Source organism: Rhinichthys klamathensis, unplaced genomic scaffold, assembly GCF_029890125.1.
Source record: "Rhinichthys klamathensis goyatoka isolate OS25496 unplaced genomic scaffold, OSU_Roscu_1.1 h1tg000157l_1, whole genome shotgun sequence".
Classification (NCBI taxonomy): domain Eukaryota; kingdom Metazoa; phylum Chordata; class Actinopteri; order Cypriniformes; family Leuciscidae; genus Rhinichthys; species Rhinichthys klamathensis.
Window position 1 is genome coordinate 3,706,531 of NW_026606692.1, and position 144,179 is coordinate 3,850,709.

A 144,179-nucleotide genomic window follows, 5' to 3' on the forward strand; every position below is an offset into this window, starting at 1 on the left:
ATCAGGGGGTGGGGATGGGTAGGATTAGGGGTGGGGTTAGGGATCAGGGGGTGGGGATGGGAAGGATTAGGGGTGGGGTTAGGGATCAGGGGGTGGAGATGTGTAGGTTTAGGGGTGGGGTTAGGGATCAGGGGGCGAAGATGGGTAGGTTTAAGTATATGTAAGGTGGGAGGAGTTGGATATGGATCCAACTCCTCCCCCTGGATTTCATGTTCTGCAGTGAGGACCATCTCGAATTTTTAGCATCATTACTCCAGTCTTCAGTGTCACATGATCCTTCAGAAATCCTTCTAATTTGCTGCTCAGGAAACATTTCTTATCCATGTTTCAAACCGTTGTGCCGCTTAATATTTCTGTGGAAAGTAACTGTCATGCATTTTTTTAGGATTCTTTGAACGGAAAGTTCATAAGAACAGTGGGGCCAAAGTGATTTATGTCTGTGTCCTGCATCCATAACCCTTACTCCTTTACCTTCTTTCTTCTAGAGTACTCCATCGAGTTGGTGCTCATTACTGTTTTGGTGGTTTCAGTTGGAATTTTGTGTGTCTTTATCCTCGGAACGTTGTTTTGCCAAAGACGCCAGAAACTGCATGCGCTGGCTTGTGAATGACAATAAAAGGTGTTTCGTCTAATGGGTGTGTTTGTTTCCTTGGTCTGCTGTCGCCCGCAGTTAGTTGGTTAAAGCCCATTAGGTTCTTGTTTCTGTTCAGGGAATCCCATCTGTAGTAAATGACCCATCAACTTTTAAAATTGCTGATGCGGCACTGTTTACTGGTTTGGAGCATGGTAACAATTTGCCGTTGACTGCTTTTTTGGCGCTTTTAAAGCGACACAAATGTAGGCTACGTGTCTGTGTGCTTTATCCTTTCAAGGGGAAAAAAGTGAATTTCAGACTAGTAGATCTGACTTTGGATTTGACTGCTCAACCAACAAAATCCTAGATAAGAGTTTGACTACACGCTGTTCAAAAGTTATTTATTGTTTGGAAGAGTTAGTACTTTTTTATCAGCAAGGATGCATTCAATTGATAAAGTGAATTTAAATAAATGCTATCTCTTTATTCAATAAAAGAATCCTAAAAATGCATTGTGCTTCCCACAAAAAATATAAAGCGCAACTGTTTTCAACATTGATAAATGTTTCTTGATCATCAAATCATCATATTAGAATGATTTCTAGGATCATGTGACACTGAAGACTGGAGTAATGACTGAAAATTCAGCTTTGCATCACAGAAATTAATTGCAATTTAAAATATGCTTTTTTAAATAGAAAACAGTTCTTCTAAATTGTAATAATATTTCACAGAATTACTGTTTTTACTGCGTCTTTGATCAAATGAATGCAGCCTTTATTGGCATTAGAGACTTCTTTCATCAGCATTAAAAGGATTAAAAATTTGACTGATGGATCGGAATAAAATTGATGATTTTTTATTATATTTCTCATCAGAGAATATGAGACTAATATAAAACCACTTGCATAAAAATGGCTTTTATATTTTGGTGATTGAGTTTTATGGTCCATGTCTTGCATTTGGTGAAACCGACTGCATCCCTGCACATGGCTCATGGGAACAGGAAGACAAATAGATGTAATTAAAAGGGCCATGAAAGCTATAGGAAGCTTTATTAAAATGAAGTGAGGTATGGAAGTATAATGGTGTGTTTGTAGCCAGCTGATGTTGTGTAATATTGGTGTGTTTTACAAGCACATCCATTGACTCGCAGTGACCCAGTAATGAGTAATAAACCACATGGTTTATGGTGTGGCAGTTTGCTGGCTTACAAATACCCAAAACAAGATCCTGGCCATGGTAGAGAGAGAGAGAGAGAGAGAGAGAGGAGGGGGAGGGCAGTTATGATAAATTACTATGTTGTTGTAAAATAAAAAATGCCTTTGACTAGATGATTCCAGATCACAAATATTTGTACCCAAAATAAATGTTAAAAGGAACTAAACTTACAATGCATTTTACTAATTAATAAATCAAAATGACTGAAGTAGAGCCAAATTTGTAATTTACAATTGTTGTTTTTCATTTTCAGGATCATTCTGTTTATAATTTTAACCAGATCAAATTAAGTTCAAAGAATTAACGTAATGAATTGACACCCAAATGCATAATATGATGCTATTTATGTTTATGCTATTTATGTTTTTAAAGAATGCAACACTTGACTTGGCTTTTTACTACTTCTGTGTTGGAAACATTAATGACCTAAAAAGAAGTAAAAACACCTGCAAACATTGCAGAAAATCCTACTCTTAAACTATATTTTGTACTGTTTTCCATTAAAAAGTCTAAATATATTTATAAAAAAAGATTAATTTTGGGTTAAAATTGTATGAGATATTACTTTTAAGGTAATATATCTTGAATGTCTGTATATATATATATACATACAGTACATACATATTCATATAGGCTATATTTACATATATATATATATATATATACATTTTTATAAGAACTTTGTGTCCATGTGTAAAATATATGTATTTAAAATGTAAAAGAAAAAAAAGAAGTAAATATTATTTTCATGTAATTTATCTTGAATATGTATTTTTTCCCATTGGCCATATTTCTATGTATAATAACTCAGTGAATCTATTCATGTATATGTTTTATATGGTTGTATAACAGCCTTTTTGTGTCAGTTTATAAATGTACTTATAATATAGAATATGTAAAAAAAGAATGTAAATGCATAAACATGGAAAATGTTGACACTTAACCCTGTGTTTCTTAACTCATTAATATTTCTGTATTTTTTGGCAACTTGTGAATGTCTTTCTGGATTTGCTCTGTGTAATTTCTTTTATGTAGCGTGTATTTATGAGAAGCCTTCTATTATCTTCAAATAAAGCGCTTCAGTTATTGAACTCTTTCACTGTAAATGACCCTGTTCTTCTCGTGTTTGAATGAGGAAGGTAGACTGACCAAGATAAAGATGACAAAGGCCTCCCGTCATGGAGCGAGACGACCCCTGTCAGAGCTCATAATTAACCCCCTTAATTAAGACCCCCGTCAACAATGAAATGTTCATAATGGAGGAGGAGATTTAATTACCTTTCTCTTGCAGACCAAGATCCAGACACTCAGGAAACAATTAAGTTCCTCTTAGTCTGTGTAATGGTCCTGAGTCTGGGCTTCACTGACCTCCTCTATTAATAACACATACGATGTCTTCAGATCACAGACTTCACTTCAGTGTATTCAGGAAATGATGAGGTAATTGTCTTTGTAAAATTAATGAACACAGAGGTCATTTCAGCGGCTAATACTGGATTCTGAGGTGCATGACTTATGACTGGTCGGGGGAAGTTGGTCCTTTAAAAATATTAACTATAAAGCTTCTGATGTATATTAGTAAATGTTGAAGTGAACATGAACTAAGATTAACAAATGCTTTATTTTTCATTGTTAGTCCATGTTAACCAATGTTAACAAACGGAACCATTTTAGATTATTATAAAACAGCTGTGCATAACCAATGCACAGAAACAGTCCACAGAATGAGAATAAAATAAAATGTTAAATAAATATGACGTGAACGTGCAATTTGTCTGGAAACACTTACGTGTACAATTCAAGAAACGGACAAGAATAAAATAACAGAGTAGCAAGGGTTTTTTTTAAGTGTCGTGTGCAGAAACATGGAGTATAAGTAAAAAAAATGTAAAGTCCTCATGAAAATCAAAATGTATGTTTTGGGGCTTTTAGTATGAATATGTTAGCCTTGCGGTTATCTATAAGCTAGTGTGCTCCAAAACATGAAAAAATTATCATTTATAAGATATAAGCATTCAAAACGTACAGTCACTCACTTCCACCAATATAGATCAATGATTTTGATGACATCACTCTGCAGTTCAGCTTCTCATCAGATTTTCTGTCCAATCAAATCTAGGATATCAGGGGCTAAAGATCTAAACAGTCAAAATTAAGTTACTTACATTTTTAGACGCAATGGCTGTTTTTGTTCTGTTCAGCAGCGAAAATAGTTCCAAACAACAGAACCACAGCGCATCTCAGATCAACACTCATCCATGATTCATTACTGAATATCAGCGTTTTGAACTAATCGTTCGAGTCAAAGATTCAATTACCCATTACTAAACCGCCTCATTCTGAATAAATCAGCCGTTTGAACGAATCGTTTAAATGAATGACTCAATGACTCGCTCGTTAAGACGGTCGCCTGCCGCCTACTGGCGGTTTAGTTTGAAAGTATCATTCTTTTCAACATTCCTTATTTGTATATTAAAAAAAATATTTAAAACAATCTCATAATCTTTTTTTAATACAGTTATAATTTTTCAATGTAAATTATTTCATTTGATTGGTAGCAGCCACCACTAGGCTAGCTAGGCTGTCTTATTATTTTAATTGAATGTAGCCTATTAATAAAATGTAAGAATTTGAAATGAAATTTAGAGCATACATTAAATAAAATTAGGGGAAAAGTGCCCTTTATAAAGGTACAAAAAATTATTCAGATAAGAGTGTTTTCAAAAATGAAACATTGACAATTTAAGTTTAAAGGGAGTAAAGCCTCTGTTTAGGCTAAAGGAAATGTAATTTTGCCAAAAGAAGAACTTTTGATTTAAATAAATGGCGGCATGCCCCCGGACCCCCCTAGTGTTACGCTTTTGCCACCTCCGCCTCATTTTGAGACAGGAAAAACCCGGACATTGGTCCATATAATTTTGCATACAGTAGGCGTGTAGCAATGTAGTCTTCAGAATTTTTTATAATTTTATAATTACATACATTTTAGGGGACCCCCCGAGAGTCATAATCCCAGCAGACATTGGTCCGACGGCAACGTCGTGTCCCTGGCCAAAAATAGTTGCGGCCAGGACGTCATAAATCGGTAAAAAATGTAACACAAAACATTTCCTAAAAATGCATTCAGATACATTTGTACATGTCTACAGTTGCATGTATAATTGTTATTTTAACTTTTAGCTCGTGTAGTTATGTTTAGTGTATCGGGTGAGAGGACGTCACCTGGCGACGTCTTTTACACGTGCATTTAAAGTCCATCATGACCCTCTATGAAATCCTTGTTAAATATGCAAAAGCTGCGCTTAATCCTCGCATGGTTAATACTGCAATAATTAATGTAGTTGCCCATTAAGTTTTTAAGAGGTTGTGAAGAAGACGTCCACTGGCGTCCTTTACACGTCTAGTCAGGCTGTGAATATACTCCACTGACGTCTTTTGCACGTCTAGTCTAGCAAGACAGAAAAAAATTATCAGGATTTATAATTCTTTATAAAATACACGATTTATATACAAATGAATATATATTTACTTTATCTTGTTTTTATAAATTATAATCACAAAATGCACAGTATAGTCAAGTGATTGCAAAGCCACTGCCTTTTAATCATTATTTTAACCTGTTGTACCTGATGTATTCGTTGTTATTTTTTTATGGAATGTATGTACATGTAAAACAGAAATATACCCGGTCACCATTTATGTCTGAGTTGGATGTAATTACCCAAACCCTCTGCCCAAACCATAAACTGTGCTGCCAAGATGTAGTAACAAAAGATCTCGCGATATTACAAAATCATGCGATGGGATTATCTCGCGAGATGTTAACGCGTTCTCCCCATAGATTCTGGAACTGTGAACAAACACGAGGAGAGGAGGGAGTTGTGTCGATATTATTAAAAATCTACTGTTGGGTAAGTAGGCCTACATTTTGTATTAGATTAACGTGCTTGAGTTTTACTTGTGTGACATGAATGAACCGAAAGAAATTATGCCCACATTGTCAACTGAAATTTACTGAGTTTGGCTAAAATTAGCCAGTAGGCTAAAAGTAACTTTGAACGTATACAACAACGGTAACGTTATACCAAGTATATTGTTTAATGATACAGTCATTACTGTAACTTATTAATGTAGCCTTTTGAGAGTTTCTTTCAGAAAGTAAATTATCTGAAATGGAATGAAATGTTTAGCTGGATTTTAACATGTATGTTTTCAGTAACTGCTTTAAAAATAAAAGCAGAACATATTTTATACAATAAAATAAAATGTAATGCATGTTGATTACCTTTTTCTAATGTGTCATTCATGATTCATTCATGTTGTTCCATGTTTTTTTTTAAATTTAGCTGTAGACCATAAAAATATTTTGAAAATAGGTGCATATCATTTACCTTAAATTTTAATTTAATAATAATTTTATTTATTTAAATATATATATATTCTCTTCCCTTAGATGCTGTGAAGAGGTGGAGCCCAAATGCTACAGACTCTGAAATTGATGCAGCAATGGCAGAACACCTGAAACAGGCTCCATGAACAGCTGGTGGATACAAAAACTGAGCCAAACAATGTGTTTAAAGGGATAGTTTCCCCAAAAATGAAAATTGTCATCATTTACTCAACCTCATGTTTCAAACCTGTATACCTTTCTTCATTGAATTTTCATTTGTGGGTGAACTATCCCTTTATATAATAATTCAGTATTTTGTAATTGGTATTTTAGTTTGGTTAACAAATGTTAAACATTGAAAAAATATTAAGATACATTTTGGCTTTTCAAGATCAATAAAATGTGCTAAATCAGAACATGCTTCTTTTTTTCTTATGTCCACAAATGTGTTCTTGTTTGTGATGTACACGTGATTCAAACGTTTTATTGACGGTCAGGTCTGACTAGACCAATTTTGGACCTTTTTAGAACCTTTGTCAAGATGTGTAAACTTCAAGACTTGATCCCCTGTCACGATGTTACACAATATGTGTGTGATTATTTTAAATGCAGGCTTATATACACTTAATTATGCAGCAACACATTTAAACACAAATGACGACGCATTTAGACGTCCAGGGACGCGCTGAAGAGACGTGGAATTCACGGCCAGAAAAGACGTGGAATTCACGGCCAGATGACGTCAAAGACGTCGGTTCAACTTTCATTTTGGAACTATTTTTCAACCATGACGGGACGTGTCGGACGGACGTCTTTTCAACGGTCATTACACGTCCAAATGTTTGCTGGGAAGTCATTTCGAACCCTGCGCAAAAGCATAGCATAGGCTACTGCTATACTATACGCTGCAGTTACAGTATGTATAGGAGGCTATATTATGCTCAATAAGTGAATTTCACGGGATACCCGGATGAAAATGAGCATGCAACAGAGTAGTAGGGTACACACAGAATAACGTCCAATGCAACATGATGGACCTGACGTCCTGACCTTCCAACTTCAAGTAATGTCAGCCATTATTTTTAACACTTCTTTATTGCCTCATTATTTGCCAGTGTGTAATAATGCAAGCTGTTTCACATGCTCCCTAAAAATAGTAGGTACTATAGTGGGGTAGTGTAGGCGGTGTCTGCTTCACAACAGCCTGTATAATGCTGCCCTCTGCTGGTGATTGAAATTATCCTTTATTGAAAATTCTGTCATCATAACTCACCCTCAAGTTGTTCCAAACCTTTATAAATGTCTTTGTTCTGCTGTACACAAAGGAATATATTTGGAAGAATGTTTGTAGACAAGCAGATTTCGGGGCCCCATTGACTACCATTGTATTTTTTCGCCCTACTATGGAAGTCATTGGGGCCCAGGATCTGTTTGTGTCCAACATTCTTCAAAATACTATCTTCCTTTGTGTACAGCAGAACAAATAAATACAGGTTTGGAACAACTTGAGGGTTAGTAAATGATGACAGACTTATCATTTTTGGGTGAACTATCTCCTTAAAGAAGATTTAGACCATCTCAGAGTAAGAAAGCTGCCATCTTTAGAAACGCATTTAAAAACTTAGAATGTCAGAGGAGAGAGGCATATAGTTCATCATAACATCGTAATATCATCATAGGCCTATACATAATTTACCCGCTATATTGCTAAATGTACCAGATTTTTCATATCAACAGAAAAATATAGTGGGATTCTCCAGTATAGCACCTCATTGCAGTACACGAGATCCAGGGGGTGGAGTTGGATCCAGATCTAAGGGGTGGAGATGGGTAGGATTAGGGGTGGGGTTAGGGATCAGGGGGTGGAGATGGGTAGGATTAGGGGTGGGGTTATGGATCAGGGGGCGGAGATGGGTAGGATTAGGGGTGGGGTTAGGAATCAGGGGGTGGAGATGGGTAGGATTAGGGGTGGGGTTATGGATCAGGGGGCGGAGATGGTATAGGATTAGGGGTGGGGTTAGGGATCAGGGGGTGGAGATGGGTAGGATTAGGGGTGGGGTTATGGATCAGGGGGCGGAGATGGGTAGGATTAGGGGTGGGGTTAGGAATCAGGGGGTGGAGATGGGTAGGATTAGGGGTGGGGTTATGGATCAGGGGGCGGAGATGGGTAGGATTAGGGGTGAGGTTAGGGATCAGGGGGTGGAGATGGTATAGGATTAGGGGTGGGGTTAGGGATCAGGGGGTGGAGATGGGTAGGATTAGGGGTGGGGTTAGGGATCAGGGGGTGGAGATGGTATAGGATTAGGGGTGGGGTTAGGGATCAGGGGGTGGAGATGGGTAGGATTAGGGGTGGGGTTAGGAATCAGGAGGTGGAGATGGGTAGGATTAGGGGTGGGGTTAGGGATCAGGGGGTGGAGATGGGTAGGATTAGGGGTGGGTTATGGATCAGGAGGCGGAGATGGGTAGGATTAGGGGTGGGGTTAGGGATCAGGGGGTGGAGATGGTATAGGATTAGGGGTGGGGTTAGGGATCAGGGGGTGGAGATGGGTAGGATTAGGGGTGGGGTTAGGGATCAGGGGGTGGAGATGGTATAGGATTAGGGGTGGGGTTTGGGATCAGGGGGTGGAGATGGGTAGGATTAGGGGTGGGGTTAGGAATCAGGAGGTGGAGATGGGTAGGATTAGGGATGGGGTTAGGGATCAGGGGGTGGGGATGGGTAGGATTAGCGGTGGGGTTAGGGATCAGGGGGCGGAGATGGTATAGGATTAGGGGTGGGGTTAGGGATCAGGGGTGGAGATGGGTAGGTTTTGGTATATGTAAGGTGGGAGGAGTTGGATCTGGATCCAACTCCTCCCCCTGGATTTCGTGTTCTGCAGTGAGGAGCGTCTCGGATAACCTGGCTTCTCCTGAGAATCCTTCGTACTTCGCAGCAGTTAATTATATGCTAAAGCCCGCCAGCACGTTGATGTGATTAAATGGTAGTTAGAAACACCGACGATTTCAAACTTTTTTTTCACTGCAGTTTTAAGAAGAAAATACTCAGCAAAGATGCTGATTTATTAATCTTCACATGGTTTGTCTTAAAGCATATTAAAAAAACACCATAGACCAACAACATTAAAAACTTGATTTCCACCACAAGGGGTCTTTAAATTATTGATTGAATTATTGAATAATACAACTATTTCATTATTATTATGCAAAAGTCATATAAATGAATTGGTCAGAAGCGTTGAAAAATCCCCCCCAATACAACAAAGAATTGCATAGACGCAACAGTAGCAAAAAATGGCAGATTGGAAACATATCCTTTGATCCCATTCAAATCTTAGGATGAATTTTGACTTATTGTAGACATAAGAAAGAACATGATGTTTTAAATTGATAAATCCCGCAGTTTATTAATTTACAATAAACTGCATTATGAAAATCAACGAGAGATCGCAAGTTACTTCGATTGGACCATTCTTACTTGCGCTGAGAATAGTCACACTTGCCACGTGACTGCGTAACGAGGGCGCTAGGACCACGAGGCGTTTGTTTGTTTGCTCCGGTGTTATTTGTTGTGTAATGGATGGTGGAGTTGAACTGCGTGAATTTCTGACTGTAGTGTAAGGTCATATACAGCAACCACATACGATGACATGTTTTAGGAGCGCTAACATCATCATAATCCATCTGAGTGGATAGTTATTCAAGGACGCACGCCAAAGACTAGAAGGATCCCACTGACATTGGAAACAGGTTAGTTCATATTCTCACTGGCCTAACACAAGTTCCCGTGGACGTGATTTCACACGGTAATACTATGGTACTTCGGTATGTGGTTATAAATAACATTTACAAAGAAGTGGAACTGTCATGTTCTTTTTTACATGGTACAGTAGCATGTATTATGCATGCATGTTTTACCATGGTAGTGTATTAGTAAGCTGGTCACAACACATTCAAATAAACATTATAAAACAATGGTATTGCATTATAATCAAAGGTATTATTATAATTACTGGCTCATGAACATCCTCAACAATAAACGTTGCTTTTTAAATATGTATTATTATGTATTATGTAAATTATATTTATTATAAAAATTATGTATTATTAGTCAAATGAGAACATTTAATATCAATATTAATATTAATCAAGTTTTATTATCGTTGATGTTTTTGTACATGTATGGTAATACTTTGGTATTATTTAAAAGTACCTTGCGGTAACTTACCATGGTATATGCTATGTTAATCGTTCTACCTTAGTAGCAGTGTCTGAATTTGAAACTATCACTGTACCAGGCAGTTATTTTAGTATTGTTGAGATACTATTATAATTTTTTTAAATAAAGTTTTAGGATTTTCTTTTTTTGTCATTTTTATTAGTTTTTTTTTATTTGTCATTATAGTTTTTATAAAGTTTTAGGTATTTTTGTACATAGGTTTATATATATATATATATATATATATATATATATATATGATACCGTCCCTGTTTTATGGTCCTGCCACAGTATTTGTTGTGGGAAACACAAGTTTATTTGGTTCCTCACCATATATTTTTTTCCAGATATTCTTTGTGTGGATCCATCATCATCATCATCATCATCATGGTGGAGATGAAGAGTTTCTGTGAAGCTGGAGTCTCCATGCAGCAGGTGTGGGTGGAGGGCGGTCTGACTCTCTGCTTCTACTTCACCCTGGTGCCGTCCGTCCTCCTCACCCTCTTCTTCCTCTTCGGCACGTTTCTGTGTGTTTGGTACAGCCGCTACGGCACAGACATGGAGCCCAAGTTCATCCCTCGCTCTCGACTCTACCGGCTCCAAGTGGGCCTGTCGGTGCTGCTCGTCCTGCAGGCTCTGGGCTGGATGGTGTTTCGGATCGCTCGCAGCGGAGAGCTGCCGGGATACGTGGTCCTGTACGGCTGTCTCTCCATGATGGGCTGGCTTTGGGCCGTGGCTCTGCTGCGTCTGGAGAGAAGGAGGGTTCTGGTGCGGGACAGAACCAGAGGACACAGTTCGGTACTGTTGCTGTACTGGGCCATGGCTTTTGCGGCTGAAAACCTGGCGTTTGTGTCGTGGATGAGCCCTCAGTGGTGGTGGACTCTGGAGACGTCCGATCAACAGGTACGTGTGTGTTTGGTTAGGAATACATCACCAAATAATTATACATTATTAAACAATAAATACATTTTAAAATAAACTGTTCTCTAATAATAAATCGGTTAATAAAGATGATTTGCTTATGCAAAATTTTTGCAGTAATGTAAATAATTTGGCTTTTTTTTAACCTGTTTATCTACCACTAGGTGAAAGGTAATGGCAAACACACGAGTTGCATCAAATTATCCACCAGATTGTAGTAGTTTTTAGTGTTTTATATTGTATTATCATGTATGTCTGTAGCATAACCTTTGGCACTGATGCCATTGTCCTGCCTAAAGTGTTTATATTTGAAAGGGGTGGCAGATGTAGGAATGCTGCTCACACACCATGACTCATCATTATGGTAATTTTGTGAAAGGTTTACAATACATATTGAGGAACAAACTTTGAATGACTCTGCAATTCTGTCAAGTTTGGATGGTCATTAAAAATACAGTATTGTTGAGTCATTTTGTGTTTTTAAATAGTAGGCAGTGACAATATTGTTGAGTCATGGTCAGTTCTGGCTGCACTCCTTTTTTGGCCTCGTTGGCCACACCTCAACCGTTTAGGTTTGACCAATTAGATAACAGTGTTTGTGACACTCCATGATGTAGCAGTTTTACTCTGCTCACTCTAGTCTTGCTCTAAACTTTGAATATTGAATGCAAAATTGCATATTGCAAAAAAAAAGCACGTTATAAAAATGACCAACACTTTTGCCAGATTTAACTAAAAGAGCATTTACAAAATTATTCCAGTTTTCAAATTTGTCTCTTTAAAAAAAAGTTAGCAAATATATACATATATATATATATATATATGTATATATATATATACTGTAAAAGGGGCAAATACCGGTAAATTAATAACAATTTTATTAAATGTAATGTAATATTTTATATATATATATATATATATATATATAATTAATAAACCGTTAATACATCATCAATATGTATACATTATTAAACAATAAATACGTTTAAAAAATAAAATATAACCCTTAAATAGACCGTATGTAATTATAAATGTAAATAGACCTAAAACTTAAAACGAAGTCTAAATTTAAACATTTTAATATTATATGTTTAAATATTTTATATTTAAAATATTGAATGTTTTTTGTATATGCTTTGCTTTAAATTTGTCACCCCATGCTTATGATACAATTGTTTTTATTTGTAACTTATTAATTAGAGAAGACAAATTCAGTAAGACACACTGGATACATTTCAGTCAAATCCATGCCACAAAATATCATTTTATTTTTTTTTAAGCCAAAGAAACCATAAAATCTAAAAACTTTGAAGTAATTTGTTTACATGCTAACGACCAAAAATCTCAAAATGTGAGACGCATTATAGTGATGGTCTTTACTCTTGTCTTTACACAATATCAGAGATATGTATGATATGATTGTAGCAGATACAAGCAATAGCAAATAATAATCGCTTAATAAGCAAATAAAATATATGCATATTGTTCATTGTGACTGCAGTTGGAGTTTGCTTTCTGGCTGGTGCGATACTTCAGCTCAGGTTTGCTGTTCCTGTTAGGCCTCAAAGCCCCAGGCTTGCCTCGCCGACCGTACATGCTTCTGGTCAATGAAGATGAGCGAGATGTTGAGCACGGAGCAGTAAGACATTAGATGCACTCTGCTGTTGTCAAATCTGCATAAATAAATACATCTTACTGTCATAATCATTCATCTCATTAATGCATCTTTTTTTCAGCCTCTCTTGGGTAATTCTGACGAGAATCAGTCTACGTGGAAAGACTTTGGGCAGAAGGTGCGTCTGTTGGTGCCGTACATGTGGCCTAAAGGCAGTGCCGTGCTTCAGCTGCTGGTTCTGCTGTGTCTCGGGATGCTGGCCGTGGAACGCGTCATCAATGTGTTCGTGCCCATCTACTACAAGAACATAGGTGCAGAATACGAGTCTTATTCAGTCATGATTGAGTTATTTATGAAATATAAGGGAAATTATTGTATGTTCAGGTCAGTAGCCTTTTCTTAGTCTTTTTGTCCACACTCGTGCGGGCTTTGCAGCTAATTTCTGGAATTAAATATTCTATATGTATATTATGAATCTCCATTACAGTGAACCAGCTGACAGATGGGAGCTCTTGGAAGACTCTGGCCACTACAGTGTGTGTTTACGGGCTTCTGAAGTTCCTGCAGGGTGGTGGAGCTGGTGAGGGAACATCACCCAATTTAGTGATATCTTTGTAGCGTGACGGGGAACATCAGTTTGAATCTGACCACAGTCTTATCTTCATCTGTATCCGTCTGCAGGTGCGTCTGGGTTTGTGAGTAACATGCGTTCGTTCCTGTGGATTCGTGTGCAGCAGTACACTAACCGTGTGGTGCAGGTGCGTCTCTTCGCTCACCTGCACTCTCTGTCTCTGCGCTGGCACCTGGGCCGCCGCACCGGAGACGTCCTGAGAAGCATCGACAGAGGAACCTCCTCCATCAACAGCCTGCTGAGGTACTGTTAAAAAAATCATTGATAAAATTGTGTCCTGATGCCACAAACCTTCTTATCTCGAGGTGTTTGCATTTGGATGCAAGTATAAACCAGGTCAACTTTGCAATATTAGTCTTGGATGCATACAGACCTTTTGTACAGATAGTGTGCTTTTACAGTTAAAGTGATCCCAGTCTCTATTTTCTTGAAATATTTTTTTATTTGGTTTATTCCAACAGCTACATCGTGTTCAGCATCTTCCCCACCATCGCTGACATTGTCATCGCCATTATCTATTTTATATCCAATTTCAATGCCTGGTTTGGCCTCATAGTCTTTGTTTGCATGGCCCTCTACCTCAGTGAGTATCTAACAATGTGTATATACATGAACACACACACACACACACACACACACACACACACACACACACACACACACACACACACACACACACACACACACACACACATTTGTCCTCCCTTATTGTTGCCCCCATTTCAAATGATTTACATTAGAATTTAGTAATTTTACCTAAAATACTATAGTTGCTCCTTGTCTGGTCTGGTTTGAGAATTAATAGTACAATTGCATTAATGAAAGAAAATATTTATTTATTGCATTGAGTGACACTTGAGATCTTGAGCAATATATTGTAATATGTTTTTAGTCTTTTACTAAAAACTAAATACTATAGATGCCCCTTTGAGTTTTAAAAGTATAATTGTGTGCTGAATGCATTTATTTATCCAATCTAATCCAACTTAATTTATGAAGCACATAATAAAACAACATAGTGGACCACAGTGCTGTACAATGATATAAAAAATAAAAAGCGAGATAATTACAAAAAATAACCAGGAAAAACATCAACACACACTGTTCAAGACTAACTCAGACGGGTAGCTACAGCAACAATACCTCAGCACTCATACCTGCACAAAAGCTTATGTTTTTAACTGTTTCTTAAAATCATTCAGAGAAGATGATTGTCTCAAATACGCTGGTAAACTTAAACCACACAGAGAATGATTGTCCTGTACCCAAAGATCTTGTTTCCTGAGTTTTGTTTTCTTACACTTACATTTCAAGTTATACCCGAGGACCTTGTCTAGCTGGTTCAGGTGATTAATTAGAATAATGGATGTGTTTGAAATAGAAATATACTGCCTACTAAGTGGAGTTTGTGAAACAGAATGCAGTATCCATACATCTATGCTATATTAGATTAATTTCTTTGTATATATTGGCAACTAAATGAAAAAAACTTGAGTTGAAATACTAAAATTACTTAAACTGAAGATAAATTAAAGATTTTTTTTTTTAAATAACTAAATAAAGGTTCATTCAAAGTATTTATAAATACTTTAGTAGTAGATAAGTAATACTAAAATAACACTGTCAAAGAACCTTATTGTGCTTCTTGTTTAATTCTGCAATTGGTGCACATTTTATAACTGTTATGTTAAAATTACAGTTGATATTACTTCTGGCTTATTCGTCACACTGGAACTGGAAGGTCAAGTAGTCTAGTGCATTGCATTGTGGGATACAGTGTGCTTTAGTGTGCTGCACAATTCAGCCAATTTAATTTGTCACGGTATTCTGTGCAAATATAAAATTCACATACTGTTAACACCATACGGCAATCTGCAGGAGTGCAGTTTTGATTCTCCTGGTCCCAGGAGTCACTAAAGACAGAAGAATAGAAATATACCAGATCAGCATTTTTGATTGATTGACTGCTCTTTTATCTGTGTCTCTTTCAGCTCTCACCATCGTTATCACTGAATGGAGAACTAAATACAGACGGGATATGAACACACAAGATAACAATGCCAAATCGAAAGCTGTGGACTCTTTATTGAACTTTGAGACGGTATGGTTTTTTGTTTGAAGAATATCAGAATATGTGTGGTAAAAAAAATAAAAAAAATAGTGCTGTGCAATATAATGTGCATTTCAAATGGTGTGATTGAATTATGATATTGTCAACAGGTGAAATATTACAATGCAGAGCGTTATGAAGCAAGTCGCTTTGAGGATGCCATCTTGAAATATCAGGTAGTATTTTTTAAGACTGCTCTCCACACCAGATTTCTTATAACGTGTATTTTATAGTTTATTGATTATTAGCTCACAGGAATAAATCATAAATATCACTTTCGTAATTATATTTTATTTTTTGCTCAGGTATCGGAATGGAAGACCAACGCGTCTCTGGCGTTTTTAAACCAAACGCAAAACCTCATCATCGGTTTGGGTCTTCTGACCGGATCTTTGCTCTGTGCGTACTTCGTGACAGAGGGAAAGTTTCAGGTACGAACAGTCAGGACGACTCATCATATCAGGACACTGCCAGAAACTTCTGAAGTGGTTTAAAGCAGGAAAAAAAGATTTGAAACGAATAAAAAAGGAATATAAATTTATAAAGAAAGTAGTACTATTTTATTCAGCAAGGATGCATTAAATTGAAAAAAGTCCAAAAGTCATAGTAAAGACATATATAATGTTGAAAAAATACTTTTTTGAGTAGCAAATCATCATATTAAAATGATTTCTGAAGGATCATGTGACACTGAAGCTTTCCATCACAGGAATAAACTACATTTTTAAAGGGACAATGTGTAGGAATTTCTCCCATGGTGAAATTGTATTTTGCATTCAAACGAATTGTGCTCTACAGCGCCTCGCTTTTTCAAATGCGCGTTGCTTCTACGGTAGCCGTTATGTACCCAAAAGCTATGACAGGATGTCTTCTAATAGCACTTCATCGAGTTTTCCTTCGGGTGAACAGGTTTGTTATTTCAAACAAACTGCAACTTGACACAACGAACATATAGATATTTGAAAGAATTTAAAGTTTCCAAAGGCAGAAAAGAAACCAAGCAATGAAAAAAAGCTTGTAATTTCTATTTTGAACGCTTTCTCCTGCATCAACTCTTTCCACCTGGAAAAAGCTATCCCGACATTAAACCTTGTTTTTTGCAATCTCCGGTCCTGTGGCTCCACATAAGTATGGTCCTCCATTATAAATAACCGTGCAGTGCAGCCTTTTAAACTCGCTGGGGCAGTGACAAGCGTCTCTCAAATCTTCTTGTCCGGTTCAGCTGCTTTCAGTCACGTGACGCTGGCTCTGAACGAAAACGAGTTGTGGAAACGCGTTGGCCTAGTACTTTTTGTCCCTCTCTGCTATTATAGTTTTTCAAGATGGCGGAACGACATGTAAGCCTCTGTGGACTTACCCGTCCCATGTATATAAAGATAATAAATTCTTCGTTTACGAGGATAAGTCAGATCATTGGCAGAGGTATTTGTACACCATTGAGGAGGAAATATTTATGAATAAAAATATTGATTTTAGATAATAAAATACTTAAAAAAACTGCACATTGTCCCTTTAAATATATCAATATACAAAACAGTATTACAGTATTTGCTGTACTTTAGATAAATGCAGTATTTTTGAGCATAAGACCCCAAACTTTTGATTGCTGTACATGTACATTAATAAAATAGATCTGGCTTTAAAAAAATAGTTCTGGCTTTAAAATCTGATTGGATTAGCAATCAGATTTTAAATTGCACACCTGTAAGACACATCAATTGAATTTGGTTTTAATGCTTCTTTTTTACGAGTTTTTATGCTACTTTGCAATAATCAACAGCCTACAGTTTGGCTAATGCACTAAATTACTTTATTGCAGTTTCCCAAACAGAGATTTTGATTAAAGTTTGAGATTGTGATCTTCAATCAGTGGCAAAAAAAAAAAGTGTAATGAAGTGCAGAATTGATTTTCAAACAAATATTATTTTAATGTCTTTTAATACATTTTAAAATTAAATAAGAAAAACTTAGATAAAAACTTAAATAAAAAAGAACAAATTTAATTGTATTAAATATTATTTCAATATTGTAATTGTTATTATTTGTTATGGTCATGTGACATGAACTGCTTGTAACTTACGGTGGTCTTCCAGGTTGGAGATTATGTGCTGTTTGGGACATACATCATCCAGCTCTACACTCCGCTCAACTGGTTTGGAACATACTACAGGTATGCAGCTTTTTTTGTCTTGGATAATAGTTTATCGTTCGTTTATAGATCACTATTTATATGCGTTTTCAAAAGAACAAAGATGACAGTAAGCATGTATCTTTCCTTGAACAGAATGATCCAGAACTCCTTCATCGATATGGAAAGCATGTTCAAGCTCTTCACTGAGGATGAGGAAGTGAGTGAAGGGTTTTTTTTTTAATTAATTTCAGAGAAGCTTTTGAATAAGTAATGACATGGTTATTTGGGTTTTTGTTTAGGTGAAGGATGATGTCAACGCAGGAAGCCTCTGCTACAGACAGGGAAAAGTAGATTTTGAGAATGTCTTCTTCAGGTACACGCAAGGGTAAGCAGCTAACGTTAAATGTATTTCTATTATTATTATTATTAGAGTAATTTATTTAACATATGACCAGTATTCTCTCAATAATGTGAAATTTTATTTTATACGATGCGGATATTTTTGCAGCCAGGAAATTCTAAAAGACGTCTCTTTCTCCGTACTTCCCGGACAGACGGTCGCACTTGTAAGTCTGATCTGTTTTATACATCCTTTAAAAGTTGTGCTGCTGTTAATGCCTTTTCAGCTTTGTTTTGGTATATACACTGCCGTTCAAAAGTTTGGGGTCGGTAAGATTTTAAAATGATTTTGAAAGTCTCTTATGCTCACCAAGACTGCATCAAAAATACATTAAAACAGTAATATTGTGGAATATAATGTAATATATTCCTGTTATGACAAATCCAAATTTTCAGCATCATTACTCCAGTCTTCAGTGTCACATGATCCTTCAGAAATCATTCTAATATGCTGATTTCCTGCTCAAGAAATATTTCTTATGATTATCAATGTTGAAAAAACAGTTGTACTGATTCATATTTTTGTGGAAATTTATATGTTTTTTTCTATTCTTTGAAAAGAAATTTCAAAAGAACAACATTAATTTGAAATAGAAACCCTTTGTAACAATATAAATGTCGTTGCTGTCACTTTTGATCAACTTAAAGCATCCTTGCTGAAGTATTTCTTTAAAAAAAAGATATATATTTTGTACTGACCCCAAACTTTTGCGTGTGTGTGTGTCTCATGACTGTTTGGATTTTTTTCAGGTCGGACAGTCTGGATCAGGAAAGAGCACCATCATCCGTCTGCTTTTCCGTTTTTATGACGTTCAGGGCGGGTGTATAAAAATAGACGGTCAAGACATCTCAAAGGTGAACCTGCCATTGGCTTGTAATATATAAAAGGCACCCAAACCTGTATACATGAGGGATATTTTGTTAATTCATATGTCTGGTTGTGTCTCAGGTGAAGCAGTCCTCTCTGCGCGCTCACATTGGCGTTGTCCCTCAGGACACCGTCCTGTTTAATGACAAAATCCGGGACAACATCCGTTACGGTCGAGTTGCTGCTACTGACCAGGAGGTGGAGGAGGCTGCGATTGCCGCTGACATCCATGACAAAATCATAACTTTCCCGGACGGTGAGAACCATTTTTGGCATTGAAAAAGTAGAATTAAACTGTAAGCAGTGAATATAAGTAGGGGTTCTGAAATGCAGACCTTTATAAGATGTGCTCCGATTATTTTGAGTCTAGATCATGTTTGAGTTCAAAGTTGATAATCATAATTGATTTATATTTGTAGGCTATGACACTCAGGTGGGTGAGAGGGGGCTGAAGTTGAGCGGAGGAGAGAAGCAGAGAGTCGCCATCGCTCGCACCATCCTCAAAGCGCCTCAGATCATCCTCCTCGATGAGGTACGTCACCAGTGCATTATGGGAGAATACATACAGTCGTTTTAGGATGAGGGAATTATCCCAGTTTTGCATGTTGTTTTTATGATTTCTTGTTGGGAGATTTTTTTACTTGTTTTAGCAAGTTTAGGTTCAAAAGTTTGGGGTTGGTAAGAATTATTTTTATTACCAAAATGTTTAGTTTTATTACCAGTAATACTGTTATTCAGCAAGGACACATTGATTTGACCAAATGTCTCAGTAAAAACGTTTATGTTTCAAAAGATTTACATTTCAAATAAATTCAGGTTTTTTTTAAACTTAATATTCATCAAAGAACCCTAAACAAAAATCTATCATGGTTTCCACAAAAATATTAAGCAGTACAACTGTTTTCAACATTGATAATAATCAGAAATGTTTGTTGAGCAGCAAATCAGCATATTAGTGTGATTTCTGAAGGATCATGTGACACTGAAGACTGGAGTAATGATGCTGAAAATTCAGCTTTGATCACAGGAATAAATTACACTAAAATATATTGAAATAGAACAGTTATTTAAATTGTAATAATACTTCACCAATACTTGATCAATACTTATTTTTGATCAAATAACTGCAGCCTTGGTAAGCAAAAGAGACTCCTTTCAAAAACATTAAACAAATTGAAAAAAAAAGAAAGAAAAAAAACCTACAAATGTTCACAGTTGTGAAGGATTTTGAACCTATGAAGTTTCAGTGGAAGGAGCTACTCTGCTTTACCGGACAGAAACAGAGAACAAGCAACCAATCAAAGTCATTGTGATTAGAGCAAAAACTTTTTGGTTAGGACCAGTTTTCTGGCCAGTACTCAAGTACTTTTTATTTTTTATCATGGACTAATTTTCTCATCCTCTACCAATAGGCCACGTCTGCTCTAGACACACAGACTGAGCGAAATATCCAGGCATCGCTGGCTAAAGTCTGCACCAACAGAACCACCATTGTGGTGGCACACAGGTAAGCACATGATTAAATGATTTATGAGAGTGTGACGTTTTAAATGTGCAGTGAATGTTGAACAACAATAATCCTGGGCTGCTGCCGATCTTTGCCTTTCAAGGGGTTAAGAATGTTTTTACTCAAATCGACAACTCCCATCAATTATTACAGTTAAAGCATAATTCATAAAACTGATATTAAGGTCTTTTATACATTACAGGATTTCCTATTGTATAACGCTATCTCTGATGTGCATCTATTGTAGATTGTCGACTGTCATTGGAGCCGACATGATTCTTGTGCTTCGTGATGGGCAGATTGTGGAGAGAGGAGGGTGAGTTTATTCACTACTATGCTGAACACAAAGTCCGACTCGCTAATACATGAACTATGCAGTTTAAAGTCCAGTATCATTGCTTGTCGTAGGCATGAGGAGCTGTTGGCGAAGGGAGGGCTGTACTCTGACATGTGGATGAAACAGCAGCAGGTGCAGGATTCAGACTCGGCCTCTGACAGCGAGACTAAAGACAGGAAATCAGAGAAACTACAGCCACAAACATCCACTACAGGAACAGGACCCAAGGGACACTAGATACGTGATGGGACAGACAACAAAACCTGTTTTTTTGTGCATTTTAAGCTCGCCCAATGCTGTTGGGGCATATTAGATTTATAATTATTTAATATACATTTCTTATGTTTTTGCCAGTTCTCAAAAGTGCCCCATTTTGCTTAAGGGTTTATTTATAAGTCCTTAAAGTTTTTTTGTTTTTATATATATATATATATATATATATATATTTCTTTGCATTCACTTTCCACTCATTTCATTCTAAGTGCATTTATAATGATAAATATCATGGCCATTAATGAGAGAAGACTGACAGAGTTATTGTACATTGTATAAATCCCTCCATATCTATAACTTTAGGCAATACATTGCTGACACCTTATTATGATGAATGTACATTCTGTTATTTAAATGAATTTCTGTGGTTGCATTGATTCGATGATGCTTCCGATTTGCTGTTCTTTGTAAGAGGAAAACTGCTTGTTATTGTAAATATGCTCATATTCTTTGAGGCTTTATTTAATTTGAAAATTGGTAATTATATTACTGGTGCCATTGTATGTCAGTAAATACGAATAATGCTGATATTTGAATTTCTATACAGGCTAAGATTAAATGTGAATGTAGGATTAAGTTTTAAGCAGAGGGGAGAACACTTGTCAATCAATTTTAATGTTAATTTCTGACATTGTGCACATTCGTCTGACTTTTTTTACTGTCTTTATGATCATTTGTGTGGTTAAAGATCATATTTTCTTATGCTGTGTGTGTGGAGTGGTGCTTAGATGCAATAGATTGCTGTACTGTACAACTTCAGGTCATCAAAGGGACAAAGGAGATCACTCACTTTATAGCATTTTGACTAAACTCAGGGGACAAGGTTGCAATGAGCTATTGGGATGAAAAAGGAAATCATGGAAAAAGGAAAATAGCCTTGTAAAAAGTAATTCAGTTGTGACTGGCTAAAGTCTAAAACAATGTGTGTTTTATTTTACAATAAAGCTAGAGACTTGCATATGTTTATTTTAATGTTTACTCTGCTTATTGATAAATCCATTCTGTGCATAAAATATTGTCTGTACTGTACATTAAATTCAAATACGTGTAGTCCTTTTATATTTTGTTTATGTAAACAAAATATAAAGGGACTACACGTATTTGAATTTTAATGTACAGTACTGTATAGTACTTGACTTTAATGTACAGTATTTTAATTTAATGTACACACATATATATATATATATATATATATATATATATATATACACTCACTGGCCACTTTATTAGGTACACCTGTCCAACTGCTCGTTAACACTTAATTTCTAAGCAGCCAATCACATGGCGGCAACTCAGTGCATTTAGGCATGTAGACATGGTCAAGACAATCTTCTGCAGTTAAAACCGAGCATCAGTATGGGGAAGAAAGTTGATTTGAGTGACTTTGAACGTGGCATGATTGTTGGTGCCAGAAGGGCTGGTCTGAGTATTTCAGAAACTGCTAATCTACTGGGATTTTCACGCACAACCATCTCTAGGGTTTACAGAGAATGGTCCGAAAAAGAAAAAACATCCAGTGAGCGGCAGTTCTGTGGGCGGAAATGCCTTGTTGATGCCAGAGGTCAGAGGAGAATGGCCAGACTGGTTCGAGCTGATAGAAGGGCAACAGTGACTGAAATAACCACTCGTTACAACCGAGGTATGCAGCAAAGCATTTGTGAAGCCACAACACGCACAACCTTGAGGCGGATGGGCTACAACAGCAGAAGACTCCACCGGGTACCACTCATCTCCACTACAAATAGGAAAAAGAGGCTACAATTTGCAAGAGCTCACCAAAATTGAACAGTTGAAGACTGGAAAAATGTTGCCTGGTCTGATGAGTCTCGATTTCTGTTGAGACATTCAGATGTTAGAGTCAGAATTTGGCGTAAACAGAATGAGAACATGGAACCATCATGCCTTGTTACCACTGTGCAGGCTGGTGGTGGTGGTGTAATGGTGTGGGGGATGTTTTCCTGGCACACTTTAGGCCCCTTAGTGCCAATTGGGCATCGTTTAAATGCCACGGCCTACCTGAGCATTGTTTCTGACCATGTCCATCCCTTTATGGCCACCATGTACCCATCCTCTGATGGCTACTTCCACCATGTCACAAAGCTCTAATCATTTCAAATTGGTTTCTTGAACATGACAATGAGTTCACTGTACTAAAATGGCCTCCACAGTCACCGGATCTCAACCCAATAGAGCATCTTTGGGATGTGGTGGAACGGGAGATTCACATCATGGATGTGCAGCCGACAAATCTGCGGCAACTGTGTGATGCCATCATGTCAATATGGACCAAACTCCCTGAGGAATGCTTCCAGCACCTTGTTGAATCTATGCCACGAAGAATTGAGGCAGTTCTGAAGGCAAAAGGGGGTCCAACCCGTTACTAGCATGGGGTACCTAATAAAGTGGCCGGTGAGTGTATATATACATACACACACACACATGCATAAATACGTGTGTGTGTGTGTGTTTGTTTAATTATTGTTATTGGTATTATGGTTATTGATCTCTAGGGATTAGTTTATACACAATATATGAAAATGTGTAATAAAAAGTTATTTATTAGGATCAGAAAAGAGCACCTACAGAAATGTAACCACAACAGTTCTGCATCATGTTACCATAAATATCACCAATCACCGGGGTATATATATGATTTGCTGAAAACTATATGGCTCATGAATATTAAATACTTTATGTGATTGGACGCTTGACTGAGTGACGCGAACATTGGATGCGAAGCATCGCATGAAGAACTTATTCATAATAGATAAACAGGTAAACTGTCATACCGATCTAGAAAAAATCTTGAAAAAGTAACACACACACATATGCCTCTTTCCTCTAGTGGGCGCTTTACGGTCAAAAAGACGAAATACTCAACTCAAATCTATTTACAAATTGAATAAAACATGTTTTAAATATATTACTCCGAATGTAAATTGACATATAAATGAATTTTGCTTTCGCAATCTGAAATACAATTATTTAAAAAACGCTTTAACGAGTAATCATAAACGGCTGCGATTGGTCCATTAGCAACAGCGGTGTTTCGTCGTGATCGTGATAGATTATAACACTGATATGAGGAACGTTTGCCTTTGAATACAATTTCACACAAAAATATTCTCTGTACCTGACAGATTAGAAACCATAAATATGTTTGACCCAACTTCCGTCCAATAAAAGTCCCGCCCCAGTCAGAACTCACACTAACTGCAGTTTACGCTCTTTTATGCTATTTCTACACAGCCGAGCACATTGACTTGCGTAACTGTGATTCTGAATCCGTTGCAACGTAACTTATCTGTCACGGTAGAGAGAGGGCGCCTTCACGACGCCTTTCTTCGGCCTTTCTGTGTTTTCAGTCCTTTTAAATGAACGTTGGAGGGCCAAAATGGATTTTGGCGATTTATTTGATGAGCGGACGTTTACCTTTTCTGACTTTCAAGAGTTTACGGTCAGTATCTTGGATGTTTTTGTTCCGGTTGCGCTGCAGCTTTGGCGGGTGCCCGAGAAACTCACGCGAAACTGACTGATACAAGAACTTGTGTTTTTGATAATGTCTTCCTTCATTTAAAGCCCAGAATTTAGACTGACAGAAAATGATTAACGTTACTCGTAAATACAGCAAATGTCTCCTTTTTGCAGTATGTAAGTGTAACTTTTTGCTGTAAGTATTATGCTAACTTAGTTCGAGGCTTCATCATAGGCCCAATGTTTAGGTGTGAAGAAGCACGAATATCAGTACTTATCTTATTGCTTTAATGATGTTATTTAGTCATAATATGCCTCTTTTAAGATTACTATGAAGACAGGTATCTGACATTTAAACATGTTTTGTATTCTGTCATCCTGCTCAGTTCCTGCCTAGACACGAGCATTGGTCAGAGAGAGTAAGGAAACGACTGTATTATGGTCTTGATTCTGACAGCCCGTTGGATGCTTTATCTTGTCCCATGACAGGTGAGTTAACTAGTTAGTGCAAACTACAGTAGTCAACATTTGAAGTAACGTTAGATCAAAAAAGTTCATCAAAGTTGTCCTAAGTCCTATTGCATTAGTTGTGCAAAAATGCAACAACAGAGCAAACTACTACAGTAGTCAACATTTGAAGTGGATCAAAACCTTTCATCAAAATTATACACGAATTTTGAACAATACGTGTATAATTTTGATGAAAGGTTTTGATCCACTTCAAATGTTGACTACTGTAGTAGTTTGCTCTGTTGTTGCATTTTTGCACAACTAATGCAATATCATTTAAGCTATCATCTTCACCTAACTGCTTGTTTTGTCTCCTGTGTTTAACTTGCATGTAATATTTCTTGAAACATTTTGAAGTTACGGAATATTTTAATCTAATAATTAAAATTTTTACATTTTACAATTTACAATTATGTGCATGATGTTGTTTAAATATTTAAGTGATTTAAAGAACTATAAGATAATTATTATTTGAATAAGTAAGTATATTTTTATTATGACTTATTTATTCTCCTATTTACAATTCTAAGAATGTTATTTGAAGTCTAAAATTACATACAGGGGAACATTTTACTCATATTTGTACTTTGCCTTTGCATGAAATTGATTGGGGTCAAGCAAAGTTTGTATATCATACATTGCATTCCTAGATTTGGCCATGTTTCGGTTGATAGTTTTTAACATACATATTCTATACATATGATGGTTACTGCTAGATCGAGTATACACTTCACTCATAGTTGTATTTCCTCTAGATATTGCTGTGGAACTGCTCCAGAAATCTGCCCCAAGTCCCATAAGGAAACTTCACAAGAAATATGCTGCACATGTGGCCAGGTAAGATTGCCTTATTATATCTTAGACTTCAAAATGTAATCTCATTACACTACATACTGTTGTTTATATTTACTGGATCAATATCAAACCCTTTTTTTGTGTTACAGGGAAGCTTGTATATCTCCTTGCGCTATGATGTTGGCCTTGATATACATTGAAAGACTGCGACACAGAAACCCTGAATACCTGCAACAGATCTCATCCTCAGACCTCTTTTTGATATCCATGGTATTCACATCCAAGCATTTTTATTAGCTTTATTTTTTCTGGTTCGCTATTCCGGTCAATTTCAATGATGCTGTTGGTGATAATCATATTTCTCTGAATTTCCTCTGTTGTCTCCAGATGGTTGCCAGTAAATATTTGTATGATGAAGGAGAAGATGAGGAGGTTTTCAACGATGAATGGGGTACTGCGGCCAAACTGGATGTTCATACTGTCAACACTCTAGAGATGAACTTCCTCAATGCGATCGTAAGCGTGACCTTCCAAAGAACTACAGCCATTTAAAGTAGTTGGGCTTGTTTTGTCCTTTTATTTTGAGTATGAATTTTTAAGGCTAATACTAGACTAAGTTTCATTGCTGGTTGTGATTTTTCTATTGAAATTGATTTGAAACAAGATCTTTCACATTTACAGGACTGGAACCTCTTCACCGAGCCCAGTGACTTCTTTAAAGTCCTCAGTAAGGTGGAAACCAGGTTGGTTAACACGCACTTACTGTGTCATACATCTAATATGATCCTTATACGCTTTGAGTGAACACCCCTACTGGCCTTTAAGGGGTCACAGCATTTTTGTTCTTTTCAAAAGATCACAGAACATTTTTGATGGCATGACCTGTTTTATAGCTTTTAAGGCTTTTGAAACTGGGCAGTGGCTCCCTTGGGCTTAATGCAGCTGCCCTTTTTAGTCTAATCTGTTTGTCAGAGTGCTTTGAAGTAGCAGTACATTTAAGGTCTGAGTCATGTGCTAATTTTGTTGTTACAATGTTATTATGAGTTCCAATGTAAAAAGATCATGTATTTTAATGTGCTTTGTCCCTGCAGCATTGCGGAGCGGCAAGGTATGAAGCGAGGCTGGTTCACCTACACGGATCTCTGCGTCCTATTGGAGCAAACCAATTGGAGGGAAGCCCTATCAGCAATCTACCAGCACTTTACCAAGGTGAACAATCATAGCTAAACCCGTATGGGCTCATTAATACACTAAAAAAGTAGCACATGTGCACTGTATTCCAAGTCATCTAAAGCCTTATGCTATTTGCTGAAAATCTTCCCCATATTTGCCCTCAAATCTCATTTGATTCAAATTTGGCACATCAAGACACCTGTTTTGACATCAGTGATATTTCACATTGGGTCATGAGAGGAGATTTTGAGCAAATACCAGCTTACATTTTGGTCTGTTCCTCACACTAAGGGCCCTTACATAGTCAACGCATCGGTACGCATACGCGTGCGCAAGGCTACACATCGCTACGCTTCGGCCGCCATTATGCGTCGATGCGTAGCCAAATGTGTCATCCTAGTTTTTGATACGCGACGCGCCGATGCACGCAATACTATGCGTTGTCGGTGGGGGCGACATTGCAAGTAATGTACATAAAAAGGTATATTATTATGTTTACAGAAGAAGAAGATTTGGATACAATGGCGGGCGAAGGGGAAAAGTTATGCGAGCTTGTTCGTATACATCCTTTGTTGTCGCCGATGTAAAATCAGCAATATGCACTCCTCTTCAGTTGCCATTTTGATCTGAATATTACGTGACCCGACTCTAGACTCTACTACCCCCTGCTGCGCGATCGGTGTATTGCATTTCACGCATCGCCGGTGACGCTTGTGTACTATGAAAAGGAGCGCGTAGCTCGCGTCGCTCGCGTTGCTTGCTCGCGTTGCTCGCGTTGACTATGTAACGGCCCTAAAGCAATTTTATGGCTTAAGAAACAATATTTGTAATCGTCTTTAATTAGAGGTTGCGCAATTTGAGGAGAAAAAATCCAATTATGAATTTTCGCATAAAATAAACGCTTTTTAAAGTGTTTACTGTGCATGTTTTGTTGCTTTATTAAATTAAAATACAAATTTTGATTTATATATCGATGTGACTATAAAATAATAATATATATATATAATATCACAATTTTTACAACTAATTTATTAAACAAAATAAATATTACTACTGTAATATTTCACTGTAAAATAAAATGAGTATTTAAGAAAAAAATATATTATACTAAAAATAAAATTACAATACTAATATTAATGGCTGTAATTTCTTCGATTTCAAATGTTAAACCATTGAGCTTTAATTTAGGTGGTAATCCGTTGGGAGCTTTTAAAGTGCTTCTCATTATTATCAGTTTGAAAAGATGGTGTGTTTCATTTTCAAATGCACGTTATAAGCAACCCAAACTCTCAGCACTTGTAGAGTTCACGTGGTGGAGCAACATTTACTGCATACCGAGCCACTTGAAACACTGCTTGCATGTAAATGAACACAGTGCCACACTTCACTCTAAAACCTGCAGCGCATATATTTGTTCACATCCTATATCACGATTATGCTTTAATTTTGTTCCGTTATTGTGATCTTTGTCTTCCTTCAGATTACCTGTATGTTGGGTCTCCTGTACTTGACTAGCGTAGCCGGTCTCATCGCTTCTTCCGCTGTCATCCACCAGCTCAGCCGTCTTCCCAATACCAGCCACACTTACTTGGACCCGCTTAAGCACACATCCATTCAGACACCAGCAGTCCCTCCTGAGCTCTTGCTGGACATGCCTCGGCCAACCTCAAACCTCCATTGCTGTGTCCTGACCAACGACAGCTTGAAGCCGCGGCCCACCGTCGTGCCAGAGCAGCAGGTTCCTACCTCTTCATCCTATCAGAACATGGTGCTCTGCCTCTGGGGCTCCATCCTCTCTACTTTTTCCTACTCTACCCCCTCGTTGGACATCCAGCCACAAGACTGTTTGGTATCTGAAGTGATCTGTCACGGTCACACGGGCGGTTTCCCCCAATTTGCAATGGCTCGCAATGGCTCGACGACTCATTCCACGCCGTGGTATGCCCGTCTCACTGCACATTGGCTTGGGTTAGGTCAGTTTAGCATAGGCCTGATGTTTCCAGACCCCCATGTTAGCTCAATGCCACCATTTCAAAGACACCCATGTTGCCCAGAGAGTACTTTGCCATTTGGGAAATTGCCATCTCTTCTAATGCCCGGTTAGATGAGTCCTATGGCAAAAATAAAACCAGCTAAGTTTACATATTACGCAGTCAACTCCCTTGGTTTTCCTTGTTGTAAATGAACCAGTGATATGGGTTGGTTATAACCAGGTTGTGGTGGGATAGTATGTTGGAGAGAGGGTAGTGGGGAGGTTTATTACAGAAGTGGCATATGCTGAACGACAGTGAATTTTGACGTGTGTGATGCAGTGCACGCTAATGCAGTATGAATGAACAGGCTTTCTTTTCTTTTCCGGCGGACGGGTCTTTTCTTTTTTTTTTTGCTGTTACATGAAACCTCCAAAGCAAGCACCCAAACAAAAATAATGGTAAGTAGTTACATAAGTTAACAAAAGGGTCTGCTTTTATGCTGGAAGTGCGTGCTCATGTTTTGAATAGTTTGTTTGGCTGAGGAGGGCTGTATTGTTAAGAAGTTTCTTCCTGTGAAAGCCTTTATTTTCAAGTTGGGAAATTGTTTGAATTTAAGCCTGGTTTTGTTCACTTGGTTTCAGAGAGGACGGGTAAAAGAAAAGGAAAAAGGGATCAGTTTTACAATGTCAGTTATACAATTTAGTTTAAGATAGATCTAAGATTTCTAATGTTCAGATAGTTGATGCCATACACATCATCCACAAAGCATTCATCATAGAATGCAACCGTTTTGTAAAAATCCTCAATATTTTGATATCCTGAAGTAAAAACATATTGGAATTGCTGAACGGGCTAATTCAATAGATTTATTTGGGTTCATTGCTTGACTTTAAGTTTAATTTGGCTTTATTTTTATGTTCTTTAAATATAATAAAGTAAATTATATATTATTAGGGCTTGGGCATAAAAATGCACCAATTAACACCTGATTTAGTGATCTCTTACATATCCACCATAATTTGTTCATGACAAATATTTGACTATTTTCATGACTTATATTTTCTGTCCCATTTTGTACATTTTGTATAGAAATTATAAAAGAACATATAGCTGCAACGATGGAAGTAATAAAAACATGTTAATCTCAATACTGGTTTGTATGTCTTTTTATTATTGTTATTTATTTTTGTGGTATGCAAGTGAAAAAGTTTTAACCATATCAAATTCAGTCCCCACAACAGAATAATGGCTGATAAATCTAAATCCACATTTTTATATAATTTTTGAGAATAAATTTAGCTTTAATTATATATCGGACAAATTTTCTTACCGGGCTGATGATAACATTAAAAATGAACATATCGGCCGACACCGATATGGTGGTGATATCGTGCATCCCTACTTAAAACACTGACCCGCGCTTGTCACAGGATCAAAAGGTATTTTATATTTTACGTAAATTATATTAAAACCCAGTTAAATGACTAAATATTTTCAGCAATATCAAAGACATTTCTAAGTTGGCTTTTGGCAGGTGTGGCATTTAATTTTGGACCCTTCATGAAGGAATGGGTGGTCGCGCGCATATCACACAGGCCACGCGCTATATTTGGAATAACGTGCGCGCGCTCTCCTAGTCCTACATACATGCCAGCTCTCGTTTCGTGTTGTCTGTCAGTGTCAAACCAGACATATTTACGCCACATTTAACAGGACTCCTACAGCAATATCCTAAAATAGATATTCTTCTTTTCACCAGAGCGTCGTCGCTTTGCCTTTGTCTCTGTCCATCGGCCCTTCTGCGTTTAGAGGCAGCGTCGCGTCTTAAATAACCGACCTCAGTTCAGTTGATCCTAATATAGCTCTGGTGAAGCGGGATCAGTGGGCATGCGCACTGCGCAGGACGTGGAGATGTGCACGCTGGAGCTCGACTGTAGTGCACACGCACAAATGGACACTGACACGCAGGTAAGCGACAGCAGGTAATAAACCTTCTCTTCAGGGTGTAAATCAGCGTCTAATGCATGCGGTAAAATAAAGGCTTGAGAGAATAAAAAATGCAAGACAGCTGAGCTCAACGTAAGCATCATGTTTTTACAAGTGGCAACATGGTAATATACCCTATTTTTTACGTTATTTACAAAAACACCATGGTGCTACTGTGTATTACTTTTTGTGCGTGTGTGTAAACCATAGTGGTTTGGAAGTCCAATGATGCACAAATTGTAATCTATGGTAGCCTACTATATACTCTATTAAAGTACCATAATTCTACCATCTGATCTGATACACCAATTACTTTTTGTAAGGGATGTAGCATAGCAATACCATTTTTTTTACATGTAATGAAAGCTACTGTTTTGATAAAACGATGCACATAAAACAGTTATGTATATATGTATATTATTAGTGCACCTAATTACAATTCTTTCATTTAATTTCTGAGCGCATAATTTTAGTCAACATAATGATAATGTCAACATGTTGGTTTTTTGGCAGGACGTTTGCCATGAGGACTATATAATGAACAGCACAGGTAGGGCAACGCACATTTCATAAATCATGAGAATTTGCATCCAGCACTTTAGGTTCTTAGGCATTTTCAAAATGGAGAAGTGATTTGGTGTTTTCATGTCCTTCCAGACCCCGATCCGAATGCAGAAGCTTATATGACCTTCATGAAGAAACACTGTTGTTATGATGCGATTCCCACCAGCTGCAAACTGGTCGTTTTTGACACCACACTGCCGGTTGGGATGCAGTACATTTCCTGGGTGTTATCGTTTAACATGATTTAAAATGTGATTCTCGTTGACATCAATAATTAACTTAGACAAAATATTTGTTTCGAGGAGGTGAACACACATCTATTGTATCGACACAGGTGAAGAAGGCCTTCTTTGCTTTGGTTGCGAATGGCCTGAGAGCGGCCCCTCTCTGGGACAACAAACTGCAGAGATTTGTGGGTAAGACTGACCCCGCTGAGCCTGTGCGTATTATTTTTATCTTCATGAATTGTTCTCTTTCGTAGTGTTTACTTCATTTCCTTGCCATTTTCTCAGGTATGCTGACAATCACAGATTTTATCAATATTCTTCATCGGTATTACAGGTCACCTATGGTGGGTTGCGATCCCTGCCTCTTCTCTTGTGTTGTCCTTCATGGTTTGAATCATATTGATTTCTACATTGACTGTCCACATAATGCTGCATGATACAGATATTGTTTTTTGTTAGTTGATGACATGCCTTGAAATAGTATTCGGCCCCAGTCTTTTTTCATACTAATGATTTCCTCAACTTGATATCTTGAGCTTTTGATTTGTAAATCAGTCACCTCTGATGTGGTAACAGTTGTAGTTACCAAAGAAAGTAGTAGGGATGCTCCGATCAGGATTTTTGCAGCCGATACCGATAGCCGATTTCTTGTCATGGTGATCGGCCGATACCGATCCCGATACCGATGCTTAATATACTTAATATAAGACAATGATAAATACGAACAAAATGGAGCAGTCTGATGCAGCCCACAGGCTTAAATTAAACAATGTCCAATAGTAAACTTTGGAGGACAACATAAACATTTAATCACCTAAAATAGAGAAGTCATAACTTAAACCTTGTCCAATACAAGTCTGAGCAGGACAAAAATTAAATAAATAAATAATTTAAACTCCTAAAAGAACAAATTGGAGTAGTTTGATGCTACTCATTAGAAGGGATGGGCATTTCGAGCAAAAATAATATTCGAAGATACTGTAGCTGGATATTATTCGAAAATGGCACCCCTCCCCCAAATGCACGCACACATGCATAGGCCACAAAAGTGAGAAAAGCGGAGTGGTCTGACGTTTAGGCTAAATATAACTTAAAAACGTAAATATACATTTCATATTTGTTTTATATAATATAATGTTCTTTTTTTTAATTTCATCTATGTTGATTATATAAAAAAGGAACCGCATGAGATGGGTAAGATAGGATCATAAGATGCCCAATATATCAGGAGACATTTGGAGTGGGTCAGACATGATTTTGACCACTTAAGTAAGTTTTGTTTTGTAGAAAGCCATTTTTTAAAGTGAATTTCGTTTTGTAAAAATTGTATCTTAATTTCAATCAATGTTACATCAACCAATTGGCTGGATTTAATAAATAAGAAGCGAAATATAGCAGACAATATAGGATACGGAGGCGCCCGCGCGTGAACTGGAGCGCGTCTCATAAATGAACCGAAACTCAGCGTATAAATGACTTGCCTCACAGACCTGAGAACGTATAGAAAGCTTGAAATGCTTTTAAAAAAACATTCAAATCGATAAGAAATGGGTTAGCCTACTCTCTGCTTATGTAGTCTATCCGTATGACGTGTGCATTTCTCTCTATAGGCGCGTTCACTACATGCGAAGATGGCGTCAACATCGCCAACTGTATCTTTGCAGCCAGAAAACACTAGTTTATTAATAAACAATTCAAATGTACCATGCTGCTTAAACATTACTTTTGCCGGTTCTTTGTGGCAAGCTTTATGCATGCGCTTGACATGCGGAATATAGGCAATATTACGATAACGCTCATTATGGTTTAGTATTTTCTCCCGTATATATTTAATTAAATTAATATAAATATGCAATTAGACTAATGGCTTAAATGAACTACTACTAGTCAACTAGAAAAAAAACTTTAGTCGTGCACGGGCAGCCCAATTTATTTCACATATTTCCTAACCAGCGCGTCACTGCGGGCGTTCTGAGCGAGCGGCGCTGTGTGGTCTGAGCGAGCGAAGCTACTCTTCAGAAAGCTGATCTCTCTGGAGGACAATGCTCCTCCACATGAGATTCCTTTGAAACATACATGGCAAATAGCTGTTTTTTTGACACATCATAGCAATTCCACACCGGCGATGACATGACTGCCAAATCATTTAAGTCCCCACGCATCATGTACCTTCTCACGTTTTGATGTCGGCCTAATCAAATTGTGATCGGTTTGTGAGATCGGCCAAGTTTAGTGAGTACCGATCGAGTCATAAAATGTGAATATCGGCCGATACCGATCTCTGGCCGATCGATCGGAGCATCCCTAGAAAGTACTGGTAATATTAAAGTAACTACATGGGTTATGGTCTGGTATATGGATATATTCAGGGTTAGTACCTAGTTACAACCCAGTTAAAGCTTCTCATCAGCTTTGACTAGATTTCCAGATATGGGTTGTCTTCTCAATACCTCTCACTTATTTAATAGTTATAAAGAGAAGTAATTTAAAAAATATATATGTTTAAATATACACTACTGTTTAAAAGTTTGGGGTCAGTTCTTTTGAAAGCATTCAGCATTAAAATAAAAAGCATTAAAACGATCAAAAGTGAAGACATTTATAAGGTTACAAACGATTTCCATTTTCAAACGATTTCCTTTAAATTCTTTCAACTTACCTTTGTTTCATCAAAGAAACCTAAAAAATGTATCGCGGTTTCCACAAAAATATGAAGCAGCACAAGTGTTTTCAACATTGATAATAAGAAATGTTGCATGCATCATATTAGAATGATTTCTGAAGGATCATGTGACACTGAAGATTGGAGTAATGATGCTGAAAATTCAGCTTTGCAAAATTACATTTTGAAAATATTCAAATCAAAAAACAATTTAAATTGTAAAAAATATTTCACGATATTACTGTTTTATTACTCTATTTTTGTGTGCATAAGAGACTTCTTTCAAAAACATTAAAAAATCATGACCCCAAACCTTTGATTTTTTTATATATACAGTAACCTTTGATATTTACATATTATACATTTATGTTACATTGTATAATATTATATATTTTACAGGTGCTTTCTTTCACTTGTAGGTTCAGATCTATGAACTGGAGGAGCACAAGATTGAGACATGGAGAGGTGATTCATTTCAAAGTAAATAATCTGAACTACACAGATGATGTTGGGATGTTGTCTAGCACAGCTATAAGGACGGACATTACCAGTTTTATCTAATGAATTCTGTCTTAAAGACGATGAGTTTGACTTACTAAAGCATTTAATATGTAAAATGTGCTGAATCAAAAAAGAAAGGAAATTATGCTTTTGACAGGCACACTTGCATTAGTTGCCCACTTTTTCCTTTAGTGGAAATCAAAATGATTCTATTTTTTTCCATCACTTCAGATGTTAGGATGACATATTTAGTATTGAAACATTATCAGGCTGGCTGTATCTCCACAGGGCTCGATATATCTCACGCAGCTGTCATTGTGTGATTATAGGGCAAATTTACTGCAGTGTCACCTGAGATGAACGACTTGCATTTGATTTTTTCCAATGTTTTTCTCTTTCTCTTGTCGTGTGCTCTCTCTTTCTGTAGACGTCTATCTGCAATATCACGATCAATATCTCATCAGTATCACGCCTGATGCGAGGTATTTAAAACACAGTTTGAGTTATGTAAGTGTGCCAGGGTTCCTGGTGCCATGTACGTTTGTTATACATAATTGTAATTGTTATTATGTATAAGATGCAAAATAGATATTCATGTTTACACTACCATTCAAAATGTTGGGGTCTGTACGATTTTTTAATGTTTTTAAGTGTTTTAATGCATTTTTTAAATATATATACAATTAAAAATAAGTGTTTAATAAAATTTTTGTAATGGCAAAGCTGAATTTTCAGCATCATTACTCCAGTCTTCGTCACATGACCCTTCAGAAATCATTCTAATGTGCTGATTTGCCGCTCAAGAAACATTTCTTGTTAATATCAATGTTAAAAACAGTGGTGCTGCTTAATTTTTTTAAATATGTATTTCTTTGATGAATAGAAAGTTCAAAAGAACAGCATTTTACTCACTTCCGATCAGTTTGATGCATGACTGCTGATTCTGAATAAGTGTTATTTCGATAAAAAAAATCTCACTGACCCCAAACCTTTGAACAGTAGTGTATCTATTTATAATATATATCATATTTCTAAATTTTTCTGTCCGTACACAGCCTCTTTGATGCCGTCTACTCTTTACTGAAACACAAGATCCACAGGCTGCCGGTCATCGACCCAGAGTCTGGAAATGTCCTTCACATACTGACCCATAAGAGAATCCTCAAGTTCCTTCATTTATTTGTAAGACAAAAACAATCCAGTTCTTGGCTCCATTTGAAGACATCATATTACAGATCAGCAGGTTGTTGTATAAATATGATTTTCTTTTCATCTCTAGGAAGCCGCAGTGCCCAAGCCACGCTTCTTGAACATGCAAATTAAAGATGCAGGAATAGGAACTTTCACAGAAGTGGCCACGGTCTCACAGACGGCCACTGTGTACGATGCCCTTTCTGTGTTTGTTGAGCGACGTGTGTCCGCCCTCCCGGTGGTGGATGACAACGGTACACTTAACTCAATAAATAACTCCGAAATGAATGTGTTACAGGACAAAATAAATGTTCTGTTTTGTTTTGTAGGGAAAGTGGTTGCCCTGTATTCCAGATTTGATGTGATTGTGAGAATCTCTTCTCCTTTTTTAAATTTCAGATATTAAAAGCAGCACTGGGTTATTGAGAGAACTTGTGTGTGAGACGTGTGTCTCTGTTTCTTCTGACAGAATCTTGCAGCGCAGAAAACCTACAATAACCTGAGCATGAGCATGCAGGAGGCAGTGCGGAGGAGGCGCTGTTATGTGGAAGGAGTCATTAAATGTTACCCTGACGAGACTTTGGAGACTGTTATTGACAGAATAGTCAAGGCAGAGGTAAGGATGTGTCTTCTCATTATTTCTGAGATGTTTACTTTGGCTAAATGACTACAGTTGGAAATCAGCCAGTTGGCTAATACTGGCACATTTATAGAAATGTCAATTAATGTGAATTGTCTTTATACATACAGTATATACATTGAAATTAGAAATAAAACATATCTCCATATATTTTTAATGTAACAAATTTTCTTTGTCTTATCTTTTTAAATTGCAAATGTTGTTCTATTTTATTGTTTTGTTCCGAATTTGATTTGTCATGGTTTTTTATATTGTTTTATAATTAATTTATTTAATTAGTTTATTTGTCAGGGACAATGTACAAAATACATTCATCTTACGAAAATATGTTTTATTTATGTGTGTTTTATATGTTTTATGCTAATTTCCATCTGCAAGTGTCATTTAATTGGAACAGAAGTTGCAATAGTCTTTTCTTCCCTATTGTGATGTATATCCGAGTGAAATCGCTTCTCGAACAATTAAAAGTTAAAAGGGTGCAAGGGCGGGATTTGATTTTGTCCATGGGGAATTGATTGGATGGCTGTGGTTTTCTATTGGTCGATCTCATGTGAGTGACAGGTTGTCCCGCCCTCATGTCGCCAGTAAACACGACATCATCAGAGAAGAGAAGAGATGTCACTGCTAGAGAGGGAGAGGATGATACTTTGATTAAAGATGAGAGCATATGAATAAAAAAATAAATAAGATAAGAGTTAAGACTAAATAAGAGTTGTCAATTTTGAACTTTTATTTTGTTACATTTTGTGTCTTAATTTTAGTTTGTGTGTGTGTGTGTGTGTGTGTGTGTGTGTCTTCTCTGAGATGTTTTATCTTGGCTCTGTCCAGGTCCATAGGCTGGTGCTTGTGGACAGAGATGACGTGGTTCGGGGAATAATCTCTCTCTCAGACCTGCTGCAGGCTATAGTCTTATCTCCAGCAGGTATTGATGCTCTGTTTTCCTAACCTGAGAGGATATGTTTTCTTCTGTTCCCTCATCTAACCAGCACTAGTATCCAGGTAGGCTTTACTCTGCCTTCCTAGCCTAGCTTTGCCAACACATGCATTGCTACTGCATACAGTACTAGTCAAAGGTTTGCACACACCTACTCATTCTTTATTAGGACTAAAGTAAAGTCATCAAAACTATAAAATAACATACATCGAATTATGTATTGATCAAAAAATGTTAAATGAATTACAATTTTTTTTTATCTGAGGTGCATCATGGGTTGTTTGAAACACTATTGATGTGGTTCACCAATATAAATAATACTAAAATAATTAATTTTCTAAATAATTTATAATCGTTATTTTTCTAAATAAATATATAATAATAATAATAATAACAATAACAAATAATAATGTTTATTTTTTCTAATAATAGTTATAATTAGTATTTGAATAATAATAAAATACTATTTGAAATAACAAACAATTATATTTTTCTGAATAAATATATAATGACAATAACAATAATACTAATTATTATTTTTTATTTATTTATATTTTTGTTGTTATATGGAATTTCTATAATATAGAAATGTAGACATATGCCTAATTTATATTTGTCTACAAAACACATTTACTGGTGTGTTCGAACGTTTTACTACTACTGGCAACTTACACCACAGTATTATGTTTCTTTATTAATATACTCTTTATAATCATTATTGTATATTATATCGTCTGATGATATCATGTTATGTCTTCTGTTATGTAAAGCTCCAGCACACATGAATCGCAGACACTCCTAAAACATTTGGCTCTCCACAATGCTGATGCATTTTCTTCCACTTTTGGGTATTCACAACCAGCGAGCAATGAAAATAACTGTAAACGCCCATATGCAATACTAATTATAGAAAATTGCTGATGAATAGTGTACTCCCTGCATGCGTTATGCATGTGCGTGACCTCTTTGTTGGCTATACGAGTATGTGAATGTTTGAGAAGAGAATACCCTGGTAGGTCAGGGTCGTGACCCCGGGTCCCTTTGTCATGGTCATTTAACACCAGAGCGTTTGGAAACAGTATAATGTCAACAAACAGCCACTTACTTCCCTGTGCTGATATTGTGGTTGTTCTACAGGTTATTTGAAGGAAAACCATGGTATTATAAAACTCAAAAAGCATGGTAATATTATTCTACTCTTTGTAAGTGTATTCTCTTATCCTGTTTCAGATATTCAAAGAGGATAAAATATGAGCAAGCAAGAATGAAGAAATAATCTCTTTTTTACATGATACATTTACATTGTAAAATTTCATGGATTATGTAGAGTGTATAATATATTAAACAACATATTTCTCATTTAACTGAGAGATGGTTTATGATGAGTACTGACAAAGAGAATTGTTGCTTTAAGTTTTTATGTATGATCGTGAGCACACAAGGCCTGGGATTTTGATCAAATTGATCATCTAGTTTGCCTTTTTGTGCTGTTATGAAATGTATAGTCAGATTATCATGTTTTTTTTTTTAAATAAACAATTCCTTGTGCTCTTCTTTATTTTGTCTGATTCCCAGATCTAAAACCCAGAAAAAACATCTGTTACAATACCATCGTATTCTTCAAGAACCATGTAAATATTATGGTAATTAATCCCATGGTATTACTAATTTACTATGGGTTTTGCACATTTATCATAAATATCATGGTACATGAATATGCTAGTCATTCCTGTACCATAATATTAGCACATAATTACTGTGGCATACAGTATTAAAAAACATACATATTAAAAATGTAATAGGCAGTACAGTACAGTCATGGTATGAGCCTGTAATAACATGGTACTTTGATATACTGTATGCCATAAATGTTTGCCATATTCATATACAGATGGTATTTAGACTGTACTGAAAGATTTAAGAATACAATGATATATGTTCAAAAAACTGTCGGTACCATGGTACTTTTTTTGTAAGGGTTAAATACCATGGTGTATGATTATGGTTGTTATTAGACAATTACCAGGGTCATACTATGTTTGTTTTTTGGGGGATTTATCGTGGTATTAACATCTGTATTCTATCCTATTATACCATATCATGTTATATATATATATATATATATATATATATATATATATATATATATATATACCCATTATTATCTTTTTCCTATGAAACAAGGACACAAAGTGAATACTGTATCCCACAAAATAAAATAATTTCTGTTGCTAATCCTAATCATCTGTTGCATTTTAGCTGCTTATTTTATTTCTAAATTAATAAAATACACTTATTACGAAATGAAACAAACTAAAAATAAAATAAATTAAAACATATTTTGTTTAATTGATAACATTTTATTTTAAGTGTTAATAATGTTATTAAAATATGTATTATAATATACATATTTAATTAAATTGTATTTAATAATAATTATAACATATTTTAATTGTATTATTTAAAAATATATATACACAAAATAAATTATTTAACGTTATTCAATAATATATATATATATATATATAATTACATTGAAATAGTTCTATTTTAAATAAAATAAATAGTTATAGTTCTGTATAAATACAATTATTTTTCTAAAAATAGAAATCAAATTATTAATGAATACGTACTATAAATATATAAATAAAAACAAATACTAATTGGTAAATAAACAATATAATGTCAAGTTGAAGTTTGTGCTGCATCCAGCAGATGTCCCTCACGAGCGCAGTAAACACTGAGCATGTGACACTGTAAGAGCCTGTAAGATCCACTGTGTGTTTCTGTTTTTTCTAATAATCCATGACGAGCCTCTCCTGACCAAACCCCGTCATCATCATCAACAACACACACACACAAACAACACTGGACAAGAGACAATGGCGAGCAGACGGGCCTCGGTGTGCTCCACCTCCTCGGCGGCGGGTCTGGAGGCCTGGTTCCCCGCGCCCGGTGGCGGCGTTAGCGCCGAGGATGATCCGGAGCTGCGGCTTCTGAGGGAGCGTCTGCGCGGCTGGCTGTCGCAGTGTGAGCCCGCGGTGAGCTGTGCTCAGCGGCTGCTGGTGTGGGAGAGGCCGCTGCACAGCATCATCGCCGCGCTCACGCTCAACACGCTGTTCTGGTGAGAGAGACACGCGAATAAAGCTGTTCGTTTGGAAGGGACGGTGTTAATCCTGACGAGTAGCGAGTAATCTGGTTAATCTGCTCGTTAGCAGATGCTTCAGGTCGAAGTTGCTCCGTGTTGCTTGTGTTGCAGCTTCGCTACTTTTACCGTGGTATTACTTTTACCGTTCTATGGACATGTGCTAGTGCCTAGTGCCATTACGGAATACCATGGTATTTTTGGAGAACCATGTAAATATCATGGTAATTAATCAGATACATTCAAGTACCACGGTATTACTATGAGTTTTTGGACATTTATTATAATTATCACACGGTACATGAATATGGTAGTCATCCTGTACCTAAATATTACCACATGATTACTGTGGCATTCTACTGTATTACAAAAAGTAACATGCCAGTACCATGATAGTACAGTCGTGGTGTGTGTGTGATACTAATATCATGGTACTTTGATGCTATGATGAATGTTTGCCATATTTATGGTATTCACACTGCTCTGAAAGATTTAAGAAAACAATGATATATGTTCATAGAACTGTGATTGTGTCATGTCTAAAAAACATGGTCACCGTCATACCATGATACTTGTTTGTAAGGGGTAAATAACATGGTGTATGATTATGGTTTGTTATTAGACAATTACCAGGGTGATAACATGTTTGTTTTGGGTATTTATTGTGGTATTACCATCTATTATATTATATTAATTGTGATTATACTGTCTTTATATATATACATACACACACACACACACACACACAGTACCGGTCAAAAGTTTAAAAACATTATCAATTGATATTATCAATACTTTTTTCAGGATTCTTTGATGAATAAAAAGTATTAAAAAAACAGCATTTATTTAAAATATAAATCTTTTGTAACAATATGCACTACCGTTCAAAAGTTTGGGCTGAGTAATGTTTTTCTTTCTTTTTGTTGACGTGTTAAATAGATAAAAAGTGATTTATATTGTTAGAAAAGATTTCTATTTTGAATAAATGCTCTTCTTTTTAACTAATATTTTCATCAATGAATCCTGGAAAAAAAGTACCACAGGTTCCAAAAAAATATTAAGCAGCACGACTGTTTCCAACCTTGATAATAACTGAGTATCAAATCATCATATTAGAATGATTTCTGAAGGATCATGTGACACTGAAGACTGGAGTAATGATGCTGAAAATTCAGCTTTGCATCACAGGACACCATTATTTTAAATTTCAATAATATTTCACAATATTATTAATAGTAATGTATCCAAACTTTTGACAGGTGGTCTACACACACACACACACACGCACATACATATTTATGATAAACAAATATTTATCTGCTTTTACTGTAGTAATAATTAAACAACAATTAAACTTACTATGCAGGAACTGGTGCATTTTTATATTGGATGTTACATATGAGTGAGTCACATGTTTTTATAATTGAATGTGACTATTTCATAGATGTGTGTGTGTTTTAGGCTCCTGACGTCCACATCTTTGAGACCCCTGTTCCTCCTGAGCGTGTCTCTCATCGGACTGACTTTACTGGAGAGATGGAAAGACAAGCTTCCACAGATCACTGGTAATCCATGGATACATTATACAGTGTTTTGACTCAGAGCATCTGAAACTGCACCGACCCTCGAACTATTTCAGACACTATTACTGTGTAAAACATCTCTGTGTTGTGTCACGAAACTAGTCTTAGGGAGCCTAATGACTGATTCAAATGCACAATTTACAATGCTGCCTCACTTTATATTGCCAGCAAAAACATGATGTATTTTTTATTCGATAAGATTTGCAGGAGGCTCAGGCATTCACCGTTTGTTGCAGTGGCCTCTTTTATTTTGTCCTCGCTCATGTTTGTCCTATTCTCTGCAGTGTGGCATCCAGAGGAGCCTGTCATTGAGCGGTATGTGTCTTGAATAATCTCTGCATGTCTCAACAGCACCCCCGTCCCATAAGTGTGGACTGCTCCCTTTCATATTATCGCCTTTGCTGTATGTTAAGATTGTTTCTTCAATAAATTTGCCAAGTTAATTTGCGCATGTTGTCACAGAGAAACACTAAGTGAGCAGCCGCGTCTGTTAAGCATGGAGGAACTCAGCCATCACCTCGCCGAGAGTTTCCTCACCTTCAGCCTTTACATCCAAGAAATGCTTCAGTACAAACGGCAAAACCACGGCAAGGTGCGAGATTCTGTAACTTCAAAATAATTCAAATGTGCTTTATTCACCCTAATGTCATTTCAAACCTGTATATTTTTTCTGTTGAACACAAAAGGAAGTAGTGTTTTTTTATTTTTTATTTTTTTATTAAAATAGTCTACACTGTCGTTCAAAAGTTTGGGGTCAGTATTTATTTATTGTAAAGAAAGTAATATTTGTTTCAGAACAGATGCATTAAACTGATCAAAAGTGACAGTAAAGTGACATTTAAAATATCAAATTGATATAAAAAATATCAATTTTGAAATATTGCTTAATGAAATCAGCATATTAGAATGATTTCTGAAGGATCATGTGACACTGAAGACTGGAGTAATGATGCTGAAAATTCAGCTTTGATCAAAGGAATAAATTACATTTTATAATTTATTAAAATAGATCACAGTTATTTTAACTTGTAATAATATTTCACAATATTACAGTCATTTTTGATTAAAAAAATGCAGCCTTGGTGAGCATAAGATACTTTTCAAAAATCTTACTGACCCCAAACTTTCAAACGGTACTGTATGTCCAGAAAGTGTTTACTGATCAATCTTTCTGTTTCATGTCATCAGTTCTGCATCATGATGTGTTCGGGATGTTTAATGCTGGCCATGGTTGGACATTACATTCCCGGGATTATGATCTCCTACATCATATGTGAGCAAACTTCCCTCTGTTGTGTTTGTTTATTTCCATATACAGTATTACTTTTACACACACTGCTGCCAATTAAACACACAAACTATTCAAGTCCACCTCTGCACTTACTGTACATAACACTCAGGTTATATTTTGCATTGCTACTGTATATATTGAATAAGAATACGGAAATACAGTATTCTTTATACTACAAAATCTACATACTACTACAACTCAAACAGGAGGTGTCAAAAAGTGTGATAGTAGTGTGTTTTCACTTTTTTAAGTGAATCTCAAGTACATATCTTGGTCGTATTTTACCATGAAATCAAAAGGAGAAAAAAATAAGAAATATTTTGAGGCTACTTTAGAGTCATTACATATATAACTAATTCGGGGTCATTGGTGAATAATGAAGACTTAACATTATACATATTTCATCATGTTACATTTCTAGGTACACTACTACAGTGTTCAAAAGGTTGGGGTTGGTAAGATTTACTGTAAAAAAAAAAAAAATACAAACAGTAATATGAAATATAATTGCATTTTAAAATAACCGTTTCCTTTATTAATATATTTTGTATAAGTGTAATTTATTCCTGTGATCAAAGCTGAATTTTCAGCATCATTACTCCAGTCTTCAGTGTCACATGATCCTTCAGAAATCATTCTAATATGCTGATTTGCTGCTCAAGAAACATTTCTGATTATTTGCAGTCTTGAAAACAAGTTGTGCTGCTTCATATTGGGGAATAGAAAGAAAAAGAACAGCATTTATTTGAAACAGAAAACTTTTGCAACATTATAAATGTTTTTCCCGTCACTTTTGATCAATTGAAAGTGTCCTTGCTGAATAGAAATATACATTTTTCTTTAAAAAAATTCTTACTGATCTCAATATTTCAATGGTAGTGTATATAACAACATATTATTTTCTATTTTCATTTTTACCTAAAGAGTGGTACTATAATGTACAATAATTTAGCCTAGATATTTAAACATCATAATTTGAAAATGTTTTTTAACATAAGAAATATTATGCCCCCAGGCATGTGAGCGTTCGTGTGTGTAGAGGTTAACTGTGTGTGTGTTTCTCTGTGCTGCATTAGTGCTGAGTGTGCTGCTGTGGCCGCTGGTGGTCTACCATGAGCTCATCCAGAAAATGTACACCGGACTGGAGCCCATACTGATGAAACTCGACTACAGCATGAAAGGAGACACACAATGCCGCAAATACGACAAGAGAAGTGAGAGCGTTGCCTTTAATTGGTGACCTAGGCTGATAACGTTTCCTTCTTTCTTTCTTCAAAGCCCAAAATAAAAATTCTTAAGACTAAATTATGTACAGTTGCATGTTGGGTTAGGAATTGAATTTTAAATAGTGGTAAATATAATCCTATATATGTCTTTTCTTTTTAAGCTGCTAGTTTGCTAGCGCTTTACCAAGATTTTATACCAATGATTTATATTTAATAGACAATATTTTGCCTGCATGCTCATGATTAAAGTGAAATCAGGCATTTTAGGTAGAGTAAAAAAATTGCTAAACGTTAGTGCCGATATATTGTGCACTTCTGCTGCTGATATCACAGTTATGGGCTATTTACACAGAAGGTTGTTAGTGTTTCACTTCCTTTTAGACTCTGCTCAGCAAAAAGTGTGTGTGTGTGTGTGTGTGTGCGTGTAGAGCTGAGGAAGGAGCAGGAAGAGGGTGATGAGCCGAGGGCAGAGACGGAGAGCGAGAGTGAGGAGGAGCTTTCCTGCTTCGCTCCCACTGTGAGTGTCCTCTGATACTGGAGGCCTGTGGTGATCACGGGTCATACCTCAACACTATATCCCATCTTAAAGGGCCCATATTCTATATTTAATAAATCGACAGTAGTAACCGATTACATGGAATGTGGATTACATCATCAGATTCCAAGAATTAAGTACTTGAAATTAGATTGTTACATTTTAAAATACTTCTAATCAGACTACAGTTACTTTTTAATTGATCAAATTTAATTCTCACAATGGCAGTAATTTATTCATAATTCATTGACTCTCCCGACTACTTTTTTTATTTTTTAAATGTTCCTCTCTATAAGCCTACTGCTATATACGTTCATATGGTAAACAAATATTTTTTTAAATCTTTTTTAATAAGTGTTCTATTTTAATTTTTTTTATGATTTAATTACTTAATAGCTTTTCATTAAACTCATGAACCCCCAGTCTGGGAAACTCTGACATAATGTAATATGTTGTTGAAAACGAAGAATGGAACATATTTTCTTTCTCAATTAATCTAAAAGTAATCTACCCAGCACTGTTAATATTCTGGATGAATAGAGAATTACGGTTTTCCTGTTTAAAACGGAGATCACATTTCTCCCATGATTCTGAATGGACAACTAAGCAAAATAACACGTAAATTACTAGAGGTTCTGACAAAGTGTTTATTGCTGCAGTCAATGATAAAATAAAAAGTGAATAAAAATATTTTTTTAAATAGGTGTGAACGAATGATTCAATGACTCGCACATAAAGACTTTATTACTGGATAAATCTGCATTTTTGAACGAGTCTCTTGAATGAGTGATTCAATGACAAATACTCTTTTAACACTCACTTGTCGCCACATACTGGTGTAACGATGTAATTGATACAATCTTTATTTGAAGTGTCAAGTTACTTTCTAAAGGTGATTTACTGTATTTTGATCGCTACGATAGACATCAGTGTTTATATCCCAACTATAAACTTTTATCCCAGTACTTCTGTGATCATTTGAATTATCTCAGAATTATGATGTGTTTGAAAAGAGTGTTTTGTGAAGCTGTTTCATATCTATACATGACAACTGTGTGTTTTCATGCCTGAGTTGAGATTGCAATCATGCAGCTCTAATATTACAGTTCATAAGTTTGGGGCTGGAATGATTAAAAAAAAAGTCTCTTATCCTCAGCAAGGCCGCATTTATTTGATCAAAAACAGAGTAAAACTGTAATAATGTGAAATATGATTAAAATTTAAAATAACTTCAGGATTCTTTGCTGAACGGAAAGCAAATTTACAACAGCATTTATTTGAAGTAGAAAACTTTTGCAATATTATTAATGTCTTTACTGTCACTTGAAATAATGTGTCTTTGCTGAATAAAACTACTTATTTAAAATCTTACTGAGCCCAAAGGTTTGAGGGCAGTGTGATTCCAGCCAGTGATTGGTTCTCTGTTGGAGCAGGTGGATGTGAAGACCACGGCTCTGGCGATGGCCATCACAGACTCAGAGCTGTCGGATGAGGAGGCGTCTATACTGGAGAGTGGAGGTTTCTCTGTGTCCAGAGCCACGACACCACAGCTCACAGACGTCTCTGAGGGTACCAATGCTTCTAGTGCGCCACACTCGCTAAACTAGCTATTGAGCAATGACATTCATTGTGTACATTTTTGTGATACAATTTTTTTTTGGATTCTTTGATGAATAGAACGTTTTTTTTAAGCTGCAGTCTGTAACTTTTTTTGTGTTCAAAATTATGTAAGCGAGTACATCATGAATCCATTTTCCAAACCGTGTTTTTGTTTTATCCTGAATCACTACGGTACGGTACACCTATAATAAGTGTTTATATTGGGACTATTTTAGACTGTTTCGGGTCGTACCGCTGTGGAGTAGCCCAGTACCTGCGTGACTCGCCATAGACATAAACACAGAGAAGTAGCTCCGGCTACAATGTTCTTCCGCAAGACACATGAGGTTCTGTTTATTAACCGCTAGAGCGCCCAAAGTTACAGACTACAGCTTTAATTAGAAATCTTTTGTAACATTATAAATGTCTTTACTGTCACTTTTGATCAATTTATTGTGTCCTTGCTGAATAAAAGGATTATATTTTTTCAAAAACCAAAAAAACTTGAACGGTAGTGTATATAACATTGTATGTAATAAAATATTTAATATTTTCTGTTGAATTATGTGAAATAATTTAGCCTAGATTTTAGAATTTAGCCTATGTGTTTAAACATCATAATTTGAAAAAAAAAAAAAAAGATATTAATGTCGATGCCACAGTTTCAGTGAAAGTATTAAGCAAAAAAATTAAATGCAAATATATATTAGAAATATAAAATGGCATGTTAAGAAAAAAGTTTGAGGGGGAAATTAATTCTCAGCAAGTCCAGACTGTCTGCAAATAAAAAACTCATTCATGAAAAAAAACAATGAGAAACAAATTTCTCAGGTATATCTCAGGTAAATTACGATTTTTGTTGAAATTTGAATTTATATGTAAAAACAAGTCTTTTGTTAAACCTTTTTAATGTAAATTTGAATTTGAGTAAATAATTTATAAAACATTCTTTGTTCAGTATGACAAAAAAAATATGTGCCGTGCGTAAATGTAGTGCATTTCTACAAAATATAATCGAATTGTTTAATTCAGTTTACGTAATAGCCTGGGTTTCCCCATACTACCTTGCCGCAGCGCAATTTTATTCACGCTGCTAGGTAGTCTGGATACCATGGACCAAATTTTCGCCTCATTTAGGGAACCAATCACAGAACGGGGAGGGAGCAGCAAGACGATGACGTGTCTATGCGACACACCGAAGGAGTTTGTTTATACCTATGGATCCAACATGGCAGCAGACGCGAAGTTACCTTTCGATGCAGCCTTACGGCCGTTTCACACATAGGTTTCACACCGCAAGCGTGAGCGGCACTTGAGCAGCGCGTCAGCGTAACTAACTTACATCGTCACTGCAGCTGCAGACGCGCGAGAGTATTCACACTGGAAGCGTTTGTACAGTGTCACAGCAGCGGCTCCAAAGCTACATAAGCGAGTAATTCTTTACAAAGACAACTATACATTTGTTTTTAGAAGTTGGTCATTTATAACATTGATAGTTTTGCAAGTTTGTAATGGGGAGGTGTACAACATTCGCATATACACTCACCGGCCACTTTATTAGGTACACCTGTCCAACTGCTCGTTAACACTTAATTTCTAAGCAGCCAATCACATGGCGGCAACTCAGTGCATTTAGGCATGTAGACATGGTCAAGACAATCTCCTGCAGTTCAAACCAAGCATCAGTATAGGGAAGAAAGTTGATTTGAGTGACTTTGAACGTGGCATGATTGTTGGTGCCAGAAGGGCTGGTCTGAGTATTTCAGAAACTGCTAATCTACTGGGATTTTCACGCACAACCATCTCTAGGGTTTACAGAGAATAGTCCGAAAAAGAAAAAACATCCAGTGAGCGGCAGTTCTGTGGGCGGAAATGCCTTGTTGATGCCAGAGGTCAGAGGAGAATGGCCAGACTGGTTTGAGCTGATAGAAGGGCAACAGTGACTGAAATAACCACTCGTTACAACCGAGGTATGCAGCAAAGCATTTGTGAAGCCACAACACGCACAACCTTGAGGCGGATGGGCTACAACAGCAGAAGACCCCACCGGGTACCACTCATCTGCACTACAAATAGGAAAAAGAGGCTACAATTTGCAAGAGCTCACCAAAATTGAACAGTTGAAGACTGGAAAAATGTTGCCTGGTCTGATGAGTCTCGATTTCTGTTGAGACATTCAGATGTTAGAGTCAGAATTTGGCGTAAACAGAATGAGAACATGGAACCATCATGCCTTGTTACCACTGTGCAGGCTGGTGGTGGTGGTGTAATGGTGTGGGGGATGTTTTCCTGGCACACTTTAGGCCCCTTAGTGCCAATTGGGCATCGTTTAAATGCCACGGCCTACCTGAGCATTGTTTCTGACCATGTCCATCCCTTTATGGCCACCATGTACCCATCCTCTGATGGCTACTTCCACCATGTCACAAAGCTCGAATCATTTCAAATTGGTTTCTTGAACATGACAATGAGTTCACTGTACTAAAATGGCCTCCACAGTCACCAGATCTCAACCCAATAGAGCATCTTTGGGATGTGGTGGAACGGGAGATTCACATCATGGATGTGCAGCCGACAAATCTGCGGCAACTGTGTGATGCCATCATGTCAATATGGACCAAACTCCCTGAGGAATGCTTCCAGCACCTTGTTGAATCTATGCCACGGAGAATTGAGGCAGTTCTGAAGGCAAAAGGGGGTCCAACCCGTTACTAGCATGGGGTACCTAATAAAGTGGCCGGTGAGTGTAAATGTTAAACAACAAAACAACCCAGAAAATGGCTCCAATCTATTTAATTAGTTTCAGTCATACTTTCGATATGTTTACAAGACTGCAACTCCGCGGATAAAAACAAAACACAAAGAAACCACACACTCGGGTTTGATTTGGGTTGTGCTAGCTGTCTGTGTGTTACATAAACTAAAAGAACGTTTATATATAATATTTTCTGGCTAGTTTACTTTAGGTTTTTTTTTAATATAATACACAACTTTCACCCAAACTGAATATAATTAAAAACAAGTTTTTACCGGGTAGCCTAAATCTTATATAAATATTTTAGAGTCTTTATTTTCTTTTATTTGCCATCGTGTACACATAAATCTCTGACCCATCGTTGTCTAATTTCTTTCGCTCTACATACGTCATCTGGTATAATTGAAGCGATTGGCTATGAGCTACGTACAGGCGCATTTGATAGACATTCTTAGCACCCAATAAACGGCTCTGGGCATTCGTAAACCACGCCTCAAATACGAGAAAATGAACATGTGGTTCCCTATGAGACTTGGGTCTGACGTTAGCCAGGCTATTTACGTAATTGAATTGTTTTGAAAGTGCCACTGAGACACGCTGTTTATACTTTTCACGGGAATCAACCTCAGAATGACTGTCTAATTATTTGAAATGATTATTAATGGCGTTTCTCTGTTTTCATCAGCAGACCTGGATCAGCAGAGCGTGCACAGTGAACCGGAGGAGGCGTTCACGAGAGACCTAGCCGAGTTCCCGTCAGTGGACGAGATGCCTTCTATTGAGCCGGGTCTGTTCCGTTTCCCGCTGGGCGTCCTGGGCTCATCTGGATCTGAGCTCCAGGAGGAAGCCCTGTCTCCAGCCAGCCTCCTCATCCAGCACTTAGCATCTCCGCTCCACTTTGTCAACACGCACTTCAACGGACATGGACAAGCAGCGGGGGCAGTCCAAAGCATTGTGGGTACTGCGAAAGAGGGAAGGGCACTGGAACCCGCTAGGTCCCTGGAAGCACTTAGCGAGGAGATAGTGACCACGGCCATCTCTACCGTAGTACAGAACACTCTCTCAGCCCTGTTGAGGTCTACGGAGGCCAACGAAGGCTCATCCATGGCTTCGTTCCTTCCCACCGAAACGCCTCCTTGCCCGATGGAATCGCCCCTCGCGTCGCCGTCCGCCCAAGAAGCCGGCGAACAGGACGAGGATGAGGACGCCGACGTCACCGAAGCGAGCACCGAAGAGCAGCCGGATGTCACACTCGTGCCCACGGAAGAAGAGGACTTTGAGCTACTGGACCAAAGCGAACTGGAACAGATGGATGAGGTGTTGGGCCTGGGTGTTGATGGACAGGAAGTGGGCGGGGCTTCCGAAGACACGCCCCCAAGCAGTCAGCAGCGCACGGACCAGCAGGAGTCCTAGCTTCCCGTCACCTAAACTGTTTGTTTTATTTATAGTCCATGTAGATACTATATACTGACACATATGATTTGTGAAAGGGAATGTCGCAGTCAACTATGCCTTTTTTGTTGTTTTCGGGAGTGAGATCACTGTGATCGTTGGTGTGCTTTTGCTTCCTGAGCAGGTGAATGTCGCGTCTCGCAAAATGTACGACAAATCCTAAACGCGACGGTTACAAGGTTTTTCGACAGATCCAAATAACCTCAAGCCACTCGGATTTCAAAAGCGACTTAAAATAGATGTACAAGTTTCAATGGTTGTATATTTTGACCAAGAGCCCTCTGGTTTATCAATAGGGTCTAATGCATCGGGTCACGAGAACACGAGTTTGATTTGCTTGTAGGTTAAGGAGAGGATGAGCAGGATATGACTGCAAATTCTCAACGAAAAGTTGGTTGCGGCAAAGATTTCTTTTCACAAGAATAGCTAAACTAATATATTCTATATTATATACCTAAGAAGTGGATGGACTTATTTATTGAAATTGGTTGGAGTGAAGAATAGTTTACTATTAAATATGTCTCGAATAAATAATAAAGTTGCTGGTACACAGAACTTAAAAAGTTAGCAAATTTGACTGCATTGCAATTAAGTGTAAATCAATTTCTGAAAATTGTTTTGAAAAATTTATATTGGATTGTCTATATATTTTTTTTTTTGTTGAGGTATATATCACTTTTCTTTTTTTTCTTTTTTTTTGCACAAAAGTGACCGTGAATCCAGCATAGTTTACTTTAGCCAGCAGAAATATTCCCAGTTCATTGTGCCCCACCCCACACACACACACACACACACACACACGTCATGTCGAAGAATTAGGAGTCGAACCCTAACCTTCATATTTCAATATTCAGGTTCAATATATTATAATTGGATGCACTTTTGAAATTTTGTTGGTCTGTACATGCTCAAATTTTGCAGGACTTTTTCCAGATTTTCATAACCATGCCAAATTCAAAAGTTTGGGGTCAGTAATAATTTTTTTCCCTCCAAAGAAAATGTAACTTTTATTTAGCAAGGACGCATTCAAGTGATCAAATGTTACAGTAAAGACATTCATAATTTTAAAAAAAGTTTTCCGTTTCAAATAAATTTGAACTTTCATGCTGTTGTGCTGCTTAATATTTGACATTAATAATAGAATTTTTACTTGAGCAGCGTGTCAAATTATTTTTAATCAAATAAATGAACATAAGAAACTTCTTCCAAAAAAAAAAATATATATATATTACCGACCCTAAACTTTTGAGTGGTAGCCACTGATCTATATAGAATGACATTATATAGATCAGTGGTGGTAGCGTACATTGTATTGCATTGTAAAAAATGACATCACGTGGTCACAGATTGCCTGAAATATAATTTAAACGATAAACTAAATCTTTACTGTACAAAGTTTGGAAGGAGTTCATGCATGAGCTTGACTGAATTATTTCCCCTTTTTTAATTGAAATGACCATTTATAAGAGGGGAATCCTAAGAGAATGATTGAGCCTTATTTCTATCTATCTTTATAAGATGTACTCAATATGTCATCAAGTATTTCTAGAACTGACAAAGTAAAGCTCAAACAGCATATTTGGGATTTATTTTTTAAAGAATTTGATTATTATTTTGTCTTCATGTCAAAGGTCCAAGTGACTTCTTACATGACACAATGAATATAAGATGATTTTATGATCTGATATATATGTATATTTTCAATTATTAATTCTACTAAAGGGAAATATCTTTTAAACTGGAAATGTGTATATAAAAACAATGTATATATTTAATGGCCTGTAACATCGGTTTTTACAGAACTGTTCATTGTTTGCTGACAGGTTAACATTCCTTTAAAGTTGAAAGTTAAATGGATTACACCGCATCCCGAACTAGTCATAATGTGACCAGTCAGAAGTGTCTTCCATTATAGTTTGAGTTTCGCCAACTGTGAAAGCTGATTGGTCAAAAGTTCTGCGCCGCCATGTAGTTGCAAACATGTTCTGTGTTGCTGTGATTGTGTTTTTAATTTCAAAGTGGACAGACGAGTTGCTTGCCGCATCGCAGTCTGTTGGTTAGGACAGTGTTTTTGCGTTGCGTTTCAGCCCTTCTCCTGTAGATACCCTCATACACATCTGATCCAGACCGCAGATATCTACAGAGATTATCTTTGTTTAATAGTGATTGTGTTTTGCTCATGCTGTTACTGCTTTGATTTATAAAAAAAAGCACTTAAAGCATTGAACTACAAAATGTATTGTTGAATGTCATTTTGTTGACTGACTTGCACCTCCAATATCTCTAAATATCTGGGGTCCAATAGCAAAAAGGGGGACCGTTCTCATCGAATTGAACTTGATTGATTGCCAAGACACGCCTGGTTTACACCATAGACAGGTTTACACTGGTTGTGGCGTCACAGGATCCAATATGGACGTTCAGAATCGGGTTTTCACCTATGGTTTTCACCCTTTTACTGTCTATGGGTTTTCATTGTGGGGCAAGAAAGATCGTTTTTCAGACGGGTCCGCAATTAGTGCCAGGGGGTCTGTGGAAAAGTTGAATAAAACTAATATTAAACTAAATTTGATTAAAATAAAAAATATCATATGATGCAAATAAATCTATACATTTGATTTAAATAAATGCTTAAAATAATAAACGAATGAAAATTGGTTTAAATAAATAGATTGGATTAAAATAAGAAATTTATACATATTTTATTCTAAAGGTATCTTCTAAAGGGTTGGTCATGTTATTAAGTCATGTGTTGCAGTTATTTATAGTTTCTTTAGGTTTGGTCCTCCATACTATAGTGTGTAAAAAGTTCATGTAATGCAATAAAAAACTAAATATTTTCCACATATAATGTTACGCATATTAATTCTTCACCGTATTAACTCTTTCTCTGCCAGCGTTTTACAAAAAAGTTGCCAGCCAGCTCCAGCATTTATTTTTTTTATTATCATTTTCACAAAACTTTCATATAACATCTTTGTACAAAGGCAATGCCAGGATCGAATACTAAACGATGATCAAAACATGGAGTAGATCGAGTCCATCAACACCCACAAAGCTTCACAGTCCTGTACCTCTTCATGGTTCCACTTTTCATTGGGTAACATTAGGCAGTTTTCATTTATATGCTGTTTAATGTTTGAAGATCGCAATAGTTTACATATGCGATACAATGCTTCTATCGCTTGTTTCTGCTTTTTCTTTGCCTGTTTTTAACACTGAAAACATGGATTGCTGGAAAATGCTGTCAGTGGCAGGGAAGAAGTTCATGGCTGTGTCCGAATATGTAGGCAGCTGACTTGTTGCCTCGCTGCCTTATCGGTCACGAAACTGATTTCTGACTGACTTCTGAGGAAACGTAACGGTTTAATGATCTACAGCAAAATAGAGCGAACTTTTGATAACTAAGCAATTATTTAATTACCACAATAGTAATTTCTCGCTAGAAAAGTGGAAAACGTTGGTCAAAAATGTAAATTTACACACAAACTGACCACCAACCGCAACTTTCAGACACCATGTTTATTTTTTAGCTCGCACAGGATTGTGGGATATCAAAGACAGCGAAGGATACATCTATGCTGCCTTCAGAAATCCATCTCCATCTCAGGAGACAGGAAGTGAAGCCAACATTTGGACGTGCCTTGATGCCTTGAAATTTAGACACAGTCCATGTCTTTATACTTTAAAATATCCGTTTAAATTTTAGGACGGCAGTCCCTTACACAAGGAAGAATTTGGGGTTTGTGGTGTCTAGAAGATTGAAAACCTCTGATGTAAGAGTCCAGGTTTTGATATGTTTTTGCATGAAATATTTGCTGACTGTGCTTCAGGAACAGGGAGAGATAAAGCCAGGCATGGGAAAGGTCATGTGAGGTAAGGCATTTTGACAGGCCTGCGGTGAGCTGGCAACACAACCCAACGCAGATGGCGGCACTGCTTATAGTTGGAGGTGACTGTAATCTCGATTATTGGTGGTGATTAATCTCAAAGTATGGAAACATTACAGAGGTTTTTGGAATTAAAGGGAAAGTTCAGCCACAAATAAACATTCTGTCATCATTAACTCACCCTTATGTTGTTCCAAACCTGTACGAGTTTCTTTCTTCTGTTGAACTAAAAAGAGGAAGATAATTTGAAGAATGTTGGTAACCAGACAGTTGACGGCAGCCATTTACTTCGATAGTATTTCTTTCCTGTTATGGAAGTCAATGGCTACCGTCAACAGTCTGGTTACCAGTCCAACAACCATGTGATTGGCTGATTAGATATGTGTTAAAGAGCAGTTGTACCTAATAAAGTGGCTGGTGAGTGTATTGAGGGAAGAACATTTTATGTGCTTTTTTAGCATTTTAATTTGAAGTTAGATTTTTTTTTTTTTATTATAATAATTGATTAATTTAAATACTTTTAAGACATCCTCCAGCCCTCTTAAAAGTTTGCTGAGGCTCCAAAAAACTGCTCTAACCATTTGGAAAATTCATTTTCAAAGTTAGATTAAGGAAATGATAGCATATACCAATAAATGGCAACTATGAGTGCATCACCTATTAAAGTATTAATTAAGCACAAAGTTCTTCTGGTATTGATTCACAAATTCGTTTTTTGGGAAAAGAGTGAGAACCTGAAAGAAATTGTATAGTCTTCCAGACCACATTTGTTTGGTTAAATTGCATGACACTATTAAAGCCTATCAAGTTCAACAAGAGTCTCTCAAGAATCGAGTTAAAGATTTTTATGGGCCAAGCCAAGGTCATCACATTTAAAGCATCGAGATTGTGTAATTCTTATTAGAATGATGATGTGTCAGGTTACTGAAGGAGTGAGTCACTGAAGTCTGCTTTTGGAGAGCCGTCATTCATCTTTCTTCAATATTCTAGCAGCAATGTCTTTCTCCTAAAGCAAATAAATACATAAAACAACATTGATCTTATCAAAACTGATCAAGTCTTCTATCCATGTCTTATCAGGAAGAAGCACATAAAAGCGTGTATTTATTTGTTATTTAAAGTGCCAGCAAACTTACACTAAATAATCTTTGCGGTTTCCAAAACTTTCTAAAAAAGCAGAGAACTTTCTCTGGTTAGCTAATAAGCTTTACACTCAAGAAAATTTTACTTTACACTCCATATACAGAAGAACCTTAAAGGTTTTTTTTTCTTTTAAATATAACCTTTTAGGGATTCCCATCATGGGATCATTTCATTGATTAAGTACTGTTGAATCTATCTATCTATATATATATACACTTTTTGCACTCACCATTTTAAGTTCATCAGCACAAGCATCAAGTTTTACCCTCAGCTCATCTGTAACAGTAACATCTGAGCGAACTGTCCAGCAACCATCCCTGAAGCTCACAGGCATAGAAAACACCAAACCTGCTGGAATCCCAAACTGCCCTGCAGATTTAGAAAGGTCAGACATTTACAAGCATCATTAGCTTATAAATTAACTAAGATACACTGTACAAAATGATATGATCAATAAGTTATGACAACATGTGTATTTAAATGGCTTTAAATCGTCAAAATAAATTCAACTTTTTTAGTTATATACAAGGTTCAACTATTTTTTTAAGTCAGTTTAATGTGATTTAAGTTGAAATGACTTCAACATCCAAGTTGATTGTAGCCTACTTAAAAATTTAAGGCATCATCTTTTTTTTTTAACATACTGTTAGTCATATTTATTTAATGTTTGAGAATGATTTGAATGGTCTTGCCTGTACTAAGTACACCCATTGAGAAAGCGTCCTCTGGAGAAGCGTCATTATTCCACGCCCTTAAAATGGTCATTATTCCATTGGTTGATGATATTGCCGTGGCTTTGTTGGTCTTCGACGAAATTGTGGCACGATGTTTATGTACTAAACTCATAAAATCTGTCTCCAGCCATTTCCTTATAAAACAAAACATGAGTATAATTACATAATGGCAAATGCATTTAGACAATTTAAGATATGTATGGAATTTGCTTGTGTTTATCTGAAGATGACACTCTTGTTTACAGATAAAATTGTACCCTTTAGAATAATTCATAAATTGATTCATAACGGAATTGCATAAAAGAGGCATATGGCTTGAGTCATGCTCCACAATGACCTTTACCAATCATAAATCATTTCCATAACTCGCTGAGAAAAACCATCTGGTCCCCGAATTGCGCCGTCATATCTGAGAAGCTCCGCCCTCTGCAGGTCAACATGGAAACTGCCACTGATGTTTCCCCATACGACAACATCAGTTATGTCTGTGAATATAAAAATAAAATTAAAAATTGAGCACGAACAGACAGACAGTAAGAAAAGCATAATTTATTTTATTAATATTATTTTATTATATATTTATAAAAAATTATATATATATGGTATTAATTTGTTAAAATGAATAGCATTTATTTTAAAATTATTTTAACAATGTAATTCTTGATTAAAATTAATATAATATATAACACACACACACACACACACACACACACACATATATATATATATATTATATTTTATAAAAAAATATGTATTAATATAAAAATGAAATATGTGAATATAATAAAAAGGGGAAATTTGAGCATGCACAGCAAAAGACAATATTAATTATTTTTTAATTATTTTAATAATAAAATTATTTATTATTTTTAAATTATATATTTATGGTATTACTATAATTATCTATAATTAATATCATTTATTGTTTTAATTATTTAAACATTGATTAAAATGAATATATATACATGTTTTTAATAAAACATTTATATTAATATAAAATTGTATGTAATAATACATATACTTCATTAGCTTGTGAATGTCTTCAGAATATTTTCGAAAATAATGATGAATCATATCAAAATAGTAATGTATCATTCTATTGCAATTGAATATTAGAACAAATATTTATTATTTTACCTGCTGTTTTCACCGAGAACTTCTGCGCAAGCTGAGTTCTTGCCTCGTATTCTAGTTGCGTTGTCATTGCCACAAAGTTGTGCGGGTCAACAGAGGGTGCGTTCTCAATTAACAGCGAGCACTTCAGGTTAATAAAGGAGTCTCCTGCCACTATCACTCTCACGTCCTTCCGTGCATTCGCCTCGATGAGTTGCCCATAACGACAGAAACATTCGGCCACCCGGCTCACCGTGTGCTCCTTGTCATCTGGATCATTGTTACTTTCACATATAGGCTGCAGGTCATCCAGAAAGATGATGAAGTGGGCTTCCTGAAACGCCTCAGTCTGGTCTGAATGGACGGTGACCTCATGGAGCTGAGGTAGGGTGAGGTCTTCTGTTTCCATCTTGAGTCCTTGCATCATTTCCTCAGACCCAAAGGTGTCCATGAGGTGAAGGGTGAACAGGGGGAGACCTGGAAACAGTCCCGGGGTGAACAACTGAGGAATGAGGCTGTAGCAGATGGGGTTCAGGGCGCTGAAAGAGGTTTTTCTCAGGTTAAATGTCATGCATCTCAAGATAATAATAACTCTATTTTAGTGCCCCTATTATGCTATTTTAAAGGATCCTCATTTTGTTTTGGAGGTCTCCTATCTCAATTCAAATGGATTAGTTTTACGATCTCTTTATGAAATTTTTGAAGCGGCAAAGTGGTAGTTGCGTATAGCTGTCAATGGAGGGACAGAAAGCTCTCAGAATTAATCAAAAAGACCTTCATTTGTGTTCCGAAGATGAACGAAAGTCTTACAGGTTTGGAACGACACGAGGGTGAGTACTGTAACAGAATTAACATTTTTGGGTGAACTATCCCTTTAACATTCACAAACAGCTATATTACACACTGCGTGAAATGTAATATCCCAAAAAGTATAATAGGAGCACGTTAAAGGCGAAGGGGCCTGATAAAACACATCCACCTGCTGATCCAGATGTGCAGAGGTCTGAGAGACTCGAGTCTGTGAACTTCCTCCTTCATACACAGTTCTTTCGTTTGTTGATTCTCTGCTGCAATTTTTAGCATCAGATCAGAGTTCATATCTGAGGTAATGCCATAGTAACCCTGCAGGAGAGGACAAAAGTATTGATATTCACATACAGTATCTAAATGAAACAGGATGTCGCTGATCTTGGATCAGATGCTGAATTACTGTAATATAATTCAGGGCAGAGAGCAACTTTCTGCAGTCATTTTGGTCACTGCGAGTTAAAATGGAAGGTATTTGTTTAATTATTATCTTGCAGTAATTTAAGAGCAAAAATTAAATCTGATATCCACTAGAGGACACTCCACCTGACTCCTTTGCCTTTCCATCATGAACTTCATGACTCATTATTATTTGATCACTTCCACCCGTGTGTCATTATCTTGTTATGGTTTGCCTATATAAGCCCTGTGTGTTCACTCTCACTTAGTGAAGTCTTGTTTGTGTTACACTGCATTTCTGAGTGCTTTCTGTAGGCCTATTATGTATTCTGATCTACTGCCTGGTTTCCTGGATTTCCCTGTTTGCCCTGTGTTTTGACCATTTGTGTGATATGATTACCCCTAATAAAGCTGCGTTTGGAGCTTTCGTACCGCAGTATATAACTATCTGACTTTTTTTTTTTGTTGCAAAACAATCACTGCACAGCAGCTGTTACAGTTTTTCTCAATTGCTTTGGATCGATTCTCAAATGTGATTTAATTAATAAGTTCAGATCTCTGAACAATAAGTTTCTTGCTCACTTATGATTTGCGTGTGTTTTAGTACCGATATACTTGTGTGCAAAAGAGTAAATTTGTTTGGTGAGTGACTACATTTCGCAAGCGTTTTCAAAAAATGAGCCAAAGCAACTCAGAAAAATGAATTTATATGGACTATATCCTTTTTTGCTTGATTCCTCTGTTTTATTTTGGTATCCTATCATGCAAACCTGAGCATGCTCAAGGAAATCGTTGAAGCCACCGAGGAGCATTCCTTTCCCCCCGCGATCGATCAGCTCCCTCCATACTAAAGGACAGCTTGAATGCGTCCATCCATTTGATGCACATGTGTCCTCCAGCCATGTCTACAAAGAAAGATGGTTCAATATGAATAAAAGACATAAATGAGTCAAGGAAATCTTTAGTTCAACTTACAGTTTTTCTCAGTCGCTTTGGTGCATTTCTCACATCACTATTTACATTTGCACAACAGTTAGTTCAACCTCCACAACATTTAGTCATTTGTGCACATCATAGTAGCAGTTTCTCATTCCTTCCAACAAATTGCAAATGCTTTTGGACATGCATCAATTGCTTTCATACAACTCTCTGCTGTTTTATAACATTATCATTTGCTTACCGTATGTCGTGTTAGTCAAAATTAACTATACTTGTGAATGCTGAATAGTCATTCCATATAAAACGAATAGTCCTCATTTCATTGCTTGAGTCATCACATACAAAAATGTTGAACTAGTTGTCAAAATCTGTCAAGCAAATTAACAAAAAAAAATATATATTTTTTCTTTCATGAAAATGTCTCCTAAATTGAACAGTTTCTCTCAGGTGAACTTATGTGGCCAGCAGAGAGGAACGTATGGATGTGCATGAATGATTTACAGTACACTCTCAGAAAAAAAGGTACAAAAGCTGTCACTGGGTCTGTACCTTTTCAAAAGGTACACTTTTGTACCTAAAGGGTGCATATTGGTACCTTAATGGTACATATTAGCACCTAAAATGTACATATTAGCACCTAAAATGTACATATTAGTACCTACAATGTACATATTAGCACCTAAAATGTACATATTAGTACCTTAATATACATATTAGCACCTAAAATCAAAATGTACATATTAGTACCTTAAATCAAAATGTACATATTAGCACCTAAAATGTACATATTAGTACCTAAAATGTACATATTAGCACCTTAAATCAAAATGTACATATTAGTACCTTAAATCAAAATGTACATATTAGCACCTAAAATGTACATACTAGTACCTAAAAGGGACAAAAGTTTACCTTTTGAAAAGGTACAGCCCCAGTGACAGCTTTCGTACCTTTTTTCTGAGAGTGTACTATGTATGTTGTATGTTCAGTTCATGTACTGCAATATTGTTTACAGTTGTGCACAGCTCTACCCAAAGGGAGTTTATGTTTGTTGTAAATAAGGGTGTATTTTTTCTTTTGCACAATGCTGTGAACAAATTAGAATTGCAAAGAGCATATGCAGTAAAAATGTGAAACATACATATTCAGTGTCTTGTACTCAGTTACCTCACTAAATACAGTAATGTGTAACTTTACTGTAGTTTTAAAATGGCTGTGCAAATAGTATATAGTGCTGTCTTGAGCATTTTCAGGTAGTGTCACCAAGATCTGACTTTTTTGCATTGGAAAACATTTACAGAGTAAACTGTCATAATGAAAACATGACAAAGCCATTTGACTATTTTGTTCATAAACAGTGGTGTCAGGACTTTTCATCTTAATGACATTGACACTTTCATTGACATGAATACTTGCTTTTGAGGAATGAGCTATCCATTTTGAGCAAGTGACACGCATTTGCAGGTTATGAACTAGGTTTTGTAGTTTGTACTAATTGTTTTGAGAACTGCATTAACTGTTGTGCAAATGTAAATAGTGATGTGAGAAATGCACCAAAGCGACTGAGAAAAACTGTAAAAATATTGTGAACGGTGTGAAAATGATTAAAGAGCTCTTAAAGCTCCACGTGAACTCAGACTCAGAGGTTTACCTCCCAGTCACTGGGCTGCACACAGATCTTGTGAATGTGAAAATCTGGCAGGTTTCTTTGCAGCACATCAGCAAGAAGCTCAGCTTTGGCATAATAAGGACAACCAGCTTTTCCTGTACAGATGAATAGATAATACTATGCTGCTGACTGTGACATGATTTACTATAATCATACTGAAGGGGTTTGACTAGAAGAAACTACAGTTACAGCAATAATGTGGCATTAACTTTTAGGGCAGACAGACAGACAGACAGACAGACAGACAGACAGACAGACAAACAAATAGATAGATAGACAGACAGACAGACAGACAGACAGACAAACAAATAGATAGATAGATAGATAGATAGATAGATAGATAGATAGATAGATAGACAGACAGACAGACAGACAGACAGATAGATAGATAGATAGATAGATAGATAGATAGATAGATAGATAGATAGATAGATAGATAGATAGATAGATAGACAGACAGACAGACAGACAGACAGACAGACAGACAGACAGACAGACAGACAGACAGAAGAACGCTGACTACGTTTGCTTTAATTAAAGTAACGTTACTAATCTCTGTAGTTTTGTTTAATTAGCCATAAAACTGACCAACCTGCAAGAACAAATTTTGCCATAGTCCATTCACATGCGCGTCCGTTGCTAGGTAACATGTGTTTCCATAGACAGTGTTCCGCATAAAATGTTCCTGGGGAAATTTCTTTCTTTTTTCAAATCTATTTTTTTATGATTTTAAAATAACATTTTATGCATAATATGGATTAAACAAGTTTTATATGTGTTTATTTCACCATTTGGACGGGGTTTTAAAAACAACCACGCGATACTACAAGCGGAACTATCGTGCGGCAGCAATCGTGCGCGCGCTCCCTGTTTCTGTCCCTTTCTGTCATGGCTGCGCTCACAGTGAGAGCAGATCAGTACACATGTGTGAAGACAACAACAACCGAATGGTAAGATCCTTATATTATGAGTATCAAGAGCGCATTAAAATATATGACTGTCATTATTAACTGCAAACATGTAAATAGTATACAATAGTTTTACAGCAATTGTGAGGCATTTCTTCAAGGTTTCTGTACAAGGACATGAATGCAATATAAGCACAAAGCTGCTGTCCTCTAAGTGTATTTACATTTTTCACTTTATTATATTTATGTCTGTAGGTAAATTCAACATTTGGCTATCTATTTGTTCGGGTTGAAATGTATTGCTGATAATCAGACAGATACATACAAATATAAATTTATTTCTGGGTTATTCTGATTCTAATATTTCAAGATCTTTATATAGTGTCTTCAAAACGGTTACAACTTACGTTCAAAATCTAACAATACAAAACTGAATAAAACTGTTGCAATTTGCAACATTTATACAGTAATATTACTGTATTGAAAAAAATATCAAAACAATTAGATGTAGCTGAACACCTACATAGTACACTACATATTCTGTGTGTGTCATTATTACCATCTATACCAGATAAGAAAACTAATTTTGTACTGTAATGTAAACATGGATCATGTAACACATACTGCAGTGAATTACAGTTAGTAGAGATAGTGTCATTCTTGTCTTGTAAAGAAATGTACAATAGAAAACATTGTAAAATGCACCTGTTGTCAGTGTGTTTTAGCTCATTGTTTAACAAAATGTGCTAGTGTTGATAGAATTAGCTAATTTGAGACATATATGAAGTGTGTTGGTCGTTTTAGTGGATTTTGAATGTGAAATTAAAAGCTGTGCCAAACTGAAAGTTGGTAAAGAGAACTGTGTGATTGAAAAGTTTTAAAAAAGTGACCTACAGTCAAACCAACATTTATTCAGACACCTTTAACATTTCTCACATTATCACAGTTTATTCGCTATAGTTTAGAAAATGGTAATAAAATATGACAAGAACTCATTTGATATTTCACTGGTTTTGTCCATCCGTCTGTCAGACTGTCTCACAAATGAATTAGGTTGAATATCTGTCAGTTGTTAAATTTAAGTACACAATTAGATAATACCAAGTTATGGTCAACCAATTACCAAGCAATGCTTAGTTTTGTTCAGTCTGTGGTGTAAAAAGGTTGAATTAGCAATTAAAGAAAAAACACAGACAAGTGTCTGAATAATTTTGGGTCCCAAATATGTATCAGTTTTACTGGTAGTCCACTGTATGAAGCATTTTTTGGGTATAATATGTCACAGTTTACTTTATTTTGCTATTACATAAATTAACTATAGTGTCCTGTACCCACTAGTAAAAAAAAATGTAGTAAGTACAGCGGTTTCTGTCTGACCTTTTTGTTTGTTGAAACAGGTTACATCACATCTGAAGCTTTGGAGAATCACCCACGATGAGCATGTATAAATCAGGTTTGGACATGCTCAGATGTGCTCTGAGATCCACGTCGCTGTGGACATCTGAGTCTTTTAGACGGACACAGATGTCTTTATGTTATAAAAGCAGAAGCTTTGCTGTATCATCTCAGCTGGGAAGAAAACACATTCAAGGACACACATTAAAACAAGTCCGGTATTACAGTCAGGGTGGTTACGATGTTCTTAATGTTCCGACTAAGCAAACTGCAGCTTCTACAGAGACCAGCGAACCCCTGAATAAAGCAGAAAGGACTCCTATCTACAGCCATTTGCAGAACTGTTTTTGCCCCACTGATGTGCTGGACACGTTAAAGCAGTTCCCAGCGTCGCAGCATCTCATCAGCAACATCTTCACACGCATGTGGGAGAGCACAAAGAAATTGACGGATGAGCAGCGGAGCTGTGAGCTGCGGCTGATGTATGAGCACCCGGGGTTTGAGGAGGTCTGTGAACGGGCTGCGGCCGAAGCCTGGCGCATGAAGAGCGATGATCTGGCCTACACTCTGCTGGGCATGGTCAACCTGGGAGTTTCACAAAACACGCGTGTTGTGCAGACGCTGCTGCGTGTTATACAGGTGAGTCAAGTCATGTGAATGTAATCACGTTAAAGGATTAATTCACTTTAAAAAAAACTTTTGCTGATAATTTACTCACCCCCATGTCATCCAAGATGTCCATCTCTTTCTTTCTTCAGTCAAAAAGAAATTAATGTTTTTGATGAAAACATTCCAGGATTTTTCTCCATATAATGCACTTTGCTGGGCACCAAACGGTTCAAGGTCTAAATGACCATTTCAGTAAAGCTTCAAAGGGCTTTAAATGATACCAGACGATGAATAAGGGTCTTATCTAGCGAAACGATCGGTCATTTCAAAAATAAATAAAAAAGTTAAAGTGTTATAGGCACAAATGCTCGCCTTGCGAACTCTCCTGTTCGAACTCGTTCATCAAAATGAACGAGTCAATGACTCGAAAAAAGATTCGTTCATTTTGATAAACGAGTTCGAACAGGAGAGTTCGCAAGGCGAGCATTTGTGCCTATAAAACTTTAACTTTTTTATTTATTTTTGAAATGACAGATCGTTTCTCTAGATAAGACCCTTATTCATCGTCTGGTATCGTTTAAAGCCCTTTGAAGCTGAACTGAAACGGTCATTTAGACCTTGAACCGTTTGGCTACCATTGAAGTCCATTATATGGAGAAAAATTTTCAAACATTAATTTATTTTCGACTGAAGAAAGAAAGACATGGACATCTTGGATGACATGGGGGTGAGTAAATTATCAGCAAAAGTTTTAAAAAAAATGAACTACTCCTTTAAAGGTTTTGTCTTCTAGGCTGAAAATATGAATTTTCATTAAAGGTGCAGTATGCAATTTCTGAGAAATGCTATTGAAAGTGGATCGGACAGAGTACACACTTGTTACACAATAGTGATGTATGTCTCGAGACCGGTCTTGGCCTCAAGACCACTTTTACGTGGCCTCGGTCTTGTCACGGCCTTGACGGTCTTTGGTCTTGGTCTTGTCTTGGTCTCGGACCTCTCGGTCTTGTCTAGGTCTCGTTGTCTCAGACCGACATAGTGGTCGGGGGATTTAGCAATATCAATATCCACGACGATATCCGCAACGGATTGAAGCGCGCGTCCGAGTGAAGACAGTGCGGTGCGCGAGCCATATCCGCGCCACTGATCGCAGCGGCAACGAGCACTTAGATCACTTGATTTAAAAAACACATATCATGTACAGTTTTTGATGTATTAATATTTAGTAAAACACATATCAGTGTTTCAACTTCATTCAGGAGATTTTGGGTAACTGCACAACTGACAGATGACTTTGAGCGCACCGCCAACGGTGTGTTTGTGTGTGTGTGTGTGTGTAACCATAACAAACAACCAACTTTCGGATCCTGGACTTTAGCTTATAATTTCATTTTTTAAAATATAATTATGTATTTAAAATTTGCAGAATGGATTCATTTGGAGCAGGCAATGCAAAACAAAATCTTACAAGTTATTACTTAGCTTCAACACTAGTCTGTTTTTTTCCCCTCCGGTCTTGGTCTCGGTCTCGGTCTCGGTCTTGGTCTTGGTCTTGGTCTTGGTCTTGGTCTTGGTCTCGATACCCTCTGGTCTTGGTAGTGTCTTGGTCTCGGTTTAGGCGGTCTTGACTACAAGTCTATTACACACACACAACACATTTGTAGCCAATCAGCAGCAGTAGGGGGCGTGTCAACTCATAATGGGGAGGAGAGAGAGTGAGCAAGAGGGAGATTTGTAAAAAGACTATAGAAAGTGAGCTGAATGAGAGACATTACAAAAGAGAAAAGCTCAGAGGAATATCACTGGAAAAAGAAGGGTTACGAGCAGGCAAGAGCTTTAGGACCCACGTTAATATTAGAAAGGCTTTTCTCCAGCGCTGGAGAGACCGAAGCGGGAAGGTCTGAAAACAGACGCTAAAGTTGCTTTGTTTCTCGTCCATACATGAGTAACATTAGTTTTGCTATGTTTCACAGAACCAAGATATGCTGTTGTTGTAATATTAGCTAGAGTAATGTACAGTTTTGAGTGTCATCGTGGTCTGGAGCTGGTGAACGAACAATTGCTTGTATATAGGCTACTCTTGTGTACTATATGCTAATTTTTCGTTCTTCCTTCTGGTTTATTCGTTGTCTTAGCTTTATTTTTCACAAAGCATTATTTTGATTCTCTTCAGCTATGATAAAGGATAAAAGCATCTGCTAAATGCATAAATGTAAAAAGACATCCATTCTTGCATTGTGTTTTGTGCATTTTGGCAGTGGAGCAATGTAGGGATGTTTAGGTTGATTGCACATATATCAACAGTGTTTCTCAGAAATCACTTACTGCACCTTTAAATCACAATCATGAATGTTGTAATAGCTGTACCATATTTAAATTCAGATTTGATTTAATAAATGGATTTTCTGTGTATAATATATTTATTTATTTTAAATGTTTTTGATAGAAGTCTCTTCACCATTTATTTGATCAAAAATACAGTAAAAACAGTAGTGTTGTGAAATATTATAATTTAAAATAATAGTTTTCTATTTGAATATATTCTAAAATATAATTTATTCCTGTGATGCAAAGCTGAGTTTGTAACATTATTACTCCAGTCTTAAGTGTCACATGATCCTTCTATTATGCTGATTTCAGGAACGGCTGAATCAGTTTGAAATAAAAGCTCTTTCGGTGTTGGCTGGCTGTATACGGGAGATGGAGGACTGTAGGAACGTTCAGGCCCTAAAGGAGGCTTTAAGGTGTGCAGATAGATACAGCCCTAATATGACCTAATGTGTGACATCTGTGTGTGTGTGTGTTTTCATCACTTTGTGTTCTGGTTTTGAAGGTTGTTGCTGAAGGATCGTATTCCTGAGATCCAGAGCGTGGTTGTCCTGCAGAGCATGATGCGTGCGGTGGGCAAAAACTCTCCGGTACACCTGAAGAAACAGCTGGCGGTTAGATTTATGATTTATTCACATAAAATGTATATCACCTAAAATGCATTGTTTACTGACACTCGCACAGAAATTGGATTTCTCAATCAATTGATTTCTGTGGATTAATCTAATAAAAATGTTTAAACAAAAAAACAGATTTATTTTTTATTTTTGTGTTATTATAGTTTTATTAATATTCCGAAGGAGTGTTTTTAAAATGTTAGTTTTCATGTTAATTTTTTTGTTTAATTTTTAGTAATTTCGTTATGTGCCTTTGTCATATTCTTTTTTTATATTTTTTTTATATTGCCATTTAGGTTGAATTTATTTTTGTTTTAGTTAGTTTTATTTTTGTATTTTTTTTCTAGTTAATGATATTAGTGCTTCAAATTAAACTTTTTTTCAGTTTATTGCCAATGCAACATTTCTAATTTTCATTTAGTTTAAGTTTTTCAACTAATATTTATATTTATTTTATTTCAGCTTTATTTCAATGAACAGAACTGTTTTTATAAGTTTTAGTTTTAGTCAACAATAACAACAACCCTTAGTAGTAGTTCTCATTAAATTCTCATTCCTGTAATAGTGATTGTTTATTTATTAATTTTTTTACAACCATGATATGTAAATACTTTACAGTTTGGGGAAAAACATTTTTTTCTCTTTGTATTAATTATAATTCATATTTTTGTAAATGATTTAGTTACTTTTCACATTACAGGGATGAGAATGAGATTGCATTATGATAGTAACAATTTGTGAAGGAAATTGTGCTTAATTGTGATAAATGATATCACAAAACATTTTGCTATATAGATTTTTTTTTTTTTTCAATGCAAAATATAATTGAGTATTTCTCTTCTTATGATTCTGGGATAAAATAATCCTAACATGTTGCAGCTGTCTAACAAGAAATGATTATTGTTTCAAGGCTTTCAACCTAACAAAGGCCAATCATTTTGAATGAAATAGTGGTTTGTCATGATCAGTTTCTAGCTCGATTCCTCTCTATTCCCCCTCAGATAAAGACTCTGTCATTGGCAGATGAGTTTAATCCACCCAACAGCCAGTACATGTTCTCCAGCCTGGCTTCCATGGGCCTGAACTTCAAACCTCTGCTGGATGTCTGCAGCAAGAACATAGCTGGTGAGAAAGACCATGATCCTCTCAGAACTACAGTAAACGGCAAGAATGAGTGAATCAAGACCAGTCACTGTCACTTAACCTTTCATTGTTTCCTGCAGAAAATGTGCATGAATTTCCCTTCGGTAGGCTTCTGTCCGTACTGAAGTCCTGCCATGAGCTTCGCTACAGAAACCACACCCTCTTCAGCTCTGTCTCCGAGTACATGGCCAACACGTTTGATATGTGGAACAACAAACAGGTGCGATCTGCTGATCCAAGTGAAACTGCACTGTACATTTAAAGAGGAATGCACAATACATTTGCTCAAATAAATGCAGTCTTATTGAGCATAATGTTTCGGAAACAAATACTCTGATTTTTTCCCCCCATGTTTTCCAGGTTATTCTCATTCTAGTATCATTTGAGGATCTCTTGTTCAGACCTGTGGTCCTGTTGGATGCATTTGTGGAGAGAATCATCGAGAACCCTGACAGTCTGACCCTGAAAGACCTTCTTAGTGTTTTAAAAGTCTATTCGCTCCTCAATCATGACCTGAAAGAGAAAAAAACAGAGTAAGCCATTGTTTTAATTCTCATTCACTTACACTGTCAAGTTTGAGGTCGGTAAGATATTTTATTTTCAGATGTTTTTGAAAGCTCACCCAGACTGCAATCATTTGTTCAGAAATGCAGTGAAATTTTAATGAAATTTAAAATATCTTTTCTATTTGAAATAAATGTAATTTATTCCTGTGATATTCAGCATTACTCCAGTCTTCGGTGTCACATGATTCCTCAGAAATCATTCTAATATGCTGATAAAGGTTATGTCCCTTTTCAAAGTCTTGATTTTGTTTTTCGGGGTCTACTAGAATAGGTTTTCATATTAGTTTTTTTAAAAACACATAATTTCAACACATCACGTCAGTAGCGCTCTGTTCAGTTCCTGTTTCTATGAAGCCCCGCCTTCTGAAAAGCGCACTGTACTCTGATTGGTCAGCTGGATCAGTGTGTTATGATTGAACAACCATTTCGAGCGTGTTTGGGAAATGTCTCACCCCTTACCATAACCGCGAGTTTCAACACACTACTAACTTATTTTGCGTATGCCTTGGGCGGGAATTGTTTAAATGAGGAATATTGTGATGTGTTCGTTCCCGAAGAACTCGAGACTACAGTCAAGGCGTTTTTAAGACAAGTTTAGACTAGTCGGTTGCAAAAAATTCCATTTAAACGTTAACTAAATTAGTCATTGCGCATATCCCTAAAAAGGACCACTTTAATATTTTTTGGATGAATGGACAGTTCAACAGAACTTACTTTATTTGAAATAGAACAACATTATAAATGTCCCTACTGTCACTTTTGATGAATTGAATACATACTTGCTGAATAAAACATTCATTTCTTAATTTTTTTTTTTTTTTTTTTAAATCTTACTGACCTAAAACTTTTGAACTGTAATGTATATTCAATTATTTTCCAATTAAAATAAATATTCTTATATATCAGAATATTCAACAATTATAAATCCTCCAAAAACTCAAAGCAAAAGTTGTTTTTGCAGAACAGGCATGTCTCTGACTTCAGCAAACTTATACTTGCTGCTTTTTAATTAGGTTTCTGGCCAGTTTAACGAAGGTCTTAGAGTCCTACCTTCCAAAGATGTCCTCCAACGACCTACTGAAAGCCATTTACTGTCTGGCATTGCTGGAGCACGTCCCTCAAACCCTACTGGATAAACTGCTACTGCAGGAAACCCTGGACCAAATACTACAGAAAGGTTAATATCTGTACTTCCTCTCTCTCCTCATCCAAAGTGCATCTCATTTCAGCTGTCATCTGTTCTGTGTCCTCACAGGCAACCGGTCAAATAAGGTTCAGAGGTGGCTGCACATGTTGGGTCTGTGTCTGCGACTGGATCAACCTCAGTTGCCACACTCCCTGAGGTCTATCCCAGACTTCCACTTCACAGTTCCTGCTCATAAAGTCCCAGTCAACCAGGAAATGCTCAGTGCAATCAGGAGCATTGTGGGAGATGATGCGGTTCAGGACAGTGTGCTGGAGGAGAGCTTCTACTTCATTGGTGAGATGAATCTCGTGTTTCTGTGCCGTTTTCTATTGATTCCCTGTTCAAGCTTAGTGTTATTTACAGTGGCAGGATTCAAACTAACATTTACCACATGAGCACCAGAAGCTCAATGTGTCGAGGCAGATGCGCTAATCGCTAGACCACAGCTCAGACTTTAAAAAACAGAAATCTTCAAAAGGTTTCGGATAAGTATAATTTTCTCGTCCTTACAAAATACTTCTTTTTATATTGGTGTAACCCAAACTGCGTTGAGGTGGTAAAAGTAATAGTAACTATATTTAATTATTTATTATTACCAAATAATTACCATAACTTTATTTTTATTATTATTATTGTATTAATTTAAGAATATTTAATATAACATAATTATATTAAATTAATTAATATAATGTAAATAATATGATGTAATTTATTATATTATTTCAAATAATAAAACTGTATGTATAGCACCTTCCAATACATTTTAAAGTGTGTGTTTACAAGTGTAAACAAAAAAATGAATTTCAGGAAAACATGTCCAGGTTATATTGACTCTAAAATCAAAAGGATAAAAACAATAAATTATATTTTGCATAATAAAAATTAAACTTTTAGCACCATTAAGATATCCAATACAATACAAAGTGCTTTACAAGCGTATGACACACTATTTATGCAATGAAAATGAAAACAAAAGTTTATAATAAACCAGTAGATGTTTGAATAGAATAAAATAAGATTTATCAACAATGAAATGTCCATAAAGCAGTAAAGTATAATATAAAAAAAATTATTATTAAAATATATAAAATAAACTGATAGTAATAAAAAAATTATAAGACTTATACATAAACACCGTACTAATAAGTGGGTTTTTAATATGCACATTATATTAATTGCATATTCATTTACATTATAATGTTATTATAAATAAGCTAAAATAGATTACTTTGTACAATCAATCAAATCTCTACATTCCCGTTGAATCATTTTACTCAGAAAAGTTTCACATTATGGATGTTGTGAATGGCATTTTATGTTGGATTTAACATTTTTTTTTAAATCTTTGCTTTAGACTTTGTGATTACTCTGCCTCGTCCAAAACAAGAAACCTGCGACCTCCATGCAGAGGATTCTGGGTCACCTGAATGTGCCCAAAGGTAGCAAAACACAAGACAGCTGTGATGTTTGTATGAAGAATTGCATGATAATCTCACATACCTAGATGTTCCCCCCCCCCCAATTCTGGATTGTTGGAAGGTTGTTTTAGAGACAATTAGCTCTTGTCTGTCCTATATTTCAGGATTGCGGTGGTCTGCGCTCCACCTACTGCATTTTGCTTTGGCACAACACATCCTCGAGCCGGCTTGGTTGTCAAACTTCGGCATCTCGAAAAACTTGGTTATAAACCTGTTTTGGTAAGTGTGTTATACTCTGATACACACTAAATAATCCCACCAAAACCTGACACTCAATATTTTAATAATGTTTTTTAGTCATGTATCATAGTAATATTATGGTGTTCTTTGAAATACCTTGGAACAGCACGCAAAATACCATATGAATATGGTAAACATCATCACAGTACTGATATGGTGCTTCCACCTGCTTATGAACAACTGGAGAGACTTAACCAAAAGATCAATCTCTGGTTCTCGATTTTGCATTTCCAATAATATTCCTCACTTGTATATCCCCCTTGTTAGGTTCCTGTCCTTGAGCTCAACTCTAAAACTGAGGAAGAGAAGATTCAGATGCTACAGAAGCTCATTTTTCCAGAACAGGAATCCTCTGGAACGCAGGAAATGCTGAACGACAGTCCAAAAGCAGAGTGAATCTCATTACAGTTCCTGACGGATATTTAGTTTGCCTTCTGATCTTACTCAAAGATGGATTCATGATACATATTTAGTGATGTGTAATATCAATATTGTACAGTTATGTATTCCTCCAACACCAAGTGAAAAACATAATGAAAGAATGAATAAATATATGCAGTGAAATGTTTTAATAATAAAAAAAGACTGATGGACTTTTTCAGTGTTTCTTTTCAATGTGGTTATATTTTGACTTCAGAAAAATATGATTTTTTAATAGTAAGACATGTATATTTAGATTTAAACACTGAGAGAGAAAGAGAAATGTTGTGTTTTCATGTTTTATGGGGACTTTCCATAGACATTTTTTATACTATTATATCTCCTAAACCTACCCATCACAGAAAACTTTCTGCATATTATATTAGGGGTTATAATTTAGACTTATAATATAATTAGTATATAATATAAATAATAAATATTAAATAAATATTATAAATATAATATAAATATATAATTTATAATAATATAAATATAATATAATTTAGACTTTAGGTTATAATATTTAGACTTCAATGTGATTTTTTTAATAGTAAGACATGTATATTTAGATTTAAACACACAGAGAGAAAGAGAAATGTTGTGTTTTTATGTTTTATGGGGACTTCCATAGACATTTTGTATACTATTATATCCCCTAAACCTACCCATCACAGAAAACTTTCTACATTTTCAAAAAACATCACAATATTTATAATCTGTTTTCCTCATGGGGACCAAAAAATGTCCCACAAGGATTTCATATCGTTAGCCTTAGCCTCATAGCATAATTGCCTTAGACATATTTCAAATAAACATGACTTAGGCAATTATGCTATGAGGCTAACGATGCCATGTGTTTTAATGTAAGGTTTACCAGGCCCCACACACACACGTGTATGTAAATATATGTAAAACATACTGAAAAATAAATTTCCTGTAATATCTTTCTATACTTTACCAGTGGTTACCACGATAGTTGCGTTATAATCCTTGGACGCTCGGTGGCGGTGTAGGGCTTTGGGATCACGTCACCTGTGTTTGTGTTTCACTCACCGTCGAAGAAGAGTTTGAGCTTTCTAATTGGCTGAAAGGTAGAACGCAGTAATAGCGCTCATACACCGTGTTATGATTTTACCGTATGACATGACGCAGTAAACTTAATTATTTTGTCTAGACAATGTCCGAATTAAACGATTATTTAGAAGGTAAGATTACTTTCGAGGAGTTTGAGAGGCGGAGAGAGGAAAGAAAAGCAAAGAATAAGGTAACTGCTTAGTAAATTTGATCGGCTCACATGTTCACCTGTGTGTTATGTACAGTTTATTACAGTGCAAATATCCACGAACCATTCATTTTGGATTGTGATTTGGGCATGAACCGTAGTAATGTTTCATGGTGTTGTTGAAGTCCTGTGGTAGTAGCGCATGTTGTGTTTCAGGAGCAGAATGTGTCAGAAGATGAGGAAACTGCAGAACCGGAGGATTCTGCTCCATCCACTTCAAAACTGTGTGCTGGAGGAACACGGAAACGCCAAACAGGTGATATTACATCACATTACCAGGGTAACAGGGGCAACACTACAGGTGAAAGGGGGCAAAATAATATTGACATTTTTATGAAACCTCACCTGTTTTTCCTGTCATATACATAGCACTTTGTTAAGACTGTGTCAGAACTAATTACTAGCAGTTATAATTTGTTGCTTTTGTTGAAATTTTACATACATAAATGTTCTTTTTTTTTATTTTATTTTTATTCCTCCACGGTTATTGGTTTTTAAAGAGGAATTTCTAATGTATTTGGATACATTGAGAGGGATGAAAAGTCAGTAGCACCTCAATGCAGTACATGAGATCCACGGGGAGGAGTCGGATCAAGATCCAAGGGGTGGAGATGGGTAGGATTAGGGTTGGGTTTAGGGATTAGGGGTGGGTTTAGGGATCAGGGGGCGGAGTTGGGTAGGTTTAGGTGTATGTAAGGTGGGAGGAGTCGGATCTGGATCCGACTCCTCCCCGTGGATTTCATGTTCCGCAGTGAGGACCATCTCTGAAAAGTCCCAAAGCAAAGTATTTGTATTCTTTATTAGAGGATTTTGGTTTTATACATTTACACTACTTAATAAATGCTTAATAAATCCCTACTTTTCATTTTCTTTTTACTCATTTAGTTATTTATTGTTTTACCTACTTATTGTTTAGTATGTTGTGTTGAATGTGATTTGAAAATTCAATGTAATCTCAGTCTTTGCTGGTAAATCTTTCAATTATGACTGCCTTTCTGTTAATGTTAAGTATATGAATTAAAAAAATGAATAGGGTAATTAATTAGTCTTACTTTTCATATAATATAATTTTGTTTTTATATTCTTGCTCGTATAGCAAACGTATGGAGCATTTGTATGAGGCATGTGGGGATCATTATTCAGTGTGATTGTATTTTGTGAGATGTCTTGACAGAGACGACAGAAGAAGGAGTCAGTCCATCTGTTCAGAGAGCTTTTGCCTCCATGATGGGAGACGGACTGGAGGAATGTGTGGATGAGGATGAAGAGGATGAAGATGGAAAGATAGAGTGGAGAGTTATTGGAGAAGAGGACGGCGACGATGATGATGATGCTGAAGAAGAAGATGATGAAGATGACGAGGACAACGACAGCAATGAAGTCACACCCGGAGATGTGTTCGCCTTAGAAATGGAGCTGAACCGTGAGAATAAGAAAATGATGAAGGTCAGTAGATCGCCCTGCTAGGTCAACATTAAACATCGCTGTTATTGATCATGATACATTTTCAGTTTATTTCTAAGCACATTAGTCTCGTTATTTGTTTAGGAGAGACGTCCCCGCAGTAAGTTACCACGGGCTCTCAGAGGACTCATGGGAGAGGCCAACATCCGCTACGCTAGAGGAGACAAGGAGGATGCCATCCTGATGTGTATGGAGATCATTCGCCAAGGTGGGTTTTTGTTGTTGGTTATTTGCGGTGTGACATGCAGTGGTGTATTTGTGCAAAGTTGATGTGGGGTCACTCCAACAAACAGAGCCACGATGTTTAAAAGTCGTACGAAACGGAAGTTGCGATAGTCTTTTCTTCCCTGTGTGACGTATATCAGAGTGAAGCGGCTTCTCGAACAAGAAGAAAAAGGAGGGCGGGGCTTGATTTTGTCCATGGGGAATTGATTGGATGGTTGTGGTTTGCTATTGGTCGATCTCATGTGAGTGACAGGTTGTCCCGCCCTCACACCAGTAAACACATCATCAGAGAAGAAAAGAGATGTCACTGCAAGAGGCAGAGGAAGTTATTTTAGTTTAAATTTTTTTTAAAATAATGATGTGCACGCATTTACAATAAACACTGCACCGTGGAAAATTAATTGTAGTTGTGCCTGCATCTTAATCGGAGGATAAACCCTGTCTCTTCCACCTCTCTCAGCTCCTGTGGCATACGAGCCGTTCTCCACGCTGGCTATGATCTATGAGGATCAGGGGGACATGGAGAAAGCGCTTCAGTTCGGACTGATCGCTGCTCACCTGAACCCCAGTGACTGTGAAGAGTGGGTCAAGCTGGCGGACATGTCCCTGGAGCAGGACAACATCAAACAAGCCATCATCTGCTACACTAAAGGTCTGTACACATACAGTAGATACACTAGCTGGCGCTTTTCCATTACCAGTACCAGCTCGACTCGACTCGACTCGCCTTGGCTCGCCTCGACTCGGCTCGCTTTTCGCTCCGTTTTCCATTGCAGAAAGTACCGCCACAAATAGTACCCGGTCGTCATAGCGACGCCTTTCGTCCCTCTTTGCCCCATCAAGCTCTCGCTGGATCCTCTCTTCGGCAACCAAACAAAGGAATGTCTGCACCTCCTCGTTTGACCACGGCATATTCTTCCGAGTTGCCATAATAATAGTAGTAAGTTTATTAACTATCTCTGGCCAAACTATTTAAAAATGACGGGGTTATTCTGGCTGGCGCGTGCAATCATGACGCAGTGAATAGTGACGATTCTCTCTGACCAATCAGCAGTCGCCATTGTTTTCACGTCACATTTTAGTATCGCCTCAGCTCGCTCAGAACCTCGCCGGAGGTGGTACGAAAAAAAGTACCCGAAAGCAGGTACAGGTACAACTTTTACACAGTGGAAAACCAAACAAAGGCGAGTCGAGTCGAGTCGAGCCGAGCCGAGGCGAGCTGGTACTGTGTAGTGGAAAAGCGCCATAGCATTCAAAAATGTGGGATCGGTAAGGTTTTTGTTTTTATTTTTGGAAAGAGGTTTCTTAGAGGTCACCTAGGCTGCATTTATTTGAGCAAAAACACTTTAACATTGTGGAATATTATAACAATTTAAAATGACTGTTTTCTGATTTGAGTCTATTTTAAAATGTAATTTATTCCTGTGTTCAAAGCCGAAATTTCAGCATCATTACTCCAGTCTTCAGTGTCACATATACTAATATGCTGATTTGCTACTCAAGAAACATGTATTAATATTATTAATGTTGTAAACCGTTACACTGCTTCACTTTAAAAGAACAAAAGAAAGTTCAAAAGTAATATTTGAATTACTTTTGTAATATTGTAAATGCCTTTACTGTCACTTTTGATCAATTCAGTGTATCCTTGCTATAATTTTATCATATAATGTATTATAATATTTTAGATTTTTTTTTTTTTTTTATATAGATATTATTATTATTATTATTAATTTGTTCTTGTTCAAAAAATTGTTGTAAATATGTCTCTCTTCACATCACTTAAAATATTTGGAAGTGTGTCGCTTCCACACCACATTATCACTGAACTGTCAGTCACCTTGCTATAAATCAGCAGATGCTCATTTACTGAGATGCCTTTGTGAAATGTCTAAAGCATGCTGTTGCGTTCCCAGCTATTAAATACGACCCCAGTAATGTTCAGTACCTGTGGGAGCGCTCCAGTCTCTATGAGCAGGTCGGGGAGCACAAGCAAGCCATGGACGGGTATCGCCGGATCCTCAGCCTGCTGCCACCATCCGATGGAGAACAGTTCATGCAGCTCTCACGAGACATGGCAAAGTACGGTGGTCACATATATTCTGAATCTTATGTTGATCCCCGAATCATACCCTTAATATTTAAACACTTAAAACTACCACTTGCACCTTTATGACTTCACATATGTAAGTGGACTCTGTTATGATTAGATTTTAAGATTTAAATCGGGAGTTTGTGTATAAATGTAGATATGAGTGCATGGTTGTGCCATCAATGCCATGACCATTTCTGAATCCACACAGCTTGAACTGTGCATGTATTTATTCCAGGAGTTACTATGAGAGCAGTGAGTTGCCTTCTGCTATAGGGGTCATGGAGGAAGCTCTGGACAGACATCCTGAACTAGTCTCACATGAGTGTGTCAACATGGCTTCTGAACTCTTCATAGCCAACCATCAACATGACAAAGCTCTAGAGGTGAGACCAGATGAAGACTAGCAGGATGATCAGTGGCTAATAACATATATAGAGCAGAACACGGTGCCAGTTGGCCGATATAACAGCGTTATATAGAAATGCATGTCATACACACACACTCACTGGCCACTTTGGAGCCACTTTTACTTTCAGAACTACCTTAATTTCTTTGTGGCAAAGATTCAACAAGGTGCTGGAAACATTCCTCAGAGATTTTGGTCCATATTTACATGATAGCATGTGTTGTCTGTACATCCATGATGTGAATCTCCCATTCCACCACATCCCAAAGATGCTCTATTGGAATGAGATCTGCTGACTGTGGAGGCCATGTGAATATAGTGAACTCATTGTCATGTTCAAGAAACCAATTTGAGATGATTTGAGCTTTGTGAGATGGTATACTATCCTGATGAAAGTCATCAGAAGATGAGAACACTGTGATCATAAAGGGATGGACATGGTCATCAACAATACTCAGGTCGGCTGTGGCGTTTAAATGATGCTCAATCGGCACTAAGGGCTCCAAAGTGTGCCTAGAAAAAAATCCCCCACACCATTACACCACCAGCAGCCTGAACCACTGATACAAGACAGGATGGATCCATGCTTTCATTCTGTTCACGCCAAATTCAGACCCTACTATTTGTATGTTGCAGCAGAAATTAAGACTCATCAGACCGGGCAACATTTTTCCAATCTTCTATTGTCCAATTTTGATGAGTCTGTGCAAATTGTAGCCTCAGTTTCCAATTCTTAGCTGACAGGAGTGGCACCGGTGTGTCTTCTTCAAGAAATATGCTTCAGGAAATATATAAAGATTTATAAAGAAAATATCAATGCTGAATTAAGTTAAATAATTCAAATTGTGTAATTTTTTGCAGTAAAAGTTATAAAATGTTTACAAAAAGTGAAAATATATCATTTTGATATATTGTATTAAAAAAAATTTATTATTGAATTATTTATCATTTATTATTCATTATCTTTTGCTTAATAAAGTTAGGAACTACTTTTTTTATATGAGATTTCAAACATTTCAATGCACACACGATGCATTGAAATGTCTCTAAGTGACTCCCCTTTCCTCTATTGTAAATGCTAAAATGTATGTGTCTGCAGGCACTGGTGAAGTTTTGTGGCATCGTTCTGAAAAGACAGGAGAAAGAGGAAACGGAGACAGAGACTGGCGACCAGACGCCTGCACAAGATACAGAAGGAGAAGAGAAGAAAGAAAACTCTGAAGAGGAAAAAGGTGAGATAAGAGATTAATGTTCTGTCATAATGTGTATTGCTGTACCATAGAGTTGTCTAAATATACAATAGTAATAATAATATTTAATAATAACAAAAATATGTTTCCTGCAATTAAATTTATTGAACCTCATATTTTCATGGTGTACTGTATGTATTATATGCTGCCTTTGCAGTGCAGAGTTTAGTTTGGTAGGACATTTTTCTTGGTAGGTTAATCAGACAAAAGCATTATGAACATTTCACTTACATGTTTTTAAATGCATAGGGAAAATCTTAGAGGTGGGGATTCCTGATGATGTTCCCGTCGACATCAGAGTGAAGATGATGGTGTGTCTCATCCACCAGCAAGTCTTCAAACCTCTGGATGTAAGTAGATTTCTACACATACACAAACGCTCATTTGTTTCACTGTAGCTGTATTACAGAATAATCTTAATATCTTAATTCTTGACTTATTTGAAAAAGTTCCTAAGTGAAGCTTCAATGGTTACTAAACAAATAGGATAGGATTCTGAATTAGTTTCTATCATACAGCCCCTGATTTTGCTTTTGTTACTGTTTAAAATACTGCTAATATTGTTGGTTTCTGATTATTTTCCACATATTTAAGTCGCCTTGCATTAGAAGTGTCTGTAGTAGTTTTTTTTTTTGACGTTTTTCTCCGAGACGTTTATGAAAGCGCATTATCTGCAAAGCATTGCCTTCCACTTTAAGCATCATATTTGTGTTTAATATGTTCATTTTACATTCATAAATAAAATGCCATTTTAACATTCAAAAGGGGTAATTTTAACATATTGCAAATGAGCAAACACTCTCAAGAATCTTCCAGATGAAAGCGTGCTGATAGAATAAATGTGTTTGATTTTCTCGCCCGTGCCCTTGTGTCTGCAGCCCATGTTGACGTCTCTGATGGAGCAGAGCCCAGAGGAGCTGGGTGATTTGTATTTGGACGTGGCGGAGGCTTTTATGGAAGAGGGCGAGTATAACTCTGCCCTGCCTCTGCTGTCCGCCCTCGTCTGCTCGGAGAGATACAACCTGGCGGTGGTTTGGCTCCGACACGCAGGTTACACAGCACTATCAACCTTTTCTGGTGCATTAAATTTGGAGAAGCAATGAAAAAAGTTTGCTGTTATTACAGTAAAATATATTTTTTATATTAAAAACAGGACTTAAACTGCCTACTTAAACAGGAAATGGTAATCGGATTGTGATTTCCTTGTTTGCAGAGTGTCTGAAGGCACTTGGTCATTTGGAGGTTGCGGTGAAGAGCTACAGTAAGGTTGTTGAAATGGCTCCATTGCATCTAGACGCCCGTCTGGCACTATCCACCCTCCAGCAGCAGTTGGGCCGACCCAACATGGCCCTCGAGGCCCTGGAGCCCATGTATGATGCCGAAACCCTTGCACAGGACTCTTCTGCCGCCCAGCAGGTGTGTGTATATCATAGTCCTCTGTTTCAATGTGACGTGCTTGTGTATACTTATGTGTGTGATGTTTTTCAGGAGCTGAAGCTGTTGTTGCATCGCTCGACTCTCCTGCATGCTCAAGGACGCACTGATGATTACATAGATACTGTATTGACCATGCTGTCCATGCTACTAAAGGTCAGATTCTGTGCTCAGTGTCTGATGGTGATATGAAGACAGCTGTGTGCCTTATGGACAATATAATACAGTATATTGATAGATGTACACACAATACCTGAAATTGCAATATACACTACTGTTCGAATGTTTGGGGTCACTTTTTTTTAAAAGTCTCTTATGCCCACCAAGGCTGCATTTATTTGATCCGTAAAAACATTAAGAATTGTTATCATATTTCACAATGATATTTCAGATTTCACAACGCTGAATTTTCAGCATCATTACTCACAAGATCCTTCAGAAATCATTCTAATATGCTGATTTGCGGCTCAAGCTAATTCTTTATTAAATAGAACATTAAAAAGAACGGCATTTATTTGAAATAAAAATCTTCTGTAAAATTATACGTGTCTTTACTGTCACTTTTGACCAATTTAACGCATCCTCGCTGAATAAAAGTATTAAATTTTGAACGGTAGTGTATTTTACTTAGTATTTACTGCACCATACTCGCTGGTACAGTATATCGGTCTGTATCTGATTAATCCACACCTTTATCAGTCTATTTGTAGCCACCATGCTCTAGATACATTGTCTATTTATCTATATTATCTGATTAATCAGACTATTTTTCATTAATTAGCATACATCAAATTGAATCAAGGAATTATATTGCCAGATTCAGTTTTATATAGGCAGATAAATCGGTGACCACCATGCTTTCTCATAAAAAACTGACATATACAGTTGACAGTGTTATTTTAGTATTGATTGTTATAACATTGATATGCTATTGTAGTTTTTGTTAATGTTTTGAATTAGATTTAAAAAAAAATATATATTTCTGTTTTCAATTTAATTTGAGTTAGTTATAGTCATTTTGTTGTGTTTTTGTCATTTTATTACTTTTTCCTTTTGGAATGTACTTAGTACTTCAACTAAAACTAAACGAAAATGAGAAATGTTGCCTTAGCAACTAGCTGAAATAATTTTATGTTTATTTCAAGTATGAAAATGCTTATTTGATAGTTTTAGTTCTAGTTAATGACTATAACCTTGTATTAAATCAGCCTATATCAGTCTATTGTCGATTACCCATCTAATATGACCATATCAGTCAACCACTTGTAGTTCATTCCTACTCTCTGATTACCAGGTTTATGAGACTTGATATTTTACACAATGTTGTGCTTTCTTGTTTTGTGAAGGTGGCGATGGTGAGGGCTCAGGTGTGTGTCGTCTCTGATACGTCCTCCGGTGTCAAACATCTGAAGCTTATAAAAGTGTCGCGCAACAAACTGATGGAGATTGATGACCAAGAGGCAGCTTATCTGGATGTGACGGGTAAAGCACATCACATGGAACTACATTAACACTTTTTCATTATGCCATTAAACTGCTGTCCTAGGACTTTAAGATCACAAAATGAATTGTATGACCAATAATATTTACATACTACAGCCCAGCAGCAGTCGATTGAAACTAAACCAGCTCTTCTTTAAAGTCAACAAGCCTTTGTTTACTTGCATCAAAATGTAAAGACTGGCTCCTCCTCTGAAACATCTTACCTTTTCATTTGACCTTTATTCAAGTCTTCTTGAGTATCAGAGTGTCTTTCTCTCTAAGGTAAGACAAGCGTCCTCTCTCGAGACGACTGGTGGAAGCTGTTACTGCGCTGCTTGGCTGTGCTGTGTGAGTTGAAGCGCTTTGCTGAGGCCGAGTTATTAGTCGACACCACTTTAGAGTACTACTCCTTCTACGACGACCGCGTCAAGCGCAAAGAGCTTGAATACCTCGGCCTGTCCGCCGCCTTCCTCGACCACAACTTCCGCAAGGCTTATAACTATATAAGGTCAGTCAGTTGGATACTAAGTCTGTCTACATGAACATCCCAAATAAAATCATTCATTGATTCAAAAAGTCATTCACAAATTTCTACACGTGTCTCTCCTTGTTTGTTTGTTTATGCAGTATTTTGGCTAATATGATTTATTGTTATGTCATGTTGTAACATGTTTAAAACACAGAATCACAATTTTCCACCAATTTTCACTTGTTTTGGTGGGAAATGCAGTTTTCTGTGATTTTACGTTATTATTTATTCTGTTTATAAAAACTGATTAAATTGGTAAATATCTTACAGATTTAATCAGTTTTTGTTTGTTTATGCAGTATTTTGGCTAATTAGATTTATCGTTTTAAAAATCCATGCTTAAAACACAGAATGCTGCATTATCCACCAAAATTTTATTCTTTTGGTAGTAAATATGGGATTCTGTGTTTTATACATGATATTCTGTTTTTAAAAACTGATATACTGTATATATTAGGGCTGTCAAACGATTAATCACGATTAATCGCATCCAAAATAAAAGTTTGTGTTTACATAATATATGTATGTGTGTGTATAATTATTTAAGAAATATTTGCATGTATATACTGTATATAGACTGAATGTAGCCTATATATAATGTATATTTTATATAAATATAAACATTTTATATATAAATAACATATTTTTCTTAAATATATACATGTGTGAATTTATATACAAAAAAATAATTATACACAGTACACACACATATATTATGTAAACACAAACTTTTATTTTGGATGCGATTAATCGTTTGACAGCCCTAATATATATATATATATATATATATATATATATATATATATATATATATATCTTTAGTTTTTCTTATAATTTATTTTATATTTAATCGTCTGTTAAAGAATACAGATATCATGTTTAAAACACAGATTACTGCATTTTTCACTAATATAAATACAATTTTAGTGGAAAAAATGTGGTATTCTGTATTTTAAACAAGATAAAACTATAATCAAAATAGCCAGAATACTGCATAAACAAACACACAAGGGGAGGAACATGTGTAAAACTCAAGATAAACTGGTTTGAGGAACAGAGGATGGCAAATCAAATCTGAGGCTGAATGTTTTTTCGTTTTCGTTTTTTTTATTGAGAAGTGGCTTTAGTGACCATTCGTGCTTCTTTCTCAGAAGAGAACTTGTCTTTAAGTTCTGTAAATATACCCCATCTATTGCAGGTTGATGTTAATGGACAATGTGGAACGGACTCAGCTGTGGAACGTGTTTAATCAGGTTACCCTGCACTCTCAGGATGCCAGACATCATCGTTTCTGTCTGCGTCTCATGCTCAAGCACCCCGATAACCATGCGCTCTACCTTCTCAATGGACACACCTCGCTGGTTTCTGGGACTTTCAAACATGCACTCGGTATGGTTTAGACATTAAACCATTTCCTATGGCACAATTCTGGTGTTTATTGCTAGGTCACACCTAGTTGAAATGTTTATTTTGATTTTATGTGCATAAATGGCATAATTGGTGGAAGCTGCACTATTAAAATTAGTTTTATTATTATAATTATGATTGTTTTATTCTACTTTCTCTTCTCTGAGTAGGTCAGTACATGCAGGCCTTCAGAAACCAGCCAGACCATCCTCTTCATAGTTTGGTTGTTGGTCTCACGTTCTTCCATATGGCCTGTCAGAGGTTCGTCATGAAAAGGCATCCCCTCGTTATACAGGTACAGCATATGTTTTTTTTCTAAATTAGCTACTTTTGAGTGTAAAGTTGCTGAAATTTCCCCTCTGGTCGGCTTTCTAGAACATGCTAGAAAAAAGTATGTTTTGCATTATGACAATTAAAATTCTATGTATTATATTATTTATAAATGTTAAATGATTTAGCATTACATTTTTTATGTAATATTCATACATTTTCATTTACTGCTGAATAAAATTTTAGAAAGCAGTGTAATAACAGATTTATATATTTATTAAGTCCCAGACTTGTTGCAGTAATGAGAATTTGTGGGACAAATGTGCTTAACTGTCATTAAAATAATGACAGTACCTCACAATGGTCTTAAAATTTGCTTTATTTTAGGGTGTGTTCACACTTGGCATGTTTGGTTCAATTAAAACGAACCCTGGTGCGATTCCCATCACAGTTCAGTACAGGCATCAGAACCACGTCTCCTCGCAGCAGATCTTTGTTAGTGTGTGTCTTTGTTTGTGTGTGTGACGGAGGGATTCCTGGCGCTGTTTTGACTCCTTTACACATTTTATAAGCTCTTCACGAGTTCTCAGCTGGTCAAAATACCATCATATGTAGCTACGCACATACAACGAGTGCATTTAGCCCAGAACACAGCATTGTTTCAGATAAGTTCCATCGCGAAATATACGTGATAAAATATACGTAATAAAAAAATTGTGAACGTATCCCCATGCCTTTTAGGTTCGGTATCTTTAGGTTCAGTGTTAAAATGCCGATGTGAACGCTAAGTGGATCAAAAACTAAATGTTTTGTGTTTGTTTTTTGGTCCGGAACAAACAAACCAAGTGAACCGAACTACAAGTGTGAACACACCCTTAGTTATGCAAAAGTTAGTATATGTTTTTTTTCCTTGGCATTTTGAGTATTTTCAATTTAAGAATAGTAGTAATAATAAATTAAAAAGCTGCAGTAGTAATTTTAAAACCGTAGATGTTGTTCAGACGGCCCTATTTAGATTGATAAATGAATTTGTGTAATATCTGTATAGATAACGTATTTTGGTTGTTCCTCAGGGTTTCTCATTCCTGTGGCGCTATGTGGATCTTAGAGGTCATTGTCAAGAGTCTTTGTATAATCTTGGCCGTGCTTTACACCAGCTCGGACTCAGTCATTTAGCCATTCACTACTACGAGAAAGCCCTCTCCCTTCCCCCACTCAAACTGGAGGTAAGACGCTTTCAGTTTAATATATGTGTGATCCACTATACATGCATAAATCATCACAGAACTCTCCCAGATTCTCAAAACATTGTAAACAAGACACACATGCAAAGGCTCTGGGCTGTAAATATGTATTTATCTATGCATTAATAGGCTAATGATTTCTCTTGTCATTTTAAGGGGATTGATGATGATCAAGTGGATTTGAGAAGAGAGATTGCCTACAACTTATCTCTAATTTACCAGTCCAGTGGTAATAAGGAGATGGCCCGCCATGTCATCTATACTTACTGTATTGTCTGACTCAGTGAGCCTTTTACAGTTGCTTAAATGTATAAAATATACTATATTTTCTTTTCAATAAACTAATTTATAATATTCATGGAGTGTTTGATTTTGAGTTGTGTTTGTTTGGGTGTAGAATGAGTTTTTAAAATTAAAGAATTAATATAAAAATTACAATACAATTATCAGCTTAGTCAAATATTTATGGAGCCCCAAAGCCTATTTGCAGTTCATTACGTTGTCTTATATTTTAGCAGAATTGTATTGCCAAAGTCTGAGCATTTACGTGCATTTTGGATGCAGGTATACAAAGGTAAGCATTATATAGAAATTTCTAATATGCTATATTCTTCTACACACACTTTTCTAAAGTTAATTCAGCTCCAAGCAGTCTCTCTGTTCACACTTTGTTTTAGAAGTAATTCAACCTTAAGTGTGCTAACATTTTTGTACTGGTAGTTATTTAATTACAGTGCTTGCAAAGTGCAAACTTACAAATTAAAGTACTTTCCCTTCCTTCAAGGGAATGCAAATCAAGATTATTATTAGTAGAAATCCCCCTTCACCCCGGTCCCCATTTGTGCGAAACATGAATTTCAATTCACCCTATTGAATCAGTTCGTTTGGGTGTTTCATTTCCATGAACTGTGTCCAAGTAAACTATTCAATTGTTCCCTAAAAAGTTTCTCAACAAGATGTTTGCGCAAGTGTTCATACAGGACATGTTCAGACGAGTCATTGGCCGTTACGAAACATTTCGACTAAACAGAGTTTCTTGAAGGGATAGTTTACCCAAACATGAACATTTCTGTCATTAATTACTCCTCATGTCGTTCCAAACCTGTAAGACTTTTGTTCATCTGCGGAACACAAACGAAGGTATTTTTTATGAGCCTTTTGTCCCCACATAGACAGCTGACACGTTGACGCTTCAAAAAGTTCATAAAAAGATCGTAAAACCGCTCAATGGATTAGTTTTACGATCTCTTTATGAACTTTTTAAAGCGTCAAAGTGTGCTTAGCTGCCAATGGAGGGACAGAAAGCTCTCAATTTCATCAAAAGAGCTTCATCATTTTTGTGCCGAGGATGAACAAAAGTCTTGAGTTTGGAACGACATGACATGAGTAACTGATGACAGAATAAATTTTTTTGGGGTGAACTATCCCTTTAGGCTAATAAAATGCTGCATGGCTTTTTAATGTTTAATTTCTTGCTAAATATTTAGAATGCTGCTGTTTATAACTTATTTTAAAGATGGGCCCTTTTACTCAGGATGTGTTACTGTCTGCGCAATTTTCTTTTCAGGTTTTTCGGAAGCTGCATTGCTGTTTTTAGCATGGGTGTTGTATTTTTAAATATCCTACATTTTTAATTACTTTTAAGGTAACACTTTCATAGTATTCGAAAAGCGTCGCAAGCGTCTAGAATCTGTTCTGTGTTCGAACGGTTCGAACAGATCCTACATACGCCTTTCGAATCGTTTAGAACGAATCAAAGAACCGGTTCCTCAGCAGGTTGACTCGTTCGCGATTCGAACATCACAACAGTGTTACCCCTTTTCCACCAAAAACGAACTGGTTCGGAACTGGTGCTGGTTCAAAGTTGGTTCGGAGTTGGTTCAACTTGCGAACCTTCTCAGAACCTGTTTGTTTTTCCACTGACTAGAGCGCCCAGCGAACGACGTCGTTACGTCACTGTGTACGTCGCCATACATCTTAGCTAGAAACGCTTGCAAGTACATTACTTTGGGATTATCTCTAACTCGTGAACCAAGAAGGCTTTTAAAACAATTGAAATATGTAAGTCTTTTAATCTTTTCCTTTGATATGTATATGATATGATAAATATGATTAGTTACTCCTGTCTTGTCTTTTTTTTTTTTTTCATTTATTTGTTCTATATTGTGACTGTTTTCTCCTTTGCTTACATAACGTTTTCAATAAAAAAATAAAAAAATAGAAACGCTTGCGCCAACTTCAAGCTTAACAATTACAATGGCGGACTACATCGTGTTTCTGCAAATGTTTCTCCTGGCTTTGCGATCCTATATTATGTCAGAAAATATGTTATCCAAACCCGCCCCCAGCTCCCGAGGTAAGCATGACGTGGTAAAAGAACGGTTCTAGTCCAGCAAAGAGTTGGTGCCGCTTTGGAACCAGTTTTCCTGGCCGAGAACCGGTTCTTAGGCTGTCGAAACACAAAGAACTGGTTCGCGCGCAGGCACCGGCTCCGAACCGGCTCTCAAAATGCGCTGGTGGAAAAGGGGTGAACGCCTACCTCTCGTGAGCTGCGCGCCTGTGAGCTGATGCTCAAAACAAAAGCAGACGCAAAGCCCGTGGAATTAATCCAACAACACTAATGCAAAGCAACATTCCTCACAACGCATCTCTCGCGCGTTCAGATGAAGCTGTACGCCCGGCCAGGCGCGTGTTTTTGTTCGGGTGCGAGTGTTTTCAGTGGGTATGAGGTGGCATAGCGCGGACACGGGGCTCTTTGTAAATGAATAAGAGATGAACGCGGCTGGAACTAGACTGGCACACCGAGCGCACGGACGCAGACCGACACTGCGCAGTAAATATCAGCTGGGCTGTGTTCGGGCTGGTTCGGTTGGGCTGTGGTTCCTCTGAGACGGATGGTTTAGGCAGAAGAGGAGGAGGAAGCGCGCTGGAGCCGAACGGAGGCCCTCAGCTGCGCACATCTGCTGTTCCGAGCAGCCCTGTGTGCTTATTTGAGCTTTCTCAATTCATCATCACCTTTATTTGACGGTAAGTGACATGTTTACCTGCATGTGGTTTTAATTTGGATTTACTGGCAAAATTTTAAATCATGCTGAATTGATATTGTAGTCATTAAAATCTATTTATTGGCAAAGTCATTACCGTTGACTGTTGATTTTATGGGGAAGTAAATAGGATTTGTTGTATATTAAAGTTTAATTCTCTTAAACATTTTAGGCTATACATTATGTACCACTTTAAAGTTTTAAATTGCATTTCAGACAATCGGTCCCCCATATGCCACAGGTTTCTTTTTTATTTATCATTGAAACATAAAATCCCCAGAACCTGTGGCATTTGAGGGCCAATTTATTTTATTCAATAGTTAGGCCTACATTTAAAGTTGCTCTTATTGTCCAAAAGGGCGTAGATGTAAGTCTACAAGTTTTCCTGGTGTAGCAAAATTGAGTGTATAATTGAGCTATAAGTAACAGTAACACTAGATGTTTTTTTTCATGCACATGTTGTTTATCTATCTCTGTGTGGATTTGGATTTATTGATGAAATATTGTTTGCCAGTTTGGCATGTCCATAGTTTTGATAAAATGATAATTAGCACATATTCCTTAGAATATTGATTAATATGGAAGAAAAAAAAAAACATGAATATTATATTTTATAAGTAACAATATAGCCTATTGTGTTAAATTGAAACGTTATTTTACATTCAAATGTCAAGTGAATCACTGCCTCACCTCATATTATCACCAGATTTATTTGACTGTGTATGCAGATTTTATTTGGTTTTATTGCCAAAATCGATTGCCTGTGTGGCATGGTCATTGTAATGGTTAAAAACATGCAAATATGTAACAATATTTTCCTATTAATGCAGCAGCAGCAACCATCTGTATTTTGTACAATAGGAGCAAATAAATGTTCTTGTTCTTAAAGGTTCTAAAACAACATTTGCTATATAGGGTTCTTGAGTTGAGTCTATATGATTCTTTGGAGATGAAAACTGTTTTTGATTGTTCCTTATTCCGATCGGGTTCCTGATTCTTTAAAGCACTAGTATGGGGTGGTTTTCTAGAGAATATGAAGTTCCTAGTATATCTTGAGATGGTTCCTCTTTGGGCTGTAAAAACGCTTTTTGGTTAATAGATCTGAATGTGAGAGATCTTGGTTTCCTATATTGATTGTTTTTGTTTTCTAATCAGATGCTTTTTTATTTGTATTATGGTTGAAATGTCCCAAAAAGTCATTCAGACACGCCTAGCAGAAAGTTTCCAAGACTAGGTTAGTTTTCCTCACAAGTAATGAGGTCAATGAAGCTTTGCTTTGAAGAGCAGCTCCAAAATCCCACTTCAGGACTATTTAGACCATCTATGTGATCTGTGGATTAAATGACACAGTTAAAGCTGGTGGCTCAGTCATTAATGCCTCGCCTCAGACTCAATTTCAGGATGGCCTGGTTCTCGTTCAATCCAATATTTGCCTCTCTACAAAGCTCAATTGTTTACATATCCATGCAGATTCATTTCTAAAGGCCGCCCAAGTGTTGGGTGCTTTGCTTAAAATTCCCTAGTGCTCTTTTGGACTTATAAAATTGCTAGACTCCTCAGATTTTCCTGGTAAATCTAACACCTAATGATTCACATCTGTGGATAAGGATGTTATTTGACATCGGATCAGACAGTCTTGGATGAATAATAGCAGAAGCTTTAGCTGGAGACAGATCGAGTCTGACATCATTGGGCAGTAAGAGTGGAGGAGATATATGGTTTGAGAGGGCTAGAGATGAGCAGACAATAAAAGCTTTAAATAAGGGTCTGAATGAATCAATTTGGCTTTATTGGCATGACAAATTAATTGGGTATGTTTATTTTTTTTCTTGCATGTTACAATTAGTTGCGCACAATAGTAAAATTGACTTTTGGCGGTCCACATGGTAATGATCAAATTAACTGATAATGTTTGTTTTCTGGCTAGTTTGGCAAGAATATGGTTATTCAGATTGTGCATTTTTTATTTTGCATGCCTCCACAAAGAGATTGACATCCATTGATGAGGAATTTGTGTAAGGAAATTATTTTAAAAGTTATGTTCAATGAAAAACTTTGGATAAAGTAATTTACAAGCAATTTCACTTACATAGTATAAGTTAAAAAAAGAATAATTATATCAATAAAATGTAGGTCTGGACTCTTTTAGGCAACAATGAGTGGGAAATTTTTAATGAAAGATAATTTGTTTTATTTGGTAAAGCATGCACTAATAACACATTGTTAATTAGAATGCAAGGCCTTGAAGAACAGAACTAGTCTGACTGATTGATCAAACAAGCCATATTGTGGCATGCGATGAAAGCATTGCAACTTCCCATCATTATAATTCCATCATTCTGCCTATCGGTTCTGCAGTGTTTGGCATGCCAAGTGTTTTGTCAAAGTCATGTAAGGTGACACCCACTAAGCCCGCCTGAGTTTCATTGGCATGACCTGAATTGGCCTTATTACAGAATCAGTGTGTGACATCACATCAGGTATGCCTTCACACATTTATAGCGCTGAAAAGCCGTGGACAGGGTTATTTTTGAGGCTGACCTTATTGCATATGCATTTGTAGGATTTTCCCTTTCAGACACAAAATTTATGTGAGGAGAGTATTTAAATGAATCATGCAAAATGATTTACTAAGGTTTGCGCTAGTCGATTTACTGGTATTTGCACCATTATTTACCACCCCCAAAAAAAGCCTGTCTTAAACAGACGCTAATTTGCGCTGCTCTTCACTCTAAACAATGCTGGGTTGTTTCAACCCAAATTTGGGTCAAATATGGACAAACCCAAATGTTGGGTTAAAAATGTAATTAAAAAATGTACAGATGAAAGTGAAAGTTGAAGTTGGGTTAAAATTTTAAATTACATTTTTAAGCCAACATTTGGGTTTGTCCATATTTTACCCAAATTTGGGTTAAAACAACCCAGCATTGTTTAGAGTGTTGGTAGATTGTGTTGATCATTATGGAAATGATCCGTCTGCGTCCGGATGTGTTCTTTCATTTGTGCGTCGTCAGTAGATCATGTGCAAAACTTTCCACTCCCATCGGCACTTTTTTGGGATTGTGCTCTCACGCTAATTTTCCCTGTTTAGTAAATCTGACCCTATACCGTTCAAAGGTTTGGGATAGGTAAGATTTTTTTTAAAGAAAAGATACTTTTATTAAGCAAGGATGCTTTAAATTGATCAAAAGTGACATTAAAGACATTTATAATGTAAAAAAAATTCTATTTCAAACAAATGCAGTTCTTTTAATTGTACAGTTCCTTTAAACCAAATGACAGGTTTCTAATTAAAAGTTGTATAACTCTTAAATAAGGTATTTAGTTAATGATGTTAGTCCCCATTTGTTCTGTAGTTCTTTGTGAGTAAAATTGTTTTGCTGATGGTGTTATGTTTGGTTAGGGCAGTGGTACCCAAACTGGGGTACGTTAGGTACAAGAACAAAATGCTGTGTTTTGCCATTCATTTAACTCTACCCCACCTTAAAATAACACTAAAACCGAACATGTATTCCTAACAGGCAAAATGGTGCCTCTAATTTAAAAACAGGAAAATGGTAGTGCCGAAAAAGGTGAAAAACATGACATCCAATCAAATTAGCTCATCTTTTGCGGCCAAAACTGACTGGATCCATACAAGCAGCCAGTGTGCAGGTAGGTTGCGTGCAGAATATGTTGCCTTAGCAAACCGCGCTACATTACTGCCGTTCTGACTGTATACCTTTGTAAAAGTGGTCAAGTTAGTGCACACACATTAGGAGCAAATGAGTAGTGAACACACACTGCAAACCGTGGACACACACACCCAGAGGAGCCATTCACTGCGGCGCGATTGGGGTTTAGGTGCCTTGCTCAAGGGAACATCAGTTATTTCCTGCTGCTATTGAGATTCAAACCCGCAACCTTCGGGTTACCAGTCTGACTCTCTAACCATTAGGCCACAACTGGCCCATAAAACATAAAGCATGAAGAACAAATATAGACACAAGAAGATGACGCATTTGTAAGATATCCAATTTAAGTGAAAATGCAACGCAGAGGTAAAATTCATAATCTTTGTGAAATAAATTAACATTGTTTTGATACTACATAAAGATTTGCAGTATTAAAATAGTTTTTATGCAGTATAAGTAGCCTATTTTAGAGCAGTATATGTGACTTCTAATCGCTGGAGGTATTCTGGACCTTAAAGGTGCAAAACGCAAGTCTCTGAGTTTTTGCAGAACTACACCCCCTCTGGCGACAAGCGAAACTGCAACCAGAGTTGTGCACGCTCATGGACCACACGCATCTTTTATTGGATATGTTTTATGTTTCATGTTGTACTATTCTTCCGAACACAATTCCTAGTTTAGGAAACTGTTCACTAACAATGGTAGTAAAACCAATTCTGATTGTACATGTATCTAGCTTACGCTAAAGCATTACACATTTTACGCATCGTCATTTGTTGTCATACATAGATTGGCCGTATCAAACATTAGAGACTGGGCTCTTACCGTTTTATCAAGAAAAAAAGCCAACTGAGGATCCCGTTTGAGACCAAGAGCAGACCGGAGATCTCTCCATTTGTTGAATGCCTTCCCGAGGTTGACTCTCGTCTTACTCCGACGCCTGTCTGATCTAATTTGGACCTTTTGGTGGCACTAGAAGAAATTTTTCTTTTCTTTACTTTACGTGGAGTTTGCGTTGGGGTTTGGAATGGACTACAAGCCGGTCTCTTTGAATCCATCCTCTACCTTTGACGCACGAGTTGTCTTCGCTGATGCTGAGAATGGCGGCGCCGGCGAATACACAAACCTGCGAGACATAGCCAGGTGAGCGTGAACGCGCATGACGTCACGCCCAGTCTCAAATTCGAGCCCGAATCCCTCTTATATATTTTACTGTACAGGATTATAGAGGCAATCTCAGTGCGCAGAGAAGGGCTCATTCAGCCCATCAGGCAGTTCTTTAAGCATGTATAGGATAGAAAAACAGGTATTTTTAACATGAAAAGTTGCGCAATGCACCTTTAAGTGTTATAAACATAGTGGTATTTGACCTGAAGATGTGAACCGCACTACTGCACTGTTACTGGATAAACCCGGCGCTAACCACTTGTTGCCCATTTTAGCCATGTATATTGAAACTACAGAATAACTTGATATTTTCTTAAATAATTTTACATCTTTGGTCTCTGTTGCTTTCCCTAAACTATTTATTACTTTATTAATCCTGTTTGTTCTGCAAAGATGGCTTTTTTTTGGACACCATCAGTCTATATATGGAAGTGTGTGCACTGATTTATGAGTAACTATTTAACTTTTTGGCAAACTGGTGGCTAATTCGTATGAATTTGTACAATCTCAGTCGTACCTTTTCGTACAATCCGCTTACTTGTACGATTCACATTGTACAAATTCATACGAAATCGCAACCTCATAAAATAGTTACATTTTCCTGTGAGATCAGGTCTGTGAAATGCATGTGCGTCTGTTTGTGCGTGTCTGGTTGGATGTCTGGTTTGCATCCCTGTGAGCGTGTGTGCAAGTTAGACATTTCTTGCGTCAAATGCATTGTAAGTTAGTTTCTAATTTTGTGCATTCATTGGTATGTTTACAAAGACCAGGTTTGCGGTTGAATCATGGGAAGAACGTATGTCATCGTTCCTGCGTCTATAGTGGTAACAATGTAAGCTTAAACTTTGACTGTGTTTTCGTGTAAGCAATCGCAGGAAGAAGTCAAGGCTGTTTCCTGGTGTTTCCTTGAGCAAAATGCATGTGCACACACACACACACTTACATCACTCTGTGCCCAAAATAGAATATGCATCATGGCCTATTGTTCATCCAAACAGTGCGGTTACACTGATGTGGCATTTCTCAGCCTTATTGTCAATACAGGCTGAAATGTGTGTTTGATAAACCCAGATGACATTTATTTAATATTAGTCAAAAGTCACAACTAGGGTTAGGGATCGAACATTAATTCTGGAATCGGATACTTAGGGTCAGGAATCGGTTACTAGTTATAAAATAAAAATTTCTACTTCGCTCATCGATTCCCATGTGTGCATTTTAATGTGGGTTTAAACCATTCAAGTGCAAGAAGATGCAAGCATTTTTGCTTTCTGTGTTGTGAACGTAAGCAGTTGAGAAAGAAAATGCATGTGTAACGGTATATTGGATCCATGCATTAGGTCTTAAAGTGACAGCAGCCCAATAAACCTGCTGCTGACTTATCAAAGAACAAAAGAAATACACTCTTGACTGAATAACTTTTGTAACTTTAATAAGGATTTATCCATATGTTATCTATTAAAATAAACTATATGCAGTGTTATTTGATTTAAATTTCTGAACTTTGTTCAGTTATATTTATTGTGCTATTGCTAATTTGCTTATTGTATTACTAACTGTATACTTGTCTTTAATAATGTTTGAAATTTATATTTGTTAGTCTAGTTGGTATTTTTTTTCACCATATTAGAAATCAATTGCTAAAATTAAAACAATAACCAACCCTAGTCACATTGCCTTTGGGATTATTTTACAACAGACGATAAAACAAACAACCAGATGACTTTTGCACAATAAGTCAGTCTTGAGATATTTTGTTGCTCAAAAGTTGCTTTTTTTGTTACTCCGGAGACTTTCTAGGATGTTTCATTGAAGTATAAACTTGTGTGGGAGACACAAATGAGACAACTGTGGATATACTGTAGATACTGTAGAAGTATGGAGCTATAAAAATGAATGTCAATAACATTTCTCAGATAATCGTCTTTGGAGAATATGCTAAAAAAAGATTATAGTTAATATTTTAATCTCTGACTTTAGATTGCAGACTTTATTTTGGCAAATATGAGCACAGTTTGAGAGATTTTGAGATCGTTTTTTAAACTGGTGGATAAATGTGTACGATTATTAGCATCTTTTTCTTCTGAGAAGCAAAAGACCTTTTGACATTTTTCTCCATGCTTTCTTTGAGATATTAAGAGATATTTTTTATATTTTTTACTCATTCTTTGTCATTTGCTACTTCAGTTATTGACAGATTGTGTTGGAGCAGCAGCATTGAAATCTTTATAAATCTTCCAAATGAGTTAAATCCATTCTGTCATGCTAAATAAGCAGTAACGTGACTCATAACATCAGTACGTGTTAATAAACGGACATTAGTACGATGTATTGCTAGGAAGCACGTTAACATGCTACATTAGCCTATTGTTTGGCGGTGAACGCCAGCTGGCATGCACAAACCCTCCTCAGATATGGGTCAGTGTTTTGGCATCTGAGTGGCCGGGATGTGCTTGGCTCATCTATAAATAGTCACCCTCAACGCTGTATAAATAAACAGTGAAGCGATACGAGGTGTTGCAGTGCGGGGGCTAGTCTAGTTTCAGGGAGTGTTTGCCCCTAAAACTCAAGTTTACTTACTCTTGATCTGAGAAATGTAAATACAGGCAGAAAATCTGAAGATATATAGCATCAGTAGCGGTTTTGCTGAATAGTTTTTTGTTGTTGAATTCGGTTTAATAACTATACAATGAGTGCTCTCATTGCTGTTTACACCTGTTATATGATTTTAACAGATGAAAAACGTTTACTTTTTATTGATCCTGCAGTTATTTTGGTCGGTTTGGTTTTGAAAACACCACTTTTAAAGATTTTCTTTTTAATTGGTGTATTTAAGCTGTATGCTTGTGAAAAAAAAGTGCACTTTAGCATACTTTTAAATGAGTTTTGGATGTATTATAGAAATAATATACTTCTGTGTAAACTGACTGTAATGTTTTTTGACACATAATTGCATGTTAATTGCAATTAATTGAAAATGTAATAGTTTAAATGATTTTTAAATGCAATTTGCTGAACTTCAGAGTGCTTTTTTAAAATACCTACAGTAAGTAGGACTCATTTCATAATTACTTCTATATTGCCTTAAAAATACATGGTTAAAGAGTGCCAAATCTACTGATAAGCATTTATGTGAAACTAAAATATACTTTAATGTAATTTCTAAAAAAGTGTTTTATATATATAACACATTTTAATGATACATAGCAATTTAGTACATTTAAAATATATTAACTTGAATGTGTTTAATAACATGCTACAGTTAAAATTGTAAGTCCTGTGCATTAGTATATGTTAGTCAGCACACCAAAATAAGTGTACTTTTTAAAAGCGTGACAAAAGAACATTTAAACAAAATGATTTAAAAACTTTTCATTTGACCTTATTGCAAACTGCACTTTTTAAAAGTGTAGTTAAACAGTAAGTAGCCTTTTATTTCATTATCTTACTAATAAAAACAATCTTTTAAGATTTGAAGTACACTCCAAGTGCACATTCAATACAATTAAGCACTTTTACAAAAATAGAGAAAATATTTTTTTCAGAAATTGCAAGCATCTACTTTCTAATCATGTTCCCTATTAAATTTTATATTGTAATAATAATGACTGAGGTAACTATTGTATTTTGGTGGACAATCTATGGTCATTTTCTGCGGCCATTAGTTTATGCAGAGCCCAGAAAATTCTTCTGGAATGAGTCACAACATTGGTTTAAATGGTCATTTCCTGTTCCTGCCCAGAGATAATCTTGTTGAAGGAAAGGAAAACAGATATGCGTACAGCTTAGACTGCATAATGATGTTCATTTAGATACTATGTTGTCTAGGTTAAGGTGAAAGGTTCTACCTCAGATATTCCCATTTACCCAAATGATCTAGTTAGCGTCATGCATGTGTCGTCCCATCAGGCCGGCGTTTAGCCTGAGTGCTCTGAGGTTCAAAGGTAAGGTCTTTCAGTGGAGGCATTAGACAGGATTTGGGAGCGCTGAGTCAGTCATCGGGAGGAAGTGCCTTGAGGTGGGGACAGGATATAAGATCATTAGCTAATGCATCTTAGGTGAGCTTCTGACCGTTCCTGGCAGAGTAACAGCCATAGGCGTCAGTGCCACAGACAGACCAGCTGAAGGCTGTGGACAGCAGATATCGCCCTCCCCCATTACTTTAGGCGTGTTGGCGCGGTCCAGTGGCCAGCAGTTGAAGTTATGTGGACCGTACTAACTAGACAGATGGATGGGTAAGGTTTATGGTTGGGTGTTTAATTGTTTCTGTGCTTGTTTGGCTTTTGAAAGGTTGTATTCCTACATTTGATTGATTATGTTGTGCATTGTAGGTTTGTAGGCCCGAAACATACTTTACAGAAGAATATGAATTCCAATGGTGCGTTCAAGTCATGTCAGAAAAATCATATTTACGAGTTGAACATGCATTAATGCCAGCAAAATTATGATTGGGAAACTCTGAACTTTTGGGGACGAAATATGGGGGACGCAGTTTTGCTGTTGACAGTAAATTTGTTGAAATTAAATTATTTGTTTTGTTATTTACAATAAAACTAACTAAATTGCAGTTATTGCACGTACAAAATATGACGGTATTATATAATGACAATGGAATATGTCATGATTAAATTGATAAATTAATAAAAAAGCAAAAACACGCCTTATGCACATTCTTTATAATTCACTGCTCAAGCTTGAGTTCATGTTGTTGGATTCGGAAAATGATTCAAACATAATTCGTAGTGCAACGCAAGTATGCATATTACCACAGAGGGTGCTATAACGTTCATAAATTATTATTTTTTTATGTCAGATCAACTACTGACATGGTGGAGCAACAGTTTGATAAGAATCTTGTTGAGTAAGTTAACTTTTATCATTAATAGCTACTTGAATAGTAGCATTTGTGGTTTGACGCTCAGACATTTTAAGGTAAGTTTGTTGCCCCATTTGTGTATTGAGATTTGTTATCGACACATTAACACAAGGTATCAGTGTACAACTTATTGTTTAGTAGGGATTTGCATCTGTGTTTGTGAACTTGTTTGTAACCAACAATTTTATCAAGCTTTATAGCACTAAGCCATGTCGTGAAATCGGTTTAATTATATATTGTGCAGTCGTATAGGAATGGACTTTGTTGCATTGTCAAGAGTCTCTGTCACTCATGTTGCTGAACTTTGCCAACTGTATTGACACTCATTAAATTAAATTAAAAAAAATAACTCCCATACTTTTTTGAAAGCAATAACTGATTCTGAATTTGAAGAGAAAATAATCTGTTCTATTCATCATTATTTTAAAGTGCTCCTATTATGGATTTTTTGAAAATAACCTTCCATGTAGTGTGTAACATAGCTCTAAGTGAATGAAAATATCCTGCAAAGTTTTAAATCTGAAAGTGCACAATATATAAAGTTATTTTCGACTCTGTCGACTCTGAGTAAATGAAATAAATCGTTTTTCAAACGGGTCTTAAGCCGTTTCGTTGTGACGTCAAGACGAAACATTAGCATATTGCCCGCCCACTTATTGACGTCAAGACTAAACATTAGAATATTGCCCGCCCACTTATTGACGTCAAGACGAAACATTAGCATATTGCCCGCCCACTTATTGACATCAAGACGAAACATTAGCATATTGCCCGCCCACTTATTGACGTCAAGACGAAACATTAGCATATTGCCCGCCCACTTATTGATATCAACACGAAACATTAGCATATTGTCCGCCTACTTATTGACGTCAAGACAAAACATTAGCATATTGTCCGCCCACTTATTGACATCAAGACGAAACATTAGCATATTGCCCGCCCACTTATTGACGTCAAGACAAAACATTAGCATATTGTCCGCCCACTTATTGACGTCAAGACGAAACATTAGCATATTGCCCGCCCACTAATTGACGTCAAGACGAAACATTAGCATATTGTCCGCTCACTTATTGACGTCAAGACGTAACATTAGCATATTGTCCGCCCACTTATTGACATCAAGACGAAACATTAGCATATTGTCCGCCCACTTATTGACATCAAGACGAAACATTAGCATATTGCCCGCCCACTTATTGACGTCAAGACGAAACATTAGCATATTGTCCGCCCACTTATTGACGTCAAGACGAAACATTAGCATATTGTCCGCCCACTTATTGACATCAAGACGAAACATTAGCATATTGTCCGCCCACTTATTGACATCAAGACGAAACATTAGCATATTGTCCGCCCACTTATTGACATCAAGACGAAACATTAGCATATTGCCCGCCCACTTATTGACGTCAAGACGAAACATTAGCATATTGCCCGCCCACTTATTGACATCAACACGAAACATTAGCATATTGTCCGCCTACTTATTGACGTCAAGACAAAACATTAGCATATTGTCCGCCCACTTATTGACGTCAAGACGAAACATTAGCATATTGCCCGCCCACTAATTGACGTCAAGACGAAACATTAGCATATTGTCCGCCCACTAATTGACGTCAAGACGAAACATTAGCATATTGTCCGCCCACTTATTGACGTCAAGACGAAACATTAGCATATTGTCCGCCCACTTATTGACATCAAGACGAAACATTAGCATATTGCCCGCCCACTTATTGACGTCAAGACGAAACATTAGCATATTGCCCGCCCACTTATTGACATCAACACGAAACATTAGCATATTGTCCGCCTACTTATTGACGTCAAGACAAAACATTAGCATATTGTCCGCTAGGGCTGGGCGATATGGAGCAAAAAATATATCTCGATATATTTTGCTATATCTCGATATTCGATATATATCTCGATATCTTTACAGGAAAATGGATGTGAATACAACTCAAAATATAGGCCTACAATCAATAGAAAATTAATTTTCCATAACAGAATGTAACCAAATGAGAAAAAAAAATTAAACACAGGGCCTGAATTTCGTCATCATAATTAATCACGTGATTCATATACAGAAACTGAATAAAGTAATCAAATGGAAAATAACACAGTAGTATTTTAGTCCTGAATAAATTAAATACATAGGTTATTAATCCGTATTCCTTTAATTTAAAGCTATCTTTTGTTGTATTGACAACAAAATGAATGACACACATATGGCTGCCGTCACTTTAAGAGCTAGTGCACGGATCCTGTGTTCATTATACTGGCATGCGTTTTATGCTTATTAAAGACAAAACCGACTATGTTTAGAGTATACTCACGACGACCGAAATTGACAATTTTGCGTGTTAAAGCAATATAATCCGTGAAAAATAACTTTTGTTACTGGCCAGCTGTTCTTAAGGCGGATTTTCTATGAATGTGCGCATAGAAAATAATCTTTCAGAGAGCGCGCGAGCACTGATTAGTTTAAACTGGTAAGACTTAAAAAGACGTGCAAATGGTAAACTTCAGTCACGATGCACTGCTGGCCCGATTGTGCGAGTGAATATCCATCATGTCCCGACTCCTAAACGCGAGTGTGTGTTATCGCCGCAGCTCTTGATGCTTGCCTTGCACAACACATTATGAGAGAAGAGAAAGAAGACGCGGCACCGCTGAACACTCACGCTGTTTGTGAAATTGCGTCTGGCAGATAGTTGTTAAAAGAATGATTTGATTTTATAATCTGTGTGGATTACGATTGCGGGAATTTCCCGCATTATAAATGGGAGACCTGCGGGAATGATTAGACTTATGGGCAATACCCGCACCGAAATTCGAGCCCTGCAATAGTTTAAAACAAGACGTTTGTAGTAGCCTTCTGATTACTGGAGTCCATTAATCGAACTTCCATGCGTCTTATATAGTAATTATATATTGTAGTATGTAGGCTACCAATTTACTAATGCAATTAATGCTCACACTCGGTTTCTCTCGTGCTCTGTCGCTCGCGCGCAGACACACTCGGAGTTCTGTAGCCTCCGGGCTGGTTGCGGATGAGACAATTGTTGAATGAGACAACACGCGAGGTGAGGGGGAACAAAAGCAAGGAGGCGGGGGCGAGCACAGCACAGAGAAGGCAAACAAGCAAAGTGGCGAAATCAGGATTAAATATAAACAATATATCGATATATACGATATGTCAAAATCCATATCGTGTTTAAAAAATATCTCGATATATTTTAAATATCGAGATATCGCCCACCCCTATTGTCCGCCCACTTATTGACGTCAAGACGAAACATTAGCATATTGCCCGCCCACTAATTGACGTCAAGACGAAACATTAGCATATTGTCCGCCCACTAATTGACGTCAAGACGAAACATTAGCATATTGTCCGCCCACTTATTGACGTCAAGACGAAACATTAGCATATTGCCCGCCCACTTATTGACATCAAGACGAAACATTAGCATATTGTCCGCCCACTTATTGACGTCAAGACGAAACATTAGCATATTGCCCGCCCACTTATTGACATCAAGACGAAACATTAGCATATTGCCCGCCCACTTATTGACGTCAAGACGAAACATTAGCATATTGCCCGCCCACTTATTGACATCAAGACGAAACATTACCATATTGCCCGCCCACTAATTGACGTCAAGACGAAACATTAGCATATTGTCCGCCCACTTATTGACGTCAAGACGTAACATTAGCATATTGTCCGCCCACTTATTGACGTCAAGACGAAACATTAGCATATTGTCCGCCCACTTATTGACGTCAAGACGAAACATTAGCATATTGTCCGCCCACTTATTGACGTCAAGACGAAACATTAGCATATTGCCCGCCCACTTATTGACATCAAGACGAAACATTAGCATATTGTCCGCCCACTTATTGACGTCAAGACGAAACATTAGCATATTGCCCGCCCACTTATTGACATCAAGACGAAACATTACCATATTGCCCGCCCACTAATTGACGTCAAGACGAAACATTAGCATATTGTCCGCCCACTTATTGACGTCAAGACGTAACATTAGCATATTGTCCGCCCACTTATTGACGTCAAGACGAAACATTAGCATATTGTCCGCCCACTTATTGACATCAAGACGAAACATTAGCATATTGCCCGCCCACTTATTGACGTCAAGACGAAACATTAGCATATTGCCCGCCCACTAATTGACGTCAAGACGAAACATTAGCATATTGTCCGCCCACTTATTGACATCAAGACGAAACATTAGCATGTTGCCCGCCCACTTATTGACATCAAGACGAAACATTACCATATTGCCCGCCCACTAATTGACGTCAAGACGAAACATTAGCATATTGTCCGCCCACTTATTGACGTCAAGACGTAACATTAGCATATTGCCCGCCCACTTATTGACGTCAAGACGAAACATTACCATATTGCCCGCCCACTAATTGACGTCAAGACGAAACATTAGCATATTGTCCGCCCACTAATTGACGTCAAGACGAAACATTAGCATATTGTCCGCCCACTTATTGACGTCAAGACGTAACATTAGCATATTGTCCGCCCACTTATTGCGCGCGCAGACACCAGGGAAAACTTGAACCTCAAACACTTCAGCTGATTCCTGTGGACACTGGACAGCATCATGTCTAGAAGACGCTGTGCTCTACAATGTGAAGGTAAAGCCAGTTTTTTTTCACTGCCCAAGGACGAGCATGTGAAGAATCAGTGGCTAACATTCATCTTTACCATGATATCACAGCAGTATAATCCTAAAATTTTGCTGTGTTTCCTTTATTTTACTGACGACTGCTTCTCAAATCTCGGAGTTCAATGCAGGATTCGCAAAACTCTTGCTCTTGAAATATGGTGTTCAAAATACTTAGTTTTGAGTTTTATATTGTGTAGGTCTCCTGCTAACTGGCTAACTCATGTTATCACTGTCTTACTGAAATACTTCTGCTAATCAGTTGTGGGCCACTATTACCTAAAACTGTCTATTAATGCAGATTAAGTCGTTCTCACTACTTTGAGGAAAGATTAAGCATGGAGCAAGATTTGTTTTACCAACGTTTGTGTTACATCAGTCATTCACGCTAGAGCTCGGCTAATGTATACACTCTTATTGATACAGTTTCCACGTGTTCATCGCAATAAATTAGAAAAATACTCGGTAAATAAATAAGTACAAGTAAAATAATCGGTTTGTTGATGGACATACACTTGTTAATGCTGATGGTGAGGAGTTCCAGTTGCAACATCTCATAATGTACCTCAAACTGAGTAGTGTATCACTGAGAAATGTCCTGCTCGAGTCGTCCTTGTGATGGAGGTTCGGGTTGAATAACTAGTTCTTCCAGTGTTTCATCATCGCACTCGTGCTCGGATTGATATGGTAAAATCGACATTCATTACGGTTTAGACGTTTAGTTTATGGTAGGGAGCCTCGGGACAAGCAGAGCTGACGTTGTTATGGCAATGGGCGTTTTTGTTTTCGACACGCGTACGCGGTAAACCAATCACACTGCTGTCAGACACAGCTGTCTAGCCAATCAGAGCTGAGTAGCTTGCGGAAAGGAGGGATTTAGAGAGATTGATTCATCTGACGAGTCGTTTGAGAATCATTGAAAATGGGATGATGTGCAAAATATATTATGAGAAAATGAAACAGTTTTTCGACCTTTGATGCGTGTAAAGCTGTTGTAGGAGACTCCAAAACAACATTAGGAAACTTTATGATGACATTTTGCAGATGACAAAACTTACATGTATATGGTCATATCTTGTAGTTACCAGAATATTGTCGATACCAGAAACTCTTCTGAAACCACCCAGAATATTCTTAGTATTTATTAAGTATCATTTATTTACTTTTATTGGATTTATTAAAATTTATAAATTCGGTTTTATTTTTATATTTTCAGTTTAAATTTTATAATTTAATTTTAATTTGAAAGTTTTAGTAATTGCTTAATTGCAATAAGTTTGAGTTTTTTTACCTAATTTTCTTAAGTTTAGTTTTTCATCTTATATTTATATTTAATATTTTTTTAACCTTTATTAAAATTACTTAAAATTAGTTTTAATAGTTTTGTTTTAGGTAACAATAACAACACTGTCTCTAGCTTTGTAACGTCAGCTATTAAAAATCATAATTTTGATACAGATGGTATATTTAGACATATAATCCTAAAATAGAATTAATTTGTACAAAATAAAGCATACAAAAGAGGATAAACTGTTTATTCATTTGAGAAAGATAAAGTGCATGACAGTAATCCAAAAAGATAAGAGAGAGACATATGCTGTGTAGTTTTGGAAAAACATGTTAGGAAGAATTTAGAGCGTAATGAAAAATAAGAGTAGGACAGGTGGAGGAGGCAGAGATGAAATGTGAGATGCTGCAGACTGGAGCCTGTGCAGTTGTGTTTGTGAAGAGAGACAGAGGGAGGGGGAATCAGGTCACAGAAATGAGATGAGACCGGCGCGGTAATACAGGGATTAATAGAAGCATTCTGTCACCGTAAATCCACCCATTCACCCTCTAATCCTCGCCCAGCGATCAGACGCACACCTACTGTATGTGTGCCAGTTAGCATGCTAGCCTGTAGGCCTTCGCATGTGGACGCAGACGTGTTGTCAATGGCTGAGATATACATTGATTTGTTTATTAAAAGTTTGGGGAGATTGACCTTCTGACCTACTAAAAGAAATGTATCTATCTATCTATCTATCTATCTATCTATCTATCTATCTATCTATCTATCTATCTATCTATCTATCTATCTGTCTGTCTGTCTGTCTGTCTGTCTGTCTGTCTGTCTGTCTGTCTGTCTGTCTGTCTGTCTGTCTGTCTGTCTGTCTGTCTGTCTGTGATCTTTAAAGACAGACCTACTGTAAGCGACATGGTTTTGAATTGATGGAAAAAGCTTTTGTCGAAGCCATCTGCCTGCATTGTTTTAACTTTTTAACTTTTTAAAAAAAATAATCCTGTTTAGCAGTGAAGCATTGCGAATGACATAGAGTCAGTTTCCCTACGCTCTCAATTACTTAAATATTTGTATAAATATGCGAATATTCATGGACTCCAGTGCTTTCGCTCATTGAAGACCTTTTTGCTTCTAATGTTGTGATTCACCTTGTAGCTGGTTTGTTTAGTTCATGGCATATAAGTCTTTAATGTTTTTTAAGATTCTGGAAACAAGCTGAAAAAGTGGGAAAGCACTGTTGACCTCTATTGCTACATGTTTGTGTTTCCAAGATGGCCACCTTATGAAATTGTCTTTGCCTCTAATCTACAGAAAAGTAGCTAATCTGAGATAAGATTGTAGAAAGTAGCTTACAAGATACATAGAAAAATTACTAAAGCTACTTATAATGTTTTTATAAATAATAATAAACAATTCTATAGTATTTTGTTCCAAAAACAGAGCAGTTCTAAAAAGGGTACAAAGGTAAACTATAGTAGGGAAAGTACACATAGCAAATAGTCGGGAAATTTTAACATTGTAGCATATGTAGTGTTAAGTTACATACTTCCACTGCTGGTTTGTCATTGGTGGACTGTCGTGTTTAAACCAAAAACAGAAACTTTGTAAATGTAGCTTGCTTTTAAATAGATTCAAAGTCCTGCTCTGTATATTCATGGCATTTGTGGGACATCAGGAAAATGACTGACCTAGTTTTTTCTTAAAACTTCATCCTTCTGATGGCATCCCAGCCATCTCAGCATGGAGTGCACTGGTGCGAAGATATCCTGCTGACCGTCACATCAGAGGAGAATAATAAATGCGAGATCTAACACTGGTAGTGTGAATCTCCTCTTGATCCTATTTAGTTTCACCTGCTAGTACCAACACTTACAGTGATGCTCTCAGAGCAATCTGAGACTAATTGGTGAGTTCAAGAGGAAATGAAAGGCACAATGGGGGGGGTCGATGGAATTAGAGTGGATTTTTTTTTGAAGGTTCACTGTATGCATTTCTTCATTTAACATCCGTAGTCCTTGTCAGTGTTTGTATTTGTAAAGAAGAGGAAGTTGTGAGAATCTTTTCTTCCCTATTGTGACTAACTATATCCGAGTGAAACGGCTTTTGGAACAGGAAAAATATGTAGGGTCAGGGTGGGAATTGATTTTGTCCATGGAGAATTGATTGGATGGTTGTGGTTTGCTATTGATCAATCTCATGTGATTGACAGGTTGTCCTCCCATCACACCAGTTAACACATCAGAGAAGAGAAGATATGTCACTGCAAAATGGAGGGAAATTTACTTTGATAAAAAATTACGAGGGCACATGAGTTAAAAAAAATATATAAATCATTTCTAATAAATACTGCAATGTTGATTCCATGCTGACTTTAAGCAATTTTATGGCATTAAACAATAAAATGTAGGCCCATCTACGAATCCCAATATTCTATGAAACTAAACAGAAGATTCCTTACACAGTTTTTAGCATCCTATTTTGAGAGTTGCGTCTTTTGTAGATTTTTCCCTAAACCTAACTACGTACCTGCTACCTGGGTCTCGTCTCCAATCGACGTCCCCGAACATCTACAATCGACGTTTAATCTGTCTGGGTCTCGCCTCCAATCGACATCCCCTACATCACTTGTTCCCCTACCTAACTTATTTGCTTCTCTATCTGACTTGCTTCCTGTGCAGGAATAATCGACAAACAGACTTCAGCAAATGTCCTCTAAATGCTTTAATCATGGCCAAGAGAGAGTTCTCGACACTTCCTCAAGAAGAAGCATTAAGCATGGCCGGAGGATCTCGGAACAATTTTCACTAGTTTCGAACAGTACATTTTGTTCAAATGTTAGGATGCCTAAAAAGGGGGGAGTCAGGTAAGAGTTAGTCATAATATTAGATCCAAAGGGGAAGTCAGGTAAAAGTTTATCATAAGGTTAGATAATCTAACGGTCAGATTTTTAGAGTCAGAAACATGATTCGTTCTAAAAAACAGTTTACTATCTTATTAAAAATCAATCACAGATCCCACGTCAACGTAAAAATTGTATAATTTTTAATTCCCTCTGCATTCTGCACCAAGGAAGCAAGAAGATGCTTAATTTGAATAAGTGTGAGCGCTGCCATCCAAATCCTGGTGCGCACCAAACAAGCGGACCGAGACCGTTGAAAAGATGGGAAATCTCGAAATATGAACACAACATGGACCAAAGGCATGCAAATTAACTAAAAACAGGACATGATGTCACAAGATGCGACCCTAAAAAGGACAGAATGCTCAAGCACACCTGTTTTTTCTCGTCATAGTCGTGATGTTTCCCATCACAGTTTAGTTCAGGCATCAGAACCACGTCTCCTTGTGTGTGTCTTTGTTTGTGTGTGTGACGGAGGGATTCCTGTCACTGTTTTGACTCCTTTACACGTTTTATAATCTCTTCACGAGTTCTCAGCTGGTCAAAATACCATCATATGTAGCTTCGCACATACAACAAGACCATTTAGCCCAGAACACAGCATTGTTTTGGATGTTGACCAACGCTAAGGTTTTTGGTCATGACCAAACCAACCAAGTGAACCAAACTACAAGTGTGAACACATCCTAATTGGGCAGTTCTTGGTCAGATTAGGTGAAAATGTGGACCAGTCATGCTCAAACATCTGGCTCTGCAAGACTAGAGAATTGCTGAATGTTCTCCTAAAATGCTGTTTTTAGATAAGCTCTCCAGAACCATGGAGATTTAACATTGGGTTTCCAAACTGACTGGCTCCAGATAATTCTCTCAGGAATAAAAGCCCACTCGTCTCAACGTGCCGTTCGAATACGCTTGAGCTGTGTGTTACGATGCTTCTCACTGTCTGCTGTTGTAAAATGGAGCAGTCGCTCCTCTGAGGATTTGCTCTGACAGCGGCATACAGATGAGCTGTTGAAGTAATGATGAAAAGTTTCATTGGAAGCTTTGTGCAACTGTGATGAGGGCTAATTTTAGCACTAAGAAAAGGTGAGGACAGAAAAAAGTTAAATATCTGATGGTGTCATGAGCACAACCAGTAGGCATGATGTGTGAAAAACCATGCTGAACGTAATCTGTATATCAAACAGAGAGTGGAAAATGCTTTTTACAACTAAATTGGCTTTTTTTAGTGTATGGAAGTGTAGAATATATTTAAGAAATTAATCACTGTGAGTCATTATTGACTAATTAATAGGTGAGAAAAGCTTAAAAAAAGAGATAAAATAAAAATTGAGTTTTTTTTTCTATTTGAGGACTGTAACCATAGTTTGAAATGTCACTACATCCAGCCCATTGAAGCACATTTAGACCGGCTTGCGTGTTCTGTTTGACAGCATGAACGATCCTGCGCACTTCAGAGTAAGACTACAAACACGTATGCTTCACGGAAAGGTAAACATACTTCACCTGTCACCCCTCAACCTCCCTTCTTCCTGTTTTTATTGATAGTGACATTTCCCAGGAAAGTTCCTTGCTGTCACACTTTTAAACAATGCAGCAGAAATGTGTGGGAGAGAGACAGTGAACAGCATGGCAGTTACATAAGCACCAGACCGCCTAGTGGGACCTTCTCAACTCCTGCTCAACAGACACACTTGTCCTTTTTTATCACTCACACTTATTCAGCGTATTCACATGGGAAACTAAACTGGTATCAGAAATATTAGTACACTACCGTTCAAAAAGTTTGGGGTCGGTACAATTTTAGGTCTCTTACGCTCACCAAGTCTGCATCTATTTGATCAAAAATACAATTGTGTTCCACAGAAGAAAGATAGTCATACCATAGACAGTAAAAGAAATGGACAGAGCCATCTCATTGGAACTCAGTTGAGACAGTTGAAGCCCATTTTTAGCGATTTTTGAGCACTTCCGTTCCTGACGCGCAGACTCAAACCGACTCAAACTAAGCTTGATGACGTGGGCAACCTGTCTGACAGACGTAAATCTTCTAGTAGCTGTGCCAAGAGGAATCTGAATCATTCCCTTCCGAAACTTGCAGAGCCGGAGATCGTGAGTATTAGCTGTCCATGAGCTCGCAGCAGGAGCAGCTTTACAACTCTCTATGGGCTTCTCCCTTGACTTTATGCCTCGACGTCCCCCCGATTGCGCGCGAGTTTCTACTTCTTTCTATACGGTAATTTCTGCACAGCGCGACAGAGAGTCGAGTGGTTATGACGCAATCGTTAGCCTATTTTTACTAAATCTGTTTCTACGGGGCCATAATGTAACATAGAAGGTAATGGAGCCTTTTATACATTGTCGTGTTTCTTTAGAAATAAATAATGGACAAATGGAGTCTTTAAACGCCTCAGATGTAAAGTTATTCGCTGTCAAAGTGACGCCAAAATGAATGGGAGTCAATGGAAATGCTAACGCAAGTGAAGTTCTGCTACAAGATGGCGGCACCCGGCCGACTTCAACTTCCGGTCGATGGATTACCCCCTTGAGTCATACAGGTTTGAAATAGCATGATGAGTAACTGATGCCATTTTTGGGGAAATATTCTTTAAGATTCTACACCAATCAATTCTAAACCTAACTGTGTTAACAATATTTGCCTACACATGTCATTAAAGTGTGATGTTTATGATGTAATGCCTTGCTTGTGTTCATATGCGGTATCTGATATATGGTTTTCATTTGTCTTCTCTCTCTCTCTCTCTCTCTCTCTCTCTCGCTGTCTGTCTCCACTGTAGTTATGCAAGTTCCACTGTACCGTCTGATCTCGATCATATTTTATCTCCTGAGTTTCATTGCTTTCTCTTCTGTTTCTTAGTTTCTCCATCTGTCTCAGTTTCTCTCCATTCTATCTGATAATTGGATCCATATTAAACCATTGCAAAGCAATTTAACAAAATGGCTTTACTCTGTCAAAAGCAAACCACTTGTGGTGAAATTAAAAGCATAAAATGTAATCTTATTTTCATTTTTTAAAAGTTCGAACTAAGTGATATTTTTATATTCAACATCTTCTGGTAATGTTATTTTACAGGAAAATACAGTGGTGTACCATGTCATTAGATGCAATGGCATAGTACATTGATATATAGTATATAGCATGAGACTGATTGATTACCACATTTATGTACTATGGTATTTACTTTAAAACGTGGTATTGTGATGGGTCAGTGTCTATAGACTGCCCTACAGACACAGCGAGACTTGTGGATGTGTACGGGATGATTTTGGCAGTAGTATAGAAAGCTCTTGTGTTTGGTCGGTGGCCAGGACGTGCTGAGTAAAGCTGGGCATGTCACATCGCTCACTGTTTCACACCCTTATGGAAACCTGCACAGACAACTCGAGCAGAAAGAGCTAATTTAGGAGCTACACGCTTATCTAAGCTTGAAAGGAGGGCTGACTGTGAGAGAGATGATGTGAGGGAAAATATGAGAAGAATGGTGATATACAGTAAGAAAGAGGTTTACAAAAGGATTATAGTGATGCCCATGGGCAGTATTTAGATTTTTTTCTAAATCTTATCAATCAATATGAATCTTTTTGCTGTTTCCATTGATTTTGAAATTGATTTTGAAATTTTGTTTTGTTTTTGAAAGTTGTCTTATACACATCAAGACTGTATTTATTTGACCAGAAATACAATAAAAACAGCAATATTGTGAAATGATTACAATTTCTATTTTAATATATTTTAAAATACAGTTTATTCTTGTTATGGTAGAGGTAAATTAAGAAAGCAGATTCGTTATGAATACAAATGTACCTGTAGGCTGGGTCTTTTGTCCATCATAGATTGATCGGATTGTGGAAAGTGGTCTATATGTGAAAAAGGAGCGGGTTTGGCAACAGCAAGTTGTTACAATTTGGTGAAAGATTATGCAACAAATTTTTAGCTCATGTTAAACTGATGAATCATTGTCCTCAACTACATTGTGATACATTTATAATTTATAAACACAATCTGTTTTTCTACCTATTTACCCCTCTTGCTTTTTTCCCTTTTCTTTTAGGGATCATTTGTCCTGCATTTACGCCGCTGGCATATGTCCCATTAACCAAACCCCAGCGTGGAATCGAACCCTGTCTCAATCCATCTCCTGGACCTGAAGGCGAAGCGGAGATCAGATTCCTTACATCACAAATCCAGTTCTTATTACCATCTTGGCGACTACAAATGGACAGGAAAAATCCACCCTGCATTAAACGAAAGGAAGTAGTAATGCCCATTGGAGATGATTTGGACAGAAACTGCTATGATACTGAGAAATATGTTATATTCAGTTCATTTTCGTTTTTCAATGCTTTAGTCCCTCTGAGACTCTAAATATGGACCTTTGAGATTCCTGACTGGTATATCCGCCAGCCTTTCTTTTTCTTTTCTGGTTTGGATGCTTACTTGATACCTCAAACGGCGTAAACTCAAGCCTGTTGGGTATTTTAGAAGTGGGTTATGTAATTGCATTTTTAGATGCCAAACCCCAGAGAACTTGAAGAAGGAGAAAGAAACATCAGCTAGTGCTGTGAGTGGGTTTGTCAGCCCATTAAACCCAAACCTCAGCTTTTTTTTTTAAGACCATTTGGCACCCAGGAACGATCTCTGCATGATCTCCACCATTCATTGATTATGGACTTTTGAAAGATCTGACTGGCATTAAATGCTCTTTGAGTTGAGATTTGGAGGCCCAACAAATCCTCAATCATCTGGATTGGATGTGTTTAAGATATCTTAAGGTTGCAAACCCAAGATTGTTATGAATTTCGGAAGTCAAATTTATATAGTCATCATTTTAGATGTTACTGCCGCTTATAGAGAATTTAAGGAAGAAGAAAACTTGCGCTGACTAGGGCTTGTTGGTGCTTCTTGGGCCTAACCCAAATCTAACCTTGTTTTTAGGCCATTTTCCACCCAGAAACTAACTCTGTATGACCTCCACCATTTCTCAAAGACTTTGAAAATGAACTCTTGAGAGATTCTGGCATGCTCTTTGAGTTTTGGGGGCCCAGAAAACCCTCAATCTTTTCAATTAGATGTGCTTAAAATACCTTGAGGTCGAAAACCCAAGTTTGTTATGAATTTCTGAAGTTAAATTCTGTGTTTTTACATCATATTAGATGCCACCACCACTTCCAGAGAACTTAAGGAAGGAGAAAGCTTCCACCAACTAGGGCTTGTTGGCACATCTTGAGCCCAAACCCAATCCCACCCCCTTTCCCCCCCTTTTGGCCATTTGGCTCCTATTTCTTACCTCCATCTCATCCCAACCTCCACCATTCGCCCCTCGCTGGCCACGGCAGTCCTCCCTCCCCGTTCCCGCCCCCACCATCCCCCTCCTCATCACCCAACCTCCTCCCCTCACCACACTCCCCATCACCCAACCTCTTCCCCACACCACACTCCCCACCCCTCCACCCAAGTCACCATGGCAACCGGCACTACCACCACCGCCCGTGAACATCTCCTAGTGGTGCGGAGGCGCACCCCTCACATGCGCTACACGCTGAGCCCGGAAAACCTCCGCAGCCTTTCATCGCATGGTGGCTCTGCCAATGGGGCGAGCTCTAGAGGAGGAGCACCTGAACCGATGGGCCTGCAGCGGGCCAACAGTGACACCGACCTGGTGACGTCGGATAGTCGTTCCTCTTTAGCAGCCTCTACGTACCAGTTCACCCTTGGGCGAGGGCAAAACCTGGTCATCTCTTGGGACATCAAGGAGGAGGTGGATGCCACTGACTGGATTGGGCTGTACCAAATTGGTAAGATATTTTTGCGTGTGGGGAAACTCTCTATTGAAAGTATTTAATTATATTACTTTTAAGAAAGGTATACTTATATTTACTTACCGTTACTTCCCTCATTCCATCATTTTAGACAAACGGGTAGTTCCGGTCAAAACTAACGGCATTGGTTGAGCTAATGTTGTTACGCTCAAACAAGCAGATTGCAGTTCCATTTGGTGCCACTAGAAGTGCAGAAATTGCAGCTTGAAGTGAAGTGATGTGGAGAAGAGTTTGTCTCCTCAAAATAGCAGGCCTAATTTTTCATGCAGAGAATGTAGCCTGTAGACATTGTGATTGCAGTTTAGACAGTTTTGTGTCAAGAGATCTTATTTTGAAACATTGCACCTCTCATTTGTGTAGACCCTATGTCATGCACACTGCTTAGGCCAACATGACTACTTATAGTGTACATTTTGAAGTCAGCATGAAATCTTGTTTGCAACACATTTTACTTCCATAATCTGAAGTATTTCTGACTAAAACCAAACACAGTTGTGCTAATTTTGATTTAAAGTCACATTACATAATTTGTAATGCGTTATTATCCCCATAATTTGCTTTGAATGTTAATCTTATAATCTCCAAAGTTTTTTTTTTTTTTTTCATCATTTAAGATATTTGCTTCTAATTTTTTAGGGGTGCAATTTATTTATTTAAATTTGTTAGTAAATGCAAACACAACACCTACACTGGATGTAAGAGGTGCAGCACACCAAAATCATCAAAATTAAATCACTCCCATTTTGGGATGTTCATTTCGTTTTGTTTTCCTGACTAACAACTGACGCTCGTTAATCGACAAGATTATGTTAAATTAGAATAGATAATGGAGCAGCATAAACAACATAATGTGAGTATTCACATATCGTCACATCGGGTGTGTCCCACCTGCAGCGCTTCTGTGAATGGATAAAAAACAGAATAAAAATACATAGGCCTATTTGCAAAATAGTTTAACAAAATGAAAGAAAAAACGATGCGACAAGTACCGTGTGCTGGGTTTCGGTTCCTTTTTGTGACACGCTCCACAAACAAGTTCACGGAAAGGAAACCAGGACGACAGAAAGTGCATTCTGTTTGTCTTCTTCATTTTACAAAAGCACAATGTTTTGCTTTTTTTGAGGCTACACAAATAAAAGTTACAGTTTTTAATGATGTCTTACTCTTATCTGTATGACCTTAAATGAGTATTTAGTTAGTTTGAGCATCCCTACTCCCATTATAATCAACAAAGCTTTGTATCACATGAAATGTTGAAACCAGACATTTCTACCATTGCATGGTAAATACTGTCATACCGCCCAGTCTGTAACGTGTTTATTATGCTGATGAAGCCAGAGAAGACTGCAAGTGAATGAGCAAAGGAAAACAGACAAACTGCTGACTCTGTTATACACTGGCTTAATTGCACCATGTCATTAGCTACATTTTATCTCGTCTTCTCCTCCGCACTTGCACTGATGGTTGAATCTAATTACTCAGCATTATTGTAGATGCTTTTGAGAGCCCATAACCGCCGTGGTTTTGATTTGTAGAGGAGAGGTGGGAGGATTAGCGTCCCGTGAGATGCCAACCAACCATGAAAAAGCTCAACCCACCAGTATCCCTAGATACAGAATAGCTGAGCAACTGCAATACAATTAACCATTCACTGACTTGCAATGAAACTATATACACATTTGTTACGTTTGGAGACATTATTATTTTATCATTTAGGATAATTGCAGCCAGGTAAAGTGGACACACTTGATTTCCTTTTTCCACTGTATAGTGTAGTGATGGTTAGCTATTTAAAATGAATTAGCTAACCATAAAAATACATTTTAAATTAAATGAAATAATATTGTGTAAGAGGCAAATCCATTTGGCATCATATTCTTAAATAACGCCAGTGACTAAATTATCAGAAAGTGTTGTAAATTTTGAAATGTTTGGATCTGTCTTTCTGGGTCTAATGCTTTTAAAGTTAACTAGTGATGTTTTCTTTCTTGCACAAGAAAGAAAAATTATACTTCATAAAACTTTCTCAGCTAAAGAAAAGCATTAGCTTGAATCAAATGTATCAAACCGCTTCAGTAATACTATCTCTATAGATTTGGCTTCTTGGAAGTGGGAATTTTAGTGGTGCAAGTTACAGTAATGATACCTTGATTTGTGCAGCTTGGTGCGCTGTTACTTTTCTGTGATTTGTTTTTTGCTTTGCAAATGGTTAACAGGCAAAAATTAACTTGGAGGGGCACGAGTTATCTAGGGATCGAATATTGATATCATAAAACCCCTCAAGCACCCACAAAAGCATGCAATCATTACTCGTGGATTATTGAGAAATATAATAAAAATACTGTTTATATAAGATTTCATTATTTAGTTGACCTAAAAACTTGCTTTTTGTTAGCTTATTCTTAAAGATAGATGTATATTATTATATACAGTACAAGTGTAAGTAATCTGTTCTGTGGTATGAGCAGAGGTCTGTTTGACAGTCATGGTCAGTGAAAGCCGATCCCTCACGCTACTACAGCCAGCTTCATGGGGCCATCGATCAGGACGGGGGAATTCCTCTGTGGCCCGTCCCAGAGAAAGGCCTCCGCTCAGGGATTGTGCCCGTCATCGATCCACTCAGATCCTCTGGAGTTTCATTCATAGTCTTATTTTCCCCACGGGACTGACCAAGGCCTGATTTATGACCTGTGCTACACACTAACAGAACAACTGCCTTAATATGACCAGTTATATGACCAAAAATGACCAAACAATGACCAAAAGTTTGATTTGGCTGATTTGATTGATTTATTTAAAAAAAATTTTTTTTAAAATATTTATCTCATGAGTTTTATATATGCCTTCAGTCATTTTTGTTAAAAAGATGTCCATCACAAAATCTATACCAACAACACACTTGGTCAAATCTCAGCCCAAAGTCAAAAGAAATAAAAATATATATTTTCCATAAAGAGATTAAAGCCTGTTTTCAGTTTTTTTGCATTATGACAACATTTTCATGGCAAATTCAGCACATTTTCCTCACTTTTACTTAATAGCTGGGTTTCAGTCACGTGATTATGATGACGCGCGGAATTCAGATGGAGGGCAGGGGAGTGAAGAGCGCAATGGACGAGATGGAGGAAAGTCCGTACTGTACTACTTTACACGCTATTACAAGAGAAAGATGTAAACAAAAAATCAAACATATGTTGGACGTGATCCTTACGTTATGAAGAGGTGCGATTTTCAACTGAATTGAAAGATTTTCCTGCCATCGAGGCGGTAGATATCAGCAACTACCTCGTCTTACAGACATACTTTGACTTTACAAAGTTCGTAAATGTTACACGTTACACAAACATAGCCACTTAAGTTGTATTAACTCACCATTGACGAAGTGATCACTGCACAAACGAGCATTTTCCCATTCGGCTCCTCCCGACCGCAGACGTAGGTTTGCAAGCCGTTTTTCCGGAGTTTTTCGGTCAATTTCTTTAATTTTCCCCCTTTATGAACAACAACTTTTGGTACACGATAAAAACTCCTCGTGGTTTGATCGATTTAAGTAACCATAAACGACGCAAAACATAGGCATTTTGAGTTTGTTATAGTGCTTTCTAAATACAGCAAATCACTTCCTGCCCTCCATTTGCATTTCGCGCCATGGCAACGCAGTGGCGTGACGTCATATGAAAACAAGCTATTGGAGAAAAATATTAAGAGGTCAAGTAAATGTCAATAAAAAGTAAATCGCTTTACATCATACAAAAATAAATATGATATTATTTGTTCTACTGCCTTTTTATGCTGGTTTAAATAACTAAATTGAACATTTGTTAATTTTTTCTTTGTAATTGAGAATAATGGGGATTAGAAAAAACTTCCTTCGTAAAACATCTAGGCACGTTACGTTAATGATCATTTGAGGGCAAAATGTGCTTAATTGTCATTAAAATGAATCATAATTGTGTTAAAACATTTTATTTTCTCCATGAAACATATTATTTTATGTATATAAATGTATATAATATATGTATATATTTAGGTACCTATAAATACATTTGTGGATTAGAAGGTCTTTTAACACTTTCAGATAAACAAGAGTCATAGACAGCTGTACATTTTCTGTTATTTCTGTCCTTTTATTGTCACATTAGTGTGTTAACTGTTACATTTAACACATTAAATATTGCATTATTTACTGGTCTTTTTGTTGATCATGTGCTCAGAATATGTCCTGATTTTACAGTAAAGCATTTAGCTGGTTTTTCTGGGAAACTGGATGATGCAAGGCACTGCTGGAGTCAGAGATGATCGATTTTTATGTGAGTCATGTGACACGTGGGGTGAATTGTGGGTTTTTGTAGACGTTCAGGAACAGAGGCCCAGTGTCAGCGCTGTGATATAGTTTCAGATGAGCTGCTGTAGATCACAGTATAGACAAGGCTGGTCTATTTACTGAGGGTCTGACTGAATGAAGAGCCTCTCAACATTACTGATCACTGGCTGCTATCACACCGAGAGACAAACACGAGCTGTAAACCTTTCTTCAGAGGAATCTCACTTCTGAATGTCCCATTCTTCTTCATGATTCACTTTATGACTGTTTGGAAATGCATACCGGCAGGTCCATTCTCTGATATACACTCAATTAGTTTTCAATTGTTAAGGTTTCTCTTTCATAGCTCAGGAGATTCAATAGAGTTAAAGTTAAGTGTATCTATTGGATGTGACCTCATAGTCTGACACTACTATGGAAATTGTGCAAATGGATTGTGGATCATATTGTGCTGCTTGTTAGTTTTTCTGAATGCATAGATGGATCATGCTAAAATCTTACTGTATTTAACACTGACTGCATGAATATACAGCTTGCTGCTAGAAAAGTAAAAATTAAGTTTCACAAGCACTTTTATTCTTGTAATAATAGAGACAATTATGGATGCTTGTTTCCGCCACAGAATGAAAAATATAAAAGGTAATTACGACTTTTTATCTCACAATTCTGACTTTATTTCTCAGAATTGCGAGATATAAAGTCAGAATGTATTGATATAAAGTCGCAATTGCAGGTTATAAAGTCAGAATTGCGTCATATAAAGTCGCAATTGCGTGTTGTAAAGTCAGAATTGCGTGAAATAAAGTCGCAATTGCGTGATATAAAGTCAGAATTGCGAGATATAAAGTCAGAATTGCGTGATATAAAGTCGAAATTGCGTGTTGTAAAGTCAGAATTGCGTGTTGTAAAGTCAGAATTGCGAGATATAAAGTCAGAATTGCGTGATATAAAGTCGAAATTGCATGTTGTAAAGTCAGAATTGCGTGAAATAAAGTGGCAATTGCGTGTTATAAAGTCAGAATTGCGAGATATAAAGTCAGAATTGATTGATATAAAGTCGTAATTGCGTGTTATAAAGTCAGAATTGATTGATATAAAGTCGCAATTGCGTGTTATAAAGTCAGAATTGCGTGATATAAAGTCGAAATTGCGTGTTGTAAAGTCAGAATTGTGAGATATAAACTATTCTGAGGGGAAAAAAGTTAGTCTTTTTTCCCCCTTAGAATTGGCCTGATAACTCGCAATTGCGAGTTTATATCTCACAATTCTGAGAAAAGATGTCAGAATTTCGAGATATAAACTCGCAATTATGTGTTATAAAGTCAGAATTGCGAGATGTAAACTCGCAATTGTGAGGAAAAAAAAGTCAGAATTGTGAGATAAAAAGTCAGAATTGTGAGATAAAAAGTCGCAATTCTTTCTTTTTTTCTCGCAATTGCGACTTTATTTCTCATAATTGCGACTTTACATCTCGCAATTGCGACTTTATTTCTCAGAATTGCGACTTTATATCTCGCAATTGCGACTTTATTTCTCAGAATTGCGACTTTATTTCTCACAATTCTGACTTCATATCTCACAACTGTGAGATAAAAAGTCGCAATTATTATATATATATTTTTTTATTCAGTGGCAGAAACAAGCTTCCATAGAAAATAATCATTTTTTGAAAAAAAAAATGTATTACTTATGTCAAATTGATTTTGTATCTTTATATTAGGTCACACTGCACCCAATTCTGCTTTCCTTGTCAAATCCAATCTTTAGATTTACTGTCTGAACTGTCATTTAGCAAGTGCTGAAATCGGACCCGGAAAGTGTATTTTTTTTTTTTCTGGTACATCTGACTTTAAATATATGCTGCATCCCGAATTAATAACTTGAAATCAAATCTTTTCCAAACATCTTATGTACAATTTTCAAATTGCATACAAAAGTGGTCAGAACAAGTTTGCTTAAAATCAGATTCCTTCATTATTATTATTTTCTTGGCAACTGGACAGATTTGACTCACACATTTGCGTCTCAATAAGGCCTAATTCCACCTAAAGCAGACCGATGGCTTAATTTGGAGATTTGTCGTTAGATGTTATTCTCTCTTTTGTTCAGAGACGGGTTGTCCTGAATCAGAGGGCAGAAAGGAGAAAAAGATTGTGTCAATCTGAGATAATCAGTGGGTCATTGGGTCTCTGGTTTATGTGGCTGTATTGATTAGACAAGCTCAGACTGGAAATTGAAGCTAATGTGCTCATGGACTCATTCACCCGCAGCGCTGGAGCTCGGAATCACGGCCAATCACTTCATTAGTGCACTCCTTTTACTTTGCCACTGGAAATTAAGATTAATTATTCGGCATCTTATTAAAATGTATATTTTTAAATCATTTTATATAATTATATAGTACATTCATATATATATCACACATATATAATAATTAATAATATAAAAATCATAAATTATTCAAATATTTTAACTCTTTAAAAATAATTTCAAAATTACATTTATTTTTTAAATAACTTTTTAAAAATAGATTTATATATTACTCAGTAAATATAAATACATTATGAATAATCTCTCTCTCTCTCTCTCTCTCTCTCTCTCTCTCTCTCTCTCTCTCTCTCTCTATATATATATATATATATATGTATATATATATATATAAATTATTAATAATTTATTTTCAGAATATTAATTTAATAATACATATAATCTTAATATATATATATATATATATATATATATATTAACAATATATATTTTTAGTATAATAAGTATTAATTTAATTTATAATTAATATTAATAACACTATATTATTATTAACATAATTTATATAAATTATAAACTCATGATCCTTGAGTATGCTGTTTTTACTGTATTATGCAGCATGATAGGGCGTTAAGCTGTATTACGGTTCTGTGTATGGAGTGAGATCGATGAGAGATGCAAACGAGTTAAAGAACAGGAAACACCAACTAAGAACATGGTTCCTTACTTTCAGGACAAACACTTTTACCATTTGTTTGTTCTCAAGAGCCTCAGAAAAGACTTTAAGCTCCTGAGAGAATGTGACTGAGGTGTGGCGGCTTCATGGCACGATCGATCAGCCGGTCCTGTTGTTTCACAGCCATGTGTTTATAATAAGAGCTATTGACTCCTGGTGGAGGCCCTTCATCTTAGTCATTTAGTTATTATGCATAAGGCAAATATTTACATGTTTTTGTGCCGACACAGATGAGACGTGTCCTGCTAACGTTTGGGATTCGAAGAACCGCGGTGTGAACGGCACTCAGAGGGGGCAGATCGTCTGGAGGCTTGAGGCCGGACCTTACTTCATGGAGCGTAAGTGAGAGAGTTGAAAAATCATATGCGCTTTCTTTTTCAATTAACTGTGCTTCTGTGAAAAAAACAATTAATCAATGGATCTGATATTGACATCTTTACAGGCATCAAATGTTTGGTATATAACGTTCAAAAGTTTGGGGTCAGTATATAGTATTGAAATATCATATATAATTTACTTGAGCAGCAAATCAGCAAATTACAAAGATTTCTGAATGATCATGTGACACTGAAGACTTGAGTAATGATGCTGAAATTTCAGCTTTGCATCACAGAAATAAACTACATTTTAAAATATATTTAAATGGAAACTGTCATTTTAAATTGTAATAATACTTCACAGTATTACTGTTTTTACTGTATTTTTGGTCAAATAAATGAAGCCTTGGTGGGCATAAGAGACAACAAAATATATTACAGATTTTTAGAACTTTTGAACGGTATTGTAGAAACTTAGTTTTCCCTGAGTAGCGAGTTTAGGAGCATTCTAGCTAGATGTAAGAGAACAAAAGTGCATATTCTGTCAAATATTCATTTTTCATTTATGTCTGTGATGTTAACTTTACGATAAATCAACAATGTTTGAGCGCTTTACATGTTGGTCAGACAAACCTGTCCTGTACAACTGTGCAGTGTGTATTTCTATATTTATTGTGTTGAATTTTTGGGATGTTTAGGAGCAAGTAAAGCTGAAATGAAAGGTAAATTTGAAAGACAGCTAAATAAATATACAGATATCTTGTTCACTTACTACTAAATGTCTCTTACAAAACTCTTGAATGTCTTTTAAATATTAGATGCAATGAATCTGGCAAGATTTCTTCTTTGAAACGCTTAGTGTAGCAGCCAATCAGATTACAGCTTGCCCTTTTGAGAAAGCTCTTTCCATTTTTGTGTGCATTATGGGTCAGATGGTCTGTGAGCATCCTGCCTCAGGCTGAAACAATAATCAAATATGAGAATAATAATGGAGATACCGTATGTGCTGTCTGTATTTAAAAATGTTGATCTCTCAGAAACATGATCCTGTGTTTATATTTCTCAGCTGAGACCAAAATCTGTTTCAAATATTACCATGGAGTGAGTGGAGCGTTGAGGGCCACAACCTCCTGCATCACTGTCAAGAACCCTGGGGTTACAGTAAGTATCTGACTCTGTTGAGTAGTGGATTTAAAACTTTGAGTTGTCGCCATCAGATGGGTCCCTTTGTAAATCTTTGAATTGTGGTTGAAAAGAGTATTTTCCATCATAATGCATTTTAAAAGTGATTGTCACATCTGAACTTCAAAGAAACATCTGAAAGCATCTTTCATCAAAATGGCATAACGTTACATTTTCATAATAGTACCCCCACTCCTTTAACCTTTTTTTTAATAGTTAGGTCAATATTTAGGTTAGGTCAATATTATATGTCAGAGCCAACGCTTAGACTAGAGATTAATGAAAATTCTCCAACACACTGAGCTGTGGTGCTTATTTGGGAAGCGCAGGTTCAATTGATGCCTATAATATTTCCATTATTGTCATTATTGTCACCACTACAAAGAACAAAAAGGGATTAAAATGGAACTGGAGTTGTAGAGGACTTGGGGTTTCTCTTAGAAATATCAATTTGTTCATTAAAAAAAGACAAATTTTAATAATTCACTTTTCATATTGACAAATAAATAGAATGTTTAAAACTATGTTTTCCATATTTAAAAATATAGTTAAATGTAACAACAAATAATACATTAATAAATCATTTTAAATGCAATATTTAAACAGCACTTTTAATATTCAAAAGGATCTTAAAACAGATTTTGTAATGTTTTTGAAAGTATGTTATGTTCACAGAGGCTGCCTTTTAAAAACAAAAAACAAAAATACTGTTAAATAAAACGTAAAATTGTGAAACTATTACCATTTAAAAGAGCTGTTTTCTATTTGAATATGTTTTAAAATGTAATTTATTCCTGTGATGGTTAAGCTGAATTTTCAGCATCATTATCATTATGATCCTTCAGAAATCATTCTAATATGATGATTTGCAAACATTTCTTATTATTATCAATGTTGAAAACAGTTGTGCTGCTTAATATTTATGTGTAAAACATGTTTTCAGAATTCTTTGATGAATAGAAAAAGTGAAAAAGAACAGCATTGATTTGAAACAGAAACTGTAATATTATGAATTTCGTTAATTTAATATTAATTACATAAAAAACAAACAAATCTTTTGATTGGTTCCAAGTAATATATTTCACTAGCCCAATTTAAGTCTGTTATGGTTCTCAAGCAATGCATTATTTGCATTAATATAAAATGAATTCGATTTTTGTGTATATTGGTTATTGGTAAATTCGAACAGAGCTCATCCTTATGCACAAACGCAGCAAAAGCATGTGTGATCGATGGGTTTCACATGGTCTCTGCCTGCATGTGTTTCTTGGTCTTTCTCTGCCTGTGTATCTGCAGGCTCCATTATGAGGCGCTGGAGTTTGCCTGAACTCCACAGAGACGTATCATGTTCACAGGAATGCAGGGAATGCACAGGAAGTAGAGAGCGCTCTTTGATATGCTTAGCGCCCGGCTGCCGACACGACGCCACAGAACTAGTCTAAAGGGCACATTCCACCCTCTGTGACATGAGCTTGAACTTGAACCCATAGTTAACGGATTGATTCACGCACACAGCGTCGCTATTGCTGTTTGAACAACTGTTTGAACTTATTTTTGTGCTATGGAAATGGATTAATACATCTTTGATCTGAGGTCTGCATACTTAAAGCTTATGGAATATTTTCTGGATTCATTCTGAACTGAACTTTTTATAAAAATTGATGTTTTAATATAATTACTGTTTCCTCTTGCTATTTTATATGGTTTAGATTGATGCAGGACATGTTTTGAGCGAATACACACCAAAAATTTGACCAAAATGTGAGTTAAATGTGTATCGGTTTGACATATGGAAATGTATATTATATTATATAGGCCTATTACATCTCACCGTCATTCAAAAGCCATTATTTTGGGGCTCTGCAGCTGAACAAGTGTCTATAATCATAAATCACACTGCCACATTAATGAGCAGGAACATTATAATGTGATTCAATTATTCATAACCATGATCCTAATCCTGAATGAAAACTCCTGCCTGAACATCTCTTCTGCTAAAGTCATTATAACCACCATAGTTTTACCAAAATACTGCTGTAAAATATATTAAATTGAATAAATATATGGCATAAATATTTAATAAATATGTTGAATATGTTGAGTATATTGAATAATTAATAAAAAATGGGATCTCTTTCAAAAAATATGATTTACTCGCATAGAGTCGCTATTGCTGTTTGAACAACTTATTTTGTGATATTGAATATATATATATATATATATATATATATATATATATATATATATATATAGTGTACTATATAATATATACATAAAAAGAAATGATCTGCCTGCAGCTTATAAATGAATATATAATTTGATGTTTGTGTATATTGGTATATTCGAACAGAGCTTATCCTATCACCTATCAGTTTATAAGTGAATATGTTTTTTGTTCTCTGTCCATTGCTTCAGCTCAGGCATTCAATCGTGCTTGTTATGTTTGTGTAGGGATATTAATTATGCCGGCTGCTAGGGCCTCCATATGTCTATCTATATCATAAAGTGTAATTGTGTGTTGTGGTGTCCTCTGCAGGTCGGGACAGAGGGGCAGGTGGATGGACAGTCTGTCACAGAACACTGCAGGAAATTGGTCAGCTTTACTCTATCAGGTAAGAATAGTGGATATTTACCAAATATTTCTTTATGAAACTGATTTCTATATAATGTTAGAAGCTGTATGAGAGGCCATACAGTGATCTTACCACCCAAATTAACCATATAGTAAAACAACGGATTGTTCTGAAAAACGCCAATGTTCAGTAAAGTTTTTCTGTTTTTTTACTAACAATAGCCACAATATACAATTTGTGCACAAAATAATATACTGTAGTTAATTTGGCTTAAATGTATAGTCCATCCAAAAATAACAATTCTGTCATCATTTACTCATCCTCGTGTTGTTCTAAACGTTTATGACGTTTTTATTTGTGTGGAACACTAAAGAAGATATTTTGAAGAATGTTGATAACCAAACAGTTTTGGTTCCCATTGATTTCCATTGTATTTTTTGTCCATACAGTGGAAGTCAATGGGAACCGAAACTGTTTGATTACCAACATATCTTCTTTTAAGTTCCAGAGAAGAAAGTCATACAGGTTTGGATCGACGTGAGGGTGAGTAAATGATGACAGATTTTTTATTTTAAGGTGAACTATCTGTTTAATGAATTTGACATTGCTGGCTAATTTACAATGATTTCAAATATCTCATCCTAACCCGAATATACAATCTCACATATAAATTGATGTGTTGCCTTGTTAATTAAAACTGCTATATATCTGCCCTCTGGTGGTAATAAGCTGCTAGTGCAGATCGATAGATGGATGGATGGATGGACGGATAGATAGATGGATGGATGGATGGACGGATAGATGGATGGATGGATGGATAGATAGATAGATAGATAGATAGATAGATAGATAGATAGATAGATAGATAGATAGATAGATAGATAGATAGATAGATAGATAGATGGATGGATGGATGGATGGATGGATGGATGGATGGACGGACGGATGGATGGATAGATTTTTTTTATGCTGCTAGCTCACATTGTATGTGTGTATATTGCAGATATCAGGGCTCAGGGTCTGAAGAAGGGCATGTTTTTTAATCCGGACCCCTATCTGAAGATGAGTATCCAACCAGGCAAGAGACACGGCTTCCCTACGTTCACCCACCACGGCCAAGAGAGACGAACCTCCATCATATCCAACACCACTAACCCTGTGTGGCACGGAGAGGTAAATCATATTCGGACTGGGGGCAGTTAATGAGGTAACCAAGTAGTGGTGACCAGTTTGAAACTAGTTTTCAGTGAGTGCTTTGTGTCCTTGAGCAAGGCTTTAACCTCAGATTTTCCAAGAAATTACTGTACTAGAAGTTGGTAATATTTCTCAAACTTGAATATTTTTCTTCATTTAAAAAAAAATTAGGGAATTGTACTAAATGATAAGCCATATCAATGTATTTAAATGGTACTCCATCACACTGTATTTAAAAGAACATCATAATATTACAGTACCATGGTACATGTCCAAAAGTTTTAAGTAAATAAGAGTAAAGTTTTGTTACCATATGTGAGATTGAACATAAGAATGAATATTATTTCACTTCCTCAGAACAGAATTTTAATACTTTTATTCATTTCCCCCTGCAGAAGTACACTTTTGTTGCACTGATGACGGACGTTTTGGAAATCGAGGTCAAGGACAAATTTGCAAAAAGTCGCCCGATCATCAAACGCTTTTTAGGTCAGCTGACGATGCCGGTGCAGAGACTCCTGGAGAGACATACAGCGGGGTCAGTATTCACTATTAAATATACCTGAGACAATCTATTATATATGAGCTTCCATTAACAACAGAGTCATTTCCTCCAGGAACTTTGCATTTCATTTCTGTCCACTGACATTTATGTAAACATAAGTTGTGTAATAATTCAGGGGTTAACTACTATTGTAAGAATAAAATAAAATGGGGAGAAAAAAGTTATTATATAAATTATAAGTTATTTTACAATTTTTTTTTTAACTTACTTGCTTTAAACTTATTGTTTTCTGTATGACTGTTTTGGGAATAAAGTGATCTACATGTGAGCTACACGCTTTGCCGGCGTCTACCGACAGACCATGTGAGCGGACAGCTTCACTTCAGGGTGGAGATCACCTCCAACGGACATGAAGGTAACAAATACAGTATCTTTATCAATACACACACTACCGTTCAAAAGTCATTCAGATTTTTAAAGGTTTCTTATGCTCACCAAAAAACAGTAAAAACAGTCATATTGTGAAAAATTATTACAATTTAAAAGAACTTGTTTTCTATTTGAATATATTTAAAATGTAATTTATTCCGGTGATTCAAAGCTGAATTTTCAGCATCATTACTCCAGTCTTCAGTGTCACATGATCCTTCAGAAATCATTCTAATATGCTGATATGCTGCTCAAGAAACATTTCTTATAACATTTCGGTTTAGTGGGCGTTTTAGTTAGTTTTGCCATGCCTTGCAAAATCCATTCAACTTGTGGGTTATTGTTTTAATATGCAGTGTCATGTGATTTTGTAGATGCAATGGGCTCTCTGCTGGGAGCCTCCTCTATGAACGGAGATCCTGGGAGCCCATCAGACGACGAGGACGTTTTGCATCCTTCCTCCCGCATGGCCAGGGGCCCCTCGCCCACTGGCTCCGAAGGGTCCCTGCACGGTGACGCCTTTAGGACTGACGAGTGCGTGATGGACCCTGATGAGGATCTGCTCTTGAGAGAAGGAGCCCCAGATTTGGCCGAAGTAACCCCGGCCCATACTCATCGCCAGGCCTCGCTTAACGACTACCTGGATACCATTGAGGCCCCGAAGGGCCCCGGAGACAGACCGCTTGGGGCCGCCTCACCTAAACTACGCTCTAGTTTCCCCACTGACACGCGGCTCAATGCTATGTTACATATAGACTCTGATGAAGACGAGGAGGGACACGCCTCCCGGGATACGGCTTTGACCAATGGCGCTCCTCGTCCTGATGGACACACCTCCTCTGCGCAGGACAAAGGGAAGGGTCCCGTGAAAGCCAGGGAGAGCCTTGAGTCGGAAGCTGCCAGCAGCGCCACAGATACTGAAGCCACGGCGTCAGGGTCAAGCAGTGGCACCATAAAGAGCCAAAATGGAGGTGCTGATGGTGGCCAAGAAGGAGCTGCTGCCTCTGGAGACTCAACACAAGGCACGGGAAGCTCTCACCAGCCAGCTTTCAAAATACAGGTCTGTAGGGTTTTTACCTGTTGTGGAAATATATATGTTTTATTACCACAGTTTGCATGCAGGTTTTAAGTAGTTAGCAGTACAGTTTTATAGTTATGTAGTTAAATTTAATTTAAACTTTAATAAATTGGTTACACTTTATTTTAAGGTGTCCTGTTACAGTGTAATTATACATTTAAGTACTGAGTAATATTAATTAACTACATGTACTTACTATAGGGTTAGGGTTAATGTTATTTAACATTTAATTAAGCACAATTTATAGTAATTAATTACTATAGTAACTACACGTAATGTGTAACAAAGACACTAAAATAAAGTTTTACCAATAAATTTATTGTAAACATTAAACTTGTAAATGTAAAACAAAATATTAATAATAATATTTTTTATTAATATTATTTGTAGTAATATATATATATATATATATATATATATATATATATATTACTACAAATAATATTAATAAACATATATTATTTATATATATATATATATATATATATATATATATATATATATATATATATATATATATATGTTGTCAGCTACAGTTAGGCAATTAAACTATATTATAAATAATATTTTATGATACACTCATAATTTTATGCATAATAACTAAAATAATAATAATGATTGTAATGAATTAATATAAATTATTTGCACAAATTTGTTTTGTTATGTAGTCCTTCCTTTGTATCATTTTACCTAATACATTTCTCACAGGATGAAGAAGGAGTTGCATTGAAGGCGGTCTCTAGGGATGAAGGATCAACAGAGGCTGCTACAGTCACAGAGCCCTCAGCATCTGGCCGTAATGAAGCTGGTGAAGGGGGCGGAGCCACAGCAGAGCAGGGGAACTCCAGTGAGGCAGCCAATGAGGAGGAAGAAGATGCTGAAATCTGGCAGAGGAGGCGGAGTCTGCAAGCATCAGGGAACGCATCACAGGCTGAAGGGATGGAATTAACCAATGAAGCGATGAGGCCAGCTGATGCAGAACAGGCTGCCACGGTAACAGATGGAGAGACAGGTAACTGTGTGACGATACATGTTATTTACGAAGTAAATCAGCATCGGGAAACTTTTATGAGAGAGCTGAGATCAAACTTCCTTCAGGTTTCCCATCAGTTTGAACTTTTCTGCACATTAATAAAAAAAACTAAAAAAAAATATTATATTATGATTTAATGCATTTTAAATATTAAATATTAACTGTTAAGATGACATGATTAATAATAACAATAATATTTTATTATAATAAATACTATTTTAATATTAAATAGTATATCACATTTGTTGATAGGAATGATAATAATGGTAAAAATAGATTTAAAAAAAAATACTAAATAAAAACAATAATTCATTATGTTAGTATTAAAGTATACTATTATATAAATATTAAGAACATGAATAATATTGCAAATAATATTTTATTATTTAAAAAAAATAACATACTTTATCTGATTGTCATTTATTGTTGATTACATAAAAATAATTATATTACAATATATAAAATCATTTTTCGTTGTTATTATTAAAATAAAAATGTATTATATAAATATTTAAAAACATGAATAATAATATCGATAATATTAAAACCTAAAATAGTATAACACAACATCAATTATAAAAATATAAAATGAAAAATAAATATATTGCATCAATTAAAAATAATAATTCAATATGTTTTTGAATTATTATATGTTTTATATAAAATATAATTAATTAATTTCCTGTTTGGCTTTACAGAATAAATCTACCGGCGTAATAGAGGACTTTATGAATGATTTGTGTATAGTATATTGATGTTTACATTGATTTCTTTATATTCACAATGCAACATTAAACTAATTTTGCCCTTTTGAAGGAGCCAGTGCTCAAGTGAACGGCCTTCAGCCAATGCGTTCTCTTCACTCAGCGCGTCACGACATCAGCCGCTATCAGAGAGTGGACGAGCCTCTTCCGCCAAGTGAGAGAATATGTTTGTCTTTGTGTGAGATTCACCCAACCGCTGTCCTATGTAGTCATACCATAACGGGCATAACACAAAGCTCTTTTCAGTCCACGCAGACAATGAAAAAAGCCTTTGACTAACATTAGAATTGCCCATGGTCATTATAACATGTATGTTGTAGACTGGGAAGCCCGTATTGACAGCCACGGCAGGATTTTCTATGTGGACCATGTGAACAGAACCACCACCTGGCAGCGGCCCACTGCTCCAGCTGCACCTCAGATCCTACAGAGATCCAACTCCATTCAACAGATGGAGCAGCTTAACCGAAGGTCAGTCACACGTGCACGCTCTGTTCACACCAGCAGATATCTATCAACACACCATGAAATCAGCTGTGATTAGAGTGAGTTCTGATAGAGTGTTTTGAGCACACAGTGACCTTAAGTTCTAATATCTTGGGATTTATCCGAGTCCGAAATGCCATTTATTAATCCTCACTCGTATGGAAAAACAGCTCTTTAAAAATGTCACCACAGCTGCCTAATCTGTCCTGCCATTATCATGCTCTATCAAAACATCTCTCGTGCTTTCTCTCCCTCCTGTGATTTCCTTTATTGGTTTATTGGCATGCATTTTAATTGCAAAAGCAATTGTGCCATAGATGTGCACAGCATCTCAAATTAAAAGATCGTCATGCACAAAATGTCTGTAAAAACGATAGTTTATTTAGGATGCTTTTTACTCTTTGTGCTATCACATATGTGGAATATTTCCTTCATTACTAAAAAGAATGCAAAATACAGTTTTATGGCTTGCAATAAGTATTTGTGGCATACACATTTTCCTAATTCACAGGTATGGCACAAAGTAAAATAGTAAGTCCAAATCAAGTAAACAAATAATATTACTAAATAAAATAAATGATTAATAATTTCATTTAATGCAGCATCGTTCATTTGATTTGTTTACACCATTTGAATTAAATTAAATTAATAATCTATAATGCTGATTTTTGTGCTCAAGAAACAATGTTGTTTCAGTTGTGCTGCCTAATATTTTAATATTATATTGAAAAATGTTTATATCATATTGAAATATGTTAGGGCTGTCAAATGATTAATCGTGATTAATCACATCCAAAATAAAAGTTTTTTTTTACATAATATATGTGGGTGCATTGTGTATAATTATTTTATATATATTAATACACACACATGCTTGTATATATTTAAGAAATATTTTCATGTTTATACTGTATATAGATTTATATATAATTTATATTATATATAAATATAAATATTTTATATATAAATTATATATTTTTCTTAAATATACATGCATGTGTGTGTATTTATATATATATATACAAAATAATTATACACAGTGCACCCACAAATATTATGTAAAAAAACCTTTTATTTTGGATGTGATTAATCGTGATTAATCATTTGACAGCCCTTAAATATATATATATATATATATATATATATATATATTTAATTTATTAAAAATAAAAATAACATTTATGATTACTTAATACTTATTATTAAGTAAACATATGCAATTATATTGTATAATTTATTAAAAAATAAAGTGTAAAATAACATTTATGATTACTTAATATTAATTATTATTTAGCTTTTTTATTTATGTAAAACTGTGCAGAGTAAGCTAATATATAACCAAAATATTATTTTATTATATTTATGAAGAATAAAGTATAATTATCCTTGTACAAAATTGTTAATGAAAAATATGCCATATTTGTTCAGGTATCAGAGTATTCGTAGGACAATAACCAATGAGAGGACAGACGAACAGGCTGCAGAGATGCCTTCAGACGACACCGACCTTCTGCATCACTCCATACCTGGTACTCTCTCACAATAGAAATGCACTGCTCGTACAGTATATGAGTCTCGTTATTTGGGTACAAGGAGAAATAGAATAGAGGGAGAAAAAAAAGATCTTTTGTTTTAACCCAACAGACATATAAGCTGTCCTCTGTTTCAGAGTACCGTCGGGACGGTGTGGTTGGGCCCACCAGCTCTCGCTCCCGGTTGTCTCTGCTGCTTCAGTCCCCCAGCGCCAAGTTTCTCACCAGCCCAGATTTCTTCACCGTACTGCATTCCAACCCTGTTAGTCTCCAAACACATTCATTATTCACACTTTTTTTACCCACAGGTATGGATGTCATGGTGAGAACATTTTCTCACCGGTATATAAACTTGCTTAAACCGGTAAAAAAACATTGCTTTTGAATTCGCATTTTACCAGACAAAATATTTGTCAATAACGCTCAGGATCTATTGCGCACCAAATCCTCCACTGTCATCGTGTCAGTCATTTCTCCTTATTCTTGTCACATAATTTGCTTAAGTTGTAAGCTCATTTCTGGTATAAATTTTGGTTGGTATAAAATTTGAGTGACATCTACGTCTATAAGTGACATATTGTGGTAGTTTTATTCTATGAGTAGTAATTTGTTGTTTTATTTATTTTTTATTAGAAAAGCCTTTCTGGGACCTGAGATGCAAATTAGCTCTTGCTATACTCTCTATGTACAATACATATTTTCCAGCTTTGACTGGGATCATGTTTTTTTGTACTGTCCCTATATAAATAAACTGAAATGAAATAATTAGTGCAATCTTGTTCGGAATCGCCCCCTATACCCTTATTCACTATTCCCTACATTAGTCCATTAATATAGTCGCCTTGAGGGAGTGAATGAAAACGAGTGAGTGAATTCGGACACTGAGTGCACTGGAAGGGCTGCCACTTTTGCATAGTTAGTGATTGCTGTTTAATAATCATTTGAAACTTAGCAAACTGGCAGCTCCAGTAGAAATAAAAAAAACACTTATCTTTAACTCTGTCATGGAAACTATGTACAACCCTTAATTAAACAATGTAATTATCAATTAAAAAGGAATTTATACTTGTATGATATTACACTGTAGCCACATTGGACCAGCGGTTTGGAAAATGGAAAGAAGGATGATTCAGCTGTGGTCGCCAACTTCTGGTCAGACGCAACCCTCACAGTGCATTATGGGTATTGTCTAGCCGTTGAGTGTACATTGGTTGTACGCTTGTTATTGCGGTGCATTGTGGGATTGAATGAGTGCACTCGATAACGTCCACTATGGTTTCGGGCACCACTACAAATGGCTGTTCCCTAAAATAGGGCCCTATTTAAGGATATAGGGGGCGATTGGGACACAGCTCGTGCTGTTTGGAGCAGAGCAGATGCTTTCAGTTTATAGGTTTAGTGTTCATTGTTCAACTCAACTAAATGGTTTTAATTTCTATAAAAAAAGCAACACGATTGTGGGTGCGGTGCCGCAATGGCCAAGTAATGTAAACGATGTTAGGCCTAACATCGAGTAACACCGACTACCAGCAAGCCTACCCTCAAGCCAATTTCCAGTCCCTTGAAGGTAATTTGTGGTTAATCATGCCATAAAAACAAGTGTGTTTCACTAACCAGTCACCAGTCAAGTAATTTTGTTACATAAACACGGTATGAAACACTCTTGACTGTTTGCCTTTTCTTTCTCAGAGTGCCTACCGCATGTTTACAAGTAACACATGTCTAAAACACATGATCAGCAAAGTGCGACGGGACACGCACCACTTTGAGCGCTACCAGCACAATCGAGACCTGGTTGCCTTCCTCAACATGTTCGCCAACAAACAGCTGGATCTTCCTCGAGGCTGGGAAATGAAACACGACCACACGGGAAAGGTCTGGAAACATCTCTTCTGTGTTCTGTGTTCACATTCTGGATATCGCTCTATTTTCTACCCCCTGCTTTTAACTTTAATTTCTAAATAAAATAAAATATGGCCAAAATATAAATAATTATAATCTCTATATATATACCATTCAAAAGTTTGGAATAATTCATATTTTTTTAAGGTTGCTGATAGCAAATGATCACCAAGGATGAATGTATTTGATTAAAAAATACAGTAGAAACAGTAATATTTTGAATAATTCTATCTATTGAATTAAATTATAATATTAAAATATTATATATGTCAGGATCATTACTCCAGTCTTCAGTTTAAAAATCATTCTAATATGCTGATTTGATGCTCAAGAAACATTTCTTGTTATTATCAATGTTGTAAATAGTTGTGCTTTTTTTCCCTGAATACTTTGATGAATAGAAAGTTCAAAAGATTTTTTTTTTTTAAATAGAAATCTTTTATAACATTATAAATATATTTACTGTCACTTTTAATCAATTTAATGTATTTAACACTAAATAAAATAAATAAAGCAATAAATAAAATTTTGTGTGTTTAAACTTTATATATACACTACCGTTCAAAAGTTTGGGGTCGGTACGATTTTAAATACTTTTAAAAGAATTCTCTTCTGCTAACCATGGCTGCGCTTATTTGATTAAAAATACAACAAAAATCAGTTATAGTATTAAATATTATTCCAGTGTAAATCAGCTGTTTTCTGTGTGAATATATAGTGAAGTGTAATTTATTCCTGTGATCAAAGCTGAATTTTCAGCATCACCAGTGTCAGTGTCTTCAGTGTCAAATGATCCTTCACAAATCAGTATAATATGAGGATTTGATGCTCAAGAAACATTTATTATTATTATCAATGTTGAAACAGTTGTTGGTCTGTCAGTTGTACAGTTTTTTTTTTTTTTTGGATTCTTTGATGAATAGGAAGTTCAAAAGACTTTTGTAACATTATAAATGTCTTTACTGTCACTTTCGATCAAATTAATTATTCCTTGATAAATAAAAGTATTGATTTCTTTCCTCCAAAAAATAAAAATAAAATTCTCACTGACCCCAAACTTTTGTACGGTAGTGTATGTGTGTGTGTATGTATCATTCACTGTCCATCTTTCTCTTCTATATTTGATTATTTTTTACATTTAGTCCCTTATATTTTTACATTCAAAAATTATAGATAGATATATTTTGAATTATTTTCAGCATATTTACTAATATGTATCATAAGTGAATTCATATTTTACTCATCAGTGGCTTGTTGTCAATTACCACATAACACAATTCTGATGTATCAGGAAGAGCTTTACAGTAATATGCTTATAATGGAAGCTTAGCAGGAAAGCAGGTGGTACTGCAAATGAATGTTTAAAATATACTTTGAAAGTACAACCGTAACACTTACTGTAAATATTTCATGTGTTAGTGTTTTTACTGGTGCATTAATCTAAGTGCTTCAACATGAATATGTGCTTCACATTTGTGCTTGTAAACCCTTCGGCCTACTTGGTGCTGGCAAAGCTTGACATGATTATGTTTTTCCCTCAGCCTTTCTTCGTGGACCATAACTGCAGGGCCACCACCTTCATAGACCCACGCCTGCCACTGCAGAGCGCTCGACCCAGCATCCTCCTGGCCCACCGCCAGCACCTCAGCCGCCAGCGCAGCCACAGCGCAGGGGAGGTGAGTCAAGTCAAGCTCATCGCAAAACTCTGACTTGATTCATTAATTAAATTAAACTTTGAGACTTTTGATTTGGGCAACTACACACAATACAATAGCCACCACCTGGCGATTTTTGCAAAAATGTACAAAATGTAGGTCATATAAACTACTGTTCAAAGATTTGGGGTCAGTAAGCTGATTTGTTTTTGAAGAAATCAATGCATTAAATTGATTTTAAATAAATTGATTTCATATGAATTCATCATTAACACTAAATTTACACTACTGTCCAAAAGTTTAGTGTAAGATTTATCATTTTTTTTTAAAGAAATTAATATTTTTTTTAGCTAGGAATTTGATCGAAAGTGAGTAGTAAAAGTACGGATTTCTATTTCAAATGTTGTTCTTTAAGCTTTCTAGTCATCAAAGAATCCCCAAAAATTGAATATATCTCAGTTTCCACAAAATGATTTAGCAGCACAACTATTTTCAACATTAATAAGAAGAATAAATGTTTCTTGAGCAGCAAATCAGTATATTAGAATGATTTCTGAAGGATCATGAGACAATAAAGACGAGTAATGATACTGAAAATTCAGCTTTACCATCACAGAATAAATACATTTTAAAAGACATTACAATAGAAAACACTTATTGTAAAAACATTTCACAATATTACAGTTTGTACTGTATGTTTGATCAAATAAATGCAGTCTTGGTGAGCATAAGCATAATAACTTTTGAATGGTAGTGCATCATGACACGAGCCTTTATTTAACCGATAATAAAATGCTAAGCATGCATGTGACAGTAATCAGATATTCTAATGAAAATATCTTTAGTTTTACAGGATAAAATATTCTCAGCAGGTTTCTCATTAGGGAATCGGATCTTCTGTCACGTCGGGCCGTGTGGAGAACAGATCGCCCTCTCAGGCCTCTTTAGATATGCTTATTAATTTCACAGCATCGGCCTCCGCTGTGTCCCAGCATGCACCGTGTCATTTTCACATCAGTCCACCCACAATCCCTTGTGTGAGTGCGTTTGTCAGTGGACCATATGTGGATGCATGTAAACATATTGTGTCTAAATATTATTCCACTAATCGTTAAATCCTCTGTGTCTTCATAACATAAAATGCAAATGAGCTCACTTAATTAAAAAGTCCCTCTGCTTATATAAACACCTGGGGAATAAAGGCCAGGGAAAGTTTTACAATCCACTCAGCTTTAGCAAAAGAGCTGTCAGATCTTTAGTCACAGGGCCTTTAATGAAGCGTTCATCTTTAAAGAACACTCACTAGGGAGCACAAATCCGGTGAATTATGCAAAAGCAACTGAAGCCTATTATTTTATATATGTTAAAAAGCGCTGTACAAATAAAATTGACTTGATTGTGTGTGTGTGTTTGTGTGTGTGTATATAATTGTTGTCAAATTGATTAATCGTGATTAATCAAATCTAACATAAAAGTTTGTTTATATAATATGTGTGTGTGTATATATTATATACACATTTAAATGTACAGTATGTATATATATATATATATATACATATGTGTGTGTATAAACAAATACACACATATAGGCCATGAGACGGGACCCCAAATTTGGGCTACCGGTACCATTTTGAGGGTACCGGTACCATTTTACCGGTACCATTAAATTTCTTTTTGATTTTCATGAAGGTACACATCTCTAGTGTTGGAAAATGTGTGATAGCATCCAATCCATGGTAGCTTTCATTAGAAATCAACACTTATATCATCCTACCTCAAGGTAAGGTGTTCAGTGACTACAAGAGAGAGAAAAATGTATCCTTTTATAATTTTTAAAATGTATTAAAAAAAATTATATATTTTTTATTATAAAAAATGTATTAAAAATTTAAATCCAATTTTTATCAATTTTTTATCAAATTTAAAATTTATTTAAAGATAAATTCATTTATCCTTTTTCTTGACAAATGTTTGAAAATTGTCCTCCGTAACCAAAGACTACCTTGAATCTAATGCTATCACACATTTTTCAAATACAGGGTCATATACCTACACAAAAATCACCATGCGGTTTATCCCTCAAAATGGTACCAATCAACCCTCTGTCTCACGGCCTAATCCTGTATATGTATATATATATATATATATATATATATATATATATATATATACATATACATATACACATATATACATATGTACACACACATATATTATATAATAAACACAAACTTTTATGTTAGATGCTACAATATTCACATACAGTATTTCTGCAGTAAACTAATGTTTTCTTGTGGGACGTCCTGTGGATGTGAGGACATATTGGTTCATTTCCACATTTTTGTTTGTGCTGCAGGTGGGCGATGACCCCCGGCATGCTGGACCCGCTGTACTGCCACGCCCCTCAAACACCTTCTCAGCCTATCGCAACCAGTGTCCAGATGTAGTTCCTGTTGGTGAGCCGGTTTAAGCCAAGCTTCATCAGGAAGTTTTTAGACAGCACTAGATTTGTTCATCTTGTTAAATCCTTCATAAAGCATGTTTTATCAAAATGTGGAGTTCTAACTTTTGAAGCATCTTCATTTGACATTTCACCAATTGCTTTGCTCCTCTCTTTATAGCCTACAATGATAAAATAGTGGCATTTTTGCGGCAGCCGAACGTATATGAGATCCTTCAGGAGAGGCAGCCTGAGCTCATTAGGAATCACTCACTCAGGTGAGACTCGAAGAAATATTACAAATCAAACCTCAGGTCTGAGCTATTGGTTATGAAAATGTTGACATTTCTAATCCACAGGGAGAAGGTGCAGTTTATTCGTAATGAGGGAGCTTCGGGTTTAGCTCGCCTCTCCAGCGATGCAGACTTGGTGATTTTGCTCAGGTACTCTTCCAGTTGTTTCTGTGAATTTACCCTGCAAAAAATGGATGTAAGAAAATATGAAATAATACGTTTTGTAAGGTTTAACCGTATAAAGCCTACAGTGTCATATTTGATATGCAAATTTCTAAGGCCTTATCAACATAATCAAAACTTTTCTAAGAAACCTGTTCTACACAATCCACTACATGTGTTTTGTCATCTGATTGATAGATTATACTTTTTAGCACATTTAATAATTGTATATAATTGTAAAAACGAGGCGGCACGGTGGCTCAACTTTGATATTTTTAGCAAAATTTCAAGATGACCCCTTAAGAAGCAACTTTAGTTGATCCATTTAGTTTAGTTTATCCTTACTTTTGTTTTAATTTATAGAAAAATCATGTTAAAATGTCAGTATCAAATATGATCCATCCGGCTTTTGAGGAATGTTTATTTGTTAATCTCTTATATTAACAGTATTATAGTTATATACTTATACATACTTAAAGTTACATCATTATTATATTGCATTACATTATATGTTTTGAGCTTTGATCATAAAACTAAGCATTTAAACATAATTTTATTTAGTCATATTACTGGGAGATATAAACAGATTTTTAAATGCATTTTATGTAAATGCATAAGATCTCATTGATTTATTTACATTACAGGCTTTCAGCATTTTATCTTTTTGGCTATTTAAACAACAACTGCACCAAATTTCATATCTTTCTCAGTTTATGCCTTTGAATAAAACGTTACCCCTCAAAATATTCCTCAAAAGTATATAAAACTCCATATTCTCGTATATAACACTAAATGAGCCATAAAACCCTGATGTATCAAATATCATACCATACAAAAAAACACATGTGCAGACTTTTTGAGATTTGGACTAAATGTTCAATAAACTGTTCTATTATTTCATATGTCAAGGGTTAAGCTCAAAACAAAACTGCAATTCACAATACATACTTTGAAAAAACAAAATCATTAATTGAGTAATTGAGTTATTATGCAATTTGGCTTCTCAGGGAAATGTATCTAAGAAATCTTGAGTTTGCCTCCAAACACAAACAATCTTTGTCTCTGTTTCTCGCTGTAGCTTGTTTGAAGAGGAAGTGATGTCGTATGTGCCACCTCATGCCTTACTGCACCCCAGCTACTGTCAATCACCTCGAGGGTCTCCGGTCTCCTCCCCTCAGAACTCTCCTGGTCAGTTCCTCACGGTCTCATCTAGAAAACTTCAAGAAACTTTTATTATTAATACTATTATGATATAAAAAATAAAAAAAAATCTTTCATTTGATGGTCTACCCATCCTTCCACAGCATTGCTTTGGTTTGGTTGTAGAGCTTGACTTCAGTCGACCAGATTTCCTGGGTATTTTTTGAGTTAGCTGCCAAATCCATCAAATCCGCTATTTGGGATTTGGTGTGTGGTTGGAGTCTAGGGTTTTTGGATAATCCCTACAGGCTGCTTTTAAACCGTGATACTGACACTCTGATTTTCACAACTCTGTTTGGAGTGTGGCGGACATCACGGTGCCAGAGGGAATCATGCTCTAACAAACCCTGATCTGTCTTTAGTCACCGCTGACACTCAGGGATTACACTGTCCGCTGGTCACAGGTTCTGGAATAGAGGTTTTATAGTGCTTTTTTTTTTTGCTCGCTTGCAAACCATTCTGATTCCTTTTACCCTTTAAAATCTCCATCCATCCTCTCTGTCTATCTATCTATTCATCCATCCATCCAGTCTGTCTGTCTGACCGTCCATCCATTCATCCTCCCATCCATCCATCCATCCATCCATCCATCCATCCTCCTATTCATCCTCCCATCCATCCAGTCTGTCTGTCTGACCATCCGTCCATTCATCCATCCATCCTCCCATCCTCCTATTCATCCTCCCATTCATCCTCCTATTCATCCTCCCATCCATCCATCCATCAATCCATTCATCCTCCTATTCATCCTCCCATCCATCCATTCATCCTCCCATCCATCCATCCATCCATCCTCCTATTCATCCTCCCATCCATCCATCTATCCATCCATCCATCCATCCTCCTATTCATCCTCCCATCCATCCATCCATCCATCCTCCTATTCATCCTCCCATCCATCCAGTCTGTCTGTCTGACCATCCGTCCATTCATCCATCCATCCTCCCATCCTCCTATTCATCCTCCCATCCATCCTCCTATTCATCCTCCCATCCATCCATCCATTCATCCTCCTATTCATCCTCCCATCCATCCATCCATCCATCCATCCATCCATCCTCCTATTCATCCTCATTTTCATCCTCCCATCCATCCTCCTATTCATTCTCCCATCCATCCATCCATCCATTCATCCTCCTATTCATCCTCCCATCCATCCATCCATCCATCCATCCATCCAGTCTGTCTATCTGACTGTCCGTCCATCCATCCATCCATCCATCCATTTATATCTAAAGTGATATAATGGAGATCTCAGTTATGTTTAATTTATTTTATCTTTGATTTAAACTGTCTAGGAGAACAGAGTAATGTTGCACCATATCCCTTATGTACTACAGCTACTATTTATTTTTTTATTTATTGACCGTGGAAGTTTTTATTGCTCAGAGATTGCTCTTTTTTATTACAGGATATATAATGGAGATCTCAGTTATATTTTATTTATTTTACGTTAAACTCTAGGAGAAATTTTATATATATATATATGAAGTCTCATTTGTAAAGAACCATCAAATTTGACTAATAAAGCCTGAATTGTTCCACATAATCTATACATTTTATACACATTTATCTATGTTTGATAAAAGCTGATTTTGGTTCTTGTCAGAGTCACTTTTCTCAGCAAACTCTCTTGAAACTATGATCTCTTCCTCTCAGGTACACAACGAGCCAACGCTCGGGCCCCTGCGCCGTACAAACGGGACTTTGAAGCCAAACTTCGGAATTTCTATCGCAAACTGGAGACTAAAGGCTACGGACAGGGTCCAGGCAAAGTCAAGTGAGCATCTGTAGGGTACCCTGAGGTCTTGATTTATAACACATTCTCACACTCATGCTAACTTGCGCTTGTTTTAGGTTGATAATCCGCAGAGATCATCTACTGGAGGACGCCTTCAATCAGATCATGTGTTACTCGCGCAAAGATCTACAGAGAAGTAAACTCTACGTCAGCTTTGTTGGAGAAGAGGGGTCAGTGTTACCACTTTTTTTGAAAAGATAACCAGACTTTACACTATATGACATGTATTAAAATATATATATATATATATATATATATATATATCATTGTCATTGTTAAAAATCTATTTGACCAAATAGTCTAATATACCACAGTATGATTTATTGAAACAGAAGTTAAAGCCTGTTGTTGCACTGTATACACACATATGTGTATATACACTCACCTAAAGGATTATTAGGAACACCTGTTCAATTTCTCATTAATGCAATTATCTAATCAACCAATCACATGACAGTTGCTTCAATGCATTTAGGGGTGTGGTCCTGGTCAAGACAATCTCCTGAACTCCAAACTAAATGTCAGAATGGGAAAGAAAGGTGATAGGCCTATTTCACAAAAATGGCCGCCGAGACCGGAAGTAGGGTAAACTCTTTTCCGGTGAAAGCGCTAGCAGTTACAGTCGGAGGACAAATGCGGAGACTAAAAGCGGTTGCTTACCTTTTTATGTTTCAACCCAAAGAAGAAACAACCCTATTGATCACTTCACAGCTTTTCGTGTTTTGCGGGTTTTCATGGAACAACCGGGGAGAAGTTAAATCACGCCAGGCGCGTGTGAAGGAGGAAGCAGATGTTGAAATGGAGTGTTGATGCCGGTTCGGAACTGATGCCCTGACAAAACATGTTTATATTGCACTTGATTGTTACCCGATTTGCACGTCATGCACTTTTATTTATTATTATTACCTGTTGGCAAATTAAAATTGTTTGTAGAAGTTGTTTTCTGTAACTTTCTTTCCTTTTTACCCGGGTGCGCTTTGCCAGGCCTGCTGTTTACTTGTGCAAGCAAGGGCAGCTGGGACATTTATTAAACGTATAAAATACTTTCCAAACCGTTACATATAGTCTTATAAATTCAGACGTTTGTGGTTTAAAAAAATAAACATATTGGAATCATTTTTAAAGTTGTTTGAACACGGAGAAGTTTTTCCCGTGAGTGGGACTGGAAAACCCGGAGTGGATCGGGAGCGGAGTGATAACAGAACGCTGCTGTGCAGAGAGGAACGGGCTTTTGCTCCAGTCCAGGCTTTGATCACATCTCCCTAAGCGGGTGAACACCTCGTCCTTCCGACCCATTCGAACTAAAATTAAGACATTTATTACACTATTTGAGAAATATAAGCATATTTACGGCCTTAAAATAATGAAAAGGGTGATTTAAGACATAAGGACAGGGGGAAACCTGATATTAACGGAAGTCCGTCGTAGCGACGGATAACTTTAATCCCTGTATATATTTTTTAGTGTATTACTGAATATAAAATTACATTATATATTAGTAAATATATTCTCACATTTTTAAATATATGAAAATGACTTGTTTCTATGCAAAAAGTGACTTGAATGACATGTTTCATTCAATATATTGTAATATATTAACACCATATATTATTCTGTATGTTTTCAAATATACTGTTAAACCATTTCATATATTGATCATTCATATAGGGAATATTTTCTTTTCATAAGGGGACCCCAGACAGTTAAATATTATTTTGTAACATGATTTTTTTTTTTAAAACATGTAAAATCAATCACTTCATTTATGTTTTTAGTCTAAATATTTTTTTATTTGCCTTAATTTCATTATTAGACATACTAGCAACGTTAGGTCAAATTCACTGTAAAGATGTACAATTCTTAGTTTCATTCATGGTAACATGAAAAAGGAGCCATAATCTAGTAGTGGAAGATTGCTGCAATCTCCTGGACTAACACTTAATAACATGATTTTTTTTAACAAAAGCCACTAGATTTAACTCATAGCCTACAATCAGACATTATTTCAATTTATTTATTTATTGTTTTTCGATATATTAACGTTAAATGTGAGCTTAGTCATCAAGTGTCATGGCAAAAATGAATGGAACTTTTTTTATGTAAGCACTAAGCAAACGTCAAGAATTTGTCCAATTTCGATCTTTTCACAACTCCCTGAAAACTATCAACAAAACGGACAACATCTGATATTCTTACTTTTGTCAGATAACGTTATATGAATGACTGGGAGAGAAAACAAGCTGTTCAAAGTCCATTTTGAAAATGAATGGCGATTCGGGCGGGCGGCGCGACCAGAAGTCTTTTTGCCGTCTGTGTCTGGCGTGATTTAACCTCTCCCCAGTTGTTCCATGAAAACCCGTAAGACACGGAAAGCTGTGAAGTGATAAATAGGGTTGTTTCTTCTTTGGGTTGACATAAACACCATAAAAAAGGAAAGCAACTGGACTAAACCGCTTATAGTTTCCGCATTTGTCCTCCGACTGTAACTGCTAGCGCTTTCACCGGAAAAGAGTTTACCCTACTTCCGGTCTCGGGGGCCATCTTGTGAAATAGGCCTATTTAAGCAATTTTGAGCGTGGCATGGTTGTTGGTGCCAGACGGGCCGGTCTGAGTATTTCACAATCTGCTCAGTTACTGGGATTTTCACGCACAACCATTTCTGGGGTTTACAAAGAATGGTGTGAAAAGGGAAAAACATCCCGTATGCGGCA

General features: G+C 36.5%; 9 protein-coding genes across 14 annotated transcripts in view; 8 read left to right on the forward strand and 1 right to left on the reverse strand.

The window, feature by feature from the left end:
* Positions 1 to 632, forward strand: part of LOC130091007 (zona pellucida sperm-binding protein 3-like) — a 4,842-nt gene extending 4,210 nt beyond the window's left edge. The window contains exon 9 of the mRNA XM_056258680.1: positions 486 to 632. Within this exon, the coding sequence (XP_056114655.1) occupies positions 486 to 610 (125 nt within the window). The 3' untranslated portion in view covers positions 611 to 632. The remainder of the gene's footprint in view (positions 1 to 485) is intronic.
* A 9,105-nt stretch (positions 633 to 9,737) lies between these two features.
* abcb6a (ATP-binding cassette, sub-family B (MDR/TAP), member 6a) lies at positions 9,738 to 21,294 on the forward strand. Its single transcript, XM_056258675.1, has 20 exons — positions 9,738 to 9,929; positions 10,746 to 11,301; positions 12,821 to 12,958; positions 13,056 to 13,245; positions 13,422 to 13,514; positions 13,616 to 13,808; positions 14,027 to 14,148; positions 15,557 to 15,666; positions 15,786 to 15,851; positions 15,981 to 16,106; positions 17,769 to 17,845; positions 17,960 to 18,023; positions 18,106 to 18,191; positions 18,315 to 18,372; positions 18,956 to 19,060; positions 19,155 to 19,329; positions 19,493 to 19,605; positions 20,486 to 20,580; positions 20,828 to 20,896; positions 20,989 to 21,294. Exons 2-20 carry the CDS (start codon positions 10,786 to 10,788, stop codon positions 21,152 to 21,154), a joined length of 2,562 nt encoding a protein of 853 aa, XP_056114650.1. The 5' UTR covers positions 9,738 to 9,929; positions 10,746 to 10,785; the 3' UTR covers positions 21,155 to 21,294.
* A 3,177-nt stretch (positions 21,295 to 24,471) lies between these two features.
* Positions 24,472 to 30,263, forward strand: cnppd1 (cyclin Pas1/PHO80 domain containing 1). The gene is made up of 8 exons (XM_056258682.1): positions 24,472 to 24,647; positions 25,051 to 25,153; positions 25,930 to 26,011; positions 26,119 to 26,239; positions 26,357 to 26,485; positions 26,651 to 26,712; positions 27,061 to 27,178; positions 28,623 to 30,263. The coding sequence occupies exons 1-8, from the start codon at positions 24,585 to 24,587 to the stop codon at positions 29,244 to 29,246; spliced, it is 1,302 nt and encodes a 433-aa protein (XP_056114657.1). The 5' UTR covers positions 24,472 to 24,584; the 3' UTR covers positions 29,247 to 30,263.
* Positions 30,264 to 30,972: 709 nt separating this feature from the next.
* On the forward strand, positions 30,973 to 39,218 carry prkag3a (protein kinase, AMP-activated, gamma 3a non-catalytic subunit). 5 transcript variants are annotated; one of them, XM_056258686.1, is made up of 13 exons: positions 30,973 to 31,083; positions 31,615 to 31,651; positions 31,759 to 31,865; positions 32,000 to 32,081; positions 32,178 to 32,236; positions 34,974 to 35,034; positions 35,483 to 35,537; positions 36,111 to 36,237; positions 36,335 to 36,500; positions 36,576 to 36,613; positions 36,716 to 36,862; positions 37,715 to 37,885; positions 39,051 to 39,218. In XM_056258686.1, the coding sequence occupies exons 1-12, from the start codon at positions 31,003 to 31,005 to the stop codon at positions 37,829 to 37,831; spliced, it is 1,077 nt and encodes a 358-aa protein (XP_056114661.1). In that variant the 5' UTR covers positions 30,973 to 31,002; the 3' UTR covers positions 37,832 to 37,885; positions 39,051 to 39,218. The 5 variants fall into 5 exon arrangements, with proteins under 5 accessions (XP_056114661.1, XP_056114664.1, XP_056114665.1 ...); XM_056258689.1 differs by having other exon boundaries at positions 37,715 to 37,808; XM_056258690.1 differs by having other exon boundaries at positions 34,974 to 35,019.
* A 1,342-nt stretch (positions 39,219 to 40,560) lies between these two features.
* Positions 40,561 to 51,509, forward strand: retreg2 (reticulophagy regulator family member 2). Of its 2 annotated transcripts, none has more exons than XM_056258679.1 (9): positions 40,561 to 40,944; positions 42,427 to 42,530; positions 42,833 to 42,863; positions 43,011 to 43,140; positions 43,737 to 43,821; positions 44,916 to 45,053; positions 45,494 to 45,582; positions 47,034 to 47,169; positions 50,643 to 51,509. In XM_056258679.1, exons 1-9 carry the CDS (start codon positions 40,703 to 40,705, stop codon positions 51,365 to 51,367), a joined length of 1,680 nt encoding a protein of 559 aa, XP_056114654.1. In that variant the 5' UTR covers positions 40,561 to 40,702; the 3' UTR covers positions 51,368 to 51,509. The 2 variants fall into 2 exon arrangements, with proteins under 2 accessions (XP_056114654.1, XP_056114653.1); XM_056258678.1 differs by having other exon boundaries at positions 40,563 to 40,944; positions 50,640 to 51,509.
* A 4,703-nt stretch (positions 51,510 to 56,212) lies between these two features.
* mdh1b (malate dehydrogenase 1B, NAD (soluble)) lies at positions 56,213 to 62,730 on the reverse strand. Its single transcript, XM_056258697.1, has 9 exons — positions 62,693 to 62,730; positions 62,083 to 62,195; positions 60,263 to 60,397; positions 59,266 to 59,408; positions 58,311 to 58,825; positions 57,517 to 57,658; positions 57,132 to 57,307; positions 56,669 to 56,808; positions 56,213 to 56,302 (listed from the first exon to the last, which is right to left on the reverse strand). Exons 1-9 carry the CDS (start codon positions 62,712 to 62,714, stop codon positions 56,261 to 56,263), a joined length of 1,428 nt encoding a protein of 475 aa, XP_056114672.1. The 5' UTR covers positions 62,715 to 62,730; the 3' UTR covers positions 56,213 to 56,260.
* A 200-nt stretch (positions 62,731 to 62,930) lies between these two features.
* Positions 62,931 to 72,984, forward strand: fastkd2 (FAST kinase domains 2). Its single transcript, XM_056258676.1, has 12 exons — positions 62,931 to 63,050; positions 64,406 to 65,042; positions 67,653 to 67,756; positions 67,846 to 67,954; positions 68,959 to 69,082; positions 69,181 to 69,320; positions 69,461 to 69,633; positions 70,680 to 70,843; positions 70,922 to 71,146; positions 72,207 to 72,291; positions 72,435 to 72,549; positions 72,838 to 72,984. Exons 2-12 carry the CDS (start codon positions 64,443 to 64,445, stop codon positions 72,964 to 72,966), a joined length of 1,968 nt encoding a protein of 655 aa, XP_056114651.1. The 5' UTR covers positions 62,931 to 63,050; positions 64,406 to 64,442; the 3' UTR covers positions 72,967 to 72,984.
* Positions 72,985 to 74,099: 1,115 nt separating this feature from the next.
* On the forward strand, positions 74,100 to 86,401 carry gtf3c3 (general transcription factor IIIC, polypeptide 3). Its single transcript, XM_056258674.1, has 18 exons — positions 74,100 to 74,254; positions 74,429 to 74,528; positions 75,447 to 75,718; positions 75,821 to 75,944; positions 76,422 to 76,613; positions 77,878 to 78,043; positions 78,292 to 78,439; positions 79,562 to 79,694; positions 79,962 to 80,062; positions 80,591 to 80,762; positions 80,926 to 81,128; positions 81,201 to 81,302; positions 82,493 to 82,628; positions 82,911 to 83,136; positions 84,356 to 84,546; positions 84,735 to 84,859; positions 85,908 to 86,060; positions 86,235 to 86,401. Exons 1-18 carry the CDS (start codon positions 74,168 to 74,170, stop codon positions 86,355 to 86,357), a joined length of 2,754 nt encoding a protein of 917 aa, XP_056114649.1. The 5' UTR covers positions 74,100 to 74,167; the 3' UTR covers positions 86,358 to 86,401.
* Positions 86,402 to 112,397: 25,996 nt separating this feature from the next.
* hecw2b (HECT, C2 and WW domain containing E3 ubiquitin protein ligase 2b) overlaps positions 112,398 to 144,179 on the forward strand; it is a 39,772-nt gene continuing 7,990 nt past the window's right edge. The window contains exons 1-21 of the mRNA XM_056258698.1: positions 112,398 to 113,573; positions 121,153 to 121,260; positions 122,306 to 122,400; positions 124,958 to 125,033; positions 125,998 to 126,167; positions 126,584 to 126,726; positions 127,008 to 127,108; positions 127,497 to 128,182; positions 128,909 to 129,212; positions 130,050 to 130,151; positions 130,318 to 130,468; positions 131,912 to 132,012; positions 132,153 to 132,277; positions 133,705 to 133,890; positions 135,459 to 135,593; positions 137,929 to 138,028; positions 138,194 to 138,290; positions 138,372 to 138,455; positions 139,546 to 139,655; positions 141,327 to 141,447; positions 141,525 to 141,638. Coding sequence (XP_056114673.1) covers positions 113,240 to 113,573; positions 121,153 to 121,260; positions 122,306 to 122,400; positions 124,958 to 125,033; positions 125,998 to 126,167; positions 126,584 to 126,726; positions 127,008 to 127,108; positions 127,497 to 128,182; positions 128,909 to 129,212; positions 130,050 to 130,151; positions 130,318 to 130,468; positions 131,912 to 132,012; positions 132,153 to 132,277; positions 133,705 to 133,890; positions 135,459 to 135,593; positions 137,929 to 138,028; positions 138,194 to 138,290; positions 138,372 to 138,455; positions 139,546 to 139,655; positions 141,327 to 141,447; positions 141,525 to 141,638 — 3,443 coding nt within the window. The 5' untranslated portion in view covers positions 112,398 to 113,239. The remainder of the gene's footprint in view (positions 113,574 to 121,152; positions 121,261 to 122,305; positions 122,401 to 124,957; positions 125,034 to 125,997; positions 126,168 to 126,583; positions 126,727 to 127,007; positions 127,109 to 127,496; positions 128,183 to 128,908; positions 129,213 to 130,049; positions 130,152 to 130,317; positions 130,469 to 131,911; positions 132,013 to 132,152; positions 132,278 to 133,704; positions 133,891 to 135,458; positions 135,594 to 137,928; positions 138,029 to 138,193; positions 138,291 to 138,371; positions 138,456 to 139,545; positions 139,656 to 141,326; positions 141,448 to 141,524; positions 141,639 to 144,179) is intronic.

Coding starts and splice junctions, on each gene's coding strand:
- abcb6a (XM_056258675.1), top strand. CDS start 10,786: ATGGTGGAGATGAAGAGTTTCTGTGAAGCTGGAGTCTCCATGCAGCAG. Junction 15,852..15,980: donor ATGCCATCTTGAAATATCAG/GTAGTATTTTTT, acceptor TTTTTTGCTCAG/GTATCGGAATGGAAGACCAA. Junction 18,373..18,955: donor CCGGACAGACGGTCGCACTT/GTAAGTCTGATC, acceptor GATTTTTTTCAG/GTCGGACAGTCTGGATCAGG.
- mdh1b (XM_056258697.1), bottom strand. CDS start 62,714: ATGGCAAAATTTGTTCTTGCAG. Junction 60,398..62,082: donor TGCAGCCCAGTGACTGGGAG/GTAAACCTCTGA, acceptor CTTTCTTTGTAG/ACATGGCTGGAGGACACATG. Junction 59,409..60,262: donor ATTTCCTTGAGCATGCTCAG/GTTTGCATGATA, acceptor CCTCTCCTGCAG/GGTTACTATGGCATTACCTC.
- fastkd2 (XM_056258676.1), top strand. CDS start 64,443: ATGAGCATGTATAAATCAGGTTTGGACATGCTCAGATGTGCTCTGAGA. Junction 69,321..69,460: donor ATATGTGGAACAACAAACAG/GTGCGATCTGCT, acceptor CATGTTTTCCAG/GTTATTCTCATTCTAGTATC. Junction 72,550..72,837: donor TTGGTTATAAACCTGTTTTG/GTAAGTGTGTTA, acceptor CCCCCTTGTTAG/GTTCCTGTCCTTGAGCTCAA.
- prkag3a (XM_056258686.1), top strand. CDS start 31,003: ATGCGCACTGCGCAGGACGTGGAGATGTGCACGCTGGAGCTCGACTGT. Junction 31,084..31,614: donor AAATGGACACTGACACGCAG/GTAAGCGACAGC, acceptor GTTTTTTGGCAG/GACGTTTGCCATGAGGACTA. Junction 35,035..35,482: donor GAGAGGTGATTCATTTCAAA/GTAAATAATCTG, acceptor CTCTTTCTGTAG/ACGTCTATCTGCAATATCAC.
- retreg2 (XM_056258678.1), top strand. CDS start 40,703: ATGGCGAGCAGACGGGCCTCGGTGTGCTCCACCTCCTCGGCGGCGGGT. Junction 43,141..43,736: donor AACGGCAAAACCACGGCAAG/GTGCGAGATTCT, acceptor TCATGTCATCAG/TTCTGCATCATGATGTGTTC. Junction 47,170..50,639: donor GCTCACAGACGTCTCTGAGG/GTACCAATGCTT, acceptor TGTTTTCATCAG/CAGACCTGGATCAGCAGAGC.
- gtf3c3 (XM_056258674.1), top strand. CDS start 74,168: ATGTCCGAATTAAACGATTATTTAGAAGGTAAGATTACTTTCGAGGAG. Junction 82,629..82,910: donor AGCTTATCTGGATGTGACGG/GTAAAGCACATC, acceptor TTTCTCTCTAAG/GTAAGACAAGCGTCCTCTCT. Junction 86,061..86,234: donor TTCCCCCACTCAAACTGGAG/GTAAGACGCTTT, acceptor TGTCATTTTAAG/GGGATTGATGATGATCAAGT.
- cnppd1 (XM_056258682.1), top strand. CDS start 24,585: ATGGATTTTGGCGATTTATTTGATGAGCGGACGTTTACCTTTTCTGAC. Junction 25,154..25,929: donor TTTATCTTGTCCCATGACAG/GTGAGTTAACTA, acceptor TATTTCCTCTAG/ATATTGCTGTGGAACTGCTC. Junction 27,179..28,622: donor TCTACCAGCACTTTACCAAG/GTGAACAATCAT, acceptor GTCTTCCTTCAG/ATTACCTGTATGTTGGGTCT.